General features: G+C 49.7%; 6 protein-coding genes and 1 non-coding gene across 8 annotated transcripts; 5 read left to right on the top strand and 2 right to left on the bottom strand.

The window, feature by feature from the left end:
- Positions 1–5,035: 5,035 nt before the first annotated feature.
- GAL3ST1 (galactose-3-O-sulfotransferase 1) lies at positions 5,036–7,110 on the top strand. 2 transcript variants are annotated; one of them, XM_047087969.1, is made up of 2 exons: positions 5,036–5,169; positions 5,970–7,110. In XM_047087969.1, exons 1-2 carry the CDS (start codon positions 5,039–5,041, stop codon positions 7,108–7,110), a joined length of 1,272 nt encoding a protein of 423 aa, XP_046943925.1. In that variant the 5' UTR covers positions 5,036–5,038. The 2 variants fall into 2 exon arrangements, with proteins under 2 accessions (XP_046943925.1, XP_046943924.1); XM_047087968.1 differs by having other exon boundaries at positions 5,039–5,169; positions 5,967–7,110.
- A 12,359-nt stretch (positions 7,111–19,469) lies between these two features.
- On the top strand, positions 19,470–25,356 carry LOC124518513 (putative SEC14-like protein 6). Its single transcript, XM_047088511.1, has 6 exons — positions 19,470–19,507; positions 19,733–19,838; positions 19,915–20,054; positions 20,146–20,315; positions 20,556–20,668; positions 25,291–25,356. Exons 1-6 carry the CDS (start codon positions 19,470–19,472, stop codon positions 25,354–25,356), a joined length of 633 nt encoding a protein of 210 aa, XP_046944467.1.
- An 11,832-nt stretch (positions 25,357–37,188) lies between these two features.
- Positions 37,189–52,715, top strand: LOC124518263 (SEC14-like protein 4). Its single transcript, XM_047088167.1, has 12 exons — positions 37,189–37,307; positions 39,970–40,045; positions 45,349–45,392; positions 45,705–45,764; positions 45,892–46,080; positions 47,521–47,616; positions 47,921–47,981; positions 48,948–49,031; positions 49,363–49,469; positions 49,546–49,685; positions 49,777–49,946; positions 51,072–52,715. The coding sequence occupies exons 1-12, from the start codon at positions 37,254–37,256 to the stop codon at positions 51,209–51,211; spliced, it is 1,221 nt and encodes a 406-aa protein (XP_046944123.1). The 5' UTR covers positions 37,189–37,253; the 3' UTR covers positions 51,212–52,715.
- Positions 52,716–62,168: 9,453 nt separating this feature from the next.
- Positions 62,169–70,764, top strand: LOC124518317 (SEC14-like protein 3). The gene is made up of 12 exons (XM_047088273.1): positions 62,169–62,250; positions 63,233–63,308; positions 63,585–63,628; positions 63,750–63,809; positions 64,850–65,038; positions 65,960–66,055; positions 66,714–66,774; positions 67,945–68,028; positions 68,905–69,011; positions 69,402–69,541; positions 69,638–69,807; positions 70,643–70,764. Exons 1-12 carry the CDS (start codon positions 62,197–62,199, stop codon positions 70,762–70,764), a joined length of 1,203 nt encoding a protein of 400 aa, XP_046944229.1. The 5' UTR covers positions 62,169–62,196.
- Positions 70,765–87,925: 17,161 nt separating this feature from the next.
- MTFP1 (mitochondrial fission process 1) lies at positions 87,926–90,772 on the bottom strand. The gene is made up of 4 exons (XM_047088272.1): positions 90,565–90,772; positions 89,689–89,816; positions 89,154–89,386; positions 87,926–88,123 (listed from the first exon to the last, which is right to left on the bottom strand). Exons 1-4 carry the CDS (start codon positions 90,629–90,631, stop codon positions 88,051–88,053), a joined length of 501 nt encoding a protein of 166 aa, XP_046944228.1. The 5' UTR covers positions 90,632–90,772; the 3' UTR covers positions 87,926–88,050.
- A 1,732-nt stretch (positions 90,773–92,504) lies between these two features.
- SEC14L2 (SEC14 like lipid binding 2) lies at positions 92,505–114,758 on the bottom strand. The gene is made up of 12 exons (XM_047088457.1): positions 114,654–114,758; positions 112,452–112,527; positions 108,051–108,094; positions 107,589–107,648; positions 107,134–107,322; positions 106,040–106,135; positions 105,793–105,853; positions 105,079–105,162; positions 100,009–100,115; positions 99,764–99,903; positions 99,455–99,624; positions 92,505–94,057 (listed from the first exon to the last, which is right to left on the bottom strand). The coding sequence occupies exons 1-12, from the start codon at positions 114,705–114,707 to the stop codon at positions 93,927–93,929; spliced, it is 1,212 nt and encodes a 403-aa protein (XP_046944413.1). The 5' UTR covers positions 114,708–114,758; the 3' UTR covers positions 92,505–93,926.
- On the top strand, positions 95,881–95,953 carry TRNAK-CUU (transfer RNA lysine (anticodon CUU)). Its single transcript has one exon. It is a non-coding gene; the product is annotated as a tRNA-Lys (tRNA).
- Positions 114,759–115,368: the final 610 nt, after the last annotated feature.

Genomic DNA, 115,368 nt, shown 5'->3' on the forward strand with positions numbered 1-115,368 from the left:
GGGCACTTTCCTTGTGGGATGCTTTCTGCAGAGCACCCTGTGATGGAGAGTTGGTGGCATCATTTTGGAGGAGAAACTGAGAACCAGAGAGAGACACAGCCTTGCCTAGGGCACACAGAAAGGAAGCAGCACAACTGGGTTTCAAATCCAGGACCTTGGCCCCAAGGTGCTGGCTCCAGGTGCCTCTCATATGTGTGACTCACATATGTGGCTCTCACACTTGTATTAGCCCTGGCCATGCTCTGCTCTGAAGGTCAGGGGGGTCATTCATCAAACATTTACCAGGTGCCAGGCTCCAAGAGCTCAGGGATGAGTTAGCTTCAGGCTTGACTGTGGCTGGGCACAGAGGAGATCTCTCCTCCCATAAGCCTGGGACTGCGAACCAGGACTGGGCCCTGGTCAATAGTGATAATAATAATTAATATGGATTGATCTCCATTCGTGTGCATGCATTCTCTCATTCAAATCTCAGTCTCATGACTATTTCCTTTCTGCCAGGCTCCTCGCTGCCAGCCAGCCCCTCTCTGGGCCTCGGTCTACCCAGGGGCTCTGCCTGTGATTACCAAGGGTCCTGTTTGCCCCTATCTTGCTGTTGTGTGTCCATTGTACATGTGAGGAGACTGAGACTCTTGAGAGGGTGAGCGACATGCCTAAGTTCACAGAGGCCAGGCAGGAAGGAAACCACTAGCCTTGAATGCTTCAGGCTGACACAGTAGGGACCAGCCACCAAGGCCCCCCGTCTGTCCACTCTTCATCCTGGCTGCCCTAGCCCAGCCCACAGAGGCCTGAATCTGCTGTGCTGCTGAGAGAGAGCCCCATTAGCCACACTGTGGCCTCCTGCAGTGGATCATCTGGCTGCACACACACTTCCTGCAGGCTTGGGACCAGGCCTGGGACGTGCCAGGCAGAGGCTGTCATGGACAGAGCTGGAAACTGCATATTGGAGGCCGACAGACTTGGGCTTCAATCCCGGCCCTGCCCCCTGCCTTACCTGGGCAAGTCACATCACCTCCTGGAGCCCCAGTTTCCCCATCTGCAAAATGGGGGTGACAGTGGGGTCTGCCTGGCAGGATAGCTGAGCAGAACCCATGAGATGCTCTAGAGAAACCCCTGTCCAGGGCCTGCCTCATAGCAGGGGCTCAAAAGTGAAATCTGAGGGCCGGCATGGTTTGAGGAAGCCCAAGTGGTGGAGTGAAGTAGTGACGCAGTGATGGGAGGGTTGGGGGCGCTGTCCTGGGCAAGTCTAGGCAGAGCCTGATTGGTGGTTTTGGGAAGCTGGTCTGCCCCCTACTGCTGGGCCTCCACCCCAGAGCCTGTGCCTTCAGCTTCCAGATTTCTGGAAAGTGCCCTGGTGAGTTGCGCTGCTGGGACAAGGGTGGGCCCTTGGGATCTAGGGAGGGCAAGAATTTTACCCTTCCCTGTTTTAAAGTCAGAGAACCTGAGGCCTAGGGCCTCATTCAGGGTTTGGGCCCGAGTCTGAGGCTCTGGCCTGGCCCAAGGTTCTGCCCTGTTCCCCCCTAACCGCCTCCTCGCTGGGCCCCCAGGGAGCGGGAGGCCAAATGGGGGCACTTGATGCATGGGGCCAGTTTGTGCTTGGTGGGGGACAGGGAAAGGGGGGGGAGACGGCGGGGGGCTAGCAGCCACTCCTTGTTCAGGAGAGCTCACCCTGACAGAGACCAGGAGCAGGTCCCCAGGAGCTCAGGAGGGAAACAGCTAATACTCTTTGAGAGAGACCTATGTGCTAATTGCTTTGCCTACTCCCATCTCTGGAAGAGCCAGTGAGGGGGTCTATCAGCTTCCCAATTTCAGAGATGAGAAACTGAGGCTCTCAGGTTCCTGTGATTGAAACACAGGCCTGGGGCTTCCAGAGCCTGAGGTCGGCACCTCCCACTCCATTACCATACTGTCTAGTCACCTTACCCCACCTGGCAAGCTTTATGACCTTACCCCACCTGGCAAGCTTTATGACCTATTATTTAAACATATTAAATATATTTTATTGCCTTTTTATTAAAAAATCCATATTACCTTTTGGGGCACCTGGGTGGCTCAGTCAGTTAAGCGTCTGACTCTTGATTTCGGGTCAGGTCATGGTCTCATGGTTTGTGGAGTCAACCTCCATCCCCCAACCACTGGTTGCCTGCTTGGGATTCTCTCTCTCCCTTTCTGCCCCTCCCCTGCACATGTGTGCTCTCCCTCTCAAAATAAACTTAAAAAAAATATGTAACTCCTTTTTAAAAAAGTAATTGTTACAGAAACGCATAATATTGAAAAATATTCCATTATGTACCCCTTTCCAAGCTATGTAGAGGATACTACGGCTCAAATTTAGAATACTGCCCTCCAGTTGTTTCTGGGCCTGCATGTATATTTACCTATATATGCATATGGATGTGGGGGCATAAAGTTCTGGAACTTTCTTTTTTCACATTAATAGATCATGTGCTTTTTTTTTTTCTAGGATTAAAAAAAATTTATTTATTTTGAGAAAGAGAGAGAGAGAATCCCAAGCAGGCCCTGTGCTGTCAGTGCAGAGCCCAACTTGGGGCTCAATCTCACGTGAGATGGTGACCTGAGCTGAGATCAAGAGTCGGTCACTTAACTGACTGAGCCACCCAGGCGCCCCAGATCATGATGTTTTTTGAGTCAGTCCACTTAGCTCTGCCTTGTTTTGTTATTTGGTACAGATGACTCCATCTGGGAAAAGGCCTTGGTTTGTGTAACAGTCCCCCCCCCTCCCCCCCGCCGATGGACACAGATTGTTTCTAGTTTTTCAAATTTCTGACTAAGCTTCTATGAACACCGTTACATGTGTGACTTTGTCCAAGTGTTTCTGTAGAATAGTTGGAATTTGAAGAGCTTATACCTTCCTCCTTTGATAGAATAAACGGCTCTCTGGAAACATTCTCCCCCATTCTCATTTACTCCTGACCTGTCCACCTTGCCCACCTAAGAGTGAACAGGGATATGTCATTGTCATGAGGGAAGCCAAATTCCTTCTCGCATAGTTTCTTCCTCTGCAACTTGTTTCTTCATGTCCTTTCCAGTGACGAGAAATTTCTAGATAAGCAGAAGACTCAGGGATGGGTGCTGGCTGGTGGGGTTGGCCTGGAGTGCTCCTTCTCTGAGAAGCGTTTATGGGTGCCTTGGGTAACTTTCCCAGAGGGGAGTGTGGGGTCCTCCTCCAGGCTGGTTATTTAGCCTCTGCCCCAGGGGTGGTGGGAACGTGCCATGCGTGTGGTCACGGGGCAGCATGCATGACTTCTTGTGGCCTCAGGGGCCCAAGGCCCCCATGCAGCTTGTGTCAGAACAGGAGTGGAAAGTTTCGTGCCTTGGTCTTATAGCTAAAGGGAGGTAGGAAGGCATCCTGAGCCCCAGCTCTCTCCTGGACTCCCATCCCTCAGCATGAACTACCTCCATTACAGTTCATGCCTCATTCCTCTGCTATTAGGGTTGCCACAATTAGACTAAAACTAGACTGAAAACTTTCCCCAAGCCCGCCCCCCCCAAAAAAAAAACCAGGACACCAAACTAAATTTAATTTTCAGATAGACATTGAATAATTTTTATTATGTACTGTATAATATTAAAATTAAATTTTATTCATTGTTTATATGAAATTCAGGATTACCTGGGCAAACCTGCCTGCTGGAAATTAGAGAAGAGGTAGGCATGTGGGCAGAGCCTGTGCTGTGTGACTTGAACCCTCTTCTTCCTCGCTCTGAGCCTCAGTTTCTCCATCTGCCTGCCCTACAGATGCAGGGACATAGGGGCCAGCGAAAGGAGCGGAAGAGCCTCAACCCTTCACCAGGCAGCTGGGAAGGGTGGCATGGGGAACAGGTGGGACTGGTTAGGTCCTTTGAAAGGTGAGACATCCAGGCCCTGGGAGGTCCCTGGCCCCAGGCCTGGGGGGACAGGGCATTGGGAGAGGGTCTTCTTCTCCATCTTAGAAAATGATTTCATTACGAAGCACAAAAATGTATAAGAAATACACTGATGAACACCCAGGTATCCACCCTACCCCTCAGCTTAAAAATTAAAACCAAGGGGCACCTTGGTGGCTCAGTCAGTTAAGCATCCGACTTCAGCTCAGGTCATGATCTTGCAGTTCACGAGTTCAAGTCCCACATCAGGTGAGCTCGAGCCCTGCTTCAGGCTCCTCACTGACAGTGTGGAGCCTGTGTGGGATTCTCTCTCTCGACCCCTTGCTTACTCTCACCCTCTCTCTCCCCCCCAAAAATGAAAAATAATTAATTAATCAATTAAAATATTTATTTTATTAAAATTTTTTAATGTTTATTTAATTTTGAGAGAGAGAGAGAGACAGAGCAGGAGTGGGGGAGGGGCAGAGAGAGAGGGAGACACAGATCCGAAGCAGGCTTCAGGCTCTGAGCTGTCAGCACAGAGCCCGATATGGGGCTCGAACCCACAAACTGGGAGAACATGACTTGAGCTGAAGTCTGCCACTTAACCAACTGAGCCACCCAGGCACTCATCAATTTAAAAAAAAATTTTTTTTATTAAAAATTTTTTTTAACGTTTATTTATTTTTGAGACAGAGAGAGACAGAGCATGAACGGGGGAGGGGCAGAGAAAGAGGGAGACACAGAATCGGAAGCAGGCTCCAGGCTCTGAGCTGTCTGCACAGAGCCCGACGCGGGGCTCGAACTCATGGACCGCGAGATCGTGACCTGAGCTGAAGTTGGACGCTTGACCGACTGAGCCACCCAGGCGCCCCTAAAAAATTTTTTAAAACCAAACCAGACAGTAGAACCTTCTCCCTTCTCCCTGTCCCATTCCCGGGTCTCTGTCTGCATTGGCTTTGCCCACTGTCTCTGTCTGCAACCCTGTTTCTCCCTCTCCATGTGTTTGTCACTCTGTCCCTGTATAGACCTTGCTGGGGCCACAGAGCTGGCAGAGGCCAGTCCCAATGCCAAAGGCTTCCCCTCAACCCAGCCAGGCCTGGGGTAGCAGTGGAGGCTCCCTGGGGCCGGCCTCCTAATGCTTGCCCTGTTCTCTGCTCCCTCAGTTGTCTGAGATGCCGCTGCCGCAGAAGAAGCGCTGGGTGTCCATGGCCAAGGGGCTGGTGCTAGGAGCACTCTTCACTAGCTTCCTGCTGCTGCTGTACTCCTATGCTGTCCCCCCGCTGCACGCTGGCCTGGCCTCCACGTGAGTGGCCCTCCTGGAGGGCCAAGGGGTGGGAGGGTTGGGGTGAGGGGGCACCCTGTACCCTGCACCATGCTGTGCTGGGCAGAAATTGTACTGAGGGCAGAGCTTGCTGTGTAATCCTGGGCCTCAGTGTCCTCATCTGTGAAGTGGGCATAATAGAGCCTGCCTCATGGATCATGTGAAGAGAATAACACTGTCTGCGTAAAGGGCTGGGATTATCATCTGAGGTTGCAATGGGGCTGGGAGGCGGGGGTGACTTGTCCAAGAGAACTCACTGGCACAGGGCCGAGATTCAGACTGCGGTCTGTCTGCCTCCAAGCCTGGCTCCTAGCCATGAGGCTCTCCCACCTCCTCGTGGGGCTGCTCAGCCCAGGCCTGGCATGGCTTGTGCTCTTAGTTGGTGGTATTAAGTTGAACTAGAGGAAATTACCGATTATTGACTTTCTGGTCAAAAACTGACCTACAAAATATGTGGTTCAGCCTAATCCTAGTTCATGATAAATGTAGGATGTGGTGGCCATGGATGAGACAAGAACCAGCAAGCTTGACCTCACACCAACACCGCAAATGGGGCCTGTTATTTTCCCCATTTCATAGATAAGGAAAGTGAGGCCCAAGAGACCACACCACCTGCCCACGCATCACAGCCTGGACACAGGCCTGTCTGGTCCCCTGGCCTGCCTCTCCTGCTATCACCATCCTCAACAACCCTGATCTTTAGATACCAGTGGGCAGGGGGTGCTGAGTCCTGAGGGCCCCAGCAGACCCTGAGGCTCTCCCCACCATTTCATCCACAGCAGGACCCCAGAGGGCGCAGCACCCTGCTCCCCGGCCCCGGGTGAGCCAGAGGTGCCCACCCTCGCCAACGGCTCTGCAGGAGGGTGCCAGCCTCGGCGCGACATCGTGTTCATGAAGACGCACAAGACGGCCAGCAGCACGCTGCTCAACATCCTGTTCCGCTTTGGCCAGAAGCACGGACTCAAGTTCGCCTTCCCCAACGGCCGCAACGACTTCGACTACCCGGCTTTCTTCGCCCGCAGCCTGGTGCAGGACTACCGGCCCGGGGCCTGCTTCAACATCATCTGCAACCACATGCGCTTCCACTACGACGAGGTCCGGGGCCTGGTGCCCCCCAACGCCACCTTCATCACCGTGCTCCGCGACCCAGCCCGCCTCTTCGAGTCCTCCTTCCACTACTTCGGCTCAGTGGTGCCCTTCACGTGGAAGCTCTCGGGCCACGACAAGCTGGCCGAGTTCCTGCAGGACCCAGACCGCTACTATGACCCCAACGGCTACAACGCCCACTACCTCCGCAACCTGCTCTTCTTCGACCTGGGCTACGACAGTGGCCTGGACCCGGGCAACCCGCAGGTGCAGGAGCACATCCTGGAGGTGGAGCGCCGCTTCCACCTGGTGCTCCTGCAGGAGTACTTCGACGAGTCCCTGGTGCTGCTCAAGGACCTGCTGTGCTGGGAGCTGGAGGACGTGCTCTACTTCAAGCTCAATGCCCGCCGCGCCTCAGCCGTGCCGCGCCTCTCCGGGGAGCTGTACCAGCGCGCCACGGCCTGGAATGTGCTGGACGCCCGCCTCTACCGCCACTTCAACGCCAGCTTCTGGCGCAAGGTGGAGGCGTTCGGGAGGGAGCGCATGGCCCGCGAGGTGGCCGCCCTGCGGCGCGCCAACGAGCGCATGCGGCACATCTGTATCGACGGGGGCCGAGCCGTGGATGCCGCCGCCATCCAGGACTCGGCCATGCAACCCTGGCAGCCGCTGGGCGCCAAGTCCATCCTGGGCTACAACCTCAAGAAGAGCATCGGGCAGCGGCACGCAGAGCTTTGCCGTCGCATGCTCACGCCTGAGATCCAGTACCTGATGGACCTCGGTGTCAACCTGTGGGTCACTAAGCTCTGGAAGCTCATCCGGGACTTTCTCAAGTGGTGACATCCGGCCCACCGGCAGCCCCCTCTGCCCGCTGCATCGCTGAGGAGGGGCCGGGCAGGGGCCTGCTGGCCTCCCCTATGCCCTCCTGGTGCCACCCCGGCTCTGGGGGTAAGGTGGGGCTGCTGCAGGGGCGCAGCCAGCCAGGACTGGGCCCAGGCACACAGGGCCTGAGATCAGTATTTGACTAGTTATAGCTTTTTTAAAAGTTAAATCTCCTCCCCTCCAAAAACGAATGTTCTGTTTCCTGCCTCCTCTTAAAGGGGAGACTTGAGAAGTAAAAGAATTTGATGTTGTGTTTTTTGTTAATCAGCCTCAGTGGTGCTGACTGATGGGGCCCTGGGTGGGAGGTGACTGAGGATGGGGGGACCCGCAAGAGAGCATGGCGGGTACCTGAGAATGTCTGTGGGACAGAGCCCAGTTGACGTGACGGGGTTTGATGTGCACCTGTTACATGCTGAAGCCCTGAGTGGTTGAAGGACTCCCATGATTTACCAAGACCTGGAAGAGCGTGTGTGTGTGTGATCATCCTGGGACTATTCCAGTCACTTACTCCAATTGAACATTGGTTATGTGCCCAGCGTTGGGCTAAGTGGGTTGGTTATCTCAGTTCATCTTCGTCAAAACTTAGCAACGTGGGAACTGTTATTTTCTCATGCCAGAGATGAGGAAGGGAGCTCAGAGAGAGAAAGTCGTTTGGCCAAGATCACACAGCAAGTAAGTGGTAGGACTGGAACAGAGGCCGGGAAGGATGGTGTGTGCAGCCAGATTTGAGACCGTCCAAGTGGTGTGTGTGTGTGTGTGTGTGTGTGTGTGTGTGTGTGACAGGGAGTACTTGGTGTAGCGCTGAGCAGCAAGCCCCGGGCCCAGGCTGAGTTCCTTGTGTAATCTCATTAATCCTCACAATCACCCTTTGCAGTAGGCACAGTTACCATCCCATGTTACAGATGTGGGAATTGACATTCTGAGTGACAGCAAAAGGGACTATCCCGAGATCTTGCAGGTACACATTAGACCCAAAACTAAACCTTCTTCTCCCTGGGACCCCAGATGCCTTGCCTCAATGCCTGTGCACCCTGTCCCTGTTTACCCCATCTCTCCACTGACCACTCCAGGCTGCCTCACCATCTGCTTGTACTCCACCCTGCCCAGGCTCTGGGTTTCCCCCTTCCACCCTGGGGTTCAGTTTAATTAATCCAAAAAAATTTGGCACTTATCAGAGAGCTGCTGTGCCCCCCAGCCCTGAGCTGGCCCTGAGCATACAACAGTCAGCAAGTTGATCCCTGCCCTCCTGGAGCTCAGGTCCAGAGACAAAGATAGAGGCCAAGCAATCAAGTCACATTGAGTATGACCAACCAAGGTGGGGATGCGTCAGTTCTAACCATCTGTCTCCCTCGGCTTCCCCAGGGGGACAACAGCCCTTTCTGGGGCACGGGACTCTTAGATCTCTAACTAAGAGCCAGCAGCCAGACACAAAAGGCAGAAACCACAGCCAAGTGACTTTATTGGAGACCTGTCTGTACCAGGCTCCAAACCACATGCTTGCACACCTTATCTGAATATCTACAACATCCCAGCTTTATAAACCAAAGCTCAGAGAGGTTAAGTGACCTACCCAAGGCCACACATCTAATTAGTGCCAGTACCACATTTCAAAGCCAGATTAGTCAGCTCTTATCTTAACCCCTCCCTGAGTTTGAGTCACTGTTTCTCCTGGGAGCAAGTTTCTGGCCCAAACAGGCTGGGAAGAAGGTGACCAGCTGTCTCAATTTCCTCGGACTGTCCCAGTTTTTGCACCAAAAGGTCTCACATCCCAGGAAACTCCTCAGTCCTGGGCAACCAGGATGGTTGCTCAGCCTGGAACAGTTTTGACCCCACCAGCCCCCAGGATCTACTGTCTATACCTTCTTAAAGTTTCTTTGCAGCAAGCAATAAGCACATCTTTGAGGGCTTTAAATCATATGGAGAAAACTAAGCAGAAGAAAAAAAGAAAGAAAGAAAGAAAGAAAGAAAGAAAGAAAGAAAGAAAGAAAGAGTAAGTTATTATTGACTCCAAATTCATGAGATAATCCCCCTCCCTTTTTAGTAATCAAAAAGAGATGTGACTTAGTGCAATATGATAGTATCTTGGGTTTGTGGAACCCCATAATTTTATTTCATTGGACCTTTAGGGGCCTAAAACTGCCAATAATAATATTATATGTCATCAAATTATTTATTATTAATACTGGCACTTCTAAGCCCTTAGGGATCCAAGGAGAATAAATCTGGCAAATAATAGATGCCAAGAATATAAATTGTCCCATTAGCATTTACTATCTGCCTGATTTGTTTTACGAACATTATAGTTATTAACTCATTTATTAACATAATTAATATTTAACAATACGTAGTTGCGTGGTACTGAACAAGCACTCTGCACCATACAGGAACATGGACAATTCCCTTTGCTCTCCTGAGGAGGCAGCCAAGACTCAGAGAAGCTGAGTAACAAGCCCTACCGTCACTCAGCCAGGCAGCCATAGAGGCAGGATGCAAACCCAGGTCTGTCAGACACCAAGGCTGGTGTTTGCAGGCTCCAGACCTTCAGTGCCATTCCAGCCGGCCATCTCAGCCTCAGGACCGAGGTTTTTTCCATGGTTGAAAATGTATGAGGTCTCCGAGGGGCTCGGCAGCTCGTCGCTCGCAGCTCGCAGGAACCAGCCTGCTCTATCCACACCTGGCAGCAGAGGGCGCCATGGTGCCAAATTTGGTCTCAGCCTGTCAAGACATTCCCAGCAGTGGGGGCTGGGGGCACCCACAGTTAGGGCTGGGCCTACAAACGAAAGCCAGGGTGAGGGTCATGCTGTTCCCTGGGAGAAATTCAGTGGAACTCCCTGTTCCTCTCTGTTATGGGATGAATTGTATCCCCTAAAAAGATATGTTGAAGTCCTAACCCCCAGTTCCCTATGACTGATCTTATTTGGAAATAAGGTCTTTGTACATGTAATCAAGTTAAGATGAAGTCATTAGGGTGGGGGCTAATCCAATATGGCCATAGCTGGTGTCCTTAAAAGAAGTGGCAATGTCATGTGAAGATACAGACACACAGGGACAGTGCCACGTGAAGACAGGCAGAGATTGGCATGATGCAGTTAGAAGCCAAAGGCTGATGGTGACCTCCAGAAGCTAAGAAGAGGCAATGAAGGATTCTACCCAGAGTCTCAGAGGGAACAAGGCCCTGCTGACACTTTGATTTTGGACTTCCAGCCTGCGGAACTGTGCAAGAATAAATTTCTGTTGTTTTAAGCCATCCAGTTTGTGTACTTTGTTACAGCAGCCTCAGGACACAAACACATTCTCTGTGCCCAGGGCCCTGCTCTGGGTCAAGCCTCTGCCCCTTACCTGGACTCCCTCCCCGGCTCCCTCCCCCAGGCTTGCTCCTGTGATCCACCCTTCACCTGCAACCAGAGGCCATCCTCTGCTCCGAGCCCTCCATGGTCCCCCTTTCCCTCGGGGAGAAGCCATGCAACTGCAAGCATCTGCGGCTTTGCACGTGCTGTTCCCTCTACTATAAGGCCCCTTTCCCAGTGCAGGTCTAACACTGCTGAGTGTTTTCAAAGCAAGCTCTGCTGCCTCCTCTGGACATTCTCTGACAGCCTAGCCCTCAAGCTAGCCTGGGGCTTCTGGGCTCCCCCATCTCAGTCCTGCTCACTCAGGGCCAAAACTATGGATACGTTTGTCTGCGAGGCCCCGATGGTATGCTCCTCCAGGACAGGATCTTTGTTTGTCTTAACACAATCAGCCTCTAGTGCCCAGTCCATTGCCTGGCACACAGTTGGTTTTCAATAAATATTGAACGAGGGAAGAAAGAAAGAAAGAAAGAAAGAAAGAAAGAAAGAAAGAAAGAAAGAAAGAATAAAGGAAAGAAGGAAGGAAGAGAGGAAAGAAGGAAAGGAGGGAAGGTGGAAGAGAAGAAGCAGAAAAGGGAGGGCAGGGAGTGCCTGGGTGGCTCAGTTGGTTAAGTGTCTGACTTTGGCACAGGTCATGATCTCATGATTTTGTGAGTTCAAGCCCCACTTCAGGAGAGCTCCGCTCCAAGCTCCTCACTCTCTCTCCCTCTCTCTCTGCCCCTCACTCACGTTAGTCCCCGCTGGGACTGAGCTCTGCTTTATATCCTCGGTTACCCTCCCTGTATACCTGCCTCCCATGTTTGGTCTCACTACCTCCACTGCCCTACTTGGGTTTTCCAGGATCACCTCTGGAATAAACTCCCTACACTGGAACCCTTGTCTCAGGGTCTGCCTCTGGGTGAACAAGACTAAGACAAGTACCTACTGTGTGCAAGACCCCCTGTACACAGCATGATCTTTTTACCTGACCGAAGTAGGTCCCCTCCTTGGTGAGCTATAGGAAGAGACTACACCAGGTGGCCTTGCTTCTCCAAGTTTTTTTTTTAATTTTTTTTCAACGTTTATTTATTTTTGAGACAGAGAGAGACAGAGCATGAACAGGGGAGGGGCAGAGACAGAGGGAGACACAGAATCCGAAACAGGCTGCAGGCTCTGAGCGGTCAGCACAGAGCCCGACGCGGGGCTCGAACTCACGGGCCGTGAGATCATGACCTGAGCCGAAGTCCCGAAGTCGGATGCTTAACCGACCAAGCCACCCAGGCGCCCCTCAAAGTTATTTTTAATAAGAAGATCACAGGGAATAATGCCCAAAGCAGTGACTCCCTGAACAGGAGTAAACAGGCTCCTTTTGTTAGGGTTTGGGGTGAATATTCAGAAAGAGATTTTAACATTATAATGAAGCTATCTGTTGGGCATTTAATCACCTGCATAGGCATGATCCTCAGATGTGTCTTTTCCTGTTCCAGAAATTTGTCAGTTAGTTTCCAAAAGAAGAAACTGACAGTTAGGCAGAAGCTTCCAGGAATTTCCTGAGTTTAGGGAGTCAGGGGGTCTTGCCAGTAACAGTCTCATGTGTCCTTGTCTTGGGCTCTGGCTTTCTGCTTGTCCAGAGGGTATGGAGGCAGACTATAGCCAGGAGTCCCCCATCACCCCTCACCCAAAGGTCAGGCTGTACATTCACCTGCTGGGTCTGGACCTGGGACGTCTCTCCTCACCCTGAAGCCACGTGCTGTTTGAATCATGGACAGTTGCACCTGACACATCAGGTGGTAGATGGAGCCTGGGACAATTTGGGACACAATGACAATGGGTTCCAGGCCTTTGTTGGGGGTGAGCAGAGGCCAACCCAGCTCAAGGAGGCATCTGATGGGACCACAGGAGTAGAGAGTGGGGAACTGAGGCAGGATGGACAGCAGCCCCTATGTATGTGTGTGACAACAGATGGTGTCCTTCCAACACACCCACATCAACACCGTGGGGAAAGCACCACTGTTCTCATTTTACAAATGACTTTTTGAACCCAGGGCAGCAAGTCTAGGGGCCAGTGCCTCAGGCATCTAGCAAGGAATGGGCCCTACAAGTCACCTTGAGGTAGAGAATAGAGGCCCGGCAGGAAGGGGCTGTCTCTCTGGGGAGGGGTAGGCATGGCGGGCTGCCACTGGGTAAAAGACAGGAGGTCTGGAGGAGGTCACAGGGCAGGACCTGGACCCCAGACCAGAGACTCAGACACCAGCCTGGCCACCTTGTGTTACGGGAGAAGACTTTAGGCCAGGTAAGTTGGTTTCTTCTTCTGGCCTACACTGTCCTCAGTTTCTTCTTCTGTCCCAGAAAAGGCAGCACCCACGGCCCCTGAAGTCACTCTGAGCTCTATAGCTCTGGGTTTCTTCCCAACTCTGAGAGTCTTGGTGGCCAGAGGCCACACCAGTGCTATCCATTAGAAATATAACACAAATCACAAATGCAAGACAAATGTGTGATTTCAAATTTTCTAGTAGCCACATTCAAAAAAGTAAAAAGAAACCAGTGACATAAATTCAATAATATATTTTATTTAACCTGATACAGTCAAATTATTATCATTTCAATATGTAATCAATATAGAAATTATTACTGAGATTTTTTTTGGGGGGGTACCAAGTCTTTGGAATCCTATGTGTATTTTGTGTATGTCATACTCACAGCAGATTTCAGTTTGGACCAGCCACATCGAGTGGCTCATATTGGATGGCACAGGTAAGGACTGCTAGCCCTGTGAGGGGAGCCTGGCATGGCAGGTCACGACCTTCAGCTGTGACTAGGAAGCAGGAGCAGGTGTGAGTTTTCATCTCTAGACTGGGAGGAGTATCTCATAGGATCTTAGGGTCCTTCCCTTGTGGTTGCTAATGGCAAGTGTGGACTCCAGTGAAATTCACACACTTTCATGAACATTGAGGGAGTGACTGGGCAGTGGAGGTCCCGACTCCTGCCCTCGAAGTGTTCCATCAGAAAGAGGGCATATTCCTCCCAGGCCAGGAATAAATCCTGTTACAAGACAGCTGGGGTCAAGAATTGGGTCCAGATCTCATCTGAGCACATCAAGTCACAAGTTCAAGCCTCAGTTTCCTCACCTGGGGAACAGGTATAAAAGCAGTATCATGTCAGGGTTAATTTAATGCTTAGTCCAGAGCCAAACACTCCTTTGTGTCCTTGAAGACAATGGTTAACAGCTCATTTGGGGTAGGGGGCCCAGAGAAAGTCCTTTGAACCCTCTTTTAGAAGCTGAGGAAACTGGGACCCAGAGAGAGAGGAAGTGACCCAATCAAGGCCACACTGGAGCTGCTGACTTCTTGTCCAGTGCTCTTTCGCCACCAGATTCATCACTATTGAAGTTTGTCTTTGGCCCACAGTCAGCAACCAACTCTTGGGCTTGCCTGTGGAAGATCCTCTCCCAGGCTAGGTCAAACTGCCCTTCACTCAGGCCTGGACAATGGGCTCTGGGCCAGATGTGTGATCTGGCTCCCAACTCTGCTACTTGCTGGCTGTGTGATGATGGTCGTGCAAATTGCATGACCTTTCTGAGCCTCAGATTCCATGTAGCACCACAATCTGCTCTGAAGATGGGGATTACAGGTGTAAAGAGGGCCCCTCCCTGCCCCTATAGACCTGAGGGAAGAGTCTGTCACATAACCCCAAACTGCATTTAATCCACATTTAATCCTTTCTGAAGCTTTGGGAAACTGGCTTGTTATTATCCCATTTCACAGAAGGAGAAAGCTAATGCCTGACTTGACCCAAGCCTTGGCTCCTCCAGCAGGAATGGGTCTTCTCCTAAGGGCAGGTGAGATCTGAAGGCCTGAGGGGTGCTGGCACTACAGAGCCCCTCTGACCTTGGTCTTTCCCAATCTGTCCCTCATTCTAGGATAATATCCAGGATGTGCTATCTGTCCTGCCCACCCTGATGACTACTCCTTCCTACTCTGGCTCAAAGTGAGGATGGAGGGTAGAGTGGGATGAGGTCAAGGGTAAAAAGAGGAGTGTATTGTGTATCTATTGCTATATCTACATCTGTTATGACAAGTTACTCCAAAACATAGCCATTTATTTAAAACAACCATAAACATTTCTTATCTCCCAGTGTCTGTGGTCAGGAATTATGGTAGAGCTGACTTGTTCCGGCTCAGGATCTCCATTGTTACAGGTGAGATGTCAGCCAGCACTGCAGTCGTCTGAAGGGTCAACATCATTCCTGCAATATCCTCTTGATTACACAGGTCAGCCCTGCTTGGTGTCAGAGGGGGCTGAACAAGGCCATGAAAACCAGGAGTTGTGGATCATTGGGAACCATTTTGGAGGTGGCTACCGCAAGGAGTAATAATAATTACTGCTATCTTTTGAGGACTTATTCTGTGCCAGGCACTGAGGAAGATAATTTTTGTTTATTGTCATATATTGTTGTTTTGTATTGTTTTGGTTCTGGTTTTGGTTTTGTTTGTTTGTTGGTTTTTTTTGCACAACAACCCAGTGAGGAAGATACTATTATCAGCCCCATTTTTCATTGGAGGTAACTGGCTCAGAGAGGTTAAACCACTTGATTAAAGTCACTCAGCCAGCAAGTGGCAAAGCCAGGTCAGTCTGATGTTAGAGGCCAATTGTTTAACATCCTCCCAGAGAAAGAGTTTGGAGAAAAGGATAGGGAAGAGGTTTGCTCTTTAGATATACATTGGAATCCCAGGAATCTGAATGCACACAAAGGAAACCCCTTGTCCATGGCCCTGAGAATGTGGCAGGAGTTCTTGGACTCCTTCTCCATAGGATAGGGCTGGAATCACTTTTGGCTGCTGCGAGGAAGCCAATATAAGCCATGTTGATGGTCACACATACCCCAACTATTGCTGAGTACACAAAAATTCCCATCCCCTAATGGAGAAAGCATGCATGGAATACTTAATATGTGATGAACAGCTTTTGTAAATCTTTGAGGGCCACTTGCCTCTGAATGTAGTCTAGTTTATACAAGTTATGACACTTTCTCAGCACAAAGCCTTTGCTCGGACAGTTCCCTCCACCCACAATGCCCCTCAGACAGCCACCAAATCAGAAAAGAATCCCTCCTGGAGTCCTAAAGACCCAGTCTAATCCCATCCATGCCTCTTACTAGCTGGGTGGAACCCAGGACAGGTGACTGAGGCCTCAGTTTCCTTGTCTGTTCATGAGAAACTAGACTCTCTTGTCTGCCCACCAGGTCCATGTGAAGTCAATGCAGTGATCAATGCTGGGGCTCTGCAGACCAAGTGAAACCACTCAGTTCTCATCAGCCAGGGGCACTTAGCGGAAGTGCTGCAGAAGCAGGAGTGTGAGCCCAGAGGAACAATTCTGGCTCCAAGAGAGCCAGGGGATCACTGCAGCAGCGGGGGTTGGCCCTGGGGCGAAGGCCTGGGTTGCCAGCCTATAGGGACTGCTAAGTAAGACCTGATTTGCATTTGTTTCTAACATCCATGTTTTTCTGATTATGATATCAGGGCACGCTTATCATGGAAAATCTGGAAAGTGTAGATAAAGAGAAGCACCATGAGGGTTATAGAAATAACCTGTAATCCCACCATCACCATTATATATTTACATATAATTATTTTTTCACACAATTGAGTTCCTACATTATATACTGTTTTGTTCACTGCTAATTTCAGGAACCTCTCTCCAAGTCATTAAAAAATTTCTTCTTCCCAGGGCGCCTGGGTGGCTCAGTCTGTTGAGAGTCTGACTCTTGATTTCAGCTCAGGTCATGATCTCAGGGTTTGTGAGATCGAGCCCTGCATCGGGCTCTGCATCTGCCAGCATGGAGCCTGTTTGGGATTCTCTCTCTCTCTCTCTCTCTCTCTCTGCTCCCCTCCCTCCCTCTTTCTCTCTCTCTCTCTTAAAAAAACCTTTTTTTTAATCTTAAAAAATATTTCTGGGGCGCCTGGGTGGCGCAGTCGGTTAAGCGTCCGACTTCAGCCAGGTCACGATCTCGCAGTCCGTGAGTTCGAGCCCCGCGTCAGGCTCTGGGCTGATGGCTCAGAGCCTGGAGCCTGTTTCCGATTCTGTGTCTCCCTCTCTCTCTGCCCCTCCCCCGTTCATGCTCTGTCTCTCTCTGTCCCAAAAATAAATAAACGTTGAAAAAAAAAATTAAAAAAAAAATATTTCTTCTCTAGTATAGTTATAAGGCTGCAGAATGTTACAGTGGGTGACTCTATGTGATTGATTTAAATGCTCCCTTCCTGGAAGCCCGACTTTCAGTTGGACAGAACTGGTTCCATCTGCTCCATGAACCTCTTGAATTATAAATTTGACGACTGAAGAGTGGCTGGCAATGGTGAAGTGCTCTATTGTCACGTTATTATTATTATTTTTAAGTTTATGGGGCACCTGGGTGGCTCAGTTGGTTGAGCGTCCGACTTCGGCTCAGGTCATGATCTCGCAGTCTGTGAGTTCGAGCCCTGTGTCGGGCTCTGTGCTGCCAGCTCAGAGCCTGGAGCCTGCTTCGGATTCTGTGTCTCCCTCTCTCTCTGCCCCTCCCCGCTCATGCTCTGTCCCTCTGTCAAAAATAAATAAACATATAAAAAAACCATTTTTAAAAAAATAAAGTTTAATTATACAGGGGATATCTGAAAATATTCTCATTATAAAAAATCCAAACCTTTCTGATAACATTGAAGCCTCCTGAGCCCCCCAAAATAACCATTGTCACCAGTTTCTGTGTATCTTGCAGACTCTTTTCAATACATTTCCATGCATACACACAGAAATATGCATATAAATATACAAAATATAATATAGAACAGGAGTACCGGGTGGTTCAGTTGGTTAAGCGTCTGATTTCAGCTCAGGTCATGATCTCGTGGTTCGTGAGTTTGAGTTCCGTGTCAGGCTCTGTGCTGACAGCTCGGAGCCTGGAGCCTGCCTCTAATCTGTGTCTCCCTCTCTCTCTGCCCCTCCCCCACTCACACTCTATCTCTCTTTCAAAAAAAAATAAACATTAAAAAATTTTTTAAGAGTATAGATAGAATATAAACAATATAATAAAATAGAAATACCAAGAACACATGACTTAATATATTATAAAAATTATTCTGCAACTTGCTCTTTTTATTAGATAATACATATGGCTTGCAGATTTGTCCATCTGAGAATGTTTTAATACACCTTGTCCTTTTTGATGATTGTATAGTATTTCACAGGGTAGAGGGGTCAGCATTTACATAACCAGCCCACTAGGGGTGGACATTCAGGTTGTTTCCAATGTTTCATTATTACGAACTCTTCAATGTGGAAAACCTACACACTTTCCTTACACAAATGTGTGAGTGTTTTTCTCAGGTGGATCTCAAGAGGTGGGGCCACTGGGTCATGGGCTGCCTTAACTAAGAGGCAAGAAAACTGAACTCTAACAGAGAAGGGAATGGCTCAAAGTCACAGGTTGGTGACAGTGTGGAGATGTGACCTTTTGGGTTATCCACCTTATGGTTTTTTAAGTTTATTGATTAATTTTAGAGAGAGAGTGTGTGTGCATGCACAAGTAGGGGAGGGGCAGAGAGAGAGGGAGAGAGAGAATCCCAAGCAAGATCTGTGTTGCTGTCAATGCAGAGTCCAGCGCAGGGCTCGATCACATGAACCATGAGATCATGACCTGAGCCAAAATCAAGAGTCAGACCCTTAACCAACTGAACTACCCAGGTGTCCCTCCTCCTTATGTATTTTAAGTCATTCACAGTCTGAACCAGTAGTTCTCAAAGTGTGGTCCTGGAACCCTGAGGGCTCCCAAGACCCTTTCAGGGGGCCCTCAAGGTCTAAACTCTTTTCATAATAATATCTAGATGTTATTTGCCTTTTTCACTCTCATCCTCTCAGTATATACACCAGAGTTTCCCAGAGGCTACATGATGTGTGATGACATTCTTGCTCTGAATCTAAGGGACTGCATTGGGTTTCTTTTATCACTGGTGTGGTAAGAATTTTTCTTAATGCTAATTGATGTTTTAATTTTTTGTTTATTTATTGCCTCCTGGTATCTCTTGCCCATTTTCTTTTTTTTTTTAATTTTTTTTTTCAACGTTTATTTATTTTTGGGACAGAGAGAGACAGAGCATGAACGGGGGAGGGGCAGAGAGAGAGGGAGACACAGAATCGGAAACAGGCTCCAGGCTCTGAGCCATCAGCCCAGAGCCCGACGCGGGGCTCGAACCCACGGACCGTGAGATCGTGACCTGGCTGAAGTCGGACACTTAACCGACTGCGCCACCCAGGCGCCCCTTGCCCATTTTCTAGAAAAGTATTTTTGCTATTGATTTATAAGTGCTCTTTACATATTAAGTGCATTGACCTTTTCTGTCATATTTGTGGCATGTTCCCCAGTTTGTAGTTTTCCTGCTATCTTTGGCTTTTGACTTTGTGTTATGTTACATTCATGGGGCTTTTCCTTTGGTTTCTCCATTGCTTTTATGTTTCAGTAGTTCATACCTATTGTAGGATATGTTAGATATTTTCCTCTGCTTTTTTTTTTAAGTTTGTTTGTTTTGAGAGAGAGAGACCACATGAGCATGAGGGAGGGGCAGAGAGGGAGGGAGAGAGAGAGAATCCCAAGCAGGCTCTGAACTGTCAGCAAGGTGCCCAGTGTGGGACTTGAACTCATGAACCATGAGATGATGACCTGAGCCGAAATCAAGAGTCAGATGTTTAACTGACTGTGCCACCCAGGTGACCCTACCTCTGCTTTCTTCTACTTTGTTCCTACAATAACATTTCCTTTGTCTATGGACCACCATTGGCTATCTCAGAGCAGCTTGTGGGAGAACTGACACAAGCTTGCCCCCAGTTCTGGGGGTGCTGGAGCTGTAGATGCTGAGGGGAGAGGCTGATTGGAAGTTCAGTCTCTAAGGGAAAGGAAGCCCAGGTCAGAGATAGCCCCTCCTCGGCTTTGGGTTCCACAAGGCACTAGTCTGAGTCCCTACTAAGATGGCCAATGGGCCAACACCTGGACAGATGAGGGCAGGGTGCTGGGTCTAGAGGGGCAGGCCTGGGGGCAGGAACTGGTCAACACAGGTGCATATAGTAAACCCCCAGCCTAGATCTACAGTCTCTTAGCTTCTTCTCCTAGGGGCACCAGAAGCATGCCAGGGTTAGGAAGCAGTATGCCACAGGAAAGCACTGGGCTTGGCGTCTCTTGCCTCTTTCAAGCCTTCCTGAGACCCCACAGGTCCCCTCTCCTCCTCCCACAGGCAATGGAAGCAGGAGCTGCCAAAGTTCATCAGCCCTGAGCAGCTGCCCATGGAGTTTGGGGGGACCATGACTGATCCTGATGGCAACCCCAAGTGCCTGACCAAGGTACCGGGTGCCCAGAGGGTGAGAAGGGAGGGCTGATGGCTGGGGTCAGTGCTCACTCAGCAGCCCTCACCCACAGATCAACTATGGGGGTGAGGTGCCCAAGAGCTACTACCTGCGCAACCAGATGAGGATGCAGTATGAGCACAAGATGACGGTGGCCCGAGGCTCCTTCGTGCAGGTGGAGAACGAAATCCTGTTCCCGGGCTGTGTGCTCAGGTAGGGATGGCGGCCACTCCACACCTGGGCCCAGCTGGGAGCGGCCCGGAGCCCCAGCGGGTGGTCATTAGTAGGGCCCTGTCCCCTGCAGGTGGCAGTTCGCATCACATGGGGCAGACATCGGCTTCGGGGTTTTCCTGAAGACCAAGACGTGTGAGCGGAAGCAGGTGGGGGAGATGGTGGAGGTGCTCCCCATCCGGCGCTACAAAGCCCACCTGGCACCTGAGGACGGGAGCCTCGCCTGCCTCAAGGCTGGCATCTGTCAGTATTGGCAGCGAACAGCTCCACTAGGAGCTGGGGGGCTGGAGGCAGGTGCCTCAAGGTGCATCCAGGCTTTGCCACGTGGGGGCCCCTGGCTCCGGTAGACACAATGTATAGCCGGCTTCAGGCTCTCAGGCATGACAATGGCTCCCTGGTCTGGGTCCTGGTACAAGGATTTACACCATGGAGGATGAGGTCCTGGGTGGGTCACCCTGTCTGAATGTCTGTCCCTCAATGCAGATGTCTTGAGGTTTGATAACACTTATAGCCTAGTTCATTCCAAACACATCAACTCCACTGTGGAGGTGCTACTCACTGACCAAACCTTTGTGGAGAAGACGGAGAGATCCTGGGCAAACCTTGTGGCTCCCACAGCCTCCCCTTTGATCTCTGGGTCCACAGTGAATTCACAGCCTTCCCTGGCCAGACCCCCTCCAACCTCCCCAGGGATGGGAATCCTACAACAGCTGCTCCCAGCCCATCTGTCACAGTGGGTCAGCATCTTAGGACCGTGCCACTGCTGGGACCATGTCCCGGTGGCCAGACAGCCACAGCAAAGCAACCAAAACACTATCCTCCTGGGACCTCAGGCTCAGTGAAAACTCTAGGCTCTTTTCTATGAGCCAATACCAAGTCATGAGTTACTGTTCTAACACCTGAGGTATAGTAAGACCAACAGATCTGGAAACAATTGCCGTTGAAAAGATAATTTATTACTCACAGTTCCCAAGAGGAGGAGATGGAGATGCCAAGCCACAGAAAGCCACATGGAGAAATCGACAAATGGAATAAACGTCAGGGTTCCTCGTGAGGTAGAGGGGGAGAGGAACTGGGCGGGAGTTTTGGTTATGGTTTTCCCTGGAAGGAATGGGTGCGGCGGGGAAATCATTAGGATTAGCTAGTTTGCATAATGTCAGCAGGCTCTGGGGCATAGGGACTGCCCCAGGTAATAGGGTGATCAGGGCAAGGAAATAGTGTGGCCCTAAGTGCTAGAGCCAGCACTGGAGGTGGTTGGAGTGTAGGCTCTGTATTAGTTGGTTTGCATTTGAAAAGCGCAATCCTGGGTGAGTTGTTTGCTATCTCTAGGAACTGGCTATCCCTGGGAGACACAGTTCCTCCCGGGGTCAGCAAGGCCCCAGATGTCAGAGCATCAGAATGTAGAAAATAGAAGACAAGGTTGATACAGTTAATACAGAAGACAAGGCAATACAGCAATCACCACTCTGAATTGAAATTCAGCCTCTGGGGCACCTGGGTGGCTCAGTGGGCTGAGCTTCCAACTTTGGCTCAGGTCATGATCTCATGGTGCCTGAGTTCGGGCCCCACATAGGGCTGACTGCTGTCAACCTGTCAATGTTAGAGCCCGCTTCAGATCCTCTGTCCCCCTCTCTCTGCCCCTCCCCCACTGGCATTTTGCCCAAAATAAATAAATATTTTTAAAAAAGGAATTCAATCTTAGAGCTTTCCCCATCTAGAAAGAAATTTTGACTCATAAACTTTCCATTCCAGTGTTAGGGCATCTGAGAATGTCTTCATTGTCTGGTTCTCCATCTAAACTCTCCATTAAGATTTTATTTTATTTTATTTTCAGTTTATGTATTTATTTTGAGAGAGCACAAGTGCACAAATAGGGGAGGGGCAGAGAGAGAGAGAGGGAGAGAGAGAGAATCCCAAGCAGGCTCTGCACTGTCAGCACACAGCCCGACACAGGGCTCAGACTCACCAACCGTGAGATTGTGACCCAAGCTGAAGTCGGAGGCTTAACTGACTGAGCCACGCAGGCGCCCCTTCATTAAGGTTTTAGACTCAGCCTCGGACTGAGCTGATGTCAGGTCCCACAGGCGCATTAGGTTAGATCTCAACAGAGATTCTGGCCTAAGCATTCCACTACTCACACACATTGTCCCCGCTTGCTGTCAGTATGGTAGCCAGCCAAACTACTTCTTTCATTGGCCACTTGGCAAACCTGGCCAAATATGGCCACCTGTGCAAATATGGAAATGTGGGCATTCAACAGGTCTTTCTTAGGGACCCCACATAGGCTCCTAGGGGTCATTGCCTTCATTTTTAAGGGCTCACCATAATCCACCCCTACTCAACAATCTGTCCCAGAATTTTGGTAGCAAGTTTACTCAACTGATTCCTGATTGGCTGGTTCCTACCATCCTCCATGATTCTACCATGTTATCTCGCACAGACGGCACCAAGGAACTGGGGTTGGCAGGGAGGGGAGGTGGTTGAGGGAGGTTAGCTGGAGGTGCCATGTGGGTTGCAGCTCAGTGGGGGAGGGGAGGGCACTGGGGAGCCAAGGCAAGGGTCGAGGGGTTTCCCATGATCTGCCATATCCCACCCATCACCCCATCTGCTTCTAGCGTCTGCCCTTGCTACAGTCTTCTTGAAACGTGGGCCGAAGGCTGGAGCCATTGGCCAGATAATGGACATGTCCACAGCTGTCCCCACCTGCCTCTTCTCCCACTGTCCCCCCACCCAAAGCCTCCACTCCAGGCTCACCCTCCCCTGCCCCAAATCTCTGTCTTTGTTCAAGCTGTCTCCTCACCTAGAAGGCCTGCCTTTCTCCCCCTGTACAAATTTTCTCTCCAGCAGGCAGTGCTGAGTCAGAGTGCGGGCATGTACTTAGTAATTTATACCTGTGAGACTCTTTCTTTTTATCATACAATCCCGGGAGCTTTGACAAACGCATACAGTCCCATAACCACTGCCACAATCAGGACACATAGCAGCTCCATCACCCCCCAAATTCCCTCCTGCTATCCCTTTGATGAGGTTTTGGAGTGGTGGGGGTCTGGAGCTGATGGCCAAGAAAGAATTCTTGAGACATCTTTGGTGCAAGAAGGTGATTTTTATTGAAGCACAGGGACAGGACCCCTGGGCAGAAAGGGCTTCACTGGGGTTGTGAGGAGTGACTGATCACATACTATGGAGTTGGGGGAGGTAAAGGCAAAAGGGAGGCCTGTAAAAGGACTTTCATATGCTTCTAAGATAATGGAGGCTTTGTTATTGTCCCGGTAAGGTTGTTTTCCCTCTAGTAAGACATTAACATTAAGACAGTGGGCAGTTGGGGCACCTGGGTGGCGCAGTCAGTTAAGCAAGCGGCTGACTTCAGTTGAGGTCATGATCTCATGGTTTGTGAGTTGGAGTCCTGCCTTGGGCTCCGGCTAGAGTTCCAGCCTCATATCAGGCTCTCTGCCCCACACAGGGCTCTGCATGCTGACGGTGCCTGCTTGGGATTCTCTCCCTCTCTCTCTGCCCCTCCCCGACTTGTTCTCTTCCTCTCTCTCTCTCTCTCTCTCTCTGTCTCTCAAAATAAATAAATAAACTTAAAAAAGAGAGAGACAGTAGGGAATTGCTGGAGAAATGTTATACTCTGTATATGCCTTAAGTCAATGAGCAACAGGTTATAAAGAAATTTAATTTTACCTACCATTTCCTTCTTGTCTTTGTTCCCCACAACACTATGGAGGGGAGGGTGATGTTGGGGCTCCAGGAAACTGAGTCTATAGGTTTCTGGAGATGAGGCTATTGATAAGATAGCCTTTTTCTTGTAATTTACTAAGACATTTGTAAACTGACGGAGACTCAGGTCCTATGTGACTGTGATCTCGATCAGTTAACCATTTGTTTTCGCCTCTTAGCTTTAGGGCAGCCAGGAGTGCCTGAGGAACATCACACATATCTCATGGGGTGGGGGAGAAGGGGGTGGTGTTCGCTAGCCTGTGCTTTGTCCTCAGCTTGCCTTATGTTCCCTCATCACCTTTGTGGTCAACCCCTCCCCCAGCCCAGCCCTGACAACTGCTGATCCCCTCCCCCAGCCCAGCCCTGACAACTGCTGATCTGTTCTGTAATGCTGCAGTTGACTTTTCCGAAATGCCATGCGGATGGCATCATACAGTATGTGGCCTTTTGGAGCTGGCTTTCTTCACTCGGCATACTGCCCAGAGATTCATCTGTGTTGTTGCATGTGGTTGGTTCCTTTTTGTGGCTGAGTAATATTCTGTTGTGCCGATGCACCACAGAGTGTTTATCCATTTCCCAGTTGAAGACTAGCTGCACTTCCAGTTTGGAGCAATGACTAATGAAACTGCTAGGTGCATTTGCGTCAGGTTTTTGTGTGATCCTGTCTTCATCGATCCAGGGTAAATGCCCAGGGGTGGGATCACCGCTGAGCTGCTGGTTGGGGTATGTTTAATGTTGTAGGAAACTGGCCAACTGTTTTGCATCACTTTGCATTCCCACCAGAGTGTTTGAGTGCTCCGTTTGCTCCACATCCAGGGCCTTGGTATTACTAGTTATTCTGGTGTAGCTACTCTAGAAGGTACGTGGTTATGTTTCTGTGGTTTTAATTTACATTGCTAATGACTAGTGATGTTGAGCATCTTTTCGAAAATAGGGCACAGTCTGTGAGATAAGGCAGACCCAAGTTCAAGTCCTTTTTCTGGCACTTGTCTGACCTTAACCAGATCTCTCTGAGGCTGTTTCCTCACTGGAAAGTGGGGAAGCCAACAGTACTTAGAGTGGCTGCTATGAGGAGAAATGAGAGCCACAGGCACAGAGCAAGTGGGTGGGGAACAGCAGCTACTAATGGGTGCTGATAACAAGTGTTAGAGACCTACCTGCCCCTGTCCCACAAGCCTTGCCCAGACAGCTTCATCTCTCCTGCTGTTCTCCCCCTGGCTAGCCCAAAAGTCCCTCTGTTATTTACCCCGGCTCTGATCTCCCAGTGCACTCCGGTGCCCTCCACCATCTCCCCCCCAGCTGGCTGCTGGCGTCCTAGTGTGGCCAACCCTGACCCTGATCTCTTGCACATAGGACTCAGTGACCCCCCCTTATATCTGCCCCTGAATTTTACCTTCTCACTTACCCTGTTCCTGGACTTTCTTCTCTTAATTCAGCCAATAGCTCAAAACACCTGCTCTCCTCAGGCCGTTAGAGAGCCGTCCCCCATTGCCCCCTGCAGGGACTGCTTGGCCAGATCCGGGGCACGTGTCTTATGTTCTCTGTGGCCCCGTCCAGCCTGTGCTGATTCAGTGCCCATTGCTTCCACTGCCATTAGCTTGTGAACTTACACATCTTTCCATAGACTCTTTGCTCTGGATGGTGAGTGCCCCTCCAGACCTGGGAGAATCATCCTTAGTAAATGATCTTGCATCTATTCCAACTCAACAAATTTCATGGAGTGGTAACGCAGACTGCAGCCACCCACTTGGGCTCTGGATGCTGGGCATTAGGCCTGCGAACTATCCGGCTCTCAGAATATCCCCCATTCTGGGGTCAGTGCAATCTTGGCCATGAGGCAATGATTCTGGCAGCAGGGTAAGAAGCCCCCTTGTGCAGTGCATGTCCCCCCCACCCCTGCTGCCCTGGCCAGGCCTGGGATTGTCCACTCACCCCAGGCCTCCAGGGCACCAGGCTGCTAGTGTACCTTAGGGGCAGAGAGGAAAGGAAGCCTAGAGGTCCTCTTCTGGGAGCACACACGGCCCTTGGCCAAGACCTGGGTGGGCTCCTGGCCTGAAGGACCTATTGTAGGCAGGTGAGGGTTGGCAGTACATGCAGGAGCTCCTGATGTTTCCCATCCACAGTTTCCACTGACCATCTCCAGCACTGGGTCAGTGCAGGGCATGGAGCTGTTGGATACTGAATGAATAAACGATGCCAAGTTCCTCCTCCTCTGCTGTGCGTAAGGCTCTGATGAATTTCTGGGATGCTCTGCTAAGAGGCTCGTCCTCTGCACCATAACCCTAGGGGCTCCTGTCACATCCATGGTCTCCTGGGCCTGGGCTTCAGGCTCTCAGTCAAAGGCAGCCTCTGTGAGCAGAAGCCCCCCATGTCCTGCAGCCTGAACTCAACAAGCAATGGGTGTCCGACCAGCCTCACCACCAGAACAGGCCTAGGGGCTGAGCCTTCCCGAGTTAAGGCTTCAGAAAACTAGTCCCCCTGCCAAGGACTGGGGAGGCTTTGGTGTGGCTCCACTCACAAGGCTCTTCCAAGTCCTTGATGCTCATTCTACAGCTCCTGCCTCTTCTAAAGGGTCCCTACTCATCCTTTTGTCTCTCTTTCTGTCTCCTCAATCCTGCCCTACACTTGGGCTTAACTTTCTATTCCAAAGACCCTCTCTTCCTGTCTCTCTATGCCTTCCCACTGATCATGTCCTGTCCAGAGGAGATGGCCAGGCCCCACGGGGCCTATGTGCTGACACTTCCCAGATGGGACACCTGGGGTTGGGGAGAGCAGGGACTCCAGAGTCCTGGGCTCTTTGTCTGTGCTTCTGCCTTTAAGAAAAAAAAAAAATCGTGTTCCTCAAAATTAAAAAAAAAAAAATTTAATGTTTGTTTATTTTTGAGAGAGACCGAGAGACAGAGAGACAGAGAGTGAGTGGAGGAGGGACAGAGAAAGAAGGAGACACAAAATCCAAAGTGAGCACCAGGCTCTGAGCTGTCAGCACAGAGCCTGATGCAGGGCTCAAACCCATAGACTGTGAGATCATGACCTGAGCCAAAGTTGGCTGCTTAACCGACTGAGCCACCCAGGCGCCCCTGTGTTCCTCAAAATTTAAACATAGAATTGTCATATGACCTAGCAATTCTACTCCTAGGTAGATACCCACAAGACTTGAAAAACAAGGGTTCAGGGGTGCCTGGGTGGCTCAGTCGGTTAAGCATCCGACTTCAGTTCAGGTCACGATCTCATGGTTCGTGAGTTTGAGCCCTGCATTGGGTTCTGCTGACAGCTCAGAACCTGGAGCCTGCTTTGGATTCTGTGTGTCTCTCTCTCTGCCCCTCCCTTGCTACTGCTCTGTCTCTCTCACTCTCTCAAAAATAGATAAACATTTAAAAAATTGTTTTAGAAAAACAGGGGTTCAAACAAAGACTTGTACACCCAGGTTCACAGCAGCACTATTCACAATAGCTAAAAGGTAAAAACAACCAAGAGTCCATCAATAGATGAATGGATAAATACAATGGGTATATCTACACAATAGAATAGTATTCATTCATAAAAAGGAGTGAAGTACTGATGCACATTATAACATGGATGACCCCTGAAAACACTGTGCTAAGTGAACAAAGCCACACACAAAAGATCACATATTGTATGATGCATTGAATGTGAATTATCCAGAATAGGTAAATCCAGAGACAGAAAGCATATTGGTGGTTGCCAGAAGCTGGGGAAAGGTGGGAAATGGGCAGTGATTGTTTAATGGGGGTTCTCCACACCTGGGTGGCTCAGTCAAACATCCGACTTCGGCTCAGGTCATGATCTCACGGTTTGTGGGTTCAAGCCCCGTGTTAGGTTCTATACTGACAGCTCAGAGCCTAGAGCCTGTTTAGGATTCTGTCTCCCTCTCTCTCTGCCCCTCCCCAGTTGTGCTCTGTCTCTCTCTCTCTCTCTCTTTCAAAAATAAATAAACATTAAAAAAATTTAATAGAGTTTCTCCTTTTGGGTTGATGAAATGTTTTGGAACTAGGTAGAGGTAGTGGTTGGACAACATTTTGACAAATAATGCCACTGAATGGCACACTTTAAATTAGTTAATTTTATGTTATGCAAATTTTACTCCAATAAGAAATTTTTTAAAAATAACATTTGTGGGGGCACCTGGTTGGCTCAGTGGGTAGAGCATGTGACTCTTGATCTCAGGGTTGTGAGTTTGAGCCCCACATTGGGAGAGAGTTTACTCAAAAAATAATAAGTAAATAAAAATAAAATAACACTTGTGGATTCCTTCATCTCAAATATATAAGCAATACACATGCAAAGAAATAAAATCCATGGGGAGATACGAGTTGGCCACACAGTCATGGAAAAATAAAGAACTACATAAAGAACAGAAGGGCTGACCAACTTTATAAAGTCAGACTTTATAATAGGTGAGAAGGGGGTCAAAGAAGGGGCCACACACAATAACCAAGAAGAAGGATGTGTCAATAGTATGTTCTAAGACTGTGTGGTCCAATACAGTGGTAATCAGCCACGATTTAAATTTAAACAACTAAAATAAAAAAATCAGTTCTTCAGTTCATTAGCCATATTTCAAGGACTCAGTAGCCACATGTGGTTAGTGGCTGCTGCAAAGACTTTCTCCTTGACCAAGTTCAGCATGGCTTCTAGCTGCTTGTGCCCGTCCGTAGGATTGCCCCAATTCCCTTAAAATGCCCACTGACAAGCTTGCACTTATAAATCCTTTCTCTACCCCTTTGAGAGGTAAATCATCTACCACCCAAAACTATTGCATCAAGGACCTGAAAGCCATCTCTTTCAAAGTCAAACATTCAAGAAGATGACTTTTGATCCTGCTCCCAGTTCCTATGGGAGGTAAAAGCCTAAGTTGGGGGCTGGGAGTGAATGGGAGGGAGGATGCTTACTCCAACTAGCACCACTACCTCCCTAAAAATACAAGAATTTTGTTTGCCTTAACTAGTTAGTGTCTGGCTTTGTTGCTCCTTGGCATTACCAAGTTAGACAGCGTGGACATAGGACATGTCCATCATTGGGGAAAATTCTATTGGGCAGTGCTATATAACATGATGACATCACAAAATCTTCCCAAGGGAGGGGGGGCCCCTGAGCCAAACTGATCCTTTATCTCCTTGGAGAGGACACCTCCAAATAGCTCAACCAATGAAGCAGAATATTTAAAAAGCAAATCAGACCAATGATTCATAATAACAGAAAAGCATAAAAAGCCATTTTGGAGAAAGGAAGGGCACTTTAAGTTGTAAACAAACAAATGAACCATGTGTAAAAGGTATGAACTTTAAGTCTGACTGAGGTAACAAGTAAAGTTTATAGACAGTCAATTCAGTCTGGCTTTAATCCCCTTGGGAGAAAACCCCAGATTCCGTGCTCCCCTAGTCCAGTTAATTGGCCTGTAACTCAGAACTGTGACACCAAGAAGTATTTACATTTTCACCTGGGCCTATTCAAATTACAACTCCAACAAAATAATTAAAGTGTAACATTGAAATTCAGCAGAGATGTCAAATTATAGAGCTGTAAGCCTGTGGTTATGTTATAGGAAGGTATGAAAGAAGTATAGAAATAACCAATAAATGAAGTTCAAGTGGAATATTTAGGAACAAGCTTAAGTATTATTGTAGCAATTTTGAGAATCATTGGATTTATGCCTTTGCTGTTCAAAGTATTTGAAGTGCTCAAAATTACCACTTGTAATGAATTGGTAATTTACAGGTAGAGTATAACTCCCACAGACCAGTCAGGCACTGAGCAACTTTCAGCCTTCATATTCCCCAAGCAAGTTTGCCAACAGGGTGCCGGTTTGGGATAGAGGTGAGACTCTGACCTGTCCCTGATCACTGTTTGCTCTCTGTTTCCTCTCCCACATCCACCATGAATTTATGCAATAGCCTCCTGACCAGTTTCCTGCTCTGAACATCTGCTCTGTCATTCTTCACTTGGGCCCAGGGTTATCTTCCTGGCACAGGGAGAATCATCAGTTTCTGCCTCTAAAGCTATCACTTTCTTTTTTCCTTTCTTTCTTTCTTTCTTTCTTTCTTTCTTTCTTTCTTTCTTGAGAGTGGGGCAGAGGGAGAGGGAGAGAGACAATCTTTTCCTTTTAGTATTTATTTATTTTGGGGAGAGTGCAAGCAGGGGAGGGGCAGAAAGAGGAGGAGAGATGATCCAAAGTGGGCTCTGTGCTGACACACTGATAGCAGTGAGCCTGATGTGGGGCTCAAAGTCATGAATTGCGAGATCATGACCTGAACCAAAGTTGGATGCTCAACCGAGCCACCCAGGTGCCCTGGGAGAGAGAGAATCTTGGGCTCCTTGCCCAGCACAGAGCCTGATGCAGGACTTGATTTCATAACCATGAGATCATAACCTGAGCCAAAATCAAGAGCCACCCAGGGACCCCTCTAAACTTTCAAAGGCTCCCCACCAACGACAAGACATGGCCCAAAGTCCCCAACATGGTCTGAAGTTCTTTCATGACCTGACCTCGATCTTTTTGAAGTCCCTGCCCTCATGGCCCCTCTCCCCTCTCTTACCTCTATGAGTTTCTTCGTCTCTACCCAGAATGTCTTCTTTCCGTTCCCACCTTAGAGGCCCAGCCCAAAGATGTCCTCTGGGGGACATTTCAGGACCCCCCTAGTGCAGAGTTCTTGCTTATGTCTTTACTAAAACACTCTATCTTCAGGGATCCAAGACAGGTAGTGGTTAAAGATCCAGGCCTTGGGTATAGACAAATAAGGGTTCAAATCCTAGCTCTGGGTCTTACTAGCCTCTCAGTTGCTGCCCATGTAAATGAGCACATGGGTCCAATGGTGAGCACAACAAATATGGCCTGTGCCTTCATGGGGCTGACAGTTAAGGGGGTGAGTCAAATAGTCGAATCAAGCAATGTCTAATGAGAACAATATTCTGGAATAGAGGAGCACGGTTCTGTCTGAGCATTTAACTGGGGATCAGAGAAGTTGAGGCAGCACTAATGAGGCAGTGCAGGAAAAGGAGGCAAGGAAAGAGTATTCAAGTTGAGAGAATGGCGTGTGCAAAGGCCCTGTGGCAGGAGAGAGCAGCAAGGGGAGAGAGATAGCTCTATACACTCCCTACCTGATGTTCTGTGGCTTGGGAAGGGCCAGAGACCTCCTGGCTTTTGTGAGGGAAGAAAGATAGAAATGCAGTTGTGGTCCCAGACCCCTAAGCCATGTTTTTCCTCCCTGGTCCCAGGTCTTTAGGGTTGTTGGTCAGGCTCCCACTGCCCACCCCTCCCTCTCCCAGACCCTTGTGACTACCTCCCTTCTTAGAGTTAGAGCGTAGAGGATATGTGGCCACACCAGACCTCACCTTTTCCTGGGGTCATCCTGAGTTGGTGGTGGGAGCCAACAGAACTCTCCCCCAGCTGCCGTAAAGCCTAATCTCCACTTCCCAAGCAGGCTCAGGCATGAGGCCACACCTGCCCTGGGCATCTGTGTCAGGTAGATACTCCTTTCCAAACTCTGCACCTAGGGTAACCCAAGCCACATCCTACATATTTGGAGAGACATTCAGTGGCATCTGTCCAGCCAACAGGTCTGAAGGGTAGGACTGATTTAGCTATGATGTGGAGGGGCAGAGCAGGCAGGGGCTCCTGCAAAGAATGATCCCACTCCAACAACAGAGATGCCATTCACTCCCACAGAACTTCCTTCAGTTGGTAGGTTTTAGGCTTGAATTAGGACTGCAAGCAGAGCACTTATGGCCCCTGAGAGATGCCAGGAGTTTCCAGAGCACCCAGAAGGTGGGCGGGAGAGGAAGTGCAGTGAGTGGTCAGGAGGTGTGGGATTCGGGTTACATACCATGATGATACCATCATTGTGGTTTAGCTTCTCAGCCCATGGGTCAGGGGGGACCAAGGGAATGAGCTTGAGAAGGCAGGGGGAGACAGGCACACCATGGAAGAGGGGAAGTATCTGTCCCTCAAAGCACTGGAACCCAGATGGTTAGAATGAAAGTCCTCCAGGGTGTCTGGGTGGCTAAGTGGGTTCAGCATCTGACTCTTGATTTCGGGTCACGATCTCATGGTTTGGGGGTTCCAGCCCCAAGTCCGGCTCGGCACTGTCAGTGCAAAGCCTGCTTGGGATTCTCTCTCTGCCCCTCCCCTGCTCTCTCTCTCTAAGTAAATAAATAAACTTAAATATATTATATATGAATAAAGAATATGAAAATTCTTAAAAAAAAAAAAAAAGAATGAAAGTGCTCCACAACCAGCCAGTAGATGACGTTTGAGGAGGTGGCATAGTGCTACAGGGTCAGGGGGAGGACATCTGCCCCTGTTAGCATGACAGGACTTGAGGGTAACCTGGAAGCACGGAGCTCGGCAGGCAGAAGGACACGACATGGGCGATGAGTGCCTGGACTGGCACCAGCCTGCCTGGCTTTGCTGCTTGCTGGCTCTGAGACCTCAGAGGCTCCTTGAGCTTCAGTTTCCTGGTCCCTAAGGGGGGTGATCACAGTGCCAATCTCAGAATGTGCCAGGAGGACTACATGAACCAACCCCGCGCTGTTCAAGAAGGCAGCTACTAACCACCTGTGGTAGTTTGCTAGGATCGCCCTAATAAAGCACCCCAAACTGAGTGGCTTATGCAACAAAATTTATTCTCTCACAGTTCTGGAGGCTGCAAGTCCAAGATTAAAATGTCAGCAGGCTTCATTCCTTCTGAGGGCTGAGGGAGAATCTGTTCCCTGCATCTCCCCTGGCTTCTGATGGTTTCCCCACAATCTTTGGCATTTCTTAGCTTGTGGAAGCATCACCCCAATCTCTGTCTTCACCCTCACATGGTATTCTCCCTGTGGGCATGTCAGTATCCAAACTTCCCCTCTTGTTAAGGACACCAGTCACAGTGAAATAGGGGCCCATCCTTCTCCAGTATGACCTCATCTAAACTAATTACATATGCAATGACCCTGTTTCCAGGTAAGGCCACATTCTGAGATACTGAGGATTAGGGCTTTGACATACGAATTTGGGAGGGGACACAATTCAATCTAAAACACCATATGTGGCTCAATGAGCGTTTGAAATGTGGCTGGTCAGAGTTGAAATGAAATACTACATACTAAGCTGAAATACTAAATATGCACTGTAGTTCAGAGGCTTTGTACAAAAAAAATGCAAGATATCTCACTATTAATTTTTTAATGAGATAATTATCTTCTTTATGGATCGTGTTTACAGGTGACAAAATGATAATATTTTGGCTACCCTGTGTTAAATAAAGCATTATTAAAATGAGTTTTTTTTAACATGGCTGCTAGAGAATTTGAAGTTACCTTTGTGAGGGTGTCTGGGTGGCTCAGTCGGTTAAGCGTCCCACTCTTGATTTTGGCTCAGGTCACCATCTCATGATTGTGAGATTGAGCCCCAAGAAGGACTCTGCACTTGGGTGTGGACACTGCTTAAGATTTTCTCACTCTCTCTGTCTCTCCCCCCACCCTTCTCTCCCTCAAATAAATAAAAAAAAAAAATTAAAGTTACCCATGTGGCTTTCATTATTTATCTACTGGACAGTACTGAACTAATATTTACAAAGCCCTTGGAACAGGCCCGGCCCAAGGGAAATGCCTATAAGTGCTGTTAAGTAAAGGCTTCTCTTTGGAGGCGACTTGTTACTTGTGGCATTTTAAAAATACGACTTTCCCCACTTCTCGGAGACTGGGAAAAGTTGGGAACATATTCCTTGCCTGGACTTCCTTTTATTGAATGGATTTTGTTGTCTATTCTGGAAGCATATGGCATATATAACGTGGTCTCATCTTTGCCAAATTGTTCCATGGTAGTTTTTTTTCTGTGTCATTATAAACTCTTCATCAACTACATTAAGCACTGTGGTTTCTGGAAAAATTGTTTCCAATTTTCCTATTAACACTGCACACATAACTTTAAGTTGAAAATCCTTTCTGTTAGTTAGGATTGTTACTGGACAAAGTGGCAAACTATTGAAGGATCCAATGCATATTGTCAGGTCGTTTTCTAGAAAAGCTGAATTAATTACCAGTCCTGCCAGCAATGTATACATATCTCCATTTCACCAGCTTCTTCCTTTATTTTTTTTTAATTTAATGTTTATTTATTTTTTACAGAGAGATTGAGAGTGTGTGAGCGGGGAATGGGCAGAGAGAGAAGGAGACACAGAATCCGAAGCAGGCTCCAGGCTCCAAGTTGTCAGCACAGAACCTGGCCAGGGCTTGAACCCACGAACCATGAGATCATGACCTGAGCTGAAGTCCAGAACTTAACCGACTGAGCCACCCACGTGCCCCCAGCTTCTTCCTTTATTATCAGATTATTTTTTAAAAAGATGGGTGTGTGTGTGTGTGTGTGTGTGTGTGTGTGTGGTTTGGTTTGTTCTGAGGCTGATTTAGCCAGGGGAAAAAAAGTATCTCATTGCTTGTATACCCATTTCTTTGATGACCTGGAATTTGAGCATTTATCCATTTGATTATTTCCCCTGTGCATTTCCTCTTCTGACAGTGTGTTGAGTCCTTTGTCCATTTCTTAGTGCCTTACTATTTTTCTTATTAATTTACATGGATCTTTATAAAAATATCAATTTTTGTATATTATTTTTACAAATTCACATTAGCAAATGCTGACCTAGTTGTGTGTCTTGTTTAACAGATTTTTGCATTTTTATGTAGTCAAATCGACTGTCCCCTTTGTGATTTCTGTCATTGCTTTTAACTTTTTTTTTTCAACGTTTTTTATTTATTTTTGGGACAGAGAGAGACAGAACATGAACGGGGGAGGGGCAGAGAGAGAGGGAGACACAGAATCGGAAACAGGCTCCAGGCTCTGAGCCATCAGCCCAGAGCCTGACGTGGGGCTTGAACTCACGGACCGCGAGATCGTGACCTGGCTGAAGTCGGACGCTTAACTGACTGTGCCACCCAGGCGCCCCTGTCATTGCTTTTAAATTAAAAAAAATAATAATGTTTATTTATTACTTTGAGAGAGAGAGAAAGACAGCATGAGCAGGGGAGGGGCAGAGAGAGAGACACACACACATAATCCAAAGCAGGCTCCAGGCTCTGGGCTGTCAGCACAGAAGCTGAAGCAGGGCTCAAACCCACAAACTGTGAGATCATGACCTGAGCCAAAGCCGGCCACTTAACCAACTGAGCCACCCTGGCACCCCTGTCATTGCTTTTATTTTTTTTTCTTAAGTTTATTTTTGAGACAGAGAGAGACAGAGCATGAACGGGGGAGAGAGAGAGAGGGAGACACAGAATTGGAAGCAGGCTCCAGGCTCTGAGCCATCAGCCCAGAGCCCGACGCGGGGCTCGAACTCACGGACTGCGAGATCATGACCTGAGCTGAAGTCGGACGCTTAACCGACTGAGCCACCCAGGCGCCCCTGTCATTGCTTTTAAACAAAGACCATGCCCTTCCAGAAATGGGCTGTCAGTTTCACTTTCTTTTAGCTTTTTACAATTTTGTATTTTTCTATTTGGGCGGAGAAGGAAGGGCAGAGGGAGAGAGAGAGAGAGAAAGAGAGAGAGAGAGAGAGAGAGAGAGAATCCCAAGCAGGCTCCATGCTCACCACAGAGCCCACAATGGGGCTCAATCCCACCACCCTGAGATCATGACTTGAGACAAAATCATGAGTCAGACGCTCAACTGATTAAGCCACCCAGGCTACAATTTTTTTTTTTTTTTAGTTAAGATTTTAAATCCCTCTAGGACAGTGCTGTCCAAATGAAATAGAATGCAAGGCACAAATGTGAGCCACACATGCAATTGAAATTTTTCTGGTAGCCACATTTTTTTAAAAACTAAAAAGAAAAGAGCACAGAGGATTTTTAGTGAAAATAGTAAAAGTATTCTGTATGGTACCACAATGGTAAATATATGTCACTACATATTTGTCCAAACCCACAGAATGTACAGCACCAGAAGTAAGCCCTAATGTAAACTGTGGACTTTGGGTGATAATGATGTGTCAGTATAGGCTTATCAGTTGTAACAAATGTCCCACCCTGGTAGAGACTGTCCATAGTGGCAGAGGCTGTGCGTGTGGTGGGGAGAACAGAATATATGAGACGTCTCTATACTTTCCACTCAATTTTGCTGTAAATCTAAAACTGCCCTAAAAAATAAAACTTACTCATTTAAAAAAATTCTAAATTATAAAAAATATTTTAAAGAAACAGATGAAATCAATTTTAATAATATATCTTATTTATCCCAATATTTCAAAAAAATTATTCCAATATTATAATCAATGTAAGAAATTAATTAATGAAATCTTTCATTCTGGCGGTGTTAAGTCTTCAAAATTTAACGTGTATTTTACACTTATGGCACATCTCTATTCCGCGAGAGTGACGAGCCAAGGTCCCAATACTTAACAGCCCCATGTGGCTCATGGCAACCAGATTGGTCAGTACAGGTCTAGAACTTGGTTCAGCCTCGAGGGAGGGCAGAGGGAGAAAGGTTCTGGTGGCTTGATTTACCTCCTCCTTCAGTTTCCACCTGCTCCTCTCTTGAAAATTCCTGCCCAGCCAAGCTGTTTTCTCACCTTTTCCATGACCTTTGCCTGGTTCCTGGATGCCATCCTGGCCACCTGTGTCAGCCGCCTCCCACCCTTGGCCTCCTGACTCCTCCATCACCCCACCCGGGGCTTCCAGCCATCCACTGCCACCTCCCATTCCCCAGCCTTCAGGCTGTAGATCTTACCCAGGAACTCACCAGCGTGGGGCCGTCCCAGAATTTCCACCTCTGCAGCTCCCTGCTCTGGTGAACGCATCAATAATAATAATGATGATACAATATTCCTAACATTGCACACTGACTGGTGGTGCAATGCCAGGCTAACCCCTGGTGGATCGTCTTATCTAATCCTCCTGACCATCTTGAAGGCTGGAACCATTTGGCACATAAAGACTTCTATCAGCCAGTGAACACAGACAGGGCCCAGCCTGTGTTCAAGGCCAGGGGAAGGAGGATGGCGTCCCTCAGGGCAGAAGGTCCTGGGGATCACCTAGAGCGTTGAGCCAGGTTTATAGAAGGTCCCTCCATATTGCGGGGGGGGGGGGAGGATCTAGGTGTGTTCCCCAGAACTTGCCCACATGTCCTTTATGCCCGCCCCCCTTCCCCTACCACGCAGGAAACTGCGGAAGCCTTGGGATGAGGACGCCTGGAGGTGGTGACACCTACAGCCCTCCCCTGGAGTCTGCGCTCCGGGAACCCTCTGGAGCCGGTCACCTCCCAGCCCCGGGTAGGGTGAGTCCTGGCCACCGCCGCCAAACAACCCGAGGGGAGGGGAGAACTGGGCGGGGCGGGGCAGGGCTGGTCCTCTCCCGTCGGGGCGGGACCAACTTCTGATCGGCGGGGCAAAACCAGGCGGCGGCGAGGCCAGGCTGCGGGCCGAAGACTCCAGACACACCAGCGCCCCGCGACCCCCTGCACCCACGGGCACCATGAGCGGCCGAGTCGGGGACCTGAGCCCCCAGCAGCAGGAGGCGCTGGCCAGGGTGAGGGGCTTCGCGGGCAGGAAGGCTTCGGGAGGGGGCGAGCTGCCTGACGCTGCCCACCAGGTCTGGAACCCCCATTGTTCCAGAAAAGGGACCCAAGAGAGCGCCCGCCCCCTTCGGGACGCAGTTGCTGAGGCGGCCTTATGCGGGACAGCACACTTGAGCCCTTCCCTGGGCTACCCGCGCGGGGGTATCCGGCTTTGCACTCCTGCCCTCTCCGGACCCCCGGGCTTTGGCCCTTGTCCCCTGGTTGTGGGGGTAGGGTGGTGCTGCCATTCCTCTGGGCAGTCTGGGGCAGACAGACTAGCAGGTCTCCTGCCGGAATCGCAACATTTGTTTGGTTTCTTTTTGTGCCTTTCTGGCTCCCCGGGGGTCCAAGGCTTCTTCCTATTGTCAATGTTTTCATTAAACAGGAATGGGCCAGCTTTGGTGACAGTCCTGCAGGCTGCAGCTGAGAGTGTCACCCCACGGGGAAAGAGGAGCATATTCAGGTCTTAGGTGCCACAGCATTAATTTGGTTTGCAGATGGCAAGGCCTAGAAACTGTGACTTCGGGTTAGGGGAGTGAGGGTTACAGGCCTGGTTCACACTTTGGACAGCTTCAGACTTGTGGAGAATAGTTTCTTTTGTGACTCCCACCCTGGGAAGGGTCCGCCAGGGAAGAATGAGGATCCCTGATGAAGGAGGGGAATCCTGGGTGAATTCCTAGCAAAGTGAAGAAGGGTCCCAGGTGAAGAGTGGGGTCCCTGAGTGAATTGCCAGGTCAAGGAGGAGGTGCCAGGAACTGAGGGTCCTGAGCTGAAGGAGGTGTCCCCAGGTGAAGGAGGAGGGGGAGTCCCCTGGTTAGCCCTCTCCCTCCCCACTGGCAATGACCTCAAGGAAGCCCCAGCCACTAGGCTCATGGGAAGGGCTGGACACCTGGACTTGGGGGTGAATTATGATGGTGATGCTTGTGGGTCAAAGAGCTTTAAGTAATGTAAAACGAGTTTATTCTTATTTTTTCCATTACTTAAAAAAAATGAATGGTAGTTGTTTTACAATTTAGGGAAAAGGGAAAAGTAGGATAAAGAAGAAGTCACCCATGGTCCCAGAGGTCGAGACAACCATGCCTAGGAGCATTTCCTTCCAGCTTTTTCTGAAGCCTGGTTTTTACCACCTTTGGTCGCACTGCCAGAGGCTACTTTCTCCCTATGGCATCTTTGTTAAGATAGTGTTTTCTTCAAGTTACTCGAGACCCTCTCCAGCACCTGCTTAGTGGCTTTCTCTCTTACTTGATGTGCTTTCCAAAGATGGAGTGGCGTTGGGATTGGAAACTGTGGAGTCCTCCTAGCCTTATAGCTCCCCCACTCTGTCCCTGGGGAAGACCCTCCACCGCCAGCCTCAGTGTCCTCATCCACAAAGCAGGGATGTGACATTTGCTCCTCCTGCCCTAGGGCACATCCTGAGGTTCAAAGGGGGGACTCTGGTAATCTGGAAGGGCGGAGGGGTGCAGAGTTACTGTTTCTCCGTTATTGTTACTGCCTTCGCTCCCACTAAAAAACCTCCTCGAAGCCCAGAGGTTGCAGTTGATCAATGTGCAAGAACCTCCATTCCAGGAGCCTGGGGGTGGACTGGGGGTGATGATAGCACGTGCTGTCATTCATGTGACTTGTTACACTGGAGATGTTTAATCCTATTATTCGCTTTTAATTATGTGAGCAATACATGAATACATTCTTATTTGAAACATCATCCATGAAGCTAAAGGAGGTTTGGTGGATGGCTGTCCAGCTAGCTTCCTGTGGCGTTGCTAGCATTGGCTTCTAATCCCAAATTCCCATGCACGGGTCCCCCTGCAAACCCGCTCCTCCAGGACTTGCCTTCAGCTCCCTTAGTCCCCATGGAAGTGAGGTCTCTTCTCCGTCCCAGACCTGAGCCTCAGTCCCGTGCCCAAACTTTCAGTGGCTTCCCCAAACTTTGTCGGTAGGAAGAAGCTCTGGCAGCAGGTCAGCCCCCCTCTTTCTCCAGCCTCCATGGCGCCTGATGAGGCATCCCTGGCTTCTATTTCAGTTCCTCCCTGCTGACCTTTGCCTGGGGTTGTTTCCACAAAGACTCCACTGTCCAGAGCTCCGGGCAGCCCAAGTTTGCTGAGTGCCCACATTTTTTTGGCACCTGTTGCAAGCCAGGACTGACACTAAGTGCTTTACCTGTGCACACTCCTTTGATTAGCACAAGTTTATCTTTATCTCCACTTCACAGATGAGGAAATTGAGGCTCGGAGTGGTTAAGTAACTTGCTTCCAAATTTAGACCCTCGAGATACGGTATATCGAGGGCAAGGTTCCTACGATGTTCTGGTTTGCTCACATCAGCTTCTCCAGGGATCTTTCTGAAAATAGGGATGGCAGGGCTCTTCCTCAGACCTCTAGAATGAGGATCTTGGGGAGGTGTAGAACCTTCAAAGCTTGAGAAGGACCCAACTCTTCCCGCCATGGTGGGCTGAGGGGTGCCCCATTTTCAGGTGGCAAAAAGGTCCAGGCAGCTGCTGCTAGTTGTGCAGGGTCCCCCACCCTGCAGGGTCCCTGGACAGGACTGACTGGCAGACTGAGTTTGGGAAGGGGCAGGGATGGGGGGGGGAGCACAGGGGTCATGGGAGCCCCTTTGACCATTGTATCTCCCCCTCAGTTCCAGGACAACCTCCAGGACCTGCTGCCCACCCTGCCCAATGCTGACGAATACTTCCTCCTGCGCTGGCTCCGAGGTGAGGCTGGCAGTGTCAGGGGGCAGAGAGGGAGAGAGGGCAGAAGGGTTTCAGGAAAGTGGGTGGGGCTTTGGGAGACAGTGGAGAACGTAGGCCCTGGAATCAGCCTGCTTTGGATTGGAGTCTGAGCTCCCCTCCAAATCAGCATGGCATAAAAAACCCATTGAGCCTCAGTTTCTTCATCTGTAAAGTGGGGATGGGGCTACCTCCCCGAGGGTTGTTGTCAGTGTCAAATGCCAGGCACTGGGTGGGCATATGGTCCAGGTGAGGTTAGAGTTCACACCTGGGAACTTCTCAGGATGACTGGCCTGGCCAGGCCTTTGAGTCTGATAACCCTGAATATACTCTGCACGACTTGCCTTTGGGTCTGTCTCCAGTTCCTTGAAGACAGGGCTGTGTCATCCCCCTGGGGAACCTGGAAACTGAGCAGGTGCCTGGCAAACACTTCAGGAAGTCGATGCAGTTAAAGGTAGAGAAGCAGTTTCTTCTAGGAATTGCCACAGTGGTGTAAAATTAGAATAACAGAAACCTTAGGGAAAAATTCGTTTCAACTCAACATACCCCATGGGATGGATTTTGAACTTGAAATGGGAGAGAAGTCAGAAGCAGGGCTGGAAAGTGCACACACAGTGTGGTGATAATAACCAGCCTTGGACTCAGGCACACATGCTATTGAATCCCAGCTCTGCCCCGTGCTAGCAGTGTGCCTATGGCAATTACCCACTGTGTCTCAGCCTTACTTTTCTCTTCTGGGTAATGGGTGTAAAACTGCTTCCCACCTTCAAGACACTGTGAGTCAGATATGAGGTCAGGGGCGTGCACAGCGCCTGCACAGAGGAAACCCTCCCTCCCTCCTGTTCTGTTCTGTTTGGTTACTTTTTAAAATTACCATTTTCTACAAACTTTATTTTTTAGGTTGGTTTGGATTTACAGAAGTGTTGCGAAGATAGTACAGGAAGCCCCCATATACACTGCACCCAGTTTCCCCTATCAACATTTTTCATTCCTATGGTTCATTTGTTACAATTAATGAGCCAATATTTTTTTTAATGTTTTTATTTTATTTTTGAGAAAGAGACAGAGTGTGAGCAGGGGAGGGGCAGAGAGAGAGGGAGACACAGAAATCTGAAGCAGGCTCCAGGCTCTGAGCTGTCAGCCCAGAGCCTAACGTGGGGCTTGAACCCATGGGCTGTGAGATCTTGACCTGAGCTGACATCAGACACTTAACTGACTGAGCCACCCAGGTGCCCCTTAATGAACCAATATTGATACGTGACTATTAACTAAAATCTCTACTTTATTTAGATTTCCTGAGTTTTTCTGTTCCAGGATCCCATCTAGGATGCCACATTAAACTTGTTAGGCGCTCTCGGCTGTGGCAATTTCTATTCTGTTTTTGACAAGTTATGTCCATGTCATTCTCTTGGGCTAAAGAAGGAGTGAGGACAGTAGATTCCTTTTTTTTTAAGTAAAAAAAAAAACAAAAACTCATTGAGAATCTCTGGGATGGTAGTTATCGCCTCCCGACCTACAGGGAGGAACCAACATTGTAGGAAATCGCTCAGAAATCACACAATCCCAACATCTCTGGCTAACACAGGAAGGAGCAAAATCATTTCTCTGAAAATTGGTCAGGCTTTGTTCATCCAAGAAGGGTTGGGAGGACAGATGTAAAAGGGACCATCACATGATACTGGGGGTGAGAAGGGGTATGTTGGACCCCAAGCTAGCTTCTCAAAAACCAGGGGAGAAATAGATCCACTTCTTCTCTGGGGGTGGAGTTCCTGGTCACCAAGGGAGTTTCTTACCCTTGATGAGGCTGTCGCTGCCCCAGGGAAAACTTTCATTCTGTAGGTTCAGGACAAGGTTGTCAGCAGTGAGATAGATTATGGTTCTGTGATGTGGCAATCGTCTTGGAGATGTTCTGGGCTGCCTGGATCTTGTGAAGTTTGATACAGCAGGGTTCTTGCTCACGGCTTCTCCAAGGTGAGCAGGGTGGGGTTAAGGGTTCACACAAGGCCCGGTCTCAACGCCTGACCCCATCCTTACTCCTCTAGCCCTTCTCTGGGCTGTCAGATCCAAGGTGGTGCTCAGATGGCTCGTGCCTAGTCCCACCTTGGCCCCCAGACAGTAGGTTTCTTGAAGCCCCTTGATACAGCATCAGACCTCTCTCCTCTTTTGGAGTCTTTCTGGGGTTAAAAACCAACTTTTCAGGTACCTGGTGTGTCCTTGAGAAAGGAGTGAAGTCACAGACCCTGTAGGCTGCTGGGTCACGGGAAAGGAAAAGGACCTAAGGAAAAGGTCACCTAAGGACACCAGGTGTCCTGATGCCTCCCATTGTCTGTTGTGGCAGACCTGCTGATGTGGCCCTGTCCCCTTCAACTTCACCTCTGTTGCCACTTCCTGCCTCACTAGCTCAAGACCCAGGCAACAGGGAGAGTGATCACTGGGGCTGAACTTGGAACCTTCCCCCTCAGTCCAGACACAGAGAACCCTCTCTCTGAAGTTGCTTCCCTTTGTTTTCTTTATCTCCATTCCATGACTGTGTCCATCTCTCCCACTCAGATGCCAGCCCCATGAGGGCAGGGACTGTGCCTGCCACATACCTCCAGCCTGACACATAGTAGGTGCTACTAAAAAAGTTGTGAGGGTCCATCAACAGCACCCAAACCACTTTCTATAGAACAAGAAAACACCCTGGTTCTCAGTAAAAAAAATCTATAGACACCACAGAGATTTTTTAAAAAGCTAATAAATATTAAAGGGGCACCTGGGTGGCTCAGTTGGTTAAATGTCCGACTTCGGCTCAGGTCATGATCTCGCAGTTCGTGAGTTCGAACCCTGCATTGGACTCTGTGCTGACAACTCAGAGCCTGGAGCCTGCTTCAGATTCTGTGTCTCCCTCTCTCTCTGCCCCTCCTCCACTCATGCTCGCTCTCTCTCTCTCTCTCTCTGAAAAATAAATAAACGTTAAAAAAAGTTTAAAAATAAAAAAGTAAAAAAAAAGTAAAAAGCCAATAAATATTAAAGACACATAAGTGGTACTAAAAAGCTTTCCTCCTTCCAAAACTCAGACCCCAATGGCTTTACAGGTGAATTTTTCCAAAGTTTTAAGACTAGCTAATACCTACTTTTATAAATTGTTTGAGTTGCTTTAAAATATATAAAAAATTGAAAGTTGGGACACATGGGTGGCTCAGTCAGTTAAGCCTCCAACTCTTAATTTTGGCTCAGGTCATGATCTCACAGTTGTGAGATCAAGCCCTGCATGGGGCTCTATGCTGGGTGGTGGAGTCTGCTTAAGATTCTCTCCTTTCTCTCTCTCTCTCTCTCTCTCTCCTTCTGTTCCTCCCCTGCTCACGTGCACTATCTCTCTCTCTCTCTCAAAAAAAAAAAAAAAAAAGTGAAAGTTACTTTATGAGGCTTGAGTAAGTTTGATTCCAAAATGAGATCAGGACAATAAAAGACAATTCTAGGCTTGTTTCACTTATTAATGTAGATATAAGGAAATCTAAGTAAAACATTACATAATAGAATCCGATAGGGTATTAAAATTATACAGCATGGTGAAGGGGAATTTACCTTAGGTATGCAGGAAGAATTCAACTTTAGGAAATCTATCAGTGTCATTGCACACATTAATAGAATTAAAAATGAGAATGATGTGACTATCTTAATGCAGGAAAAACATTTGAAAAGGTTCAAATCCTATTTATAATATAAAAACAAAATAAAAGTCTTACCAAACTAGAAATAGAAGGGAATTTCCTTGGCTTGGCTTGGTAATGCTTATGTAGCAAAACTCTTACAATACATGCTATGCTTAAGTAGAAGGTTCAGATTCGTTTTCTTTAAAATCAGGAACAAGGAGGCACACCTGGGTGGCTCAGTCGGTTTGGCATCCAGCTTCAGCTCAGGTCATGATCTCATGGTTTGTGGGTTTAAGCCTCACATTGGGTTCACTACTATCAGCATGAGTCCACTTCGGATCCTCTGTCCATTCTCTCTTTGCCCCTCCCATTCTCGTGCTCTCTCTCTCTCTCAAAAATAAGTAAAACATTTAAAAATAGATAGATAGATAAATAAAATCAGGAACAAGGAAAGGATGTCAAACAACATTACAGTTTAAATAGAACTAGACCCTTGCCAATGTTATAAGGAAAGAAAAAAAGTAATCAGTGGTGTAAAGACTAGAAGGGAGGAGTTAAATTTCTTTTCTAAATTTAGAAATTTTGTTTTTAAAATAAAGCATCACATTTTCAATTAAAAGGAATTTATTTCTTCACAAGAAGTAGTCACAACAATAGTTTCTATTTACTAAGAAGTTACTGGGAGCCAGGTAATTTGCCAAGCACTTTACATGTTTTATCTCATGTCATCCTTTGAATACCTGAAAAAGATACTATTCCTATTTAGCAGATTAAAAGACTAAGAGTCAGAGAAGGTAAGTGAGTTGCTCAATGTTGCACAGCAAATAAAAGGACAAAACTAGAATTCAGACCCAAGTCTGTCTGACTCCAAAGTCCATGCTCCTCACTAGCCTTAACACTGAGGAGGTCTGTGCTCCCATGGGGACGTCAAATATTACAGGTTAGATCAGCCTCTGGAATGAACAGTTTAAAAAGTCCGGGATACTGAAATCAAGGGCCTCCAACATCTTCTATAGGATTAAAGATCCTTGCTTTTATTTATTTATTTATTTATTTATTTATTTAATGTTTTATTTATTTTTGAGAGAGACAGAGACAGAATGTGAATGGGTTATGGGCAGAGAGAGAGGGAGACACAGAAGCAGAAGCAGGCTCCAGGCTCCGAGCTGTCAGCACAGAGCCCGACGTGGGGCTCGAACTCACGAGCTGTGAGATCATGACCTGAGCTGAAGTCGGACACTCAACCGACTGAGCCACCCAGGCGCCCCAAAGATCCTTGCTTTTAAAAATAATGTCTAGGGGGCTCCTGGGTGGCTCAGTCAGTTGAGCGTCCAACTTTGGCTTAAGTCATGATCTCACAGCTCGTGAGTTCAAGCCCCGCGTTGGGCTCTGTGCTGACAGCTCGGAGCCTGGAGCCTGCTTCTGCTTCTGTGTCTCCCTCTCTTTCTGTCCCTAACCCATTCACATTCTGTTTCTATCTCTCTCAAAAATAAATAAATATTTTAAAAAATTAAAAATAGTGTGTAGACCCCCAGTGTATTCTCGGGATGTCATGAAAGGCTCAGGCACCCCCGCTATTTCCTCATGAGTTTTCAGGAAACCGTGAGTTCTAGTCCGGCCTCAAGCCTCCTCTTACCTTGGCTCTTCTTGCAGCTCGGAACTTTGACCTGCAGAAATCTGAGGACATGCTCCGGAAGGTGAGGCCCCATACTCATGAGTGTCCTGCCTCCCACACACTGTACCCCAGGGATCATCGACAAAGGGTGGGGACTCTTGTCCTGTCCTGTTCTCATGTGTTTCCTCCCTTCCTCCTTGGATCCCTTCATGCATCAGACCTGGGTCTCCCACAGCCCTCCTCCTGGCATTGCCATTCCCGGTTCTGTGAGTAGAGCCTGGGGATGCTCTTGCAGGGTCTTGGGGCTGTAGGCAGAGGGACTTGGCCTGATGCCCTCAGGTGCCCTCAAGACCTTTGTAGCAGGCAGTCCTCAGGTCCTGCAATTTCTCTGCAGCACATAGAATTCCGGAAGCAACAGGACCTGGACAACATCCTCACGTGGCAGCCCCCAGAGGTGAGCCCCATGCAGCACCCCCAAGACAGGCAGATGTCCCTCAGACCTCCTCACATCCAGCCATCTGATGGAGCAGGGACATGGCCTGGTAGACTGGTTTGAGTTAAGATCTCACCCCCGTGCCCAGGTGATCCAGCTGTACGACTCTGGTGGTCTGAGCGGCTATGACCCTGAAGGCTGCCCCGTGTGGTTCGACATCATTGGGACCCTTGACCCCAAGGGTCTTCTCCTGTCAGCCTCCAAGGAAGAGCTGATCCGGAAGCGCATCAAGATCTGTGAGCTGCTTTTGCGGGAGTGTGAACTGCAGAGTCAAAAGGTAAGTGACTGGGTCTAGGATGGGAAGCATATGGTGGACCCGATCTGTCTAAAGGGTGGCACCAGGACCAGGTAGGAAGGACACCCTGTCTCTGCTTTTCCCCAGGCTTCAGCACTCTGGGCCTTGGTGGAATGTGGCTTCTCCCAAAGTTACCCATCCATGAGCATCTAACATGTGCATGGCACTCTCTGCTGGCAGGTGCCAAGGAACACCAAAGCCCTTTCCCCTCTGACCTTGGGTGAGAGGTTGACCTTGGGTGCAGTGAATGCTCTAGTTCTGTTCCCTGGGAACTCTAGGAACAGTGGATGGTCAGCTTTGCCTATGGAAAAGATGTCCCCAGTTGTAAACTGCTTAACTATAACACCTGACGGGGGAGCCATTGCTTTGGGTATCCCCAAGAACAGTGACCCTTGAAACTTGGTGCATCCTTTGTGGATCCCTAGAAGCTAATATGGAATTACTACAGAAAAAAATATTGAGTTCTGTGGGGCATTGGGATTCCAAGCCAAGAAGGACCCACACCCACCTGTGCAGATCTTCTCTTTGCCCTGGCTCTGTGTTTCCCAGTTCATACCCTTCAGAATGAATCCAATGCCAAGCATGATCTGTTGGCCTTGAGTCTAAGTGTCTATATGAGCCTAAGAAGAACACTGGCAGGGAGCTGTCATGTCACTGTGGGATGAGTTGCCTAGTGACGAGGACCGGGCGTGCATCCCCAGTGTCTGTCATGGTGTCAGACACAAAGTAGGCCCTCTGCACAAAGATGTGTGGCAAGCCTAAGAAAATTGCAAAGCACCCTATTCAGTGCCTAGTTTGAACAGATGTGTGTCTTTCGAACGACGTGGCTGATCTTATGGGGTCACAACAGTATCTTCTACTTCATGGACGTTTCCAGTTGGAGCTGATAATTGTGGTGATGATGATACTAGTAATAACATCTGCTGATATTTACCAGGGACCAGCGTGTGTCAGGCACAGGGCTCTTTGTGAGTTATCTCACTGAATCTTCACAGAAATTCCGTCAGAACCTGGAACTATCCCCCCTTCACAGAGGAAAAAAATAAGGCTCAGAGTGCTTAAAAACCCACCCAAGGCCACACAGCCTGCCAGCAGTGTAGCTCTGGTTTGACACACCATGGGACTGCAGACACTGTGCTATTGTACATGAAGATGCGCAATGAGCGATGAGTGATATCTTTAATTCTACAGTTAACTAATTCCAGACAATCGTGTTGAGCAAACAGTGGGATAAAGGAGGCTGTGCCAGTGCTCAGATGCAGTATCTTCTTAGATCCTGGGTGGGCTCTGTTTAGAAAACGCTGTGGGCAATTGGGGTTGAGGGTAGCTGGAGGGTGGGAGCAGTGAGTTCCAGGTCTCCCTGACCAGGACCTCCTGGCTGGAGTTATTGTCTGACCTATGTATCTGTGCTGTCCCATGTAGCTGGGCAGGAAGATCGAGATGGTACTGATGGTGTTTGACTTGGAGGGGTTCAGCCTGAAACACCTGTGGAAGCCAGCTGTAGAGATCTACCAGCAGGTAGGTAGGCAGCTGGCTCGAGGCTAACGGGGAGCCACTCTCCACACCAGCTTCCCATCCATGGAGGAGGAATTGGCCCCCCAGAGGCCCCCAGAGCAGCCAGAGAAGCTGGCCTGGGGTTTCCCCCTCCAAGGAGAAAGAGGAGCACGAACATCACAGAGAACGAAGTACATCTCATGGGGGAAGTGGATGGCCGGGGGCGTGGGGGTTGGCATGGGCTCTGGTCTCAGCAGGATTAGAAGCCACCAAGTCCAGGCATAGAGTGTGTTGGAGTGTGACCTTGACGAGACTTTTCTTGCCACAGTTTTTTGCCATCCTGGAAGCAAATTATCCTGAGACGCTGAAGAATTTAATTGTCATTCGAGGTGAGCCCATAATGGGAATGACTCTTTGGGGAAGGGGGAAGAGGAATAGGGGGGAACAGTGGACAAATCACCCAGTACAGGGCTTCTCAAGCCATGCTTTGAGAAGGTCAGGTTTTTGTTTTTTGTTTTTTCAGTCAGCCTTTCACAGACCGATACTTTTGGAGTATACAAACTCATGCTCTGGTGCGTGGCAGCAAATATCAAATAAGTTCTGTTTCTAAACATACACCCTTATTTTCTTTACCTCTCTGGGTGTGGATTGGTGGCAACAGACAGTTCGTGGATCACACTGGTTGACAGACGTGCGCTGAGTGGGCGTGTTCCCTGTCTGTGATGGTTGTAGAGTGAGGGGGCCACCATGTATGTCCTGGGGTCAGATGATCTGCTTTCCAATCTAGCTAGCTCTGTGATTTTGACCAAGTCTACTTAACCTTACTGAGCCTCAGTTTTCCCAACCCGTAAAATAGGGGTGCAGTGGCACCTCCCTGTAGGGCAGCTGTGAGTTTAAATGAGACACTTTATGGAGGAGTCACACAGAGTCTGGCCCATAGAAAGAACCAGTAAGTATAAGTAATTCAAGTGGGACGTGAGGTCTAACGCAGATGCCACATCAACTTGTACCCCAGAGAATTCCAAGACAACTTGGGAAAACTGTGAGTGTGGAAAAAAAAAAAGAGTCATCATTGGAAAATCCACATTATTGGCACCCTCCAACTGGGTAGGGGAGGCACCCATTTATTGAGAGCCAGACACTATGCCAAGTATTATGCATACATTGGTTAAATTTCTCCATTTTCTAGTTAATAGCACTAAGACTCAGAGAGGGTGAGTAACTAGCTGAAGGTCACACAGCAGGAAATAGCAGAATCTAGATCTATCCAACCCCTGTTCAGCTTATGCCCTTGGCCATGACTATACCTCCAAGTCCTCTAGCCCAGCTTCCCAAAGGAGCTTCATGTGTTTCAGCCCCCAAGCTCTTCCCTGTGGCCTTCAACTTGGTCAAGATGTTCATGAGTGAGGAAACACAAAGGAAGATAGTGATTCTGGGAGGTGAGTGACCTGGTATCCTGGCCGTACCTGTCTCCGCATCTACCAGAGAAGCAGAGGTCAATGTGAAAGGCCCCATTTCTCCCTGGCTCATCCTCTTTACTCAGGTACTGACTTTGGCCTGACCCTGCTGGCCTTTGCACACTCAGATGATATTTCAGCCCGAGACCCCAGCCTGAGTGCCCATATAAAGCATTTGGGTGTTCTCTGCAGTAGGTGCATAGGGGAGCAAGCCAAGGTCACATCAGGTTTCCTCCCTGGACTTGGCTCCTCTCCCTTCTGTCGAGCATCCCTGATTTCCCCACAGCTCCCCCCCACCACCTTACTCCCACAGGCAACTGGAAGCAGGAGCTGCCAAAGTTCATCAGCCCTGAGCAGCTGCCCATGGAGTTTGGGGGGACCATGACTGATCCTGATGGCAACCCCAAGTGTCTGACCAAGGTACCGGGTGCCCAGAGGGTGAGAAGGGAGGGCTGATGGCTGGGGTCAGTGCTCACTCAGCAGCCCTCACCCACAGATCAACTATGGGGGTGAGGTGCCCAAGAGCTACTACCTGCGCAACCAGGTGAGGATGCAGTATGAGCACAAGATGACGGTGGCCCGAGGCTCCTTCGTGCAGGTGGAGAACGAAATCCTGTTCCCGGGCTGTGTGCTCAGGTAGGGATGGCGGCCACTCCACACCTGGGCCCAGCTGGGAGCGGCCCGGAGCCCCAGCGGGTGGTCATTAGTAGGGCCCTGTCCCCTGCAGGTGGCAGTTCGCATCTCATGGGGCAGACATCGGCTTCGGGGTTTTCCTGAAGACCAAGACGTGTGAGCGGAAGCGGGCGGGGGAGATGGTGGAGGTGCTCCCCATCCGGCGCTACAAAGCCCACCTGGCACCTGAGGACGGGAGCCTCACCTGCCTCAAGCCCGGCGTCTGTAAGAGCTGTAGGATTCATTGGAATCTCTTTTCCTCCTTCTGGCAGAGAAATGAGCTGATATCTCTTGCCAGGCTGTCCTGTTTGCCCTCTATTTCTGGCTCTCGGGGAGGGTGTGGGGGTTTGTGTGAGCTCGTAGGTCCCGTGGTTGCCAGGGGAATTGGCTTCAGGGTGTTGGATCTGGTGAGTGGCCCCTGGGTGTGGGTACAAAGGCAGAGATGCATTTTGGAAAGTGGGATGCATAGCCCAGAACCATAAACTCAACTCCCGGGAAGCCCTTACACAGCACTCAACAAGCTAAGAGACAGATAAGTAAACAGCCGTGCGCTTAGCTTCCGGGGTCCCAGCCTGCCCAGGAGCATAAGCAGACCCACTGTGGGAGTCCCAAAGAGATGATTCTTCCATGTGCTTATCCTTCATTCTCAGGCCACCCAGGCCAGAAGAACATTCCCCAGGAACCGTGCTGACCTCCCGCCTCAATCAGCAACAGAGCTAGGAGAAGGGGAACCCAAGGTTGAGGAGCACAGGTTTTACTAATGCTTTGGTTTAATACATACCTAGTTCACCTTTGTGGAAAGGGAGAATTAGAAGGGTGGAGCCCAAGAAATCTGGATGACTTACCACCTCCCAGAGTTCACTTTGCATCTTGGTGTTGAAGGGAATGCCTTCTTTGAAAGGCAAGACGGAAAAGTGGCTTAAGGAGCTCAGCCCCCTCCTCTGGCGAGAGCAGGGCTCCTCTCTGGGTTGGAGCATCAGGATAAGGGAATCCCAGTCCCTCCCTTCCCTAGCTTGGCACTCATTAGATAGTTCCATCAACCTCTGTAGGCCTCAGCTTCCCCATCCTTAAAATGGGGGTGACAGTACCTTCTGTGGGGCTGCTTTGAGGATTCAGACAGCTGTGAGTGCAGATGCGATGCCTGGTGCATAGCAGGGGTTGGTGCCTGCCGGCTGGTTATTATTATTCCTTTAGTTAGCACAAGGAGATGGTCCTGAGCAGTGGGCTGGGGGCTGGGGGCTGGGTCGTGGCTCACCCTCCACCACCCACAGCCCTGGGCCCATTCTCAAGGGCACCAGGCGTGCAGATGAGTTGGGTTTACTTCGCCTGACGACTTCTCCGTCCTTGCAGACGTACTGCGCTTCGACAACACCTACAGCCTGATACACACCAAGAAGGTCAGCTACACTGTGGAGGTGCTGCTCCCAGACAAGACCTCTGAAGAGAAGATTCAGGGTCTTGAGGCAAGGAGACCGTCCCCAGCGCAGTGAAGACCCCTGATACCTCTCAGTCCCTGTGCTCTTCAACCCCTTAGTACCCCCTCCCTGTCCCTTTCCCTCCTGAGCAGCGTGGTGTTTGGAGGAGCCACCCCCCTCCCCGCATCACCATCTCGGCTCTTCGTGGGCTCACCTGGCACGGTGGCAGAGCAGGAAGGGGACATCCAGCTCATAGGCCACCTTGAGGATTCAGACAGGCACCCGATCTCCTGTTTGCAGAGACTGAGAATGGGGACGCTGAGGATGAACCAGGAGCCACTGAGGGAAGGTCCTGCCCACAGAAGCTGCCCTTATGTCACTCCTGATGAGGTCTACCAGTCTCAGGACTCACCCACACCTAGTGACCCGGCTTGGGGGCGTGTGCATGAGTCCCAGGCCAGGCAGGGAGCACAGCGTCAAGTCTGAAGAGCAGGGAAGCCCCCATCTCTGCATGTGGAGGCTCGACACGGATAGACAAGGCCAGCTGGAGGCAGCTGGGTGGAGGGATGGGGCCAGCCAGGTGGTGGAGCTGAGGGTCTTGGTTCTGGCAGGGTACCAAAGCCCCTTCAGAGTTGCCTTACTGCCTTTGGAGGGAAGATCAGAAATGGAGCATGAGGCCCAGCGGGGATAACCATCAGGAAAAGCCACGCTCAGCCACACAGAGCTAAATGGGTGAAGACTGAGTCTCTCGGAATTCTCAGTGACCCCCGCCTCCTCCTCACCTGCTGTGATCCAGCTGACATTCAGCTTGGGTTCTTTCTGGCTCTGAGTAAGCACCAGGATCGTAGCAGAGCTGGAGTGAGGTGGAACATGCTGGAATAAGGTAGAACGCACCTGGGTGGGGCTGCCATCCCAGGGTGCTCATCCTAGACTCTGATTTACTTCTTGGAGAAACATCAAGCTTTTCCTCCGTCTTTGTGTGTCACTAGAGGGACAGCTAATGTCTGCCAGCTCCCCACCAACCCACCCCAAATGCGACTCCGTAGCTGGCCAGTGATGGCTTCCATTTCCCAAAGGCTGGCTCTCCTGGTGCCCCACGCCCACAGTCAGGACCGCAGTCCGCTCTTCTGGACAAACCCCACCCAGCAGAGCAGACCTTGCCCGGAATGAGCCAGTGAAGCTGCTGAGTGGTCAGATGTCCCTGTCAAAGGGGATCCTTGCTGCAAAGGATTAGCATCCTGGCCATCGAGACCCTTGCCAGAGACCAGAAGCCTCAGCAAACAGCAATATCCAGGTGCTTTGTGAATAAGAACCCGGTTCTAGCCCCCTTCTTGCTCTCAGATTCTGTGATTTCATTTCACTATTTAATAGATTTCCTGATTTCCCAGGGCCTGTTCTTCCCAGGTAAGAAAATGATGAGGCTTGTGAAGGTGGGTCTTCAGGTGAGCTCTGTGAGGTCCTTGGGGCCCCAGGCCCGCCCTCTGTGGCAGCCGCATCACCCATGGTTCAGCACATAGTCTGAACAGGGGCTCTGCTGCTGTCAAAAGCAAACTAACTAAAGGAAATAAAATACGAAAAGCTGGTGCACTGAGGCATTCCTGGCCCAACAGTGTTTGAGGAGTTTGGCAAGAAAAACACTTTTGTGCCAGCTCCAAGGAGATAGCCTGGGGCTGTCAGGTGAAAATCACAAGACATCTTTGTGTCCAAGCGACGCTCCTGCATCCCCGATGCAAGAAGCTTTCCCAGCGCCCCCACTGCACTGTGTGGCCACCCTCTGTACAGCCTCCCCAGATGCAGAGACACTTGGGTGTTCCAGAGCCATCTTCCCACTGGGCCAGCGGGGGTTGTAAGGTTTCCCCTGACAGGTTTCCCTGGGCCCACCTGTTGTCCTGACTGGGGGCTCACAATGCCTCCCTTCAACCTCACAACCCCGGCCTAAAAACAAGGTGTTCATGGATTTGAACCCTGATCCTTGCTTTTCCAACCACCCACGCTCATTTTCCACCATCAGCACAGCCTCTGGTTTCCTTGTAGGTAGCAGATTGGCTCACACCATGCCCAAGGGTTTAATTTGCACGGGACTGCCTGGGGAGTAGCAAGTCACAGAGGGGTCGGGTGCAGGGAACCAGTGATGAATCTCGGAGCTGGCAGAGTGCACCTCATGTTAAGCAGTGAGTACAGTGGTCACTTTCGGAAGTGAGGACAGGACCTCCTATCTGGCAAGGTGGACAGGGGGCATGTCCTCCACAACTCCATCCCTTACTCAATACCATCACTTCTTTACAGGGAAAAAAAAAAAAAGAAGTAGCCCAGAGAGGGGCTGGCTCACCTAAAGTTTGCTTCTTCCTTCCATTCATTCGTCAATGTTTATTGAGTCTGTCCCCAGTGCCCAGGCACTGCAGGCCCTGGGGACACGGGGGATGCTGGGTTTACCCGACTTTGCAAGCAGGAAGCTTGCCTGTATTGAGGGAGGCCAAAATGACTCTGATGGGCATTCTCAGGTGGGCAGCTTGGTGGGGCAGGAGCCAAATTCTGGGGGAGCATCCAACAAAAAAAGCCTGATGGGGGATCAGACGTGCTTTGCCCGAGGCAGGAACCCCTGAAGGGAGAGCTGAGGGTGTGGGCGAGCCTTCCAGACTGAGGAATGGGGTGAGGGCAACCGTGGAGTGTTTGAAGCCAGAGGAAAGCCAGGAGGGCCCTTGGGTGACACAGGTAATAGGTCACTGATGTTTGCTATTTCTTTGTGAACAACTGAGTACACATTAGGTAGTCGTTAATAAAACCATTTCATAATGGAGGTTACAAAACAGAGACTTATTGTTCGTCAGGAAAGAATGACAAAATCTTGGCAGGAAGCCATGGATCAAAACTCTTGCTCAAAATGAGGTGGTTGGAAATAGGCCTTACCTTTCCAGAGGAATGGGGGCGGGGCCTGTCCTTCCCCAGGGCGTATCTCCTAACTGGAGAGCCCCACAGTCTTCCAGGGCAGGCAGGCGGATAAGCAGGGGGGTACCGCTAGGGATTTTTGAGGGCAGTTGGAAAGGCTCCCTTGCCCCCAAAACTCTACTTCAGTTCAGCTCACGTTCCAAGTCCCCAGGCCAGAAGGGACACCAGTGTGGGACAATCACAGCAGCCCAGAACAAGTCTTCAGCAGGGCTCCAGGCATGGTCCTCCACAGTTTGTACAGCTCCTTTACATGCATCCCTGAAGCAGACAGGAATTATAGTCAGGAAACCAAGGCTCAGTGAGGGGGAGTGCCTTGGCCAAAGGCTGAGTATCCTGTGGCAGAGTTAGAGCCAGCACCCGGGTTAGCTGCCAGGGGTGACCCGGCCCTGTGTTGCAAGGGAGGAGAGGGCCAATGCGAGCAGGTGTGTTCCTGCCAGGGAGGTCCAGCCTGGGCCAGAGGGCACACAGTGGGGCACAGTGGCACTGACCAGAGCCTGAGGAAGCTGCCTCTCTGTGGGTTGGGACAGTGCCAGCTCCGCTCCACGCCTACCGTGTGCCAGGCCCAAGCTGATGCAGGAAGCATCATCCCCTGTTTACTAATGAGGAGGGGGAGGCCTAGGGCAGGAAGTGACTTGTCATGTCTCACAACATAAAGAGGGGAAGGTAAGACGTGAAGTGGGGTTCAGGGGCACCTGGCTGGCTCAGTTGGTTAAGCATCTGATTCTTGGTTTCAGCTCGGGTCATGACTTCACAGTTCATGAGTTCAAGCCCTGCACTGGGCTCTGCACTGGCAGTGTGGAGCCTGCTTGGGATTCTTTCTCTCTGTGCCTCCCTCACTCACACTATCTCTCTCAAAATAAATAAACTCAAAGAAAAAAAGATGTGAAATGGGGTTCACCAATCCAGATAGGCCAGGTGCTAACTGAGCACACTGGGTGAGCAGGCTTCACACTTGGTGACCTCAGAGAGCAGGCTTGAGCCGATGGCATTCAGCTAACATTGGCGATCTCTGCTCTCAGCCACCAGGGGGTAGTGTTGAGCCAACTGTGCCTCTTTCCCTGTGGCAGAAGCAGGAACCAGGCCCCTCAGCATCCCGCTCACGAAGGCTGGTTTTACAGGGGGGGTGAGGCAAAATTCACTGGGCCTGAGCTATTTGTGGGCCCATCTGGAGCAGCAGAAAGAGGTGGTCCCACCTTGGTTCAGATCCTGGTTCTGCCACTTGCCTGGCATTCTTTCTAAACCCCTGCGGGCTCCATCTTCTATCCCGTGCCTGCCACCCTAGTCAGGGCCTCCATCATCTCTTGCTTGGATTATTAGAAAGGAGTCCATGAGTCTCCCTGTGCCCATTCCTACCGCCTCCCATGAGAGTCTACAGGATAGCCAGACAAAATCTTTCTGAAATGAAAATCTGATCATCACTTCCTATATAGGCCCTTCACTGGCTCCTCATTTCTCCCCCAGGGAAAGTTCAGTTTCATTGGTGGCTTATAAGGCTCTCTGTGACCTGGCTATGACACCCTCATTGCAGTTTCACCCAATGACTTGAATTCTATCAACGACTTGAATTCAATCTATCAGACTGGTTTCTGCATCCCTGCTTTTGCTCATGCTGTTCCCTCAGTCTAGGACTCCCTTCCCAGTCTTATTCTGTTCACCCTCAAGGTCCTTAGGGCCTTCTTTGCCTATCCAACCCCCCTAGTCTCTAGCAGAGTTAGAGTCTCTTCTGCATGCTCTTGGAGCAACAGGGCCAGTGTTTATCATGCAGTAGAGTCATTATCTGCCTTGTGTCTGTCTCCTATTCCCCACCAGCCACCAGTCCAGGCTACACTCCCCAGATGCTCAATAAAGCCTTGCAAAAACAATAGATAACCATTTACTGAGCACCTATGTAGGCCTGCTGCCCTTGTGCTATCTTGTTTAATCTTCATGGCAGCCTTGTCAAATAAATATAGTCATCTTGGTCATATTGGGGAGGAAAGTAAGTCTCAGAGACAGTTATTTGCTCAGTGATGGCATCAGGACTGGAATTCAGGGGGTGCCTGGGTGGCTCAGTCGGTTAAGCATCGACTTCAGCTCAGGTCATGATCTCACAGTTTGTGGGTTCGAGTCTCGCGTTGGGCTCTGTGCTGACAGCTCAGAGCCTGGAGCCTGCTTCAGATTCTACCTATCTCTCCACCCCTCCCCAGTGCACACTCTGTCTCAAAAATAAATAAACATTTAAAAAAATTAAAAAAAAATAAAGACTGGAATCTAGGATGTTTGACTCCAGAGCAAGGTGTCTCCCTTGCCCATCCACTCCCAGAAGTTGGGTCATACCAGGAGCATTGCCAAAAAGCGGAGCATAACAGCATGACTCAGCACCAGCAAGAGACCCAACGAGAGGGTTGGACAGCCACAGAACAGAGGAGTAGGAACCAGAAAGGAGTGGCTCAGCTAGCTGTGCCCTCGCCCTGGAGTGGATGGTGGGCTGGGTGACCAGCCTGACAATAACTATAAAAGCCAACATTATTGGGGTACCTGGCTGGCTCAGCTGGAAGATCATAAAACTCTTGATCTTGGGGTGTAGAGATTACTTTAAAAAGTAAATAAACTTTAAAAAAATAAAATAAAAGCCAGCACTATTGGTCACTTACTGTGAGCCAGGCAGTGGGTGGTGACTGGCTTCTAACCATTTCAGTAGCCCTATAAGAGGGGGATGTTATTTGCCCCAGTTTACAGGTGAGAAAACTGAGACTCAAAATCATACAGAACATTAAAGGTGAAGCCAGGATTCAAACCCAGGCACCCAGGCTATGTTTCAGTACCATCCATTTCTGAAGTACTTGGGGATTATTTGCTCAGTGTTGGGAGAGGAATTAAGCTGCTTGGGTGGTTTTTTTGTGGTCACCCCCAGACTCAGCCTCCCCCACAGTACTCTTGGGCACTCCAGGTTTCCCAAGGGTGATAATAAAAGCAGAGAGCAGTTTGGCATGAAGAACTCAGAATACTCAATACTCTTATGGTGCCCCCAGGTATTGTGAGAAGGGATATGCCAGCTCCTGCTCTGGAAAGTGTATAAGCTACCCTACTTTGCAGTCTCCTTCACTATCCGCCCCCATGTTCCTATCACCATAGCAACCCATTCCTATGATAAGCAGCATATGAGAGAAGGAAGGAAAGAGCTTATGAACTTGACCAGTCCAGTTTTGTCACCAACTCAGAGAGTTCTTTGAGATCTCCTCCAGCGAGAGTTTTGATTCTCCGTGGCTCTTGGCACTCCATGGTGCAGACATCAGAAGCAACTGTACCACCAACATCATCGTCACCACTGTTATACTTAATTTTATTCTTTGATCAAGAAAGGAAATTAAACAATGAGGAATATGTACCAGAAAAAAAATTAGAGCTGCCAATTTCAGCCAGGTTGCAGAATACAAGCGTAGTATGCAAAAATCAGTTGTATTTCTACACATTGACAAGGAACATTCAAAAAATGAAATTAAGAAAAAAATTTCATTTACATCAGCATCAAAAAGTAAAATACTCAAGAATAACCTTAACTAAAGTAGTGCACGATTTGTACACTGAAAACCACAAAATATTGTTGAAGGAAATTAAAGACTTCATAAGTGAAAAGACACCTATGTTTATGTTTCAGAAGGCTTAATACTGTGAAGGTGGCAATATTCCCTAAAGTGATCCACAATTTCAGTGCAATCTCTACCAAAATCCTAACTGCTTTTTTTTGCAGAAGTGGACAAGCTGATCCCAAAGTTCATGTGGAAACACAAGGGACTCAGAATAGCCCAAACAATCTTGGAAAAGTAAAATGAAGTTAGGGAGGACTCACACTTCCTGATTTCAAATTTAATACTAAGCTGCTGTAGTCAAAAACAATGTGGTACTGGCATAACGATAGACATACAGACCAATGGAATAGAATTGAGAGTACAAAAATCCACTCAACTATGGTCAAGTGATTTTCAACAAGTGTACAAAGACCATTCAATGGGAAAAGAATAATCTCTTCAACAAATAGTGCTGGGACAAGTGTACTACAACATGGATGAACCTTAAAAACATTATGCCAAGTGAAAGAAGCCAGTCTCAAAAGACTCTATGATTCTCTTCATATGAAATATCCGGAACAGGGAAATCTAGAGATAGAAAGTAGATTTGTAGTTGCCAAAGGCTGGAGTAGAGGAGCAGGGAATGGGAAATGACTGCTAACGGGTACAGGGGTTGTTTTTTTTTGGGGGGGGTGATGAAAATGTTCTGTAATTAGATAGTGGTGATAGTTGCACAACCTTGTGAATATACTAAAAATCACTGAATTTACACTTCAAGGATAGTGAATTTATGGTATGTGAATTATAACACCACAAGTTTTTAAATTTTTAAAAAATTATTTATTTTTGAGAGAGAGAGAGCGTGCAAGAGGAGGAGGGGCCGAGAGACAGGGAGAGAGAGGATCTGAAGCAGGCTACACGCTGAAAGCAGAGAGCCCAACACAGGGCTTGAACCCATGAACCATGAGATCATGACCTGAGCCAAAGTTGGATGTTTAACTGACTGAGCCACCCAGGCACTCCTAAAGTTTTTTAATTTAAGAAGGAGACAAAACTGCCCAAAAGTATAGATGGGAAGTATACTGTCTCAGATTGCTACCCAGAGTGTCATCAGAACTCTGGTGAGGCACCCCCAATTACCCTCCATCTCCCCTTTTCAGGCCATCCCCATCTCACCTTACAGCCATCTGAACCCTTCCTACTTGCCTCTCCCCAGCAACAGTCACCCCATGGTGATACTTCTCCTGGGCCCCCTCTGTACTCACCCAACTGGTTCTGGTATGACCTATCTAGGGGAAGGTGGACAGAAATGTGACCATGCTGGGGCCCAAGGGGCCTGAGGGGCAGCCTTTTCACATTTCCTAGTAACCGCCTAGAAGGAGGGATTCCAGGGTGTGGTGTGGGTGGCCCCATCTGCCCCCCTGCCACTGTTTGCTTCTATGGCTGTTGCCATGTTCCCCTGAGAGTTTGGCAAGCTAGTAGCTAAACACAATCTGGGGATTTACTTGGAGAAGACATGTACTGGTTTTGGGGGTTGGAGGTTCTCCTTTGCCAGGGCCTTTGTTTCAGAGGAGGAAAATTAATTCTGCTGGCCTCAAAACACTGTGTAGCCCGAGGGGTGTGGACCCAGGCTTCCTAGCACACGATGATGATTTAGACCATTTATTGAGCACTTACAATGTTCCAGACACAATGTGCCTGGAACAAATGTGCCTTCCAAGGGAAGGCGAGGTTGGGCTGTGGTTCTGCTGCAGGTTCCACAATCAAACAGGCTTGGGTATATCTTGGCTCCCCTTTTCCTGGCTGAGTGACCTCAGAAAATTTTCTTAATCTCTCTGATCTTCCATTTGTTTGTAGAATGGGGATACCCTTATCTATTTCCAAATGGTTCCATAATGATGTAATAATACTCAGAGGAAATGCTCCACAAATGGGAGACTGTGAACTCCATGCAAGCAGAGACCTAATCCATCTTGTTTACTGCAATATCTCCAGCATTGCACACACTCCTCACTTTCCCACCCCCATGACTTTGCCCATGCTGGTCCCTCCACCTGGAATGCCCTTTCCTCTACTCCAATCCACTAACTCACATCCTTCCTTTCGCTCAAATACCACTTGCATCCCATTGGGGTGACTTCTGTGTCTGGGTCCTCTCCCTGATTAGGATGGAAACTCCTGGAGCTGAGACTGTGCAACAACAGAGCACTTAATTGCCTGGGCTTAACTCTGTCTAAGTTACTTAACTTCTCTATACCTCAGTTTGCTTGTCTGTAAAACAGGCTTAATAATGGTACCTACCCCTTGGGGTGTTCTGAGGCTTCAACGAGGTAATGCATTTAGGATGGAGCTTCGCATGGAATAAGCCTTCAAATAAGTGTAGTGAACCTGCACTGTTCAATATGGTAGCCACAAACCACATGGGGTGATTTAAAGTAAAATTCATTAAAATTAATCAAAATTGAATTTAATTCAATTCACACTTTATTTCCCAGCCTCACTAACCATTTTCCTATCTAACTAGAAGCTACCAAATATATCCAATAGGACAGCCCAAATACAGAACATTTCCATCATTGTGGAAAGTTCTATTGGATGCTGCTATGAATGATGATGCTGTGGGCGCAATAGGCACTCCTCCTGACCCTCCCTGCCCAGCCTCTGATGTCCCTAGAAATAACTGGGGCACCTCACATTAGAGGGATGAGGGAGAGAAAGGAGACTGGTGGGAAATAGGCAGGATTAGGGGCTAATGAGAGAGCAGTGGAGAAACCCAATCTCCATCTGCCACCAGTCTGGCAGGAAGTGGGTGTGGACAGCAGCCGGGGCTTTGCAGAAAGACGCTGGAATGTGAAGTGGGGTGGGGCTGAGGTGTGGAGTTACCTAACTGCTCCTGAGTATGCCTGGCCAGGTGCCTCAGATGGAAGGAGATGGCCAAAGATGTCCCCCCTTCTCCTGGGCCAGACTCTATCAGGGCCCAGAGCAAAGAAGGTGTGCAGCACTAACTGATGTCAGCTGGCCTAAAGAAGTCCCAAGATAGTCCAGGGATGGGAACACAGGATGCTTACAGACAGGGAACCTGGGAGAGCCCTGGGCTAGCCCAGGGGCCATTTCAACCCACCTGGACCACCTCAAGTCCTGGAAGAGGTGACCACATGGATATGCTGTGATCTCAAGCAGATGCACTTCTGGTTTCTTTATAGGTAGCCATTGACAATGTGGCCTCTGCTTTCTTGGAGTTTCTGGCAGCTGGACAAGAATAATCCCTTAGATGTCATGACCCTTGACAATCTATATGTCTCCTTAGATCTTCTCTCTGACCGCATAAGGACAGGGCAAGCACTGATAGCCCCATTCCATAAATGAGACAAGCGACACTCAGAGATGTTATCCTGAAAGGGATGTCTCATAGAGGAATGGGGAGGAGGGCCGGGCCTCGCAGGCATTTCTAATGGTGGAACATCAAGCAGCATGACAGAAATCAAAAGGCAGGGAAATCCTCTGGGCTTCCTTCATCACCTCGCATACTTGGTGGACACCCCTCACTGATCAGGCGTTTGAAATCCGAAGGGTGCCTGGGTGGCTCAGTAGGTTAAGCATCCGACTTGACTCTGTCTCCTTAGATCAGGTGACAGATTTTGGCTCAGGTCATGATCTCACAGTTTGTGAGTCTGAGCCCTGTGTTGAGCTCTGTGCTGACAGTATGGAACCTGCTTGGGATCCTCTCTCTCCCTCTCCCTCTCTGCCCCCTCCCAGCTTGTGCACACTCTCTGTTAAATAAACATTTAAAAAATCTCAAAAAACACCCTCACTGTCCCCCAAGACTATCAATATGCACCACCTCTCCCTTAGGGCCCAGGGCATGAGGGAGTGCAGTGATGGGAAAGCAGGCAACAGGGTGGGGGTGCTCAGCCCTTCCTCATGCTGAAGGTTCAGGGTCAGCATTGCATCATAGAAATCCTATGATCCTGTGGAAAAAAACAAACCTTCAGCAAGGACACATTTGAGTTCCATTTTTCTGCCCTAGCCTGTCTCTTCTTAAATATGGATGCTTGGTGAAAAAGGATGTGAGTTTCCCACCCCCAACAAACTGAATGAATTATTTACTGGATTGGCCAAGTCCCTGACTCTTACCAGTCAGAGCTGGGTGTAGGGGGTGACCTTTGCATAACTCCAGGTGTGGGGTCTCTTCATTAGGGAGATGGGGAGACTGAGGATGGGAGAGAAAGAGTGCCTGCAGGGAGAAGTCCTCACTCCTCCTGACATTGCCCCCTTCTCTAGAGGTCTGGGAGCATAGATAGAGGTTTTACAGGCACCCAGCCTGGACAACCATGCCCTCTGGCATGCTATCCTGTGCCCGCCTGCCCCCCAGACCTGTCTCAGAGCCAAGCACGGGACCTCACTTAATCCCAATTATGTAACGTGCAATCCAACAGTTGGCTAAGGAGGAGGGGCCTGGAGCCACACCCAGGAGTGGGGCAAAAGGCTCTAGCTGGGTCAGGGGCACAGATCAAGCTTGGCTTCTGCCTGAAGCGTCCCCCACTCCTCCAGCTGCAACCAGACACCATGAGTGGCCGAGTCGGAGACCTGAGCCCCAAGCAGGCAGAGACCCTGGCCAAGGTGAGAGACCCTTTCCCTGGACCCCCAGAAGAAAAGGGTTGAGGGGCAAGGGGAGGAGGTGGCCAGAGCCCTGGCCCACTCTGTTGGCTTAGAGTGCCTTTGATATTTTCCCTTTACTGTCACCTTACCCAGGGCCATGCTCCAAAGCGGCCAGTGACATCAGCTCTGTCCAGGGCAGGAGTTGATGGAACAGTACCGCATCCAAGCAATAATAGTGTGTGCGCCAGATCAAACTTGACTTCTCATGTAGGAACCAGAACTAGAGAGCTCTACCAAACAGCTGCCCCCTTCCTATCCCTCCCAGGCCCCTTAGGTGGGAGACTAAGGATGTTAATGGTCTGCACCTCTGAGTCTGTTCCCCCTCCTTCCCCAGGACCCTGAAAGACAACCTGTCTGGAAGAGTGAGATAGGGCAGGGTGTGTTGTCATCCCCATGGTCAATGGGGAAGGGGACACGTAATCACTAACCATGCTTTTGTAGAAAATGGAATGAAAAAAGGCAGAAGCCTTGGTGAGTCAGCACATGGAAAGAACTATGGATACCTCCATACTCCAATCCACTTGCCCACATCCCACCCACTCATTTATCCTTTCTTTCATCCAACCCTGCACCCCACCCACCCATCTATCCATCCCCCCTGCTCTCTATTCACCCACCAATCTCTCCTTTCTCTACTCAACTATCTCTCTCTCCTTCCATCCATTGATTTCTCCTTCTTTCTTTTTCCATCCACCCACCCATTCCTCTATTCATTCTTCTTTCTATTCATTTACTTAGCATCTGTCCTTACTTGCATTCACCTACCCATCTATCCATATATCCATCCAATGATCCATCTCTCCTTCTACCCATCTGCCCACCCATCCTTCCACCATTATGCACCAGACTGCATGTGTAAGAGAAGGGATGGTGAAAATAATTATTGGGCCTGGAGGCAAAGGCTAAGTGCAGAAGCCACTTTAACCAGCATCTCCCTTCCCAGTTCCGAGAAAATGTGCAGGATGTGTTGCCTGCCCTGCCCAATCCTGATGACTATTTCCTTCTGCGCTGGCTCCGAGGTGAGGGCAGAGGTTGGGGGGTGGGGGGCGGATCAGGTTGAGGGGCAGCAAGAGGGGCCTTGTCCCAACTGTTCCACAACAACTCATGGCTCTCAGAATCCAGCCATGCCATCTCACTTCATATGTTCAGGTCCAGGAGAAGGGAGGGTGCAGAGAATGAAGGTCCTTCCCTGGGCCCCCAGTGCCATGCCTAGCTCCTCACAGCCCAGAACCAGGACGAGGTAACCACAAGGTAGCCTTTCTGTCACCTCACACCTTCCTTCCATCTTCACACAGCTCGAAATTTTGACCTGCAGAAATCAGAGGCCATGCTCCGCAAGGTGAGACGCATCCACCCCCGGAGATTTGGGGAAAGGCTTTGTGGGGGGCAATCCATGTCTTGAGCCCCCGTCTCAGAGGTGCTGGGAGCCTGTGAGACCTTACCTCTCCTCTCTCTTTCAGTACATGGAGTTCCGGAAGTCCATGGACATTGATCACATCCTTGATTGGCAGCCCCCAGAGGTGAGCCAACCGCCCCCCCCACACACACACATCCCAAGTTTTTACAGACACAGCATTCAAACAGCCTCTGGCTCACTGGAAAGCATGAGTGAAGGCCAGAAAGCCTGGGAAGCTTGTGGAACTGCCCACAGGCCTACAGGCACCTCTCCTATGATAATTATGAATATTTCCTGGGTGTTTATGAGATTCTGACCTGAGTTAAAACTTTAGCCGCATGAACTTATTTAGTCCTCACAGCTCAGTGAGGTGGGTGCAAGTGTCCCCATTTTACAGATGCGGACACTGAGGTCCAGCAAAGGTTAAGCAGCCTACCCAAAGTCCCACAGTCCCAATGTGGAGCTGGGATTTGAATTCATGAAGCTGGGTTCTTCACCACCACAGTCAGCTTGTGCCTCTGAGCCCTCACCTCTAGGGTCTTGCTCAGAACATCCTGTCTGGTGGGAAAGAAACTTAACCCACTAAGGAGTTGGAGAGAACAGTCCCACCCACTGGCACCTTAGTAAAACAATGGACATGGTTGCATTTGTAGAGCGTGAACTGTGGGCCAGTCACTGATACTGGGGAGTTTCCCCAACAGTCCCCTAAGGGAGGAAGTATCTAAACCATTTTACAGAAGAGGGAATGGAATGGGACTCAGAGAGATAGTGTCACTTGTTCAAGGATGCACAATAAGGAAGCAGTAGTGTCTGTATTTGAACCAGACATGTTGACCTTCAGAATCCATGTTTTCCATCACTAAACCTAACTTCTCTCAATGGAAAAGAACGTGGGAGATGTTGGGGGCGGGGGGACTCCAGAACATTAAGGACTCCAGAAGCCTTCAGCCAGGCTCAGGTAAGGCCTGGCTCTGCCATGTACTCATTGTAAGGCCCTCCCCTGAAGGTCCCTTAGTTTTCTCACCTGGACAATAGTGCCACCTTCAGGGAAGGGACAGTGATTGTGTCATGTTGTGTGTAGGCTTGGGCCACCCAAGTTAACCTAGTCTGGGGGTCTCCGGGAGGTGAATAATGCCAAGTTCTGTGTATCTTTTCCATGCCCAGGTGATCCAGAAGTACATGCCTGGAGGCCTGTGTGGCTATGACCGGGATGGCTGCCCCGTGTGGTATGACATCATTGGACCGCTTGACCCAAAGGGCCTGCTCTTCTCAGTCACCAAGCAGGACTTACTTAAGACCAAGATGAGGGACTGCGAGCGCATCTTGCATGAGTGTGACCTGCAGACAGAGCGGGTAAGGCCAGCTCCTGTGTGGGGAGGTGAGGCTGCCAGGGAACATGGTCCCAGGAATACACCTGTGCTCTCTACTATCACCATCAAAGGACTCTGGAGTTAAATTTCAGCTCGGCTGCTTCCTAGCTGTGTGGTCTTGGAGAGTGGTCTCCCCTCTCTGAGCCTGTTCCTCACCTATAAATAATAAATAATGGTTGCAAAGATTAAATGAGATAATGCAAATGTATGGCCCAGCACACAGAGCCTCATGCATATTTCTCAACCCTAGTTACTGGTATTCCCTCTGAGGCTGCCCCTTCTGCTCCTTCTGTCTGGATAACTCTACTTCCAGCACACCCCTACCTCCCACACTCCCCCTGGCTCTTTCCCTTCTATCTTTCATGTCTCAAACTTAGATGTCACCTTCTCTGATGTCCCTGTCATATATGGGTTAACATATATTCTCACAGTTCCTATGCCGTTTATTTGCAGCATCTATCTCAGAACTTATAGTGATCTAGTTGCTTGTCAGTCTCTATAAGCAGGCTGTGAATGCTTTGAGGACCAGAACTGTGGATTATTGAGTATTATGTGTTATACTCTCAGTGTCTGGCACAAAATAGGTGCTTCATAAATATCAGTTGGACAAATGGAGGGATGAATGGTTGATTGAATGGCAGTAAGAAAGGATGGATGGGTGAATTGATGGATGGGTGGGCCAATTAATGGATGAATGGACAAATGGATGGATGGATGGATTATAAATGGATAATGGATGAATGGATGGATGGATGGGTGGGTGGATGTGTGGGTAAATGCATTCACTGTTTTGTTCACTTGTTCAGAGTAGGGGACAGGAAGAATCTCTGAGGGGTCATGTGCTAGGGTCACCATTTCCCAAGTACCTAAACCTGGGTACTGGTCTTTGTTTTCATCCTTGCAGCTGGGAAAGAAGATTGAGACCATTGTGATGATATTTGACTGTGAGGGCCTGGGACTGAAGCACTTCTGGAAACCTCTGGTGGAAGTGTACCAAGAGGTGAGGAGAAGGCCCCTGGGTGACCCCTGCCTACTTTAATGATAAGTTCGGTCTGCAGTGACCTTCTTGCTCACTCAGAGCCAGGATTTGGTAAAAGACAGTGGACTTTCTGGGCCCCAGCACTGTGACTCAGGACCTAAATGGCCTTAATGTGTTTCCTGAAAGAGCCCGCAAATCAGGCCTCAGATTCAACACTGTACTGACACCACCAGGACCACCTTCTGCCAACCCTTCCCAGCTCTGTCATCCCTAGCTCTGTGACCCCAGCAAGTCACTTCACCCCTCCATGTTTCAGTTTCCTCACCTACAAAATGGGGATACTGATATTCTGCATTTCAAAGGGATGTGGGGATATTCCAGTGAGTTGATATATAAAATGTGTACACAGTGCTTGGCAAATAATGAACATTTAATATATAATAGTCATTAATATTGCTATACTATAATTACTGTAAGATTTACTCTAAAAATAATTATTATTAAAATGTGGTTGTTATAGTCTGAGGTGCGAAGCTGTCCTCCAGAGGCCAGTGGAGGTGATGAAAAGAAGGGAAACCCTCTATCTCTCTTTGAACACTCCAGATGGGAGATTGCAAAGGTGATAGGGATAGGAGAAGATGAGATGTAGGCTCTGATGGGGTCTTTCTTGGTTCCACAGTTCTTTGGCCTCCTTGAAGAGAATTACCCGGAGACCCTGAAGTTCATGCTCATTGTGAAAGGTGTGGCAAGTGACTTCACTTTTTTGTACCTCTGTTTCCTCATTTGAGCCCTGGGGACAACAAAAGTGCCTTCTTTCTTGGGTAGTAGTGAGGCAGGTTGGTTGCTTGGCTTCATAATAATCACTTAGAGTGCTTGGAACAAAGTAAGTGCTCCATAAATAGCGATCTCTATGGTTGGCCTTACTGCAAGAAGAGGCAGTTCCAACACTAGCTCTTCTAGGAATCCTCCCTCTTTTCTCCCACCCACATTGATCTCTCCATTCCCAAACTGCTTGTGGTACTGGCATCTGGAACATTCAAGTCTGGCCTCTCCTGTCTGCTGTCTTCTGGAGGCCTCTAGTTGTCTTATGTGTGTTCATCCTGGTTTTTTTCCTGAGTTGTCTGCTCCTTGAAGGCAGGGCCTCTGATTTTCCACTTCTGTTGTATCTTTTGTAGGCCTGGGACCATGTGGATGTTCAATAGGTATTTGTGTTATTGTTTGAGTGGATTGGTAGATGGAAGGGTGTGTGGATATTTGATGGTTGGCTGGTTAATTGGTTGATTTGTTGATTAGCTGCTTAGTTGATTGTCTAGTTTACTGGCAAGTTGGTTAGCTGTCTAGTTGAATGACTGGTGTTTGGTTGGATAGTTGGTTGGTTGGTTGGTTCGTTGATTGGGTGACTGGTTGGTTTGTTGTATAGTTGTTAGTTTGGTCGACTGAGTGATCAGCTGGCATTTTTGGTTGAGTAGGTAAGTGAGTAGCTAGTTGGCAGATTGGTTGGTTGGCAGACTGGTTTGTTGTTTGGCTAGATCTTCTGCTGGCTGCAGAAGGTAATTGGCTGGGTGGTTAGCTGGTTGCTTAACAGGCTGATGGGTTTTCTGGTTGGCTGATTTGATAATTGGTTGTTTGACTCTTTGGTAGGTTGGCTGACTGGTTGGTGGTTGACTGGTGGGATGAATAGAAGATAAGTTGATTGGCCATTCTGTTGGTTTGTTGATAGATTGGATGAATGATTGGGTGGTTGGTTGGTTGCTTGCTTGTTGGCTGGTTGACCAGTTGTTGAATGGTTTGTCAGGTGCAGGGCATTTTCCAGTTCATGACTCCTCCATATGATTGGCTATGAATGTTATGGAGAGAATGGCCCAATGGAATTATTTTCTCCTCCATTATCTCTGCTTATATCTCTCCAGCCACCAAACTGTTCCCTGTGGGCTACAACCTCATGAAGCCCTTCCTGAGTGAAGACACTCGCAGAAAAATTATAGTATTGGGAAGTAAGTAATTCCAGTTCTATCCCCTGAGCTCTGTGCCACTTAGACTCAGAAATGTGTCCCCAAAAGTGAAGCAAAATGTATTTTACATGACAAAGTCTTTCCAATTACCTCTGCTTCATTCCCTGTCTTTGGTGACTAAGGCCTTCACACCTTCTTCCTTATCAGTTTCAGTTTGGTTGATAGTCAATCAACCAATGAGCCTATGAGCCTCATTTTCCTTTCAACACTCAACACCTTAGTGCTTCTAAAGCTAATTTGGACTGGGGAGGATGAGGAAGAACAGTAGAAGAGAAGATGTGATTCAGAGAAGGAAAGGTCAATAAATGCCACTTATGTGCTGTATGGTCCCCCACGAGGTCCTTGACCTCATAAGGCTTTAAAGTCTCCTTGAGAGGGGAACCTGGGTGACTCAGTAGGTTAAGCATCCAGCTTTGGCTCAGGTCATGATCTCATTATTCGTGGGTTTGAGCCCCACGTCAGGCTCTGTGCTGACAGCTCAGAGCCTGGAGCCTGCTTTGGATTCTGTCTCCCTCCCTCTCTACCCCTCCCCCACTCACGCTCTGTCTCTCTCAAAAATAAACATTTTTAAAAAATAAAGTCTTCTTGAGACAATTAGATAATTCTTATCTTCATTACTCATGACTGGAAGACCCTCAAAAATGTGCCAACCCATCACCTAGGAGGAAACATGTTTCCATAGCCACATAATGTTGGAAGACATTTCCTGCAGTCTGAGGCCTGGGAAGCTGAGGAATTGGCCCTGGAAGCCTAATCCTTGTAGGGTTTCTCCCCAAGCTCAGGTCCCCCTGGTGGGAATGAGGGGCTGACAAGTCCCCTCCATGCCTGGTAACAACTCTTCAACCCCTCTGCCCACAGGCAACTGGAAGGACGGTTTGCTGAAACTAATCAGTCCTGAGGAACTGCCTGTTCAGTTTGGGGGGACTCTGACTGACCCAGATGGGAACCCCAAATGTTTAACTAAGGTATGAAGAGCCCAAGACAGGGGAGGGGAAAGGAATAGAGCTGAGTTCCTTTCTCACCCATTCATTCATTCCACAAATGTCTATGGAGAAACCCCTGTGAGCCAGGTATTGAGCTAGACAGTCCCAGCCCTACCGTCACCGAGCTCTCAGAAGCTGTATAGGCAAACAAGAAATGAGGAAAATTTGACTCAGAGGGATTAACTGGAAGGGGAAGTTTCCAGAAGAGGCCTTGACCCTGTAGGGTCAGGGAAGGTTCCCCAGGGGGTGGGAGAGGACGGGGTGAGCAGGATACTTCCAGAAGATGTTGAAAGCATCTCAAGCAGATGAAACAGCGCAAACAATGCAATGGCCAAAAGAGAGAAGCAAGCCCATTTTGTCCTCTGTCTGCAGATTAACTACGGTGGGGAGATCCCCAAGTCCATGTATGTGCGGGACCAAGTGAAGACTCAGTATGAGCACTCAGTGCAGATCAACCGTGGCTCCTCACACCAGGTGGAATATGAGATTCTGTTCCCAGGCTGTGTCCTCAGGTAAGCGCCAGGCCACCAACCCATCCCTGGCTGTGTCTTAGACCCTCAAGTTCCCATCAGACTGAGCAGGAACTTGTCCTCCTCCCGCTCATCCAGGTGGCAGTTCTCATCTGATGGTGCAGACATTGGTTTTGGTGTTTTCATGAAGACCAAGATGGGGGAGCGACAGAGGGCTGGGGAGATGACAGAAGTGCTGCCCAGCCAGCGCTACAATGCCCACATGGTTCCTGAAGACGGGAGCCTCACCTGCTCAGAAGCTGGTGTATGTAAGTCTACACTGGCTGGGCCCCAGCTCTGGAAGGCCACCTGTCTCACAGTTTAGAGGGAGAAAAAGAGGGTCAGTGACCACCCCCTTCCCCAGGAACATACAGCCTAGGTTAGTGCTATTCATTCACACAGTTGTTGATTCAGGCCCCACTCTCAAGCATTTGCTACACACCAAGAGCCAGAGACACATAGGCCTTGCAGGGAGTGAGAGCACTCAGGACACAGGCAGAGAATAGGGCAGATGCAACATTTTGCAGGAGGAAACTGGGGCTCTGAGAAGTAAATCAACTTGTCCAGAGCCACAGAGCTGAGTGTGATGCCAGGGTCCCACCTCAGCTTCATGGTAGCTGCATTACACTGGGCAAAATCTTACCAATCCAGACCCTTAGCTTGCTCATCTGTGAAGCAGAGGTTACAAACCCTGCCTTTTGGGATGGTTGTGAGGAAGTAGAGGGTGTGCACAGGCCTTATCCAGCATCTCACTTTATCCAAGGAGGCTGAGAGGCCTTTGACATTCTCAACTGCCCACCCCACACCTCTATCATGCGATGTCCATGTGTAGAGACAATAGGATGCAATGGCCATTGTTCTCATTGTCGGTTGGAGCAACTAAAGCCAGCCTGGGCACATGCCAAGAGGAGGTCAGTGTCTGTTTACAGACATGGCTCAAGGGTGACAGTCCCATGGGAAAGGGACAGGAGTAGTGAGAACTTGCCCCAGCTTAGCAAACACAGCAATTAGGAACAGAGCCTGTCATCCCTCCGGTGGCCAGGGCAGAGACATGGGGAGTATGAAGCCAGATCTAACTACCCATCTGTCCATTTGTTCCCCCAGATGTCCTGCGCTTTGACAACACTTATAGCTTTGTCCACGCCAAGAAGGTCAGCTTCACAGTGGAGGTGCTGCTCCCAGACGAGGGCATGCAGAAGTATGACAAGGAGCTCACCCCTGTCTAGGCAGCCCCCTCACTTCTCAGAGACCCCTGACCCTCTCCTTTGTCTATCTATATACTATCCCCTCAGAAATTGATCATTACTCCTCTTGACACTGAGACTAGTGAGTAGAGAAAAAGCTGCCTTGGGGAAGACTTATATGCTGTGGTTAGATCAGGAAAGGTATGAGAGGCACAGTTTTGGAGGATGCCAAGATTGCATAGGGGAAGAAGCAAGGCAAAAGCAAGAGGTGAATGTCACTGAAACCCAAGAAATAGGAAATGAATCCTTAGCTTTTGTCCTCACTTCTTCTAAGGCATTTGTGTGTGTTTGAATTTCTTCCCTATCATCTATGAGCCACGTGGGTTACAGGTATATCTAAATTCTTTTTACTTCTACTCCATATACAGTAGATGTTCAGTGTATACTTGTGAAGTTGAATTAAGGTAATGAGCAAGTAATCCATGGGTATGCCTGACAAGAAGGAACCTTACCCGGAGCAGGTTTCAGCACCTCGGACAGAGACAGGGCTGTGGGAGCAGGGGACTCTCCTGCAGGACCCAGGTGATCTAGCCCCCAGGTTTCTGGGAGTGGCTGCCCCCTCAGGAGGGTAGGAGATGCCTGCATAAGGCTTTGTCTGACTCAGCACACAGCTTTCCCAACCCATCACTCTGACCCTTACCCTTTTCCCTTGGAATTCACAGCTTATATTTTAAACAATTAAAGAAATTTTACTGGAAGCAAAGGAAGTCCTATCTGGTTCTAGCTGCTGCCTGGCACTAAAAATTTAAAAATCACAGCTATCATCTGGTAAGTGATGTCTTGCATATCACACATGGTGCCAAGTGCTTAATGAATTTAGCCCATTTCACACTCAAACCTTCCCTGGGACCACTTATCATGGCCATCTTATGGATAGAAAACTAAGGCTTAGAGAGGTGAAGTCACTCCCAACGTTATACAACTCTTAAGTGGCAGATTCAAGATCCAGGGTTTTTGTTGTTGTTGTTGTTGTTTCTTTATTCCGAAGACATTGCTCTTAATTGTCCTTTAATACCACTTCCTAAGAGCCTACTTACACAACGAAGGAGAGAAGGAATGATTTGTTTGTCCTAGAGCTTCCAGTAGATGTGTCCTTAGTTGACACCCAGGACAAAATATGTGTTATGCCCATTGGGAAGCTGAGGCAATAGAGACCCACCAGTACTCAACTGCATAATGTTTGTTCAAGGAAACTCATGGGAAAATGGGCCAGCTTCTAAACTTTATGCTTCTAAACCTTATGCTTCTAAACCTAGCATGCTGTCCACTGTTCACATGGCCTCTGAGAAGCATGACCCTCTGACACCCACTATGGCCCTGGGTGACTGAGGGAGAAGTAGGGTCTCCCCGATGTTCCTACTCCAAGTCAGGGACACGGAGACACTGGCTTGAGCCCTACATCCTGACACAACTCTTGCCAGGAGGAAACAAATTACACAGAGAACATGGGTGGGTGGGAACCAAAGGGCTAACTGGTCCTTGGGAATGGGTTGCCCAGGACCAAGGCTGCTGGAGTGAGCCAGAGTGGGAGGCCTGACTCTGAAACCAATCAAGCAAACGTTCAGTAGCAGCTAGCACTTTCCATCTGTGCTTACAGGTACAGGATTTTATCTCCACTTTAAGATGGAAAACTGAGCTCCCAAAAGGCACTGGCCTTGTTTCCTTTGGCCCATGCATGGCAGAAATAGCACTGAAGTTAAGGCTACCCTCCCCACATGCTCACTCCCACCAAATTCATGTTACTACAGCAACATGCCAGAATAAGACTGCCAACTCTCAGAGGTGGGGAGGGCGAGGGAGGGAGAAAGAGAGGAAAAGGAGGAGAGGGTTGTCAGATTTATGGGGGGAAATGCAATATTTGGGACATACTTAAAATTTATTGTTTATCTGAAATTAAAACTTAATGGGACATCCTGTATTTTATCTGGCCACCCTACAAATGAGGGAGAGGGGAGGGTGAAGCAAGGGAGAAAGGGAAGAGGAGGATGGGCTCACTGTCTTGGAAGACTGTAGTAGCATCAGCAATGTGGGCCAAGGGGTCCTTGGGAGAGGTTGGCTCAGGCATCAGTGGTGCATGGTAGATAGACATGGCGCTGTCACCCTTGCCCCCGAGGGAAAGGATCCCACATTGCAGAGGGGTCAGAAAGAGGATGAGGGGGTGGACCTTTGCACCCTCGAAGCTGAGGCAGCCATAAGCACCACTGGATGCCCTCATTTGCCTCACCTCCTCTACTGCTGCTCAGGGATATCACTTTGAGCAGAAGGGTACTTGCTACCAAAAGACAGGGCAGCACAGGGAGCCCAGGCCAGGGCTGGAGCTGAGAACCAAAAAGTGTCCCTCAGCATCTGCTGACACCCAGCCATGGCAAATCAGCTCCCACCTCATTTCCACCACCAGTGGAGAAATAGCCCTCCCCAGCTCCCAGCCTCACTCAGGGGCCACTTAGCTCCAGTTCTGAATGTCCAGGAGGTGGTGTAGGGGGAGGGGAAAAGGCCCTACTTCGTTACCTTGGCTGACGGACACCCCATTACAGCAGTGGTCGGCAAGCAGTGTAGGGGCAGGAAGACTGAGGTCTGCATGCTCCCTACAGTGTGTGAAGGTCAATTACCTTTCAGTTCCAACGGCCCAGAACTGACTGGGAAGGAAAGGCCTCAGCTTCCCTTGGTAGCTACGGGCTGTTTCCCATAAGAGGGATCAAATTTGGCAGTCTGGGACACTTACCATGCAGGCCCCAGGCCAGGGCAACCCACAGGCAGAGAACAAGCCAAATGGTGCCAAACAGGCACCTTCCTCAGGAAGCCACCACTGCAGTGGCCTCTCCAGAGAGCCCACTTTCACATCATGCAGTTAAGAGGTCCGATTTGTCCCCCAACACACGGTGCTAACATACACAAGTGCCAGCCAGAGAGAGTTAACCCAAGACCAGAGCACTAGAGAAATAGAAAATTTTATTGTGTGTAAAAGAGTGGTTTAGTTGTCTTCTGAAGGGCCTGCTGCCTCCAAGCTTTCCTTGATGGCAGACTGGGACACCATATCAATCTCCTCCTCAGAAGAGGGTCTCTCCATTGCTTCAGCCACTGGTTTCAACTCCTGGCATCCTGGGTCAGCCAGCATGCTCCCTAGACAGCCAAGGGGAGAGTGCAGCGCAAAGGCCTGGACTAACTTCTTCAGAGCCAGTAGGAACAGGATCGGTAGCAGAGTGACACAGCTGAAGGCCAGCACCACTGCCACCAAGTGCTTCAGTGTCTTTCAAGAGGCTGGGAAGGATGGGGCCAGGGAGTGGCTCAGGACTGCCTGGAGGTTAGGGCAGACCACACAAGACAGCTGGGGCAGACTTTGAGCCCAGAGTTAGTCAAAGGAGAAAAAGAAAAACCAGGAACATGTGGGGAAAAACAGGATGTGGCTTGGGATAAGATAAGGCAGGGAGATCAGGACCAAGAGCAAGTGTCCACGAACCTGGATGGTGGAACCAGACCTTTTGGGGCCTAGGCTGCCTCCCAGCCCTGCACCTACTTTTAAACCATGACATCAGCAGCTTCTTGATTGTCAGTGGTCCCACGACTACCATATGGGTGTTCCCTTCGCCTGGAACTCTGTGGAGGGGAAGCTGTTAGCCCTGGCATCTTCCTCCCCTCCCAGCCCTTGGCAGAGACCCGGAGCCAGGTAACTCCTAAGCAGGTGTGTGTTCAACTACTAAATGGGGGCAGGGGGCAAAGGACAGTGAGCTGTCACTTAACAGGGTTTAAGAGAAAATACCTAAAGAGCACAAATATCCATCCACAAGGGACCGAATAAATTCTAATACCTCCATTCCACGGTTCATACGGTCATAAATGTAAAAGAGATATCTGACCTACAGAGCTGTCTGCAGAGTATTAGAGAATACTGGAATACAGAATTAAAACTGGACCATTATATTAATGTGTATATACAACAAAAGCTGTCTGGATATGGTTACACTAAGATGCTAGTTAACAATGGTCTGAGTTGTAGGTTTAGATCTTTTTGAAGTCTCTAAATTGTCTTGGATGGTTACATACTTATTGTATTTGTTTGGTAAAGGAGGGCAGGGGGATGTTATTAGTATACATATCATGAGGTCCTGGCACCAAGCAGGGTTGCCCTCACCAGAGCAAGCTTCCTCCTCAAGGCACCCACATGGGTTACCCAACAGCCCACAGCCCATCCCACCCAAGCTACAATTTCTTCCTGGCCCCTGCCCCCTGACTCACCACCTTGCTACCTTCCCAGCCCAGGGGCTGTGCCCATGGCAGATTCAGTAACATCCATCTGCCCACACAAGCCAAAGGCCCCCAGTAGCCCCTCTAACCTGGTCCCGCTCTGCCTTACCACGGCGCCGGCCTCTTTTTGGGTGGGAACAGCCAAAGTCACAGCAGTCACACACAGAGCTCTCCCACTTACCTGTCAGTTGTCAGCTGCCAGTGGTCCAGACAAAAAGACACGCTCAGTCAGGAAGGTAGGAGGGGGACAGTCTACCCCATGTCCGATTCCAGCATGGCAGTATTAGCTGGGTGACAGCAGGCCATCACTTGGCCTCCCTGGACCTTCCTCTCCCTGGTTTGCCTATACCAGGGAGAGGCCACCTATATTTCCAGGGTAAGGATTTCCACTGGTCCAGATGAAGCATCCCAGTACAGGGCCAGGTGAGGCCTTTCAACCTCTCTCCATTGGCCAGCTTCCAGGACTTAAGGCCCACATATCATGGTAGCAAACATGCTCATTTTAGAAATGGGGGTCCTGGAGACCCAAAATAGTGAAAGGGCTTGTCCAGCGTCCCACAGCTTGAAACGGAGAACACTCACCTCTATGAGGAAGTGTTATAAAAACAGGATTTCCGACCAGACTCAAAGGGTCTTGTCCAACTCCAGGTGCTCAGTCAGCAAGTGATATACACCTGGAAGGATGGATTAAGGAAGAATCTGGGACCCCAACACCCACTTAGAGGTTCCTCCTGGGCACCCATGGCCTCTGACAGCCACCCACGTGTAGAACCATGTTATATCTTATTTATCTCCCTGAGCTGGGCACTACAGGGAGGAAGTCAGGCCAGTCTGTGGAAGGCACAGCCCCAGTCTATTACAGGTCCTTAGAGGGAAAGAAAATTCTTATTTTCCCTTATCTATGAGTATTTTCTCACTGCAGTCCTGGTTTTGAACAGGGCCCTGGTTAAGCTACAACCTGGTCAGACACTGGGTTCTATGTAGCTGTTAACTTTCATAAGAGAATACAAAAATGTTCTCCTATGCAGAGAAATGTGCTTAATGTTGAGAGTGGGGGCCAGACACAAATTCTGTAATGGCACATAGAATTCTATTTTATAGGGGCTCTTGGATGGCTCAGTTGGTTGTGTCCGACTCTTGGTTTCGGCTCAGGTCATGACCTCACAGTTCGTGAGTTTGAGCCCCGTCAGGCTCAGTGTAGACATTGCGGAGCCTGCTTGGGATTCTCTCTCTCTCTCTCTCTCTCTCTCTCTCTGCACACCCCCCACTCACATGCACTCTCGCATGCTCTCTCAAAATAAATAAACATTAAAAAAAGAATCCTATTTTACAAAACACTAACTTAGCGTATATACAAATATTAGTGATTCTCAGGATTTCAGGATTTTCATTTCCTGTTCTATGCATGAGTTAACAAGTAAATCGAGAAAAGAAAGAAAGCGAAGAGTCAAGTGTCAAGTATAGCTCTTTATAAATAGACATATACTTAGGAAATTCCAGTGCCATCTTGGGACAACCATCAAGCAGTGACAGTTGTCTGTTGCACATCTGTACTTCCCATGATGACAGTATCTTAGGAAGATACAAAGGAAGGAAGCTCCAAGTAGCCCCAGGCTTTCAGCATCCAGAGGGACAGAAGCCATGGTTACCCAGGTTCCTTCACTCATAATCACATTTATCAAGATCTCTCTGGGGTGAGTGGTAATTCCCAACACCCACCCCCAACATGCAATCCTTGAGCCAGGCCTGATCCCAAACTTGATCCCACACATGGAAATGTGAGACCCTGAGGGACTCACCTTATGGTCAGAGCTGCAGCCAAAGCCAGTGCTGTGGGTGTTATCCCAACTCTGGATCCCTATCCCACTGCCATTCTCAGGGGTTAGGGTTGCCAGATAAAATTCAGAGCACCCAGTTAAATCTTTCAAAATTTAGTATAAATCAGTCTCATGCAATATTTGGGACATATTTATACTAAAAAATTCACTATTTATTTGAAATTCAAGCTTAACTGGATATCCTATATTTTTATTTGTAGACCCTATCAGGGGATCCAGCACTCCCTTTCTGGGCTGACCTCCAGCTCTGCCCAAAATAGCTCTGGGAAAGGAAGCAAAGTAACAGGAAGAGAGTCCCCAACACCTCCAGCTGGGCCTGAGGCATGGTCCTCGCCTCATTCTCTTCCACATCATTGTTGAGCATGAAGGCCTCCACGCTGAACTGTAGTGTCTCATTATCCTGCCTGGACCAAGGGCCCGATCTGGGGCCTATTGAGAGGCACCTGGGGGACAGCCAAGGGGACCACAGGGATCTTCAACTCAGAGACTGGCTGGAACAAGTTTCCTGTGAATCCACAGAGAAGCTCATACTATGGGACCTTCTTGCTCCGTAAAGCCTCATTAAAGAATGTCCACCCCATTACCAGAGTTCAAGGACAGTTGTGTTTAGCCTGAGCAAAGGGCAGATGTTACAAAATCAGCCACAAGTGACAAGACCCTAAGGCCTCTATAGTCACTCAACAGCTTGAATCCTGGCTGGCAAGAACAGCCCATCCTTTGCCAAACTCACAGCCCAGGTGGCAGGTTCAGACCCAGACAAGTTCAGATCAGACACAAAAAAAGGCTGGTCACCAATGACCAAGTACAACAAGATAGACCCCTCTACATTATCACACCAATGGCCCAGCTCAGCAAGACATCAGGGTAGGGATAAGCCCCTGCCCTCCCTCTTACTCCCTCTGTAGCCTCTTAGACCCTCAGTTGAAGACAAGGGTGTATATTCTCTGGGAGTGGTTCAGGTAATGGCTCTGAGAGCCCACACACTCATCCACGTAGAATTTCATGGTCTAGTTTGACACAAGCTGGATGTAGGCTTCAAGAGTCAGCCATGAGCCTTCTACATGGGGAGGTGGCAAGGCATCTGGGGGAAGAGAGGGAAGAGGGTTATTCCTGGTAAGTAGTCATGGCCACCTCCTAACAAGTATATACTGCATGCCTGTTAGGTCACAACCATAATTCCATTTATTCCTGAATGGTCCTAGAAGTGTTTGCTAGACCCATTTTACAGGTAGGATGATGGAGGCTCAGAGAGACGGTTGAACCTCAGTTCTCTACCCCAGTCTCATCTACCAAATGGGTGCGCACCTGTTCCACCAAGGGCAGAAGACTGAGGCCAGACACAAGATGGTATAGGTAGACCACACTCTGACCTCCCCCTTAGGCAATCCTCGGGGGTCCACACTCCATCCCCCCCCCCACGCATATACACAACAGCCCAAGACTCACCATGCAGTACCTGGAGAGTCACCTGCTGGGGCTTTGAGATACAGGGTGAAGGCTCCTGGAAGGGGTTCTTCAGAGGGCCATGCCGGGTCAATGACAGGCCACCTGCAACAGAACTGTTCACCTCCTGCCCAAAGAGTGGCCTAGGCTGAGTGGTTGCAGAGAAAGAGGCACCCCAGGTCAAGGGCGTTTGGTGGGTCCCCACAGCCAGACTGAAGGGCAAGCCCTGGGCAAGTTACCCCAGGGGAGGTAATGGGGGTGGGAAGGCCAAAGAGAAGCTGCTCAAATGAGCTTGACCAGCACTGAGTATCATCATAGCTGCCATTTGGGGCAATTGCACACATATTTTGTGAACTGCACAACCACTTCTATTTTTCAGATGTGGACACTGAGGCAGGAAGTCCTGCTGCCATCTGCCCATGGGTGTTACATGCAGCTTCTCAGCTGCAGAACTCAGATTCAAACTCCCAAGCAAGGTCTCTTCCAGAAATATATTTAATTCAAAAATTTTTTATTTTCTTATAGTTTATTTGCTTTTGATAGAGGGAGAGACAGAGAGAGAGAGCAGGGGAGGGGCAGAGAGAGAGGGAGACACAGAATCCAAAGCAGGCTCCAGGCTCTGAGCTGTCAGCACGGAGCCCAACATGGGGCTTGAACTCATGAATTTTGAAATCATGACCTGAGCTGAAGTTGGATGTTCAACTGACTGAGCCACCCAGGTGCCCCAGAAATATTTTTTTAAATGTTTATTTACTTTGAGTGAGAGAGAGAGAATGTGTGATCAGGAAAGGGGCAGAGAGAGAGAGGGAGAGAGAGAGAGAGAGACAGAGAGAGAGAGAGAGAGAAGAGAGAGAGAGAGAGAGAGAGAGAGAGAGAGAGAGAGAGAGAGAGAATTCCAAGCAGGCTCCTAGCTGTCAGCACAGAGCCCAATGTAGGGCTCAAACTCCTAAACTGTGAGATCATGACCTGGTCCAAAATCAAGAGTCAGACACTTAACCATCTGAGCCACCCAGGTGCCCCTCTTCCAGAAATATTTAAAGGCTGGAGTTCTCATATGGCAAGACTCCAAGGATACCAAAACAGCATTAAAATAAAACCTGAGTTTGGGGTGCCTGGGTGGCTCAGCTGGTTAAGCGTCCGACTTCAGCTCAGGTCATGATCTCTTGGTTTGTGGATTTGAGCCCTGCGTCCGGGCTCTGTGCTGACAGCGTGGAGCCTAGAGCCTGGAGCCTGCTTCAGATTCTGTGTCTCCTTCTCTCTACCCCTCCCCCACTTGTGCGCTCTCTCTCTCTCTCTCTCTCTCTCTCTCTCTTTCAAAAATAAATTTTTTTTTCAAAAATTAAAAAAAAAATTTTCAAAAATCAAAAAATAAAAAAAAAAAATTAAAAAACCTGAGTTTACCTTTCCCTATTTCTTCTTGTCTGTGTGAGCAATGGTGTAAAAGCACACTCACCCCTGCATAGCCCCAATTAATTCTTTTTACCACTTGGGCTCCTGACCACCTCGCCACCCTGTCTGAAGAAGGATTATCTCATCCCAGAGGGCAACGGCAGACCAAAGACCAGAAAGGAGTTTTAGGCTTTTTGGGTGTTCATTTGTTTTTTTAAAGATACGAACGTAAGGCATCTGTTTAGCGTTTGCTAGGTGTTTACTGCATGACAAGCTCTGCCTTAGAAGCCAGGGGTGCATAACTGGGGGGGCCTCTGCCCCCCAAGTTTGCCTGGCTGGGGACCCCGAGCCTCAAGAAGCAGGACTTCCTGGACTCCAGGAGGATCCTGCTCAGCCTAGGACAAGGCTGAAAGACTCCCAAGAAGCAGGGTGAAGGTCAGGGAAGAAGAATGGGTGACCCAGGGTTCTAGTGTCATTAGCTCTCAGTGGGGGAAGCAGCAAGGAACTCTAGGGGCTGGAGGCGTTAGGAGGTGAGGCCAAGTGTTGAAAGGCAACCAGCAGAGCCACTCACAGGCCATCAGGAAAGAAGTCCCCTCCTCCAGGTATCCCCAGGATGCCAAGTCTGCTCCTGCTGCTCCTCAAGTTATCCTCAAAGGGGCTCACCAGGTGCACTGCTGATAGGGGGAGGCTCAGCTGGGGGGGGGGAGGACCCCCACCCAGCACTCCAGGTCCCAAGGGATCCCCATTGCCCAGAACTTACCCAGCTGCAGCAAGACCAGAGCAACCTGCAGAAGGCCCCTGGGGGCAGTGATAATGAAAAGAAACACTGCTGCCCCCCCTCCACAAGCCCCTTAAAATGGTCCAGAGGAGGCTGGGGAGGGAACAAGCCTCCTCTGGAGCCCACAGGTGAGCCTAGGGCATGGCTGAGCTGGGCACAGGCCAAATAGTTCCACACTCCCCCATCTGCCTGCAGTGCCTCCTGATTTTAGAAAAGATACCAATGTCCTCCTTACTCATGAGGATTTAGTGAGGTCTGTAAGAGTTAATGCTGATGGAAGGCTTACCGCACAGTGGGCTTCATGTTCTCATCTGTAGGATGAGAACCTACTGCACTGGCTCTGGTGGAAGTTGTATAACACAGTGCTTAGTACAGTGCCTGGCACACAGTAAGTGCTGCATCCATGTTTGCTCTCAGTCTTTCATAACTCTTGTCCAAGGGGAGGGAGGGGCATGATGATGGAGGGTGCTGCACAGCAAGATGATGCTGTCTGGAGAAAAAGTCGAGAAGCGTTCATGGGGCAGGTACCATCAGAGCTGGGGCTGGCAACAGAAGAACACGGAAGTGGAGAGGGCACAGCCTGGGTGAAGGAACAGAGGCTAACGCACAGGGCACATCCAGGGAATGGTAAGGAGTCAGCAGAGGCAGGAATGCAGGTGCAGGGGTGAGTCGTGATGAGAGATGAGGCTGTCAAGGCCTCAAGGCTCTGAATGCCACGCTGAGGTGTTCGGACTGGATCGTGGAGGCTGCCTGGAGTCATTCGAGGTATCAGAACAGAAGGCCCTTGGGGAGATTCAGCCACCAGCACGATCAGCTCAGAAGAGTGTTCCTTTATGCATTGGGCATTTAAGGAGTTCCCAAGATCTTAGTTCGTACAAATAAGACCACGACGATCACCTTCAGCTGCACATCTTTGGACAGTCATCCAATTATTTCCTCTGAATAAATTCTTAGGGAGTGGAATCCTTGAAGCATATAACTGGCATAATTTATATCTGGATTAGTCATCAGATGGAATGATTCAATCAATTGCCCTTGAAGTAGAGGTCTCTTAACACACTAATAATGGCCAGTGTTTGTGGAGCTCTCTCTGTGAGCCCTGCTCTGGCTGAATGCTTTGTGAGCCATTTCTCCTGTAATCCTGGCAGCAGTTTTAGGAGCTCATTATAGAAGATTGTATGGTGAGGAAACCGAGGCTCAGAGAGGTTAGGTAACTTGCCCATGGTCACACAGCCTGTGAATCAGCTCTGCCCTTGCTGTGTAGAGAACCATGAGTTGGAAGACAATGGGAACAGAATCAGAATTGGGCTGGGGGGAGAGAGGTTAGGGGAGGAGGGAGAGAGGGAAGTTAGAAGAACTGGAGAGAATGTTGAGTTACGTGGGAGGGCAGGTAGGGGTGGGGGACAGACTGTATGAGCTTAGGCTAGTGACTCCAACTCCAAGAAACACAGACCTAACTATGATGTGGTTGTAAAGAGTAAATGAGCCACATGGCAGGAAGTGCTTAGCACAGGACTTGGTGCAGGCCCCCAGGGGTTCACTAACATGCTGTTCTCAAAAACCCTGGAGGCAGTTTGAAACAGCCAACAAAGCATGTTTGGTGGTGCTGCCTCTTTGTGGTGATGCTGAGCATTGCATGAAGTGGCCACCGGGGAGACCCAACTCCCAGAATGCTCTCGGACAAAGGCCTGGGGGGCATTGGGAAAAGACAAGCCTCCCCGCCCGTGAATCCCAAAAGGGGCCTGCCCCTCCTTTCAGGCAATGGAGGAAGTATCAGGCTGGAGGGAGCCCAGAGGAAGCTACCAAGCCAGCACTAGGGGGTCAGAGGGTACTTTGAGGGGGAAGGAATTGAGTAGGCTGTAGTCAGGGGAGGGAGGGTGGGCCTACAGTGTGAGATGGGGTAAAGGTTGGAAGGGAGTGTCCAGTAGGAGGGAACACTGTATGAGAAAGCCCAGTCAAGACAAATGTCAGATCTAAGAAACCAAAAAGGACAGAATGGCTGAAATGAAGATTTAGGGGAAGGGGCAAGGGTGGGGTCATCCATACTATGTAGGGATCTAAGTAAGAGTCCCCACAAGGAGTCTGGACTCTGTTCTGAACATTTTAAGAATGTTGGCTAGATAGAAAAGCCAGGGGCGGGGGTGGGGGGGGGGGTGGGGAGATAAGCCAGAGGCTGCTACCCTCATCCAAGCCTGGAGGGGACAGATAGGACACGTGGTGGCAGAGGATTGGGGCAGAAACTATATGAGTGAATGGGAACACCCAGGGAAGAGCGAGAAGGGCCTGAGCCAGAGCATCAGGTGCTGGGGTAGCAGCCAGAGGAAAGCTGGAGTGAAGGCTCCAGAGGAGCAAGGGTTGCAGCCGAGGCCACCTTCCCTTCTCCCCACCTGGCTTTTTTGGGAGAAGGAGCAGACCAGGGATGAGTCTTACCTATGACCTTACAGGCTGTGAGGCCTCTGCCAGGTCACTTGCCCTCTCTGATCCTAGATGTGGGTCTATACAGGGGGATGATCGTGCTATGACCCACCTCCTGGGTTGGCAGGAGGGCCAGAGCAGTAGTGTGCTGGTAAATGTTTCATTTACTGGCTCCCCAGGCAAGAGGACCCTGATTTGTTGATCTTCATGGTATAAACAGTGCCATCAAGGAGCACCTGGGTGGCTCAGTCAGTTAAGCGTCCAACTTCAGGTCAAGTCATGATCTCATGGTTTGTGAGTTTGAGCCCTGCATCAGGCTCTGTGCTGATAGTTCAGAGCCTGAAGACGGCTTCAGATTCTGTCTCCTCCCCTGTTCCTGCTCTCTCTCAAAAATAAATAAACATTAAAAAAAAAATTTAATAGTCCCATTGTGACCTATTTCAAGCTACCCAAGAGAAGTTACTGAACACAGAGTTGTAGAAGCAACATGCTAATACTCTAATAGAGTATAGCCACCAAACAGATAACAAGAAATATAAATAACCTCAAGAGCGTAGATAATAATAAAGTCTAGTAAAATCACCAAGAAGCAACATGTTTTGAGTGTTACTACCTGTTCTTTTTTGGTTGAGTGTGTGTGTGTGTGTGTGGTTTTTTGAGATATAATTGACATTATATTAGTTTTGGGTGTAGATGATTTGCAATTTGGATATATTGCAAAATGATTACAATCGTCTAGTGAACATCCATTACCACACATAGCTACAAATTTTTCTTCGTGATGATAACTTTTCAGTACCTTTGTTTTTAATGTAACACATTTTTGTAAAGTTTTACTTATTTAAGTAATCTCTGCACCCTACATGGGGCTTGAATCCATGACCGCAAGATCAAGAGCTGCACTGAGCCAACCAGGTGCCCCAATATATCACATTTATGTATTTATTTATTTGGGGGGAGAAAATCAAGGGCACAAGTAATCAAGGGCAAAGAGAGAGAGAGAGAGAGAGAGAGAGAGAGAGAGAAGCGGGGCTCATGTTCATCTGAGCAGGGTTCAAGCTCACCCGATGAGGGGTTTGTGCTCACCCGAAGCAGGGCTCGAACTCAGGAACCATGCGATCCTGACCTGAGCCAAAGTCAGATACTTAACCAGCTGAGCCACCCACGTGCCCCAATATAATGCATTTAAATCTAAGTTTATATCCTTCTTTTTTTCACCTTATTTAATTTTTTTTTCCAGCTCTTCCCTAATTTCTTGGCTTGGGCCTCCCCATTGGAACTGGGTGGGTCCAGAGGCACAGCAGTGGCCCCTTGCCACTCTGCTGTGGCCAGACCCGGGCCAGAGACTCTTCCGGTTATTACAGCAACCAGGCCCTTGACACTCTGACACACTGCAGGCATCTTGCACCAGCCTCTCCCCCTCATTTAATTTTTAATAATGGCTCTGTTTAAAATGATTCCTAAAAAGGTAACAATATCAGCTCTGGCCCCTATGAACAGCACTAGCACACCACTCATTGGCCCACAGCAAGAGGATGTGCAAAGTAAGCCTCCAGATGGGCCCGGGTCTCAGGCATCCAGGAGAGGCCCAACCTCTACCTAGGGGGCTGCTGGGCAAATATTAGAGGAGACAAGGAGAAGCACCCTAGTCTCAGTGTCCCCAGGTAGGCCACAGGTTTGCCCACCACCCCACCACTCCTGCCCAGGTTCACATTTGGCAGGCACAAGACCTGCTTATTCCCAGGGGCATCGCCTCACAGAAGACCCAACACTAGCTCCTGCTTTGGGGGGCCTTATTTCCCCAAACTGCCTCAGGAAAATCATAAGTGGTAGAGTCATTGGTGAACATCTCTTTATTGGAAAACTTCGGTAGGGGTTGGGGGCTCCTTAGACCCCGCTGCTTAGGCCTGCAGCTGGACGTGTCTGCAAGGCTCTGTGCCCTGAGCCAGCAGCAGTGTGTGAAGATGCAGAAGCCCATGCCTAGTATAGACATCAACACCACCATGAGCAGAGTCCCTGACATCTGCATCAGCAACAGCATCAGCAAGCTGGGGAGACTCCCTGGTGTAAGAGGCAGAGGTTGATCAGGGCCTGGAGAGGCAGTAAGTACACCAGCAAGGGCTGGAAAGGGGCTGGGCAACAGCTTCCACCCCCCAGACCGTGTTGTTGACTTGGAGAGAACAGGTGTACTGGGCTAAGTGGTGCCTATGTGACCTCAAGCTCAGTTTCCTCATCTCTAAAATGGGGCTGGTCATTTACCACGTCTACTGCATAGGATTATTGGGAGAATCAAATGAGGTCATCACAGAAAAATGGAAGCTGCCAGGCAACAAAGGGTAGCACTTATTAATATATAGGGGGTGGCAGTTACCCTTCTTCAGGGTGAGGAGGCTCAGAGGGGTGAGTGGCTTCCACAGTGATGGGGTGAGCGAGCTTAAAGCTAACTTGTCTGAGATACTCTGGCAGGCCATGAATGAGGGCCAAGTGGGGGAAGGGGGAAGGAAGAAGCCAGAACCAGGTTCTATTGGGATTGCCAAGGGTCCCCGAACCTGGGGCCCCAGTGTCTTCCACTGTGAAGGGGACCCTGAAAAGGGCCCAAACTCTGGAAAGGGACTCCCTCGCTCACCTCTGGGCTCCCTGGAGTCAGAAGCCTAACTCAACTAAAAGGACCATGTCATCTGGTGGGAAGCCTCCTCAGTGGCCTTGCCAGAGGCTGGAAGATAAAGATATCCCACCAGAAGGCTTTAAGCCATCCACCCACCCAACCTCTACACACCTCTAACCTTCTGACCTAGTATCTGCCCACTGGTGCCGAAAGTTGAGAGAAAATGAAGCGATTTATCTCAAAGCAAGAACAGAACATGTTTACACCATGATGTCAGTGACTAAGAGCCTTCTCTCAGTAAGGCACTTACCAAGATTGTATGAATGGAGTTGAATGAGTCCCTAGGCATCTGTTTAATAAAGATGAGACCAGAAGCTCAAAAGTGGCAGACCAAGCTTAATGCCCTCATTTTATACTTGGGGAAATTGAGGCTCAGAGAGGGAAGGGATTTGCCCAAGATTACACATAGAAGGGGGCTCAGGGGGCTCTCCAGAGGCCAGATCCCTCTTTGATTCTCCTGATCAACAGACAACTTGAGTGGGTCTCATAGTTTGGAAGGGCCAGGGTCAGCTTCCTCAAAGGTCTTCAGAAGCACGACAGTACCTTCCATAGGCCCATCCCCCCACTGCTATGAGTGCCTCAGAGCCTACCCCTAACCCCTACCTACAAAACCAAGAGATTCCAACCTGCCAAGGCTCTTTGATGGGGTGACCAGGGGCAGGTAACCACACAACAGGTGCACACTCTCAGAAAGAGCTGAGGGGCAATACAGAAGGGGCATCGGGGCTGGTTATGAAGAATGTTCAAGGTTGACTAAGAGGAAAAGTATTTCCAGCTGAGGAAGAATGTGGGGTGGGATAAGAGAGGCTAGGAGGCAGGTGATAGGGAAGAACACAAGGCTGGGGCAGGTCCAAGAGCTGTGCCCCAAAACACAGAGGTCTGACTCTGGCCAGCAGCTCCCAGTTTTAGGGGGAACTCAGAGGGTGGAAGGTTAGAGACTAACTGAGCAGGGAACTGGTGGTAGAACCCAGATGTCATAGGGATGCAGGTGTGAACCTGGTGGGGGGTACAGGGGGATGCAGGACTGGAGAGGGACATAGAAGGGGGCAGAGAAAGGGCTGGAGAATTGCGGGGGCTCAGAGCATTTAAGGGAGCCGGAGGGAGCAGCAGGAGACTGAGCAGAGGTCAGGGAGGGCCTGAGAAAGGAACCCAGCTGCTGTGGGATGAGAAGGGCAGCAGAGAAAGGCTCACTGTCAGAGACCCCCAGACATCAGACTCACCCTGCAGCTGCAGACACCCCCAGAGCATGAGCCACAACTGGAGCCCCCATCTTGTCTCACTAGCCGTCCTGCCCAGTCCCTTGTCTCCTATAAGTCCCCATCCAGGTGCAGGGGGTCTCTCTGGGGTGGGGTTAGCCCCCCCAGTCTGTACCTGGGCAGCAAGGGGCATGGCCAGGGTCTCGGCTGGAACCGATTTGTGGCTTGGAGCAGTGCTGAGTGACAGAGACCTAGGCCTGTTTCTGCTCCACATCCAAAACCCCATTCCCCACCTCTCTACCCCTCCAAGTTGTTAACAGCCAAAAAAGGGGCTGGCCCAGAATCAAGGAGGAATGTCTCCCTTCCTACAGTGCTCCCAGGGACAGCCCCTGCGCCCTACTACCGGGTCACTCTTTTTTTCTCCAAGACTCCTGAGTCTTCTGTGATACTCATATGGGGGCTGTCTTCACCTCAGGCACCTTCAGGTTCAGGTGGTTCCTGCCCAACAGGCTCCCCTTCCAGAAGTATTGGTGCTTTAGGCTTGCAAAGAGATCAATGCCCAAAGGAGGCTGACAGCACCAAGGGTGGGATCCCAGGCATCTGCAGGGGAGCACTGGTGGGTGGGGAGGTACAGACAGGCCCAGTACTGGCTATTGCAAGCAATGCATAGCCAAAGTTGGCCTCCACCTCTGAGGGCCCCCAGGCTTGCTCCCCACCACCACACCCCTGCTCATCCCCAAGAGGAAAGGAGAAGAGAACTCAACTTTTTGAGGATTTATTGGGCCGGGGGCTGTCCTGTCTTCCAGGCAGGTCCGAGCAGCTCCTGCACCAGGGATGGGCTGGCCGGAGAATCAGTCCTGAGGGTGCCCGCCACTGCACTGCTACATTTCTCCGTGTGTCTGCTGCTCCTCCGTCCAGCCATACTGCCATGGGGCCAAGCCACTGGGACTCCTGGGTCCCCAGCTTGCCAAGTGATCTTGGCTGTATTCCTGGCCCTATCTGGGCCTCAGTCTGCTTATCCTCCATGGGAGGATGTTACTTCCTTGTCAAAAGACAGGTCCACTCCCACTCAGTATCACGGATTCCATGGAAGCAAATAGGGTTCAGGTGTCCCCTTTCTGTGAGTTACTGCAGCTGCTGCTCCTTGAGGCCTTTGTCTCTCACTTTCCATTGGGCTCAAATATACTCAGACGCCAGGGCTTCAGACCCCAGAAAGCCAGGCATCCACATCCCCTGGCAAGAGGAGGAAGTTGGACCAGAGCAGGGAGTAGGCCAACTCACAGACCAGGTACCAGGGCGGGATCAGGAGGAGCTGGGCTTCTCCACTGAAGGGTAGAGCTTGCGCAGGCTGGAGTCCAGGAGGAAGTCCACTGATCTGTGGAACAGTGGACAGTGATGAACAAGTGACCAATGGGTGCTAGTGGGGGAATGGGAGGCAGGAGGTCAGGGCCAGTGAAGGGATTCCTAGATGCAGGACACAGTGCCATTTCTCTATTCAGTTGGGGAAACTGAGGCACAGAGAGGTTAAAAGGCTCACCCTTGGGCCTTTGGGTCAGCTATGTTCCCTCGGAAAAAGACTGCTCCTCCCACTCTATGTTGATCTAGGTTGGCCCATCTTTGGTTCTGTGAGCAGGCACATGACCCACGCCTGGCCAATCAGAAAAGGGAAACTGGCTCAGGACTAGGCACTCAGTCCAGAATAGACCAATGACAGCTTTCCTTGGGACTTACTTACTTACTTACTTACTTACTTTATTTATTTATTTATTTATTTATTTATTTATTTATTTACTTATTTATTTATGGTCGACTATAAGAAGCTTCCTATGGGTCTTGCTAAGCTGGTAGGATGGAAGCTGGGAACTGCTGGAAGCCATCTCTGCTCCCCTGCAGAGAATATGAGTGAAGCCAATAGGGGGTGGTGTCAGAAGACAGACAGCAGGATGGGGAGACCAAGACCCCTAATGACATCATTTGGGTGCCTAGATCCAGCCATGCCTGAAAGCAGCATAACTCTGGACTTTTCAGTTTCATGAAGCAATTAATTCTTATTTTACTTAGCCCAGTTTCAGGTGGGCTCCTGTCACCAAAGTCTTCCCAAACCCATCCCCTCCAATGCGCACCTGTTCCTGCCTGCCTCCGGTTGTTTTGTAACACTGGGTTTTCTTTCTAGAACTTACTGGTCCTGTGTCCCATACCCTCAAGGCATCCTCCTTATGTTTACTGCCAAAGTACCTGCCAGGATCATATGACGAGGACACAGACTGTCCTTTCTACCTGAGGAGTCCTGAGTGCCAGCCCTGCCTCTGCTGCTACTGTTGTGTGCGAAGTGGGGACACCATGTCTCTCAGAGCTTATCTCCACCTGTAGAGTGGATGATCCCTGAGGCTAGAAGGGGCACTCACCTGTCAATGGGGTGGATGATGACAGGGATGACCAGAAGCCCCAGTGCAGTGGTAGTCCACTTGCGGATGGACAGAGGCCAGCGGGTGGCAGTGCCCAGGATGTAGAGAGAGGCAGCACACACACGGTTGATAGTGAAGCCTGGGATGGCCACAGAAGCCAGAGCCTGCCACACGAAAGTGTCCACCACAGCCACAGTCACCCTGGTGCTGCGGCCTGCTTCAGGGCTTCGTACCTGGTAGGGACAAGAGATACTTCATCCAGCAGGGCAGAGGTGGGAAACACTGTGGACAAGGGGCATGAGGTTGGACCAGGGGAGGGAAGTGGTCGGTTGGGGGTGTCGGGTTCTGGACTGTACCAATTCAGGGCTGGCGGCAGGATGTAGCACCCTACAAACAGGATGGGGGTATGGACTGCACCAGGCAAGGTTGTAGGGGTTGGACTGTCCCACAAGGGATTTTACCACATGCAAGGCTGGGGACTAAATCACAAGGGAGTGGACTAGGGTCGGGGGTTGAGAGGCAGGCTAACACTCACATCTCCTGCCTTCTTGCCCTTGTCAATGGCATCCGCCAGCACGTAGGAGCTGGATACACCATAGCTCAACCACACCACAGCTGCTGGCACCAGGGAGCGAAATGCCTCTCCCACCTCATTGGCATAGCCTGTTGGAGAGAAGACATTTAATTCCAGGGGTAGGAGTGGGTATGGTTTGCTCCACAAGGGGGGCACTAGTCCTAATTCCCAGCCTGCTAAGGAGGAGCTGGGTGACCTTAGGTAAGTGATTTTACTTCTCGGAGCTTTGGATTCCCAGTCTATAAAGAGGCATCCATGAAACCCACCTCCATTCTAGGGCCATTGTGGGAGCGCTGAGTACAGTCACCATTGTCATCACTCACTTGCCTTCCCAGTCTGGGTTCTAGAAGCATGAGCACTAATGGAGAGACTAAGAGCAAGTTCCCTGATGAGGTACTCACCATGTGCCAGGCCTTTCCTGTGCCTTATCTCTTTCTACCCTTACAACTACCACCCCATGAGAGAGACGCTGCGTTCGTTCCTTTATGCTGAGAAAACCGAGAGTCAAACTGAATCGGTATGAGGCCCCATAATCTGACTCTACAGCCAGTAACCCCCCCCCCCCCCGCCCGCCGTTCCTCCTAGCCCGTTTGGAGCTTACACCTGGGAGACTGATCTGTACAGACAGACCCCGAGGGCAGGGGTGGGCCGACCTGAGCTGTGTGACTCTGGGCAAGTCCCTAGCCCTCTCTGAGCCCAGTCTCTGGCCCGGGCAGAATGAGAACTAAGATCCTTCCACCTTCTCCAGGCCCCTGACCAGCGTCTGGCGACCCCTACCTCTCCAGCCACATGGTGAGGGGTCGCCGAGCCCCTCGCGCACCCCCGGCCCCCTCTCACCTAGGTACCGCACCCACGTGTCTCGGAAAATGTCGCGCTCAGCACCCCGCGGGGGCGGCTCGGACATGGCGCTTCCACCTCCGCACCAGCCACTGCAGCCGGTCCTGCGCCGATACCACTTCAGCTTCCACTACCGCTCCAATCTGCCGCGGCAGGACCGGGTGAAGGTCCGGGACTGAAGGACAGGTCGCGCTGTCCCCGCCAGCAGGGAGCGTCTGCAAATTACCCCGCGCACTGAAGCCCCTCTCCCAGGCTTGGGCTTTACAGATTAATTTTCTTCACGTTTTTTCTGGGTTTGAGCGGTTGGCGCAGTCCTTTCCCACGACTGACTGACTGTAGTTTTGGAGCCTAAGAGAAGGGGGTTCAAATGCGGGAAGCTACACTTCCTAATTACACTTCATAGCTGTGTGACCTCAGGCAATAGGCTGTACTTCGCTAAGCCTCATTTTATTAATGTATTAATGTATTAAATGCGGAACACAATGTTCACTCCTCGGACAGTTGCAAGGATTATTTTTAGGTAACCATTTGTTAAGTTTACTGATCAGACCATTGACTAAAGACTCTAGACAGATTACTTTCTTAAAGCCTCCCACCAACCTGGGACCCCCATTTTACAGATGAGGAAATAGAGGCCCAAAAAAGATGGGTCACTTTCCAGGTCATACAGCTAAGTGGTGAAGCTGGCATTTGAATCCAGGCCGTGTGGCTCCAGATTCCACGCTCTTAAGGGGAGTTGAGTTAATGAGTCTGGGGAGTGAATGGTGAGCGCCCTGGAGCGGTGGGTATTTGGACTCGAGTGCCTTCCTGGCAGGTGCTGTGTTCATTTATCAAGCTCTGGGTTCTAACTGGATCCATATAACCCTCAGACCAAGCTTCCTGGGGGCAGGACCTTGAATGAATGAATGAATGAACGAACGAATGAATGAGTCAAGGGAAACAAGACTTCAGGGAAATGAGCAGAACAGAATGTGTGGTCTTGGGGGGGTAGTGGTTACTAAGAAACTCTTCCCCGGCTGGACCTCGGTTTACTCATGTGGGCAATGAGTGCACTTCACTAAAGCTCTGAATCCTTTGGATTTTGCCAGCGAAGATGCAGCCATTAAAGGCAGGTAGTCCTGGGTTCAATCCCAGTTGTGCCACCTATTAGCCACGTCAGTAAAATTTATGAGTAGTCAGTATTTACTGAGCACTCACTTGTTAAGGCTCTCTTCTAAGCGCTTTGCACGTAATTTCCTTGAATTTCTGCAACAACCCAGGGCCCTAACGAAGCACAGGGTTGTTGCATGGTACCCAGTATGCGCTCATTGAAGAATTAGCTTTTATTGTCATCAAATAAAGACAGAGAAAATAAAGACCACTGATTCAATATTAAGGGCCCCATTTTCAGCCCTGGCCGTCTCTGTCATCGTTCGGTCGTGTAGGTCAGCCGGTTGGCGGTGACCTCGCAGGAAGCTGGCCCAAAGGGATCGCCAGCCCCGGAAACATCGGTAATGCTGACGCGGAATTAGGAGACGGTCCCTAGCACCACGTGAGCGTCGTTCGTCCGCTTTCCCCCCCCCCCCCCCCCCCCCCCCCGGGCCCACCTCAGGCGCTGCACGTACTCCCCAGACCCGCACTTAACAGCGCGCAAGAACCTTCCGGCGCGTAACGAGGTACCGAGTGGGGCGGGGCCTCCGCCCTGACCTTGAAGGCGGCCAGTAGCGCGCCCTGGTGCCCTTAACAAAGATGGCGGAAGACAGCAACGGGCCGGGCCAGCCTGGAGGCAAGCTGGCTGTTGGGCCCCAAGGGAAAGCGCGCGCCAGAGGGAAGTAACGGGTGACTTCTGCGCATGCGCCCCACCTATTGCCGGCTAGGTGCTGCTGAGGCGTAAATTTGCCGTTCTGAGGGAGGGGCAGAGAGGAGCGAGGCGGCGGGCATTGATTTCCACTTCCTGTGCACTGAATGTTGCTTTATTCATTGGTTAATTTTCCTAACAGAGCGTTGTAAACCAAGGTCGGGGTGACCCCTGCCAAACGGTCTGGCTGCTGTCCACGCAGCCCAGCCCCTACTCAGTTTCACCAGACCATCTCCCCACGCTGGGCCGGGGCCTGGGTCTCGGAGGGAAAGCAGTCCCTGCGAGGGCCCAGGCGGGTTCGTTTTCCAGTGTTCGTTTGCAGGGCGTGGTGTTAAGTGCTGTGGTTGCCCCCAGGGTCCGTGCCCTCCAGTCCCTGGTCGCCAAGCGCCCCCTGTTCGTCACTGTGGATGGAGGGGCTGGGGACCTGTGAGGCCGTTTGTGGCTGCCCCCAGATGCTGGCCCGGGCTTTGGCCCCCTACCCGGGCAGCCTCCCCGCCAGACACCAGGAACCCAATGCACCAGCCGAATGCCTCCCACAGAGATGGGACTGCCAAAGCATTGCTGAGGTCAGTCAGGAAGCGGCCTGGCCGGCACCGTGGGAGACTCAGACTGGGAAATGCACTCACTGGGATCTACTGTTTTGAGCCCACTTGTCATTTTTGTGTGGGGTGCTCAAATGGAGAGTTAACTTGATGAGAGGCCGGCAGCACTGAAAAGGGGGGGGTGGAAGCCTCAGGACTCACCCGCACCCCTAACCTCCCTGGCCCATCATGGAGCTGGGATCCCTGGAGGGAATTTCCCTGTGCTTTGTTTACGTTGGAGGACAGTGGCTGGGCACCAAATCTCACTGTCCTGAGAAGCTGAGTCACTGACAATCAGTAATTAAAGAGACAGCCAGTGGGTCCCAAGAATTGCAAAAATCTCAAGGTGGCCTTCCTGTCTACCCCTGAGTGGGAAGATCTACACTGACTCAGACCATCTTCTGAGACCTGGTAGGCAAAGCCAAAAGATCCCAGCCTTGGTGATAGAAAGTTTAGAAGAGTTTTTGACCCCCACCATAACTCTAGCAACCTGCTACCTTGCTATACTCCTCATTATGATCTAGACTTAACATTTTCATTTGGGAACAAGTTCCTCCCCTACAGCTGGCTTCCCCGAAGTGTTAGGTCTCAATCTCTCCCCCCTTTTCTAATTTCTTCCCTGCTGCCACCCCCATCTTCCCCCCCTTTCACTTCCTGTCTCAGCTGTCACTGGACAGGTAAAGTTGGCACAGCTTATAGGATGGTAGATCCTATCATGGTGCCCAGCCCCTGGGACTTCTTAGCAATTTGAGAGGCAAGGGGACCCTCTCCTGCTACTCTCCCTCTTCCTAATTCTGAAATGAAAGTTTCCCAAATCCAGCCCAGCGTCTTTCTTGTAGCCCAGTTTTTTGGGAGGCATCTGGATACTGGGCAAATGACTGCTACAAGGGACAGAAACTGACAGGGAGACACTGAGGGAGCCAGGCCTTCTGTGGGAGGAGGCATTACTTTGGGGTGACTGCCCCCAGCTGTTTCATCTTCTCTTCTGAGGCTTTGTCTGGAAGCAGGACCTCCACAGTGAAACTGACCTTCTTGGCATGAATGAAGCTGTAGGTATTGTCAAACCGCAGGACATCTGAGGGGAGGCAGAAAACCAGACATTCAGGCAATTCTAACAAAGGGCAGCGAGTTTTGTTGACTGAACAAGGCAGTGTGGTCCATAATGAGGATGAAGGTGGCATAAGCAATGGTCCTTCACCTTCTGAAACTTAAATCAAGCTGGGTCGACAAGATATTCACAGAGAGAAAAAAATATATGAGACGGAACATGCCGAGCGCCAGATGAGTGAGAGAGACAACCATATCTGTTAACAGCTTGGAAGGAGAGGGCCCTATTGACTGAAATCATGTAAAAAGGCTTTTCAGGGGTGTTAGAACTTGAACTGGGCCTTGAAATGGCATAGCAGAATTAGTAGCAGCAGTAGTTGTCAAAATAATAATAGTTATGGGAAAATGCCTACTTATGTGTCTCAGCCCTGGCTTGGTAATCTATATATACTACTAGACTATTGCTCCAAGTAACAATGAATTCAGTATTAATCCTGCTTTATAGGGTATAAAAAGGAGGTCACTGTGTCACATGGTGAGGTGATAGAGCTGCAATTTCCCTCTGGTCTGCATTGTTGCCTGCCTTGGGCCCTGGAAAAAGACGAGCCCTGTTCAGTTTCTGGCCAAGGTAAAAAATACACAGAATTTTTGAACCAGGAATTCATCCCAGTGAATTTGTCCCAAATAAATGGACAAAGATGCTCATTTCGCCCCTGTTTGTAATCATAAATGATTAGGAAAACTCAAAGTGGGCATGCAGTTGGCAGAGAAGGCTTTGAAGCCTTGGCCGAGGAGCAGACTGCTTTTAATCTAACCCTTTTTTTTTTTTTTTTTTTTTTTTTTTTTTTTGTTGAGAAGTTGTTCCATTTCAGTCAAGTACCCCTTCAAGAGAACAGAGTGTGAGAACAAAAACACTCACTCTGCCCTTTCCCTATCCAGGACTTCTCTCGCTTTTCCCAGCAAAAATAAAAACTTAGAACAAGCCCCCCCCCCCCCGCAAAAAAGTATATTTAATCCTGAGAATTAACCTTTCCTCTTTCCTGCCCCTAAATAAAATACATAGTTTAGACCTTGAGTAGACACTCCACCCACACTTTTTTCACGGTATGAAGGAAGTATTACTCATTGATTTTCTCTCTGCACCAGAGGTTTTTCAGAACCAGTAGTCCCTCCGGAAAGAGAGACACTGCCTCACTGTCCTGGACAACAGAGCCCTAGCAACTAGAATCAGTCATGCTAGAGGAAAGGTCTGAGCTCCTTGGACCAAGCACCAGGATCAAGATGGCTCTGCCTTGTATGATATTTTGCTCTCAGAAACAAGGAAGAGGCTGTTCTAAGGCCCAGGCCCAAGGGAAGTGGAGTTCATGAACTACATGGTTCATTTTGACACTAATCATGTACTCACAGGCCTGTAGGGCCCTCAGAGATCCTTCCAGGCTAGGGCTCCTCAACCTTTGTTGGGGAACTGGCCCCTTGAGAATCTGATGAAATCATACAACTTCAGATCCCCTGGACCCCATCATGGACCCTTGGGGGCAGGGGGTCCCAATGGGAAAGGCACCATTCTGAAGAGTCTCAGCACATGGGTGTAATCATGCCCTCTCGTTTATGTATGGAAACAAATATATATTCTAAATTAACTTCCTTTTATTTCTCCCAGTGGGGGATTATATTGCTTTTTAAATCATGTGTTTAGATGGGTTATATTATCCATGAATTTCATTTGAGAATAGAAAAGGGGATGTTAGACACTCTATGTTATAAGAGAGAGGTGGTTTGGTCTTTTAAGATTCACAGTCACATCTATGGGGAGTCCACAAACCCCAGATTAAGACCTCCTGCTCTAGGGGAGCCTGGCTGGCTCAGTTGGTAGAGCATGTGACTCTTAATCTCAGGGATGTGAGTTCAAGCCCCACGTTGGGCATGGAACCTACTTAAAAAATTAAATTAAAAAAAAAAAAGACCTCCTGCTCTAGCCCACTCCCCTCATTTTAAGAAGGAAAGCAAAAGCTGGGGCGCCTGGGTGGCTTAGTTAAGCAGCCAACTCTTGACTTTGGCACACAGGTCATGATCTCACAGTTCGTGGGATCGAGCCCCACATGGGGCTCTGTGCTGACACTGCAGAGCCTGCTCGGGATTCTCTCTCTCCCTCTCTCTGCTCCACCCCTGCTCATCCTCTCAAAATAAACAAATAAACTTAGAAGGAGGAGGAGGGGGAGGGGGAGGGGGAAGAGGAGGAAAGCAAAAACTACTTAGAGACACCTGCCCAAAACACTTGGAGAGTTGGTGGCACAGGGGGACTCAGAAACCAAGCCTCCTGGAGCCTGGCTAGACTCTCTTCTCCCCAAGACTCTCTTCTCCCCAACACTGCCTGGAAGTACTGTTGAACCTTCATCTAGTCTTTTAGGTCTTCTAGACCATGTTAAGTACTCCTGGCAGACAAAGTCTATATCTTTTCTTCTGAATCTTCTTTCCAAGTATTCTAAACTCAAGCCCTCAGGAAATTTTAGTTGAGAAAAAAAATAAGTGAAATCAATTCAGACTTTGTTTCTCCTTCTCAGCCATTAAGTACACTTGGGCAAGGACCCGTGTGGCCTGGGGAGGATTAATGTGTTCTTACCACTGGAGGCTGGCACAGAGTTTTAATTTCTCCACTGAGCGATTATGTTCCACTTTGCAGGGGGTCACCTGGCTCTCCAAGGGCACTGCCCTCCCACAGGTAAGTTTGTAACCTAATACTGCATTCTCTCTGGGCTCAGGTCTAACCTGAGCCACGGCTCCAGACAACAGCTGATCCCACCTCATTGTCTTTACACCTGGGAGGTGGATGCCCTGACCTGCCTCTAATCCTCCTTGGAATGGACAAGAAGCAGCAGTCAAGGCCCCACAGGCCGATAAACGTTCCATCTGGGAATGTATCCAAGAAGAGCTAAAATATATTTGGGATTTGCAAACCTAAGCCTGGTTATGTTATAAGGTTCCTGGTCCTCTCTCAGGCTGTGTCCTGCCGGTACTATAATTGGTAATGAGCACTGCTGGAAAATGGGTGGGGCACTGCTGTTGGCTGCATGAATTTGGGTAAATTACTTCCCTGGTCTGGGACTCCACTCTCTGTTCTGTAACATCAGGGCAGACCTGATCATCTCTAAGATAGCTATGGCCTAGAGATCTGGACCAGGACTCTAGGATTGCCTCATGTCCTCTGTCTTTTGGTGTTCATATAAGCTACTTTGTGGGAGAGGTGACATCCCTTCTCTATAGCTCAGCTTCCCCGTCCATTAAAAAAAATTCAAGTTGGGGCACCAGGGTGGCTTAGTTGATTAAGCGTCCAACTCTTGGTTTTGGCTCAGGGCATGATCTCATGGTTTGTAAGATTGAGCTCTGCATCAGGCTCTGCACTGACAGCATGGAGTCTACTTAGGATTCTCCTCTCTCTCTCTCTCTCTCTCTCTCTCTCTCTGCCCCTCCCTGGCTTGCTCGCTCTTTCTTTCTCTCTCTCAAGATAAATAAAGTTAAAAAAATATTTTAAAAAATTCAAGCTTGGGGCACCTGGGTGGCTTAGTCGGTTAAGCATCTGACTTCGGCTCAGGTCATGATCTCATGGTTCCTGAGTTTGAGCCCCACATCCGGCTCTGTACTGACAGCTCAGAGCCTGGAGCCTGCTTTGTATTCTGTGTCTCCCTCTTTCTCTGCCCCTCCCCCACTTGTTTTCTCTCTCTCCCTCTCTCTCTCAAAAATAAATAAAACATTTTTACAAACTTTTTTAAAAAAATTGAAGCTTATATACAAAATACTTTATGCTCTGTGGATAATAGTATCTGGGGTGGTGTGCTAGGACTTGTTCTTACTGAAGCATGTAGTAATATGCCTTCTCCTCCAAGGACCTAGCTGCTTGCTCACTAACAAGAATACTCCTCCTCTGTGGGGAGCCATACCACAGAGCATCTGAGGAAGGGGCTGTAGAGACTGAACATTGCCTGGCATGTGGGGAAGTACACGGCATCTGAGATCGGGATGATGTTGTGAGGCATCTGGGGGCTAGCTCAGATCTCCTGGTGATGCTGCCCTAGAAATGGGGCACAGGGCTTCTCCCGTCTCCAACACCATCTCCAGGATGGCCCTTCTCCCTGCCAGGTCTTGCCCTAATAATAATAATGGTGACTACAGTGTGTTAAGTGCTTGCTATATGCCAAGCATTATGCTAAGTGCTGCACAGACCTATCCCCATGAGGTAGAGAGTTTGATCCCCAGTTAGCAATCAGGAAACCGAAGCCCGGGGAGGCTGTCACTTGCCTAAGGACTAGTCTATAGTCAAGTCCAAGTGGCTTAATGATAAAGCCCTTGCTCTCATTGACTTTCCATGCCTGGCCCATTGGCTCTAATAGAAAGGAAACTGGAGACTGGAAGGGAAGTGTGTGTGTGTCTGTGTGTGTGTGTGTGTAGTTTTTCTACTTATAAATGTAGTACATGGTCATCGTAAAATAACTATTTGCAGAACTCATGTAAAAAAATTAAAGCCCTCTATAAGCTTCTTACCATCTCAGAGATAACCACTATTCCCCAGAATTATTTTTAATATACATGTTTTTAAAAAAAGCAGAGTGTATACCATATGCTATGCTTCACTCTTTGTTTTTTTAAAACATGTACCAGACATCTTATGTGTCAATTTATTCCCTCTAATGTGTATATTGTGTCCCATATACGTGTATGCATGGACCATAATTCATTTAACGAGATCTTATTAAGGCCATTTAGTTTATTGCCAGTTTCCCAGACTGCTAGGAACATCCCTGTACCTATATCCTTGTGTCTTTGTATAAACATTCCTGTAGACTAAATTTCCAGAATTAGAATTGCTAAAAGGGAATTTTAATAGATACTACAAAGTTGAGTGAGGTCAAACACTTTTTCAAATGCCTGTTTGCCATTCTTATTCCTCTTGCCCAAACTTCCTATTCATGGTCTGTGCCCATTTTTTTTGATCAAGGTGGAGATAAATGAAGCTCAGAGGGATCAAGACTGGGCTTTTCAGCATTGCTCACCCGGGGATCCCTGCACCCACCCAGGCAAGTTCTGCCTCTCTGATGTCTGGGGAGAGGAACATCCCCAAGAAATGTCTGATGACAGTCATAGATCCAGTTAGTCTTGAACCAGATAGCAAATATTCTGAACCTTGTGATCACCTAGCACCATGACTCATCTCTACCTGGGAGTATTTGGTCAGAGTCCCACCCTGCTGCTAACCAGGAGGGTCACCTGGTCATTGTACCTGTCCAAGCCTAGGTTTCCTTATCTATGTCAGGAGAGGGTTGATCTGATGGAGCCCTGTGTCTAGTTCTAACGGTCTGAGAGCATAAACCCATGGAGAAAGAGGGACCTCACAGGCAGACAGCTAGGGCAGGGGCTCTAAGCCAAGACTTACAGATGCCAGGATCGCTGCAGGTGAGGGTCCCATCCTCAGGGACCAGGTGGGCATTGTACCTCTGGTTGGAAAGCACCTCCGTCATCTCCCCTGCCCGCTGCCGCTCCCCCATTTTGGTCTTCAGGAAAATCCCAAAACCGATGTCTGAACCATCTGACATGAACTGCCACCTGCAGGAGACATCCACCCATTGAGACGTGATTCCGTCCATGTGTGTACTCTCTGGGGTCCTGCCCCCAGGGCTTCTCCCAGCCCGGCCCACCCACTGGCTCAAAGGCACAGGCTGCCTCCTAGGGTCCAGAGCACTACCTGAGGACACAGCCAGGGAAGAGGATCTCATACTCCACTTGGTGGGAGGAGCCACGAGAAATCTGCACACTGTGCTCATACTGCTGTTTCACTTGATCTCGCACATAATACTTCTTCGGAATGTCACCCCCGTAGTTAATCTAGAAGCAGAACACAGAATGAACTGGAATGGGCATTTGAGCCAGGCTTCCCGGGCGATCCCCTAGCCCTATGGGCTACGCGGCGGGGGGCATGCAGTCCCCTACCTTGGATTTGCACTTGGGGTCTCCATCAGAATCAGTCATGGTACCCCCATACTCCATAGGCAGCTGGTCAGGGCTTATATATTTCAGTAAAACCTCCTTCCAGTTTGCTGGGCAGTAGAGGGAAGGAAGGAGAAAAAAAGGGTCACCACTAGGCAAGATTTCCTCACGGCCCTGGTGGTCAACACAAAAGAGGCAGGAAAAACCCTGTCTGCCCCAGGACGCAAAACACAGGCATTAGGAGTACACAGTATACACACAGATCTGCAGGGGATTCAGGAGGAACCATCACCCAGAGGATTGCCCTGCCCTGAACTAAGAATCAGAACACCTTGAGTCGTGTCTCCCCTGCCTCTGGCCAGTTGAACAACCTTGGGCATTGCTTCACTCTGAGCCTGATTCCTCCCACTTTGCAAGGCTTCAGTGGGGGGTAAAGTGAACTAAGTACTTGAGAAGATGCCATAAACTGTTAAGTGCCCTACGCACATCAGAATATATTATCACTCCTTGGAAGATGATACAAATACCTGCAGTGCAGGCAGAGGGAACAAAGAAAGGGAAGGGCATCCCACGTAGAGGGAACAGCATATGCATCAAGCAGGAGGGCCTGAATCAACATAATCTGTCCTGGGTAGACTGAATTCCAGGAGGGCACAACCCTGTGTCTCATCCCCTACTTTCATCTATACGAATCATGCTCAGTCGTGAGTTACTGAATGCACCACTATAGAGTGGCCCTTGAAATGGGTTCCCTTGGCTTTACCCCAGCCACGACTTTACTTCTGCTGTTTTTCAGGCTGTCTAAGCTGCCAGTGACTCGGCCCCCCCCCCCTTTTTTTTGTAAATAACCAAGCCCTTTCCTGACTCAGAGAGTTTGATTCTAGTGCAACCAATGCTGAGAACCAAATTCCTAACCTATTATCAGCCAAGTACAATATTTTGATGCTGGAAACCTTTCCATGCTGACTATATAGACCATAAATAGGCAGCAGCTCCAAGTCATGGGGTACAACCCAGTATCCTCTGTTGTTGGTACTGGCTGGAAGCCCACAGAGACTGTCCAGAATCTCCCAACCCTCTGATTTCTAGGGTCCCGGGACCATGCAACTCCTGCGACACAGCGTCTGTGGTTTGGGGAGTGATTTAATCTGTGCTTCTAAGCCTCACTGACCAACCCAAAATGAATGTCTTCCCTCCTCTGCTGAAGATCCTGTATCTTCTGAGACTGAGATGGGTTTGGTTGAAAGGGTTTCAGGTGTGGGTGGGAGAACAGACGGCACCTTCTCTACAGCTCTGCTGCCAGGAAACCCAACCACCACATGCTCATGGTGGGTGGTAGCAGCAGAAAAGCCAAGAATCATCAGAGCCTTTTGCTCAGATTTTGTATGTCTTCCCCCAGCTCAGCTGGAGAGTTGGAATAAGGCCAAAAAGAACTTCCCATCTTACAGAGAGAGTAACTGAGGCAACAAGAAGCAGAACTTGTTGGGGCGCCTGGGTGGCGCAGTCAGTTAAGCGTCCGACTTCAGCCAGGTCACGATCTCACGGTCCGGGAGTTCGAGCCCCGCGTCAGGCTCTGGGCTGATGGCTCAGAGCCTGGAGCCTGTTTCCCTCTGTGTCTCCCTCTCTCTCTGCCCCTCCCCCGTTCATGCTCTGTCTCTCTCTGTCCCAAAAATAAATAAACGTTGAAAAAAAAATTAAAAAAAAAAAAAAAAAAAGAAGCAGAACTTGTTGCTGTCAGAGTCAGGACCAAATCCCAGAAGTCTTGTACTTTCTAGAATGCTCCACGCTGCTCCCGGGGCTCATTAATACGCACTGGGAAGATTTCCACTTTCAATGTGTTGCCTAATGGTGAACATTCAGAAACGTTCAGAATCTGTATTACCTACCCCTAAGTTCAACTCCACGGGTGACATCGAGTCTGCCAGGAGCCAGTCCCAATCTACCTCTGTGGTCTTTTCTTCCCACCAACTTCACCTAATGTTCTGGTAAAACTCAGCTCCTCTCTGTCCGTGGCTGGCTTGATTCCTATGCGTCTCTTGCTCCAGCTTCCCTCTTGTGCCCTGATGTTCTCCCAGCTCCCCAGCACATCCAATCCCTGCCAGGTGTGGTCCTGCCAACCTCATCAATCACTCTTCATTCTCCCTGGTGGGCTCCTCTGGCTCTGCCTGCCCTTGAGCTTGGACAGTCCCCAGGGCTGAGCCTCCACTCTTCTGTGGGCATCCTTTATCTACTCACAAGGTTTTAGTTGCTGCCTATATTCGATAACTCCTGAATTTCCAAACTGGAGTTCTCTCCTCAGCTTCAGGCTCAAGTAACCCCAACATCTGTGTATCTCAGAGATTCCCCAAACTCAACATCAAGCTTATTCTTCCAGTTGTGTTCTCTAGCTGAACGAATTGTACCAGAATGATTGTGATATTCAGTCATTCATGCCAGACACCAGAAAGTCATTTCTAGATTTCTCTTCCTTCCTCTATCCAGTCGACTGAGTTCTGCTGTTTCACTTCCTAAGTAAGTCTCTAGTCCATCCTCTTCTCTCCATCCCTACTGCCACCTCCCCAGCTCAGGTTTGCAACACCTCTTGCATGGACTGTGGCCACACTGCAAATTGGTACCTGTGCTTTGCAAGCTTGCCAGTAAAATGTGTCTCCATTTGAAATCTGATCCTGGTTGGGGTGCCTGGTGGTGCAGTCGGTTAAGCATCTGACTCTTGATCTCAGCTCCGGTCACGATTTCACATTATGTGAATTTGAGCCCTACATCGGGCTCTGTGCTGATAGCATGGAAGCTTCTTGGGATTCTGTCTCTCCTTCCCTCTGCCCCTCCCCAGCTTGTGCTCTCTCTCACTCTCTATCAAAATAAATAAACTTAAAAAATTAAAAAATAAAGTAAAAATCTGATCCTGGTTAAGAAGATGGGGTACACATATACAATTCTACTTTGAATACTACTACATTGAATACTACTCAATGATGAAAAAGAATGAAATCTTGCCATTTGCAACAACGTGGATGGAACTGGAGGCTATTATGCTAAGCGAAATAAGTCAGAGAAAGAAATATATTATTTGACTCATATGTGGAATTTGAGAAACTTAACAGATGATCATAGGGGAAGGGTATGAAAAATAAGATAAAAACAGAGAGGGAGGCAAACCATAAGAGACTCTTAAATACAGAGAACTAAGGGTTGATGGGGGTGGAGGGGTGGGGGAAAATGCGTGAGGGGCATTAAGGAGGGCACTTGTTGGGATGAGCACTGGGTGTTATGTGTAAGTGATGAATCACTGGAATCTACTCCTTTTTTAAAAACTTTTTTTTTTTCAACGTTTATTTATTTTTTGGGGACACAGAGAGACAGAGCATGAACGGGGGAGGGGCAGAGAGAGAGGGAGACACAGAATCGGAAACAGGCTCCAGGCTCTGAGCCATCAGCCCAGAGCCTGACGCGGGGCTCGAACTCACGGACCGCGAGATCGTGACCTGGCTGAAGTCGGACGCCCAACCGACTGCGCCACCCAGGCGCCCCTGGAATCTACTCCTGAAGCCAAGACCACTGTATGTTAGCTAACTTGAGCATAAATTTTAAAAAATAATAAGGGGCGGCACCTGGGTGGCTCAGTCAGTTAGGCGTCCAACTTCAGCCCGGGTCACGATCTCACGGCTCGTGAATTCGGGCCCCACATCGGGCTCTGTGCTGACAGCTCAGAGCCTGGAGCCTGCCTCAGATTCTGTGTCTCCATCTCTCTCTCTGCCCCTCCCCCACTCACTCTGTGTCTCAAAATAAATAAATACATTATAAATAAATAAATAAATAAATAAATAAATAAATAAATAAATAAAAACATTAAAAATAAATAAAAACATTAAAAATAAATAAAATATATAAAAATAAATAAAACAAAATAAATAAAAACATTAAAAACATTTTTTTTTTAATAATAAAATAGGGGCACCTGGGTGGCTCAGTCGGTTAAGCGTCCGACTTCAGCTCAGGTCATGATCTCACAGTTTGTGGGTTTGAGCCCTGCGTCGGGCTCTGTGAGCCTGGAGCCTGCTTCAGATTCTGTATCTCCCTCTCTCTCTGCCCCTTCCCTGCTTGCACTCTGTCGATGTGTCTCTCAAAAATAAATAAACATTAAAAATAATAATAAAATGGCTAGAAAGTTAATTAATTAATTAATTTCAGAATCTGATGCCAGTACCTTCCCTGCTCAGAATCTTCCGTGGTTCCCAGTGACCTATAGAGTCATGTCCAGGCTTCTCGGCATGGTGCCCTGGATTCTCTGTGCCCTGGCTCTCGGCCCCTCTCCAGTGTGGCCCCTCTCTTGTCACACCCTGCTGTGCTCTCTACAATTGCCTAAACCACGGTGTGTAAGGTCTTTCCTTAGTGCTGTTCTTTCTGCCCAACAGGTTCCTGCCTGGCATCATCTTGCTGCCTCTTAACTCATTCTGTAGCACTCAGGTGAGGTAGGCATCTGCTCCTTCCTGGGTCAGGAGAAGGTGAGTGTCCCTGCTCAGTGTCCCCACCCACTTGCTTTCTCTCTTTTACATGTAATGTGTTGTCTGCATCTCCCTTCCCCAAGAGGGCCTGGAGCTCTTCAAGGGATTCTATCTTACTCATCTTTGTCACCTAATCCAGGGGGCCTGGCACACAGTAGGTGCTCATCAAAGGAAGCAACTCCTAGTTGCCCCTAACTGAAAGCAACCTCTGCTCCTGTTTCCTCCATGCACCTTCTCTCTGCTGTTTCTAGTACCTTTTCTAGCTTGTATCATCGCTTTCTCTCTAAAGGTCTTCTCTCTCCTATTACCCCGTAAGCTCCTTAAGGGCAAGACTGGTATTTTGTTCATCTTTGCATCTACAGTGCTAAGCTCAGTACTTTCTTCTAGAGTGTCTGAGTGAAAGAGCTCTTTTTAAAACAGAAAGGCAGACCCTAGCCCGGCCCCTATTTGCTCCTGGGTCTCTCTGCTACCAAACCAGCAAAGGAAGCCTTCACCTTAGATACATCTAAAGCTGTCCCCAATTTGGCCCACAGAGCATCCAGTGGCATTGAGAAGAGTCTGGGCTACTCACCCCCCAGGACCATGATCTTCTTGCGAGTGTCCTCACTCAGGAAGGGCTTGATGAGGTTATAGGCCACAGGAAACAGCTTGGGGGCTGGAACAGAGACCAGGCAATGTGAGACCGGGAGCAAGGCTCACTTTGTCCCTAACAGTGTCCTCCACAGTCCCTTGTGTCAGGCCACAGGCTCCCCAGTGCTGTGGAGCCCACACAGCCCAAGGTGTGAGGCTTGGCACAGGCACCTCTTTGACATCCAGCTTTCCTGTCTAGAAAGTGGGTATTGCCTTCCTATCTCACCCGTCTGGCTGGCTCCAAGGAGGTAATAAATCCTAAAAGCTTTGTGAATTGTAACCCAGTCTGCATATGTCAGGGGTCCCCAGATCCCCTCCTCTGGCTCACCCCATTCTACTCCCCTGGACCTGTCCCAGTAACATTTTGGGCCCCTCTTTCCCATTTGACTTCATCACAGATAGTTCCCAACTTACCTTTATTTTTTTTTTAATTGTTTTTTCAACATTTATTTATTTTTGAGAGACAGAGAAAGACAAAGCATGAGGAGGGGAGGGGCAGAGAGACCGGGAGACTCAGAATCTGAAGCAGGCTCCAGGCTCTGAGCTGTCAGCACAGAGACTGACACAGGGCTTGAACCCACAAACCATGAGATCATGACCCGGGCTGAAGTCAGGCACTTAACTGACTGAGCCACCCAGGCGCCCCTCAACTTACCTTTAACAACAAAAAGACGCTTCAGTGTCTCAGGATAGTTTTCCTCAAACATTCCGAGAAACTGTGGAAACAAATCACGGAGTCCAGAGGGCCCAGACCTCTGTACCAGGGAGGCAGGAGGGAGGCAGGCCCCGCCTCCTTCAGGCTAAACTCCGCCCCCATTACCTCACCCACAGAGCATCCTAGCAGAGGGGCTCACTCCTACTTTTTCTCCTCCTCACAGCCCCCTCCCAGCCCTGCTCCTCACCTCTCCATAGGCCTCCACCGCAGGCTTCCAGAGATGCTTGAGGCCAAGACCCTCGCAGTCATAAATCAGGGTGACTGTCTCCACCTTCTTCCCCATCTGCAGAGGACAGAGGAGCAGAGTCACATCTTGCTGATTTGGTCATGGGCCCAGATCTGGACAGGGCCATACCAAGGGCCTTCCATGTTGAAATAATCACCCCCAGGCCAGAATTGTGGCCTAGGCTAGTCACTCTTCCTGCCTCGGTGTCCCTGTTCTTGTCCAGTAAACAACTGGGTGGATCTAGATTCTCTCTGAGGTCCCTTCTGTTCTGCAGTTTGACCTCGTGGCCCCCCCTTCCTCTGTGTGCAGCACCTGGTAGTGTTCAGTCCGTGGGGCCTCGTTGGGCAACTTTTCTGGTGAGCAGGCACGGAGACTCTCCATCCAACCTAAGCCCTTAAGGGTACATGCCCACCTAATGATTCTCTGTGTCCCCAGCCTGCAGGATCTCTGCACACACTGGGCTCTCAGTGCATGTTTGTGAATGACGGTGTTGGAGTGTTCCCAAATTTATCACATCATTTCACCGGATCCTTATGATAGCTGAAGAGGAAGGCAGAAGAGATGGTCAGTGTGGCTCCAGCTCTCCCTTCAGTCTTTTTCTTAGAGAGGGAATCACCTGTCCTCACCTTTTTGTTTTGAATACAGACTCTGAGCTCATCTCACCAGCGGTACCCAAACACTTGTCTGAGGACAGGCTGGTCCGTGACAAAGATTTTACTGGTGCCCAGATGAATGAGAAAAACAATGATAATGTAATAAATTTCTTCAATTTAAAGGACTGCTCTTTATTCTGAGATTATGCCATTCCTATAGTTTTGGGGGCTGATTATGGCAATAGTAGCTGGTACATTTTCTTTTTAAGTCCTTACTTGGAAAAATAAAAATTTGGCAACGTATGTCAGTCCCCAAAACTCTGTAATTTCACTCGTCTGTGAAATCCAAACGTCTGGGCCCCAGTCCTGAAGCTGTGCTTAAATCCCTGTGTGATATGCCTGTTTCTGCTTGAACACCTCTACTGTGATGAACTCATTTTCAACCGTGCTAAGCCCACTTGCCTTTTCGGTCTGGCGGACACACTCCTGAAGAAGCCGCTCACAGTCCCGCATCTTGGTCTTGAGCAAGTCCTGTTTGGTGGCTGAGAGGAGCAGACCCTTGGCATCCAGAGGTCCAATGACATCGTACCAGACAGGGCAGCCATCCAGGTCATAGCCACACATGCCCCCTGACAGATACTGTTGGACCACCTGGGCAAAAACATAGAGGAGGCACCTGGTCAGCAGGCCCAGGGAGTTGTGCCTTCCCTGTATCCCAGGGCCTTCCCAGGGGTTCATCAAGCTCTCCCTCCACAGCCTTCTCCTGGGTGCCAATAGATAACTCACCCTGGGAACCACTGGGGCTCACTTAGAATTGTCAGACCTTTCCTCTGAAGGTCCCAGTCCACCAGATTCGGGCACAGATTGTGGGTCTAACAGACCCAACATAGGGATGGGGCAAGATCATTTGTCCTCACCTCTGGAGGCTGCCAGCTCATGATGTTGTCAATGTCCTTTTGCTTTCGGAACTCCACGTGCTGCAAACACACAGTCAGGGCTTTAAAAGAGCAGGAGTGGGGGGAACGCTTAAGGAGTATCTAGCAATAGATGATAGTATGAAGAGGCCACCATCACATCTCAGGTACGTCATGAGAAGGCAACTGGCAGGAATGGAAAAGAAGGCACTGCATGGTTTAGAGGTCTGGGAAGAAGGGATTATAATTCTTGGCTGGCCCAGAACTATTAAAGTTCTGTGTTTCCAAGGAGGGGAATGCACTTTGTCACAGAGGTATAAGGTAACAATGGTCAGCTAATACTCAGATATGTCACACAAGCCAAAAGCTGTGATTGGATGGGCAGGGTGGGCAAAGGAAGCACAGTGTGATTCTGACAGGCAGGAATGGAGGCAACAGCGGGATATGAAGCCAAATGGATCTCACCTTCCGGAGCATGGCTTCGGACTTCTGCAGGTCAAAGTTTCTAGCTGTAACAGGGAAACGTGGTTAGGGTTAGACCAGCAGGCGGGGCATCCAAGGACAGGGAGATTTCCCTATTCCCACGTAGGGGCTGACTCCCAGATCACCCCACAAGCAGAAGGTAACATGAAGACCTTCACTGGGTGCTTCTGGAACACCACAGCCCCTGAAGGTCAAGGATCAGGGCAGGTGGCTAGAGCCTTGCAACTTCAGGATTAAAAGAATTTTACCCTAGTGGATGCAATAGGTGAAAGATCTTATCTTTTCTCATGGAAAGTAAACCCTGGACCCCTTTATCATTCTGCCTCTCCAGTTACACAAAGTTAATCTTCATGGTCTAACATCCAGTTCTGAGAACTTGATCCACAGTTCAAAGATGAGCATAGTTGCCCCACAGTCTGGGGTGGATCTGGCAGAACATCCCAGTAGGATAGAGTTGATGAGCCTGAGTCGACCTTGCCCTATCTTCAAAGGATCCATGCATACCCTAATGAGACACAGAGGGCCCTCCTCCCATGGTTCCTGGAAAGCTTCAGAATTCAAGTCCACCTGGGCCAAGTCTTCATTTTATGCTCCAGCCCCAAGTCGTTCTGCTCAAACTTGAACACAAAGACCTCACTACCCCAAATGCCACCTCCTTCCAGGTAATCTGCACTGCTATTTGCACTCAGTCCTCATTGTTACACTGAGATCCACCGCCGGGACACTCAGAAAATAGGGTCGCTTCCTCAGTCATGTGACAGCCTCTTCAATACTAGTGAACTCTGTGCTGCCACCTGAGTCCTCTCGGCTATCATGTTGCCCATCCATGGATCCTTTCTCTAACCATTTCTCACAGCCCAGTTTCAAGTCCATCTACAGAACTTCCCTTTAGATGTTTCCCAGTTGGCCAGTGCCCTTCTTAAAGTGTGCTGTCCAGGGACACCTGGGTGGCTAAGTTGGTTGAGCATCTAACTTCGGCTCAGGTCATGATCTAGTGGTTTGTGGGTTCGAGTCCTGCGTCAGGCTCTGTGCTGACAGCTCAGAGCCTGGAGTCTGTGTCTCCCTCTCTCTCTGCCCCTCCTCTGCTCATGCTCTGTCTCTGTCTCTGTCTCTGCCTCTCAAAGATAAATAAACATTAAAAAAAATTTTTTTAAATGATAATAAAGTGTGCTGTCCATAACTGAGCACAGCACCAGGTGTTGTCTACCCTTCTCCAACAAAGCCTAAGAAATTTCTCGGCAACAGTCCCACCCTTAACTCAGATGGAGCTTACAGTCAACGGAAACCCCCAAATCCTTTTCAGCTGTGCTGTTGGGAAGCCTCCATCCCATATGTTGTGAGGTGGTTTTCTGGACCCATCCCTATCAGATTTTCTCTTGTTACAATCAGCTTCACTTGATCCTTTAAAGAGTTTTTGAGATCCAGACTCTTACCAATTTTGCCAACTGACCTATGAACTCTGCCTCCCAGCTGCATGTCCTCTGTGGATCTGATTGGTATCTAGAACTGCTGACAGCCCTGGAAGCTGGGCCAGACAGGCTGCCCTCTGGACTGTCACCTTAATCACTGATCTCTGGGAGTGGCCGAGCACATTCCCTGACTCTGCTATCATGAAATCCAGTCCACGGTCCTGCACCCAAAGGGTATATCAAGAGATTTGACCAATGCCACTCCTCTCGTTGGTGCTGGACACACACTGGTGAACAGCCTTTGCTCTTAGGAAGTTTCTTCTGATGGCCACCCTTTACGTGCCATCATGGCAGCAAGGGGCGGCTTTTAGAGGAATATAATCTGGGTTTGCCTCTCTGCCCCTCCACTTTTTCGCAGTTTGACCTTGCACAAGATACTGCACATCTCTGACTGAATCATCTAATGATCTGGAAACACATGAAAGATGCAAAGCAACATGCTATCCTGATGGGGGAACCCAGCTGGTCTGTGAAGGAGTGGTAGTGAACTGTGAGCCCCCTTATCTCCAGGTGGCTCTCCAGTTAACCGGTATCTGCAAGAGTCCAACATCTAGCGTCTTCTTTGAGGGCCCTCCCCAAGTTGCCACTTGGCCCTGACTGCCTCCCCATGCCTGCTGAGTCGGGCCTCTCCAGAGCTCCTGCTGCCCCAGTCAGGGACAGCTCAAAGCATGGCTTAGGGCACTGCCAAAGAAGCTGGTCCAGGAGCAGCTGTCCTGCGTTCTTATCTGATCACTTCCTAGTCCTAGTGAAGAAGACTCAGACATCCTTTGCCCCCACCCCGCACGCGCGCGTACGCACACACACACACACACACACACACACACACACACACACAATATTTCTACCACCTCCTCGTTTTCATCTGGCCACCTGACCCTGTACTGAAGCAGCACAAATTCATGTGCCTGCTCTCAGGGCTTGGGGCCAGCAGAAAACTCAACCCATGTGAGGGGAAGGGGCCAAGAGTAGAAGCCCGAGTTCACACCTAGGTTAGAGAAAGACATTCTGCTGGCATGCGCCTTGAAAATGTTTCCTTTAGAATCAAAGGTAAGAGGGAAAATGTTTCCTTAAAAAAAAAAAAAAAAAAAAGGCAACAAAAACCATAATTGAAATTCATAGCAGAGTCTGACCCAGCCTGAGCTCCTGCCCAGGAAATGTGAGGCACAAAGGGCAGAGGAGACACTTCCTCTGTCTGAAGAGGCACAGCCTGTCTTCAGAGGGCAGCTGTGGCTTCCTAGAGAGACTGCTGGCCTGGGAGTCTGGGGCCCTAGGTTTCTGCCCTGATTCTGCTTCTCATTAGCTGTGTGCCTTCAGGTAAGTGCCTTCCCCGCTCTGAGCCTCAGTTGTCTTAACTGGCAAATGAGGATGACTATACTCTTCCGTATGCCTGCAAAGAGAGGGGTTATCCAAGGACTGGGGAGTTGGGAATGCCTGGGAAACCAAGTGCCAGGAGCCCAGGTGGCCTTCTCTTAGATAAAAGAGCTGTGTTATTTTGTTCATCTCTTTGAAACCACACGTCTCTACCTAACAGCAGCTCAGTGGGGTGTTTGATCATCTTACAGCTGGCTCTTTAAGGCAGCACATTCTTCCCACGCTGCCTACCCGCCCACTTCTAGCTAAGCCCCTTCAGCAAAACATCCTCCACCCCTGGACTGAGGCCAATGAGCCCCCGTGCCGCCCCTTCACCCAATCCAAGTGGGCTGATGGTGGTGCTGGTGGGGTGGTCACAGCTCTTTTTGGGGGAAAGGGCAAGTGGCACTTCCAGAGGCACACAGGGCTCTGTGTGGCTTCCCTGGCTGCACCTGCCATAGGATACATACTAGTACCTTTTCTGGACAGAAAAGGAAAATACATCTTTTCACCTGTCCCAAGACCCCTAAGGTATGTACATGTGTGTCTGTGTCTGTAAATAAATAATCAGGCATGATTTGTACTTTAATATTTGGGGCTATGATTCTACATCATAATTGAATCTCTGCCAATCTAACACAGTGGAATTTTCTCTATTATTTCAGTGTCTGCTAAGAGAATTTCTATAAAGAAAAAAAAAAGTGTGTCACAGGAACCAGAGAGGGTAGCACATGCCTTGAACCACAGGAGGAAAAAAAGGGAAAAAAGAAAGGAGAGATTTCAGGAGTTGGGGCATGGAGCTGAATTGGACTCTGAAGCTAGTAGAAACATGTACATTTCATCACCACACACAGAGTTCTGTCATGTTACATCCTGTAATAGGCAAGGCACCCTGTCTGGTCCTGTTCTAGCAGAGAGGAGCCTAAAGCAGATGTGTGCCCCTGGCCCACATGCCATAGCCAGACCAGGGCAGAGTTAGAGCTAGAACTTGAGGCTCTGGAGCCTGGTAGTGGCCTGAGGGCAGTCTTATCAACCGAGGTTTGGCTGAGTGCTCCCACGTTCCCCGTGCACTCTGCCCCTCCTTCAAGCTGCCTAAACTGCTGGCAGCAGGTGGCTTGCCATCCCAAGAGGTCACAGAGGGGGCCGGCCTCTCCCAGGGGCCTGCACTCTGGTTCTAAACTTGGCTCTGCCTCTGACTACTCACGTAGCTTGGTCTTCCTAGGCTTGTCTTCAACCCATTTCCCCAAGTCCATCGGGAGAGTGCATTTATCAAATGGATGGAAAGGGCACTGGGCTGGGAGTCAGCCCGCCAGTTCTAGTCTTCTCTCTGCCTGTAATTCAAGCACTGTGTGACTTGGAGCAAGTTACTTCACCTCTATGAGCCTCAGGGTTGTTATCTACCCAATAGGAGGATCTAGGTTATACAATTGCCAAGAGCCCTTTGGGTTCTAAAGGTTGAATTCTCCAGATTCTCAGATTGCCAGGGGCAGGGTTTCCAGAGTGCACCATTCTGTTACCCAGGACAAGCCCCTGCCCCAGCCTCCCGCAGCCCCAATTCCCTCACCTCGGAGCCAGCGCAGGAGAAAATAGTCATCTGGATTTGGCAGAGTGGGCAGCACATCCTGGACATTCTCCCGAAACTGTAGGGAGAGGCAGTAGGGTGAGCGGCAGGTCCCACCCCAACCACCCTCTGCCGGGGGCTCTCTGCAGGGACTTTGCTAGACCTCTCTTCAATACGGGTCAACTTGTAGACACTGGCTGAGCACATGGGCTGCATAGTACACTCTGCTGCCTCAGTGGATAGCAAGGAGGAGGCAGGAAGGAAGTAAGACACTACCTCTGCCTGGCTGTGTGCACTTCCACTCCAGTGTGGCAGGTGGGCATATGTGTTCCCAGCTGTGATAATAGACACTCTGGCACATGCCACAGTAAAAGCTATCAGTTTGCCAAGCGTTCCCTGTGTGCCCAGCACTGAACTTGGCATTTATCTTATTCATGCCTCACTCACAGTCCCTGGAGGTTTCACTGTCCCTATTTTACAGATGAAGAAATTAGAGCTCAGAGAGGCTAAGTAACATTCCCAAGGCTGAACAGCTAGTAATCAGCAGAGCTGGGATGCAAACCCAGGTCTGTCCGAGGCCAGACAGCACACTCTTGCCACTGTAGTCTTCTGCCCTTTAGTAATGGACTGGTGAGCACTGTGCTGGGGGAGCAGAGGAAGAGAAAATTTGATTATGACCGGCCCAGGAAGACAGTGGTCTCACATGACTTCAAAAAAATGGCATATGCATTGGGCTAGAAGGACTTCAAAGGCAGCAGGAGGAGGGAGGAGGGCAATCCAGGTGGAGGGAACAGTTCCAACAGGAAGCCATGAAGGGGGAAAGTGCAGGGAGTGCCAAACAAGGGATGTGGACATCCACCTCCAAGTAGGTGAGCACACCCCCACGTGATCTCCCCATGCCTCCTGCTCCTGGCCACTCACCTTTCCCTACTCACTGACCTTACAGGACAGCCCAGAGGGGACCAATGAGGACCTGCCACCTCCACCCCTTGCCTAGGTCAGCCAGGGACTTGAACCATCCCATCCCATCCCCCAGACTCCCAGACTCCCAGAGGAACTGCTCATCCAGGGTCCAGGCATGAAGCCACCCCTCACCAAGGACCCTACCCAGCCCCTGGTTTCCAGTTTAATCACCACCTAATCCCTCCTCTGCCTGACTTCCCCTGCAGGTCAGCAGTAAAACCTGAAACCTCCCTATCCAGCCTCCCTGGGATGGGGGAGGCCCAGCCTGGGGCAGAGCCTTCATGGGGTTGGTGCCTCAGCCCACTGCCATGGCAGGAGACATCTGGCCCCCCACCCCCTATCCAGCGATGGAAAACTGCTCAGCTGTGAAGATTCCAAACCTTCAGACCGGACCCAATGGGTTCTGGCTCCCAGAACAGCCAACCTCCCCTCTCCTCAAGGGCAACAAAAAGTAGATTCAGTTGGTGGAGAGGGGGTCCAGCTTTCAAACTGCTGGCCCCTCCTCTGCCCAGGCGCCAAGGCAAAGCCAGGCTTACCTTCTAGCCTTCTGAAGAGCATCTGCCCCAGTCCCAGGGAGGGGCCTGGATTGCAGGACAAGGGAGGGCTGGTCTGAGCTCAAACTAACCTCAACCCAGTGAGTCGCTGATAGGATTCCAGCCTTCACATGAGGGTGCTCCCTTCAACATCATCGGGTCCAACCCCTCACTTCGTCTCATCAAGGAGCACACAGAGAAGGACGGGTTTTGCCCAAGGTCGGCAGAGAGACTTGGTGCCCCAGAAAGGGCTCTCCAAGTATCCTCAAGAGCTGTCAGGGCCCTGTTCAGGGTGCCGCTGCCCCGTAAGAGGAAAACCTCCCGGAAATGGAAGGAAACCTGGGGCCCTGCCCCAGCCCCCAGGGCCCGGCTGCCAGTCTTGTGAATGAATATTGCCTTTGTGCCCTTAGCTACCTCCGAAGGCTTCCAAGCAACCACTTCTTCCCAGGTGGCACCACCAAGGTCTCGCTCGGGGCTGAGGCTGGGGTGGCCAAACTTCCCCGGGGCCTCCTCGGCGGGCGGGGGGAGGGAGGGGCAGGCCTCGGGGAGAGGGGCGCGAGGCACCAGGTGCTGCCGGCCGCAGCTCCGCCAGCCTCCCGCCGGTCCCGCACCGTCGCTCGCCCCCCGCCCAGTTCCTTCCCAGCTCTCAGCTGCCGGAAGGTGAGGCCCCGGGCCGGGGGGCGGGGGCCGGGCCAGGATGAGGACTCACCTTGGCCAGCGCCTCCTTCTGCTTGGGGCTCAGATCGCCGACTCTGCCGCTCATCGTGGCTCGGGCGCGGGCGCGGCGGTTGCGGCAGCTGATGGAGCACGGGTCGCTCTCTGCCGCCGGAGTAAAGTCCCAGCCTTTTGCCCGGGCCTCGGGGCTGGCCGCCAAGCCCCGCCTCTTAAAGGATCCCGAGGGGTAGAGTAGGGAGGGATGCGCTGGGCGCGGGAGCCTCTGGCGCGTTGCCCTCTATCCTCCTGAAGTCGGAGACCCTGGCAGCAGGCGACCAGGAGTGCCCCACCCGGGGCCGAGGTCAGTGGACATTAGAGGGTCAGGAAATCTGGGTTCTGGTCTCAAATTTATCCTTAGCTCCCCGGTGACCTTGGACGAGACACCTGACTCTCTGGGCCTCAGTTTCCCCATCTAGGTGCTATCTAATGACCTCTCCTGCAATCAGACCCCATAGGGCAGAACCTCACTGCCCCAGATGGTGGAGAGCTTGCCTGGTGCCGCTGTGGAGGGCCAAGTCCTGAAACCTAGACATCGCCCTGTGATGAACCATGGTATTGGCCATTTCTTTCTGGAGCCCTTGCCCTCTTTCTCTTTGCCATTGGTTTTGGACCACTGCTGCCAACCAGCTTGGGGCCTCTCAGTGTTGACAGACTTTTCCCTCCACCTGTGAGGCAGGCAGGCCTAGGGAACAAGGAACCACAGACCAGGT

This window comes from Lynx rufus, unplaced genomic scaffold (assembly GCF_022079265.1).
Source record: "Lynx rufus isolate CCGP_SWC_20201006 ecotype Redwood Valley unplaced genomic scaffold, mLynRuf1.p SCAF_24, whole genome shotgun sequence".
In the NCBI taxonomy this organism is placed as follows: domain Eukaryota; kingdom Metazoa; phylum Chordata; class Mammalia; order Carnivora; family Felidae; genus Lynx; species Lynx rufus.

Coding starts and splice junctions, on each gene's coding strand:
- GAL3ST1 (XM_047087968.1), top strand. CDS start 5,039: ATGCCGCTGCCGCAGAAGAAGCGCTGGGTGTCCATGGCCAAGGGGCTG. Junction 5,170..5,966: donor CACGCTGGCCTGGCCTCCAC/GTGAGTGGCCCT, acceptor TTTCATCCACAG/CAGGACCCCAGAGGGCGCAG.
- LOC124518513 (XM_047088511.1), top strand. CDS start 19,470: ATGGCCAATGGGCCAACACCTGGACAGATGAGGGCAGG. Junction 19,508..19,732: donor CCTGGACAGATGAGGGCAGG/GTGCTGGGTCTA, acceptor CTCCTCCCACAG/GCAATGGAAGCAGGAGCTGC. Junction 20,055..20,145: donor TTCCCGGGCTGTGTGCTCAG/GTAGGGATGGCG, acceptor TGTCCCCTGCAG/GTGGCAGTTCGCATCACATG.
- LOC124518263 (XM_047088167.1), top strand. CDS start 37,254: ATGAGCGGCCGAGTCGGGGACCTGAGCCCCCAGCAGCAGGAGGCGCTG. Junction 47,617..47,920: donor CTGTAGAGATCTACCAGCAG/GTAGGTAGGCAG, acceptor TTCTTGCCACAG/TTTTTTGCCATCCTGGAAGC. Junction 47,982..48,947: donor GAATTTAATTGTCATTCGAG/GTGAGCCCATAA, acceptor CATGTGTTTCAG/CCCCCAAGCTCTTCCCTGTG.
- LOC124518317 (XM_047088273.1), top strand. CDS start 62,197: ATGAGTGGCCGAGTCGGAGACCTGAGCCCCAAGCAGGCAGAGACCCTG. Junction 63,629..63,749: donor CAGAGGCCATGCTCCGCAAG/GTGAGACGCATC, acceptor TCTCTCTTTCAG/TACATGGAGTTCCGGAAGTC. Junction 65,039..65,959: donor GTGACCTGCAGACAGAGCGG/GTAAGGCCAGCT, acceptor TCATCCTTGCAG/CTGGGAAAGAAGATTGAGAC.
- MTFP1 (XM_047088272.1), bottom strand. CDS start 90,631: ATGTCCGAGCCGCCCCCGCGGGGTGCTGAGCGCGACATTTTCCGAGAC. Junction 89,817..90,564: donor CACGTGGGTGCGGTACCTAG/GTGAGAGGGGGC, acceptor TCTCTCCAACAG/GCTATGCCAATGAGGTGGGA. Junction 88,124..89,153: donor ATCATCCACCCCATTGACAG/GTGAGTGCCCCT, acceptor ACTGTTCCACAG/ATCAGTGGACTTCCTCCTGG.
- SEC14L2 (XM_047088457.1), bottom strand. CDS start 114,707: ATGAGCGGCAGAGTCGGCGATCTGAGCCCCAAGCAGAAGGAGGCGCTG. Junction 99,904..100,008: donor ACCCCAAGTGCAAATCCAAG/GTAGGGGACTGC, acceptor TTCTGCTTCTAG/ATTAACTACGGGGGTGACAT. Junction 94,058..99,454: donor CTGCAGCGATCCTGGCATCT/GTAAGTCTTGGC, acceptor GCCTCCCCTCAG/ATGTCCTGCGGTTTGACAAT.